The following is a 141,475-nucleotide window of genomic DNA, read 5'->3' on the forward strand; positions in this document are numbered from 1 at the left end:
TTGCCGGGACCATCAAGATCTGCTCCCCAGATTGGACGGATAGACAGCCACGGCGCAGGGGTGTGGTAACTAGTGTAGTCCTTCACGTCCCCAGGGAAGCCTCCTCCAACCCTAAGGACAGACCTGACTCACCGCCCTCAGCCCAACTCGTTTAGGGTCCCCGGCTTGCCTGGCTCGTGCGAAGAAGGAGTTACTTACTCAAAGTGGCCGGTGCCGGTTCCCGATTGGCCACCCCCCCCTCTCCCCCTTCCTCTTCTTCTGCGCCGAAACTGGAAAACAGTGTTTGCGACAGTCCGCCGTCCTCCTTCCAAGGTGTCCCGCACACTGTCGTCATCTATCCAACACAACCGGAAAGATTACGATTCCACGTCCAGGGATAGTGGCCGCGTCGCTGCTCGACACCATCGCACCTCATTCTTCTGAATATCCATCCCACAGTGGGAGGCGTCCACTGGTTCCGGATAGACCGGACACTTTTCTGTCTTCACGGCTTGCAGATATGGACTTGGTATGTATGTACTGTACATACCTTATGTAATGGATGTACATGCAATATATACGTGCGCTTAGCAGTAACTAGGTACCTACCTTAGATAACTAGCTGCTCGAGGGAGTCGGCCACTCGGGGGCCCTGTGCCCCCGTGAGCCGCGGCCAAGACACAGGCTGACCGTCGCCGCCAGCCGCCAGGCGAATCGCATCTCGAGCCTCCCCCGTTCTCTGGCGGGACTCTGGGGATGGCTTTTTTTCTTTTGAGTGGTGGTGGGGGGGGAGGGGGCGTTGCCCTTTCCGTTCGCTTGACAAGAGCCAAGGAACTACGCTAGGGCAACACTAATCAACTTTCGAGTCCACTGGCGATCTTGGATCTTGGAAGATCAGAGTGGAGGACAAAGGAAAAGCCGTTGATCGTCGCCGGGTGCCGGCGCCAGCCGGTCGTGCTATCCAAGACAACCGAACGTGTACCAAACTAGTGAGGTAGTCTCCCTTGACTAATTAGTACGCGCGATGAGGTTTGACGGCCTCCATTTTGCGTTGTTTAGCTCGTCCCCAGTCAAGTCAAGATTGGAGGAGGAGAAGGGGGGGGTGGTCCGCTTCCGGACCTCATCCCGGCCTTTTCTGAGGCAAGGAGAAAGAAACCTTGGCCAGTGGCAGCCGGCGTTCTTTTATCATCAACGGTATGTACTGTACATACATGCGGATGTGCTTGTGTAACCCGTACAGTATGTAAATGTACTTGCAAAATGTACCATACCACACACCGGCAGCCCGAGGAAACTAAACGACGAATGACAGCATCTTGTGTCTCCCTTGAAACATACTCGTGTCGATTCGCGACACTATAGAACCGACCTGCGGTGCGGCGGCGGCGGCGGCGGCGTCGCCGCCGCGACCTGTCCCCCCTGACGCCGGCTGATGCGGGCTCCCGTTCTTGAGTGTCATCGAAGTCCCGAGATGCAACAAGCGGCCGACAGAAAAAAAATCCCCTTCAGCAAGGTTACATCCACGTGTATTGTTTCAGTCTCTCGTTGGGTTGCAGAGGAGAGCGCGGAGCAACACGAGGAGTAGGAGGAGAAGGAGGAGGAGGAGGAGGAGGAGGAGGAGCGCAGATCATGACCTCATCCCAGAAGTACGACGGGATCCGCCTCGCAGTGCCAAAAGAAGTCTCCGAGCTCCGAATGAGGATATTACATAGTATTTCTGCGTGCGCCGGGGGAGGGAGTCGGGTAAGGGAGTCGCACTTACAGTGCCTCCTCCCCTCAGTCGTCGGTCGAGACCAGCCCCTGATCCCCGTGAAACCCCGCCCTGGTTGTAAACCGAGCTTGCCAGATCTAGACCGACGAGTCGAAATCGAGACAAAGGAGGGGGAAGGGAGGGAGTCTCGTCAGCTGAAGAGCCAGAGCACTCTTTTGTGTCGTGTATGTACATGCTCTATTACTCGGTCTCGCCGTCGCCTTCGCAGAAGCGGGTACGGTGGGGCATGTCGATCAAGACGGGACCGGCCCCACGGCCGTTTCGATCAGCGACAGAAAACGCGCGCATCTGGTTTAGTTAAACGCGCTTTCAGCCCAATGGATGGGGGAAAGCCGGGTGGGGTTGCTCCGTTGCTGATCCTACACTATGGTATCTCCGGCCAGCGGCTGTCCTTTGTGTAGTTTATCTTTTTTTAGCGTTACTTTGTCTCGTCACCTCTGGGCCCTTCGCTCAATTCTGATCTCATAAAGCCGTATGCGGAGGAATGGAAAACCCCACCGGGCGCGAAATACGTGGGGAAGGTTGAGTAAACAGAGTGCCGAAAACGTCCGAGACTGAGACATTTTTGTACATATAACATGTGCATGATGTAAATTCGGCACTCGAGGACTAATTAGCCTTGCTCTGTACGGAATTCGGAGTAATCCGTACTTTGAGCATGTGCTAGTCATTCGTCTGCTCGCCCCCGCGTTTTATCCCTTTTGTGCTAAGTGAGTGGCTATCCGGCCAATCATGAAACCAACCGGTCGCCCCGAATTACGGGAAGGAGTAGTAGGTAGGTACCGTACATATGTATGTACATACATACATGCAGGAAGTCATACACACTATAAGTTGCACCTGCATCCGCATGTACATACATATAGTTTTCATGTAGGTACCTCATGTATGTACTTGTACTGTACATACGTGCAGGTTAGTATTATGCATCCTAGTTAGTACATACAGCAACCCAAGCCGACCCATTCGGGTGGGTAATAATGTTTCGCATGAGCGAAAAACTCCCGAGGCCAATCAGTTATGTGATATCATACATTAGGAATCGCCGGAACAAGCAGCTCGTTAACCTCAAAAAAAACCGCCTAATTAACAGCCAAGCTTTTTGTACATTGCAGTAGCATGACAGAACGAACAAATCGCCGCCGACCTCGACCCGATATCCTGTTACGCACCAGCGGTGGGTCTGCGTGTGTGTATGTGCCGCGTCTGTTGAAGCTGCTCTCTCCCTCCCAACTCCCGGAGCAAGACCAAGGAAAATTGGTGATGCCCCATGATGCCGCGCCAAATGCGACAAGACTAACAACACCGTATCGATACACGACTAAACACCAATTACCCCTCCATGGAATCACCGTCACCCCGCATCAAAGCCAGATCTGGGTAGATCGGGGATCCAGAAGAAAAAGAAAAAAAAAACAAAAGAAATTCAAGAGTAAAACCTACCAGTTCACGTAGTGTCACACCTACTCGGTTTTTTTTTTTTTTTTTTCCCAAATCAAGGTTCCTCTTTCCAACGGCCAACTCCACCACATCAGTACCCCTGTGCTTGCCCAAACCCGTATCCCGCCGGTAAGCCGCCCTGGCCGGCCTCCTCCCCACCACACTGCCCGCCAGCCATCGCATTCATCCCGTCCATACCTGTCAAGCAAGCATCACTGGCACCACCGGCGTCCCATCGCGGGATCGAATGAGCCTGCTGTTGCAGCTGTTGTTGCTGGTGATGTTGTTGTTGTTGTTGTTGATGTTGCTGCTGCTGCTGTTGTTGTTGTTGCTGCTGTTGCTGGTGGTGGTGGGGGTGGTGATGATGATGATGATGATGATGATGATACCGATCCATCCCATCCTCGTATACGCCCGGGGTGACGACGGATACGATCCCAGACATGGGGGTGGGGTATGTCGCGGCCGAGAAGGCGGCGACCGCGGCGGCGAAGCTGCTGTTATCGCTGCCGGTGTGGCGGTGGTAGGGTGCCGCCGTCGCGCCGGCAGCTGTGCTGCCGCCCGTCGTTGAAACTGCCCGGAGATCGGCAAGGGCCATGGGCCCCCCGGCTTGCTCGCTGCCGACGCTGCCGTAGGGCGACTGGTGGAGGAGGTGCGGGTGGTGGTGGAGCGGCCCCTGGGCCACCGATTCGTCGACGGGCCCGGCGTAGCCTGGCTCGCTCGATGCGCGGCCCATGGAGACAAGGGGGGCCGTGCCAGAGGAGGAGGAGGATGGAGAGGTGGTGGTTGTGGTGGTGGTGGTGGTGGTGGGGAAGAGCTGTTGTGGGTCGGGGTAGTCGTAATCTAGCCCCATGTTGCTCGAAGTACCGTCCAGAGTCTGGCTCTGTGGTGGGACTTGGGGATGGAAGAAGGGCTGGTGCGATGTGCTACCACTGTAAGTGGACGAGCCAGAGGAGGCGGCAGCGCCATTCGTGAGCGTGTGGTTGATGAAAGGACTCCCGGTAGCGGTGTGGGGGGGCGAGAACTGGTAGCGTCGTAGCTGGGGATGGGTAGCGGCGACGCTGGGGATGCTGCCAGTACTACCGCGGACGCCGGGGCGGGCGCCGCGGAGAACCCGGCCACCTTTTCTGCTCAGCGAGGCGTGATGGTGCGCCGGGTAGCCCCGGTATACACGCGAGCTGAGCATCCCAGGGTTGGTGGCGCTGCGCCGGGATTGGTTGCCCTTCCGGTAGCGGGTTGTGCTCTGGACGCCGCCGATCGCCCAGGGCTCGAGGTACCACTCGGTGGACTTTTTAGTCTCGATCTGGGTGCTGGCCGTTGCAGAGCCGCTTCCCCCGTCCCCGGCTTTAGCCACACTACTTTTGCGCTCCCGCTTGGTGAAGGCCTGATAGGGAGGGCGGCTGTCAGTCATTGCCAGACCATATTCGGGGATTCCGCAAGCACGCTCACCATGTTCATGCTTAGATTATGCCGTATGCTGTTCTGCCAGCCCTTATTGTCGCTCTTGCCTTTGTCGGTATTCTCGCGAAACCACTGATAGATTTCCTGAAGTGTCATAGCCCGCCGTGGCGTGCTCAAGAAGGCACGGTGGATGAGTTGGGCATACGGCTCCTCCTTTTCCCCCTCTTTCCGGACCTGTACAGGAGAGGGACTCTTCTTGGCCTGGCCGTATGCATCATTGTTGGGTGGACATGTAGCGTCTTCCGCCGGCATATCTACTGCCATCGGGCCCGCTGCGGTCTCCGGAGACACTGGCTGGCTGCTCTCAGGTGTCGAAGGGTATGCTTCCTCTGGCGCCGTGTGATATGGGCCAGCCGGGCACGGATCTGTCTGTCTTGGAACCTGCTGGCACTCGTTGTGTAATCCGTCGAGCCCCTGGATGGGGATGAAGGGCGCTGAGTCACCGGGGAACGATGTCGAGTCGTCGCCGTTGTGAACACCACTGCCCGATAGATGCGGATCCAAGCCGGAATAGCGGTTGTGGAAATGCTCAGTGGCGGCTTCCCAGGGTGTAGGTCCGAGCTGCTCCGGCGAGTCCCAGCTGCGGGGAGAAGTCTGCGTGGAGCTGGGCTGCTGAAGGCTGCTGACCGCGGGAGAGCTGTGAAGCGCGTAGTTCTCCAAGTCATCGCTGCTGCTCGTCTGAGATCCAAGAGAGCCGCTCCAATGACTCGGCACGTAGGTTTGGTGGTTGTCCCTGTCGTGTGTTTGGAGTGCGCTCATGCCCACGACCAGCTCTTGATCTACTTGACTTTGATCTGGACTGACGCTTGTGCCGGTCACCTGTTGTGCAGGAGAGGCACAGAGAGTTCTCATGGTGGATATGACCGCCATCTCCGCGGCGGCTTTCGCTTCGTGTTCTTTGAAAGTACGGGGTTGCCACCTAAGATAACGAGGGCGAAAGGAGCTTCCAAAGGTTGAAAGGAGTCGAGGTCAAGCTTGTGGCTTATGGAGCGAAGCAAGAACAAAGTGGTGAAGTGGGCGAGGGCCGAGATGTGCGAGAGGGGAACAAGTTGAGTTTGATATCCCAGAATTCTCTGCTGAGATCTGGGTCGGTAGGAGCTCAGTTATGCTCTGAGATGATCAGGGCTGATGATATCTTGGTCAAAAAATGGGCCCGGTCCTGCTGGGGGTTAACTATCTGGCAGTCATGGCATGCAAGCCGGATAAGGCGATCCCCGACAGGGGGGCGCAGCTTTGCGGCCTTGTACCTCGGTACCTTCGGGGTGCAACTCTGCGGCCGCCTTACTTGTAGGCGGCTCCCTGGGTGGGGGGCAGGAAAGCAGGGATCCGAGGATACGGATGCATGGTCGGCTTGTCAAGACATTGTTTGGTTGACTGCACATCTACATCGACGTGCCGCAGCAGGCAACGTGCCGGGTCTGTACCATGCAAGTCAGCCGTACATACTGTATGTGCCCGGGGAGCAAAGGGATCCCGGTAAGCGGGTCGCCGCCGTTTTGTGCTACGAGGAGATGTGTACTGTACTGCACCCCTCACCTGCAGGGGAAGAGAGAGAGGGAGGGGGGGAAGGTCGTGTTGTGTACACAGTATGGCTTCGTGCGCCGTAATTGTAGCTCTGTGTGAGGAAGTGTTCGGATGTGCGTACGTGTATGGATCTGTGTACGGAGTACACTCTGTGTGCGTGTGTGTATATGTGTGTGTGTGTGTATAGGCAAGATTGGAGGATGTGTGTATCTCCATGTTCGAAGTGAGAGAGCATGCAAACGCCGAGGAGGCGGATTGTGGCTGTCCCCAAGCATTCCGCAATGAAGTGGTCGACCGGCGGCATCGACATGCGAGGTAGACAACCACATCATCGGCGGTCGCTGTGGCTCTGGCCAGGCTGCGGACCAACCGAACCGGCCTCGCTTACAGTGAGAATATCAGGGCGCTCACATGCCATCCTGCTACAAGTCGTCCAAGATTGAGAGCGGCCAGGATGAGAAGTGACAGAAAGGCGGCAAGAGATCGCCCAGACCCTGGCCCCTGGCCATCAACCCCGGTTCTGGAACTTCCCGACAGCTACGGCCAGGTTCGTAAGTGGGGCATTACAAGACTCAGTCTGCGACCGTGAGGGCAGCGACCGCTTGTGGTCTTGTCAGAACAACTTCATTGAATGTTCATCTGCAGCTTGTCGAGTTCGGCCTTTTCTCCGCATCCTCCCGGGGAGTCCGCGCACACTTTGCTATTGTCATTTCCCGCCGATCTTCTTCGCGTAGGCGAATGACTATGTGACTGGGGGATGGAAACTGGCGGAGAGAGGAGGACAAAGACAACCCGGGTACGTGCATGTCACCGGCCAAATGCTCGATAATCCAATTAAGGACGGCTGGGAAGTGGTTACGGGTTGGCGCAGTTGGTGAGCCACAATATCCAACGGCGCTGCAACGCCTGGCCAGTCTCAAAGCATATCGGACCGTACAATTGACTCTAGATCCGTCTCTGGGGGATTGGTGCTGCAGACCCCGTGCTTCTTCTAGAAGGATTGTCGAAACCGTGCAGATTCAGCACCTGTGCAGTCAACATGATGCTTATTCTGGGGCTCGCAGCAGCAAGCCGGTCATGGTATCCAGCAAGCTGGGTGAAGAGAGAAGGGTTGCAAGGATCCTGAAACAAGCCGCAGTAGGCACGTGTCGGCGACAGATTGTAAATGTCCGTCACCCTGAAAGGTGCCCATCATCAATATCTCCGACAGGTCCGTGTTGGCGCTTGCATTTTGCCAATGTCTTCAGATCCAGGCATAGGAAAAGGCCGAAATACCAGGCTGCCGAGCCAGTAGCTAAACGGAGCGGTTCCGGATGGTACTTCTCAGGTGACGAATTGGATGGCGCGTTCATGTCTCACACCTCACGACATCCCTAAACATGAACGAACGGACCCAGCGTCGGCGGAGATAATGTCGAAATGATGACTTGGCCCGGGCATGGCGTAACACAACCAAGGCAGGCTAGACATTGTGCTCGCATTAACTCTCATGAATCCGCTCTGTGGTCGGTCAGCAGTGGGACGACCCCGCTGCAGCATCGGCAAAAGATCATACCCGCACAACGGCCGGCTCGTGAACCACGGGTCTGTAGAACGGGCCGGCGTCCCCTCGGTAGGTCGATGCAAGTTGATACGAACATCAGAAAAGCAGTCAACTCCAGAGTGCATTTCTAAAATGGCCTAACGCTGCGCCGGGACTGTGAGGTCGAGGACCGTGATCTACTTGCGGTAATAAATCTGCACACGCTGTTAGTCTCCGCTCCGTCTGAGACGCGCAGGTTCATCCGAGGTGAGCGCATACCTTCTTGAACTGGAAATGTAGTTGCAGGATGCCCTATGGACCTCAATGTTAGTAACACGCCTCGTAGAAGCAAAGGGCCACTCGAGCGCGGAATCATGCACGTAAGTGATCCGTATGCTGTGGGCTCAGAAGCAAAGGTATACCGAGGTGCCACACATTCAGCAGAAAGGATGATGGCAGGCCGCAGACCGCAGACCGTGGCCGAGACACATGCGACCCCCGCGATCTCCAACCCACCAATGTGGCACAGCAGCATAGGGAAGGAGACACGTGCTCCGGACGTACCTTGTCAAAACTGCTCTTGAACCCTCGTTCCTTTTTGGCGCTGTAGTCCCATTCCCGGTCCACAATCCTGAAGGCGATGTCTTCGTACGGCGGGCCGGCGATGAAACGGATGAGGCAAGTGTCTTCCTTGCCTGCAGGGGCAACGGACTCGCCCTTGCGACGGCCATGTTCCCGAATGATCTTGTATGTCGGCGCCTTGGTCTTGTCGATGAGGTCCGGGTAGAAAATGTTGAACCGGTAGCCCTGGACAACCTTGGGGGGCGGGTTGTCGTGGTCGTAGTGGGTCTGATTATACTTATTCCACTCGTATCCCATCAGCACGCGGTTGAAGTAGCGTGGCTTCCGCGGCCGGTACTTGTCAGCCCACAGGGGCCTCTGGATGCCCGGAACGGCCTCTTCCGCGGTGAAGATTTCCTCGCCTTCATTAATCCCGCGCGCAACTTCTCGATCATAGAGCGCCTTCGTCGCCTGCGAGAAGTCCTCGTTTCCTGACGGCGCGAACCGAGCGGTGCCCGGCGGCGGGGCGCTGGAACTGGCTTGAGTGGTCGCGGGGGACGGTCGAGCCAAGGCCTTGCGGGAAGCCGGCTTGAGGGCGGGAACAGTATCGGCGAATCCGTCGGAAGCGGCCAACGCTGCTGCCCTGTCCGGATCCCGTGCCTTGAGGATTTCGACTCGGGCCTCCTTGATCTCTGCGCACACCTTCTTTAAGCTGGCTTTGGCCTTGTAGATAAGAAGGCTTTTCAGCAGCTCCTCCCAATAGTCCGTATCGATCGGCTCATTCGACTGCAGCTTTGCCTTGATCTGCTTCTCCAAGGCCTCCAGTTGCTCCAGAGTCTTTGGGCTCAAAATGCGGTCGACGTCGGACGCTACGGAGGTCACCGCGCGTCCTTCCGGGCCCTGTGGTTTCAGCTTTTGGCGGCGGTCAGCGCAGAGCGTGAGAAGCGCCGTCCAGTATTCTTTGTTGCGCGGGTTGTGCTCAAGAGTGTGGTATGACCGAATGTCTTCCTCGAGTTCCTTGAGTTGCGCCTCGTTCAAGTTCTGGAGCACGGCCTCTGGGGCGGGTATCGCAATTTCCACGTCGTCATCATCATTGTCAAAAGCGTCGCGGTCGGAGTCGATGAAGCGCAGGCCAAAAGCCAGGTAATCGATCGGTTTGGCGCGTCGCTCTCGGACCCGGATGTCGGCCTTCTTCTTTGCCTGCTTCAGGACGAACTTGTCCTCGTCGGCGATGAACTGTTCCGCTTGCTGATCCTGGGTGAGGTATCTGTCTGCAGCGCCAGCCTTGCTGCTCTTCGCTGGTGGCTGGCGCGAGGGCTTTGCGATGCGGTTCGAGGGATCGTAGCGCGGCGCCATGATGTTCCTTTCTCTGTCCTTCCGTGGCGACTTCAAGCCGTTGATCATGGCTTGCCTGCCTGGGTCCATGGTTGCCGTGATTGTGTTCGGAAACCCGAGTAAAGCGGGATACACGTGCGAAGATGCTCTGATCGACTATGGATAGCTTTGGCGGAGATTCCCGTCGTCGCGGGTCGATCGTGCAGTGCTCACAAGGTTAGGTAGATCCTTGTAGAGGGTTGCTCCGAGTGGCACAATGAAAGAAGTCCTGCCACTGCAGTGGGTGGCTGCATCATACTGCGGGGCAGAGAAGCTAAGGCAGCCATTCAACGTGCGCGCTCCCCAGAGCCTTCCACCAAAGGGCAACGCTTGGCACAGGGCGATCCACTGTTTCACTCATACACCCTCGCTTGCTCTAATTATCCATCAATTGAACATTCGACGACAAATCACCAACTCATCGCGCAGCAGGCGGCGCTGCAAGCCTCTCTGTCTGCAATCGCGGCTTCGCTGGGCCCAAATCAGAAATGCCGCCGTAGGGAACATAGAGGCTGCAAAACGATGCCATGTACTACAGCATCGGAAATCAAGGCAAGATCATGCGCAAGCTGCTGGGCAAGACGACGCCTGATTCGGCCCACGACACGGCTGCACCACCCGCCGCCATCACCAGCGCGCCTATTGCTCCCCATTATCGACCAAGCTCATCTCAAGATGTTGTCTACAATGCCGGAGTGCCCATTGCCGCTCTGGACCGCTCGCCCGATGGCCGCTCCGCAGTCCTCGCTGGCCGCCACGTGCTCAAGACTGTTACCTTCGACGGCCTCGCGGTCAAGGAAGGCATCGACTTGCGTGCCTTGATTACCGCCCAACCCTCCCAGCGCAACAACATGTCCACTTCGGTTGCCGACCAGCTGTCCATCAAAGCCGTCAAGTGGGGAGAGCCGCAGGGCAAGCAGGCCATCTTCACTGCCGGCACCAGCGGCAAGATCTTCCAGTACGACCTCGTGCGTGCCGGGACGACGGCCCCCGGCTCCCCGGTCGACTGTATCCAGATCCGGGAGGACTCGCGCCAGATAAACTCGCTGGACATCAACCCTCACCGGAACTCGTGGCTGCTCTCGGGCAGTCAGGACGGCATTGTGCGCTGCTTCGATATCCGACAGCCCACCCAGACCAGGACCGGCGCCACTTTCCGCTCCATCCAGGCGTTCAAGTGCAACGCCGACGGAGTGCACCACGTCCAGTGGAACCCTAGGGATGGCTTCCTCTTTGCCTGCGCCACCGAGCAAGGCTCCCTGCTGAAGTGGGACATGCGGAAGCCCAGCGCGCCCATTCTACGCATCAAGGTCCACGAGAAATCGTGCACGTCGATGGCCTGGCACCCGGACGGCATTCACATCGCCAGCGGCGGGGTGGACAGCAAGTGCCGTATATGGGACATGTCCAAGCAGGACAAGCGACAGAAGCCCAAGTGGACAATCTCCACCCCAGCCCCCCCGGGGACCTTGGCCTGGCGCCCGGGTCAGTGGTCGGCCACGGCCCAGGGGAAACGGGCGTCGCAGCTGGCCATCTCATACGACGAGACCAGCCAGAAGCGCTACGGTATCAACGTCATACATCTCTGGGATCTCGCCCGTCCCACCATGCCCTACAAGGAGATCCAGAGGTTCGACACGTCTCCGAGCGCCATGCTCTGGCACGACCAGTACCTCTTGTGGACGGCGGGGCAGGACGGAATCTTCAGCCAGTGCGACATCTCGTTTGCGCCCAAGGTCATTGACCGGCAAGCTGTCTCTACGATGGCGTTCTCCCCACGCGGTGACGTGCTCATGCTCCTGGACGAACGCCCCCCTCCTCAGCGGCCCCGGCCCCACGTTGTGCACCACGAAGCCGTTGCGGTGCCGTCTTATAGCTCGAGCCCCACGACCCCGAAGTTCGGCGTCAGCCGAAGTGACTCCGAGGACGATGCTATCGGGAGCTTCATAGGACCAAAACGGCGTGGCAGCCGTAGGCGGCGCCCGAGCACCCGCTCAACAGCCACGCTCAGCACGACGCCCCCGGCTGGCCCGGGAATGGAGGAAGTCATGTCGCTGGAGCAGACCATTAAAGCCACTGGTCCCTACAAGCCGCAGCAATCCATGGCGGTCGGGCACGTTCCGGCTGCCACCAACGTGGACGTGTACAGGTACTTGACCGTGAACTATCTCGAAGCGCTCCACAGGGACTTGCCTTACTCTGCAGGCGCCGGCCTCCTCCCGGACCGGGTCGCTACCATCCTGGAGCACTACGCCAAGGCTGCAGCAAGCGTGAGGCAGTTTCGACTCGCACAAACGTGGCGCATCCTTGCGTATGCCGTTGAAATGCTACTCCACAAGCGCGCGCAGTACCACCTCGATCGCCGGATGGATCGTCATCATTATTCGGCGCGAAGGAAGAGCGAGGCTAAGGCCGAGGCCAGGGCGAAGGCCAAAGCTAAGGCGATGGCAGAGGTATTTAACGCGCCAATGCCGACTATTGTCGATGGGGAGGAAACGCCCCGGAAGGTCTTCTCCTTTGCGAGTCTTGACAAGACCCTGCATCCAAGATCCCTCCTTTCCGAAGAGCTAGAAAGCACCTCGAACGTGCCCACTCCCGTCGCACGCCCGGTCACGGATGGCCCAGAAGCCCCTCGCGAAGGTGAGTTCCAGAGGCGGAGGGAGCTTATGCCCATAGTCGAACCAGAGAGCTTCACTCTGCCCCCGGCGGCTCATCCTGCCTCGCTGGTTACGCGCAAACGGCTTGACTCTGTACCGCTTTCTATCGCAAGCCACGATAGCGGAGCCACTCATGCCAGTACAGAAGGCTACGACTTTTATGATACCGAAGCCATCCTGAGTAAAGCCGTCGATATTCCGACCCCGGGGCCGAAGCCAACTCAAACTACCGATTCCCGCGAGGGCGGATCGCCAAGCACGGCACGGAAGCTCCTACTAAGACAGGACTCCGAGGACAGCTACGTCCACCTCCTCTCCATATCGGCCGAAAGCAAGCGGGCCAAAAACCCGACAGCGTCTATCGAAGGCAGCGCTACGGAGCAAGCAGCCCGCGCTGCGATTCTGGCCGAGCTGCGAAGGGAGAGCCGAGAAGGATCTGAGCCCCGGGCGCGGGGCGGTGACTTGCAGAAATCGCCTGAGCGCAATCCCATTGCTCCCTTCCGCACGATGCTCGGAAGGACGGAGACAGACATGACCGGTTTTACCGATGAACACCACGCAATAACGCAAACCACGACTGACAGCTTCGAGTCGCGTTTCCCCTCCCAGACGGACGCGGACTTTGTCGCTACATCACCTCTGGTAGAGGGCCCAGCCCCTGATTTCCCCGCAGTTCCTGAGGACGACCAATCCCCCTTCATCGTCGAGACAGACTACCTCTGCTGGCCTGACGATCAGCCTTACCCTTACCCAGCCAACCCATTATCAGGGCCTTCGACCGTATCATTCAACAACCCTCTTCAACCCTACTCCCTCATATCCCGCGCGCTGGCCTTCGAAGCCAAGTCGTCAGCGCTCAACGCCTCGGCCATCATCCTCCTCTTGAAGCCACTCCTTCCAGACGGCGTCCTGGACAATTTCCAAGTCGCTGCGATCCTCCGCCAACACCATGCCCGTCTAATGAGCATGGAGCTCTTCACCGAGGCCGCGTTGCTTCGAAAGCTATGCATCAAAGGCTGGCCGGGAGGGGTTCTCCATTCCTGGGGCGACAACTACCCGGCCATATTCACCCCCGCCCAGCAGGGGGTCCAGGCTGGCTTCGTCTGCTCGGCGTGTCACAGGCCGCGGGACGTCGACCGCTCTGCCGGGTCGGTCGACTCGGTGTGGCGGTGCGACCGGTGCCGCGCCGCCATGGCCGGGTGTGCGGTGTGCGGGGGGAGGGATAGCGTCGTGCCCGCGCGCGCGCTTCCGCTGCCTTCTTCGACATACCCCGTGACGTGGTCGGGGTCGTCGGCCCTACCTGGCGACGAGGACGAGGCGGAGAATGGCGACCGGGAGGGAAGGGTCGTCGTTGTCGACGACGACGACGACCACCACCACCACCCCGCGTTGTTGGCGACGTGGTGGTACTGCCCCGGCTGCGGACACGGCGGGCACTCGTCGTGTCTGCAGTCGTGGCACGCCGCGCTCGAGCCGGGGGGGCACCCGGCCCTCGAGGACGCGCCGCAGACCGCGGAGCCGAGCGAGGGTTGTTGTCCGCTGGACGGGTGTGGCCACCGATGTCTGCCGACCCGGCGCGGGCTGGACAGCGTGGTGACGCGTTCCGAGGACGTCAGCCGCGTGGTCAGGGAGGCCACGAGGGCCGTGGCCAAGGCGACCGTCGCCGCCGCCGCTGCGGCCGCCGCTGAGGCGGCGTCCCAGAGGGGGGCCGGGGCCGCGGCGGAAGCCAGCCAGGTGGCGACGCAGTTTGCGGACGAGCAGCAGCAGCATGCGGAGCTCGGTGGCGGTGGCGGTGGCGGTTTCGGCGGCGGGTATGGCGGGAAGCCTCCTCCGCTGCCGGTAAGGAGCGACGGGAACGATATCCCGCAGAGCAGGGCGGTCGAGACGGCACGGGAGACGCTGGGCGGTTCTGGCGGGTTTGGGAGCGGAATGAGAGCGTCGGGGACCGGCATCCTCAGCTCGAGTCCCGGACGAAGCGGGATCGGAGCTGAGAGGGAGAGGAGAAAGAGCGTCAAGTTTGTGGCTACCGACGAGAGGCGGTAGTGTTCTGGATATCTAAATGACGGCGGTACCGGGGCATATTTAGAAGTTATGATCTTGCGCTTGTTTATAATTACCTCATGTGCAAAACCTACGTTATGTGTATCTGCGATATTATCAAGGTATCATCCCTTTAATGAGAATCATATGATAATTAACGCAAACACGATCTGCAGGCTGCAGGCTGGCTGCTTGACTAGCAATCACCTAATTAGGTCCTCTAATTACTATCTTGGAATTCAGGACCTTCTGGTGATTGCATGGTTTCCGCCGCCCACGCCGCCGAATAATTAGTGCCAAAAAAGACATGTCACTACATTAGGTAATTACACGGGACGGTTGGATGATGACGGTGGTTGTGAATCTTTTTTTTTTTTGGCTTATTCATCGATATGTGTATAATATAATAATAGCCTGATCTGAAAGAAGCACATTGAAAGTATAGTCAAAGCCGTGGCATTGGACTGCTCCGCATAGGCACATTGCTGACATGTGGAATGTTGCCTGCCAGCTCATCCATGATTGCTGTCTCCAGATCCTCCACGTCCCTTCAACTGCAATCTTTGAGTCATATTTGGCCCCCGCGCCCCCCCCCCTTTCCCCCTCTGCTCCAACAGTTGAGGCCTTAGAAAACTCAAATGACCAAGCTCCCTGAGATCAGAGCAGTGACGACTGCCCGTGTTTAATTATGATTGGCACTCTGGCAGAGTTTTACTCCTTACTCCTTCAGGGGTATTGATCGCGGTCCAAGGGCACCGGGTTGAAGATGTAGCCGATCCGGTTGTCGAGGACGGTGTCGCGGCCGTCGGGCAGGACGGGGCCGAACTTGGGGTGGACGAGCAGGCCCGGCTCGAAGGGGTCGACCTTGACCTTCTCCATGCCCTCGATGAGCCTGTCCCAGTTGACGCACTCGTGGGCGATGGTCCGGTTGCCGCCGGGCAGGATGCTGTTGTCGAACCAGATCATGGTCAGGGGCGTCTCGTCGGCCTTGCACATGATGGCCTCGACCAGCATCTGGAGACAGTGGACTGGTGATGCGTTAATTACCGAGTCAGCGACATATTACCTAGCGGTGAGAAAGAAAAGAAGGGGAATGAATGGAACTGGGAAACGCGGGCGAAATGCAGAAGCAGACTTACGGCTGTGCTCCGTTTGCAGCTCCTTCTCGTAGTCGGTCATGTTGGGAAAGTAACGCTCCGGGAAATGCGCCTGATGAAGACGTTTCTTGGGGTACATTGTTAACAAGAGATGTTCGATAATAGCCGGGATCCGAACAAGGGGGAAGAAGAATTATTGGAGACTCACGATGCAGTGAAGCTGGTGGACCCAGGCATAGTTGGCGAGGTAATTGCCGTTCTTCAGCCGGATTCCCGTCTTCTCCCGTCCAAGCTTCTTCATGTACGAGGCGGGAACCTGTGCGTAGAAGTACTGCATCAGGTTGGACCAGCGCCGGTCGAGCTCGTCGCTGGGCTGCCCAACCAGCGGGTAGTCCTTGGAGGTTTCGGTCATCTCGAATATCTTGGGCTCGTATTGGATATATTCCCGGATCGGGGCTGGGGGGGACGGGATACCAGTGTCAGCATTCTTTTTGCCGAAGAGCGAGCATGCAGCGACGGTCTGGAAAATAATGAGTAATTAATTGATTACTTACAGTCGATGACATTGGCCCCGTGCAACCTTTCGTTCTTCCAATACATTGATGTTGCTGTCACAAGCAGGGCAGAATACAGCAGGAGGACCGCGAGACCCCCGACAACGATTATCCCTAGCTTCTTACGGGATGTCTGAGACCTTAAGCGGCTGGCATCTGATAGGTCTCCATCGTAGAGTAGACTGTCCGATGAGCCAGCTGAGCGGTCATCAGGAACGGGTGAGTAGAGCGCTTCAGCTTTCTGATTTAGCAAGCCCATCGTAGAAAGGTAATAATATTAGTAACGGGTAATTAACCTGATCAACACCTTGAGGATGCGAATAATAGAGGTAGAGAAAGGAGGCGTTGTTATTTTTTTTTGGGGGGGGGGGGGGGGGAGGGGGAGAGCAGGACAGACGGACTATCTTTGAAGAGACATTCAAAATAATTAGCCCGGAAGTCCCTGGGTAATACCCGTTGACCATCAGAGCATCAGAGCGAGGGGCCCGTGATCAATGCCATATCGGCGCCCGGAAATGATAAGGAAGGAGGTAGTGAAGGATGCAGAACACCAAGACATAGTCAGCAACCGACGTGGCAATCATTGGGTCGTGTGCGAGAAGATCTCTAGCCGGAGTTCCGAGCGACCCCGAAGGATCACATCTTCCTTCCTAAAACAACAAAATGGTTTCGCTAACCCCGCGGCGTCACAACATGGTATTGGATATTTACGAGTGCTGTCGATACGAACAACCCCACTACAGCGAAATGCGAGCGCTCATTGTTTGAGACCGAGCAGGTCAGCAATCCTTCGAAATGCCTACATAGTAAAGACCGAATCCTCCGGTTCCCCATAACAGGAAGGTCGGCGGGGTTGAGGTGCATAGGACTACTCGACACAGCCGTGACGGCGGCTCATCCAGGTAATTATTATATCTGGGACATAGTTCACGAGAAGCAAAGCATGCCGGGTAGGCTCTTCTCAGACACTCTTCGACACTGAAACTTGCCATCTCCTTCCATAATTAGCCCATCCATCAATTGATCACTCTTGTGACTTGGCCTCGAAGCCCCGACAAGATGCAGTTCAAGCAGCTTGCCCTTGCGGGCCCCTTGCTCTTCGCCCTCGCTGGAGCCGCGCCCGCTCCGACGGGGGAGATTGGTAAGTTGACAAGCCTTGGTGCGCCCGACTCGCTCATGCTAATCGAAGAATGGGACACGCATCAGCCAAGAAGGGGGAACTGCAGAAGGACGCGGACGCGATCTGGCTCTGGAAGAAGAGCGAGTTGACCAAGGATGCCGACGAGATCTGGCTCTGGAAGAGGGGCGAGCTGAAGGCCAAGCTGCAAAAGGACGCCGACGCCATCTGGCTGTGGAAGAAGGAGGAGGCCAAGCAGGATGCCGACGCGTAATTAATTATCTGGTTTGGGATTTAATTAGGAGAATCAGAAGTGTCGGGCATGCTAGGAACCCCCAAGATCTACGGAGTAAACCAGCAGCAAGCCGGCCAGGTCTACGAAGTATTATTGTCATTAATTAGCACCGTATGGGGCGAGAAGAGCATGTTGAATGGAAAACCTTCAAGTCACCCAGCGACTTCGTGCGCACCCTCCGGTTCCGACAAGGCCTCGATGGTACGCGCAAATCCCGTCTTGACGGCCTCCTTAATACCGTGGACCATCAGCTGCGCGTCTGTCGGCATGGTACTCTTCCAGACCCCGTCGGCCCCGAATCGGCCGTTAAGCAATCGCGCCACGACGTAGGTCGCCTGCTTCGGCGTGTGGCACGGCATCTCGGCAAAGACTTGCAGCGCCTCCGACATCAGGTCCCGGATGTGCGCGCAGAACATGGCCTCGGAGCCCGGGACGATGGCGGCCCTCATGTGATCCCAGACGCGGTGCCGCTGTGCTTCGGTCATGGACCGGGACGCGAACGACTTGGTCTTGCTCTCGTCGTCGTCGATCCGCAGCACGAGACGCTTCAGATGGCGCCCGACCTCGGCACGGACGTCGTCGGGGAACGCCAGGGGCACGACGTCCAGGTGCCTCTGGACCAGCTCCCGCGTGCAGTTGGATGCGCCCGGGTGGCTCAGCCACCTCCTCACGCCCTCCATCCACTGCTCGCGCGCAGCATCCGTCAGCACCGGATCCGCTCCTCCTCCTCCGTCGTTGTCGACGTCCGTCTTCCTCGTCGCCAGCTCCCTCGCCAGGTCCTCCATGACGGCCACGACGCGCGAGAAGCTGATCCCCACCGAGGCATACCTCGTCTCCCGCCAGGCGGCCTCCCACAGCACCGTCTGGATCGTGTCCGAGACGTGGTGGATGTCGAGCTCGAGCATCAGCACGTGGTGCAGCGCGTCCGTGGTGGTCAGCGACGGGTGCACGTCGTACAGCCCGTCCAGGTCGGTGGCCCGGTCGATGCCCACGAATCCCCCGTTGTGCGGGTGGATGATGGTGACCCAGATGGGCGGGCCGTCCCACGCGCGCACGGTGCGGACGAACCGGTCGACGATGGCGAACTCCTCCTCCCCGGCCGACCCGATCGACATGTACACCAGCCCGCCGCCCATGGCGCGCATCAGGTAGGTGAAGAGCCCCCAGAGGGCGGCGATGGAGTCGCGCGCGCGGTCGAACACGCCCGGCCGGTCCAGCCCGAGCTCGACCACGGCCCCGGGCCGCTGCAGCAGCACCTGCAGGACGAGCGACGCGACCGCCGCCTGCGCCGTCATGCCGGGCGCCCACACGAGGTAGCAGCTCGGCAGCTCCGGCGTCAGGCGGCGCTGCTGGGCGAGCCACTGCAGCGCGTGTTGGTGGTCCGGCGCGTCGCACAGGCCCTGGCTCAGCCGGGCGGCGCCCCCCGTCGTCGTCGTCGTCGTCGTCGTCGAGGAGGTTGAGGAGGAGGAGGGGAGGTGCCGCTGCTCGACCGCGAACCACTCCTCCCACGCGCTCGCCGTCACGCGGTACGTCGCCGCCAGCGACTCGTGGTACGTCGCCTGGTCGCGCAGCCCGCGGAAGAGCGCCCGCTTGACCTCCTCCAGCAGCGCCGGCACGGGAGGAGCGGGAGCGGGGACGGACGACGACGACGACGACGACGACGGCGCGGGCTCCTCCAGCGGGTGCGGCTGCGCGTGCGCGTCCAGGGCGGTCGTCAGGTGCGCCCGCTGAAGGTAGGCGCCGAGGTGGTGCTGCGCCATGCTGGTGGTCCGGAGGGCGTGCAGCAGCAGCGCGTCCTTCTCGATGCAGGTCTCGAGGCGGCGGATGCGGTCGACGGCGCGGCCGAACTTCTCGTCGAAGGGGCGGACGAAGGCGGAGAGGAGCACGCGCAGGCGCAGGGCCGACTTGCGGGCGAAGTGGAGGATCACGTCCTCGAGGAACTCGGCCACGGCGGCGTAGATCATGGACACGAGCTCGACCATGCGCGCCGTCGGGAAGAGCTTGGCGTAGACCTCGATGCGCGAGAGCGAGAGGCCGATCTCGACGAGCATGTCCGTCACCCTGGTAAGGAGTTCTTTCTTGTTCTTGGCCATCTAATTAATTAATACGTAATTAATTAATTAATTAATCAAATCACCCCAGTTGAATATCATCAGCAAGTGTGTGAACCAACGACACGCCTCCGTGCGTGGACAGAGAGAGAAAGGTTCAGCGACGGAGAGGGAGAAGGGAGCAAAAACAAAAACACCTACGAGCAACAACATCTTGATTCCACCCCACACCACTGCCAGGTAGGCAAAGTCGCCCGCCTGGGAGAGCACGTCAAAGACGCCCGAATAGTGGTGCAGGATGTCGATGAACTGGGAGACCCGGCCTTTATTATCCTCGCCAGAGGGCGAGTTGAAGAGCTCGATCGCCGTCTGTGCCACGTCATGCTCGGAGGTGCGGGTCAGGATGGTGACGGCGTCCATGTCCTTGACGGATTTCTGGATCGCCACGACGGCCTTGGCATACGCCGTCCTCGCCGCCTCCATGTTCTCGGTCAGCCGTTGCTGGCCGGACTGGATGGAGGGCGACGAGAACCTCCTCACGGCCACGGCCACGTCCAACAGGTGCGGCCTGACCAGGAGCTGGTTGACGAGCCCGGCAGAAGTCTGCTCGGAAACAGCATCGTATTGAGATGGGATAATCAGCTGGCCACCCGCTGGCTGAGATGTTGTCTCGTTTGGGCCCGGGGGATTTCCGGGCGCGAATGTTTCAGGATCCATCAAGCAACGCTGGTGTGCAGTCCTTGTTAATATCTTCTTCTATTGCTGGCAAGTGAGTGAGTCAAGGGACGGAGAGCGAGCGGAGGCATCACAGGCTGACAGTGATGTCGGGTAAATCTAGGAGAGACTAATTATTATTGCAAAAGAATCAAGTGCTACGGTGATAGGATCTGTTTCTTCCCAAAGTCTCATCAGAGCTTTGAACGGGAAAGCAGGAGCCGTGTACATACCAAGGCCAAGGGGAAATCGAAAGGTCTGGCCACGGCTCTGGACGGGTTGGCTCATGTGGCTTTCTACTAGTAAAAGCTCGCTCGCTCGCTCGCTCGCTCCCAGAACGCGTATCTAGGCCGCCATTCAGCTGCAGGGCACGCGGCCCAAAAGAGCCTCCGTGCCCCCGGTATTTTTAACCCCCCCCCCCCTTCCTTTAGCTCCAAAGTTCCGGCCGCCTCTGGTTAGGTACAGTACATACATTTGCCCTAGGTAATCTTGCACTTCGCTTGTGTCTCGCTCAGGATAAGGAAGCTAGTCAGGAGTCAGTCTGCGATCAACGGCTGCAGCATCCCAAGTCCGGCAAGCCTCACACCGCGTTTCCTTTCTGGCCGCCTCGGTGGCATGCCATGCATTAGATAGTGCTTCCCAGAAAGCTCGGGTGCGCCAATCAGCGCCGGTCGCAGGACACCACAACTAGGGGGTTCATTGGTCCTTCTCAGCCCGGTCTGGCAAGCTGAACCTGCACTTGACCATTGGCGTTACACTCTATCCCGCACGGGTTAATACCTAATGATCCTTAACGGAGCGCAACCCCACGCGACAGGTCTTCTCGGCACGAGAGCCTCGCTTAATATTTAATGGCTCGTCTTTGCATGAACCCGCAGCCCTGGTAGCGAAGCGATGTCGGAACCGAGGCGGCGGCATCCTGTTAGGGTGAACTATTTACTCCTGGGTGGTCCTCTCAGTTGCCGGTGAAGACCACAACGTAATAGTTTGTGTCATCGACAATAGCAATCCCCCTTACCACGCAAATGCCCCAGGTGCCCGCAAGCCCCATGGTTTAAGGTCCTATTTCAGCCCTTCTTGTTCTTAGTGGCTGCATTCCGAGCCAAGCGTTGGAGCGTGTGGTGTACTAGCACCCCTTCCCCTTCCGCGGAGACACCCAGTCGACGATGGTTCGGGACGTAGGCAGAATAATAAGCATATGGCCTGGCGCAGCCGGAGCCAATAACTTCTTCCTTCCCCGGTCCCTCATCTTTTGGGGGGGGGGGGGGGAGGGGGGGAAATGGTTTACAACTAGCACCAGGCGTAATACTCGTTGCTCTCCCACACAATCTCCTCCGGCCCCTTTCCGCACTTCCATCTCAGGCTGGGGATCGACCCGTCCTCCCGCTCTTCAAAGGTAACAGAGACCTCGGGCCCCAGCTCCCGCCAGATGTCGGTCGCGGCGCCTGCCACCTCCGCGCCGGGGCTCCAGACGAGCACCCTGGGCAGCCCCCACCCCTTCGCTTCCGCGAGGGCGGCTAGCAGCAGCTTCCGGACGGCCCCGCGCCGAGCCTCGGGCCTGTCTTGCTCCCGCGTGGCGATCCTGAGCACCTTGAGCTTCTTCTCGCGCAGGTCGTGGTCCCAGCAGATCCATCCGCTACCGCTGCCGCCTCCTTCGTCCTCCGTCCTGGCCCCGCGGTGCACCACCTCCCGCCCGAGCAGCTTCTGGCAGACGTACTTGTCCCGGGTGAAGTGCCAGGCCATCTGCTCGGGCGTGGGCAGGAAGGCGATGTGCGTCTGTTTCTTGCCGTTGTTGTTGTTGCCGCCGCCGCCGCCGCCGCTGCCGGACCGCGCGAGGCGCTCAAACCGCTCCCGGAACGCCGCCACGTCCCGCTCGCACAGCGGCGCCACCTCGTCCGCCGTCAGCAGCGAGACGCCCTCCGGGACGGCGGCGGCGGAACCGGCCGCGGCGTCGGCGGGGGGAGTCCCCAACCCGAGTAGGACCTGCGGGCTGCGAAAGTCCTTCCAGCCCAGGCGGGTGTAGTAGACGCGCCCGATGTCGCTGTAGAGCGCGCCAAACTCGGCCTTGTAGCCTCCGTCGTCGCCGTCGCCGTCGCCGTCGACCACCTCCTGCACGCGGCGCAGCATGTGCGAGGCCATGCCGCGCTCGCGGAAGCGCGGGTTGGTGAAGACGCTGGCGACGGAGTAGGCGCGCACCTCGCGGGGGCCAGCGCCTCCGGTACCAGCGTCGTCGGCCACGAGTGCCCTCTTGGCGGTGACCTCGCAGGCCGAGACGATCGTGTCCGGATCACCCTCGGGGTGCAGGACGTAGTATCTGGTCCCGCCGTTGGCCGAGAGGGCCGTCTGCGAGAGGGCCGTCTCGCGCCCGACGTATTGCTCGATGGTCATGGGCGACGCCCACGAGGCGCCGTTGAGCTGCCAGGAGAGGACGCGCTGGTGCGGCGTGGCCTCGGCAAAGACCACGTCGGCGGGCGTGAGTGGCGCCTCGCCCTCTGGTTTCGGTGGTGTTGGTGTTGACATGGTAAAGCTCAGGTCCGGTCTGGTCCACTAGGTGTGAGTGATGATTATGCTGCTGTAATTACCAGAGAGGGCCAGTGGTGCGGTTGCGGTTCCTTGGTTGAGTACGTCCGGTTCTGATAGACTTGGGATGTCCTCTTTTGATCTGTCGAGCTCAAAGATCAATAAATAATAGTTAATCAAGGTCGGCACTGCTTCTCTGCTCGGCCGCTTTAATTATAATAATCATCTGGTGTCTAGCATCGACATGGAGTAATAGTGGTCTCGGATGTCGTGCACCCCGTAAGAAAATAAAAATTTTCGATACGCGAGACAATTAGCCGTAGGCACACTGGCAGGCTCTCTCACGCACACGCTGCTGTTACTCGTTTTGGGCAGCTGAGATGCGCAGGAGGGGTAGCACGTTCTGAAGGCCCAGGGGAGGGTGACCTTCCGGTTCGGACGAAGGGTAACTTTCACTAGTTAATAGTGGCTAACTGCATGCAAGGCGGCAGAGACGACGAATCAGGACCTAGGGTAGCTGAAGCGCTGCCGGATTTGGGCGCTAGTCGCCCCCTGGGCTCCTTGTTGGGCGCTCTTCTTCAGCTTTGCGTGATGAGATCGATGAAACGGTCTCTCCCCTATATCGCAGAATCTCTCGTCAATATTTAAGCACCATTCACCAAACCCATGTGGCCGGTGTTTATCGCCCTGTAGACTATGGGTGTCTTACCGTTTTCAGAATCTGGGGTTTGTGAGCCAGTCCTCTGGTAAACACGTCCCAGTGCGGTGCAGTGCTTCCTCCGTAGGTACTCCAAGGAAATTCCGTGCAAGCCCAGAAGCAAGTCCCAGGAGGGCGCCAGGAAGTAATTAATTACCGCTTCACTTGGTTCGCCATCGTCCAACCCCCGCCGCCCTCGTGGTCCTGTGGGTTTAAAGGTGGGGGGTTGGCCCTGGCTTGGGAATGTGTTGTTGTGTTGTCGGCGGTAGAGAGCAGGATTAATAGAGGAGATCCGTCGGGTTATGCTGTTGAAAGTGAGTAATACGGTGCCCTTCCGTCTCGGCGGTAAAAGAGGGAAGAAGCAAGCGGGGAATGCCGCTGAAAAGATCGAGAGTTTTCGCAGCACCATGCGCGCGCGCGCTTATTATTGGGGCTTCAGCCGCAGCGTCTTGTTTGGTTGGCTAGGACGAGACACGGACGCCACGGACGCCGTGGACGTGATTGTCTGCCCGGCGGAACACACTGAATCAAATCGGCATCTTGGAGCATGATTCCCTCTTGAAGGTATCAACGGTGGTAGTTTTTTTCTGAGTTCCTATACATAATTACGTACTGTATGTACAAAACAACAAACCCAGCTCCTACGGCGGCGATCCCACTCACAAAAAAAGGTCTGCAAGTGCAGAGATATAACATTAATGGATACATCATGAATCCTCGTATTATCAGGGTTCATAAAAATGACCGATGACCGTCATACTCGTGATTGACTCGACATAAATTCTCCTGTGTTCCCCCCCCCCCCCCCATCAAATGAATTATTCAGTCGGCTTTGATTAATCCCCCAAAGGATACGCATGCAGCACCTGGCCGTAGTACAGCTCCGAGTCCTTGCTCGCCAAGAAGACGAAGCTCGGGGCGATCTCGCTCGGCTGGCCGATGCGCCCGATGCCCGACTTCCCGCCAAAGCCCTCCATCTGCTCGGCCGGCCTCGACGCGGGCTGCAGCGGCGTGTGGACGGGCCCCGGAGCAACAGCGTTGACGCGGATCCCCTTGGGCATCAGGTTCTTGGAGAGCGAGCGGGTGAAGGAGACGATGGCGCCCTTGGTGGCCGCGTAGTCGACCATGGCGGCCGTGCCCCGAAACGCGACCGTCGAGGTCGTGTTGATGATTCTGCCAAACCCCATCGTTAACATCGGCAGGCAACCTGCAAGCTCAGGAAGCGAACTGTGAACCGTGATGAATCAGGGGACATACGACGCGCCCTTCTTCATATGCGGCAGCGCATATTTGGTCATGGCAAATATCTGCAGGATGTTGCTCCGGAACGTGCTCTCGACCTTGTTGAGGTCAATCTCGGCAAAATCCTCGCACATGACCTGCTTCGACGCGTTGTTGACGAGGACGTGGATGATCCCGAACGCGTCGACGTGCTTCTGGACGGCCTCTTTGCACTTGTTGTAGTCCATCAGATCCCCCGGGATCAGCAGGCATTCGTGCCCTTCCTTCTCGACCAGCTTTTTGGTGTCCTCGGCGTCAGGTTGCTCTTCTGGCAGGTACACGATGCTGATGTCGGCCCCTTCCCGCGCGAACAGGACCGCGACGGAGCGACCAATACCAGAGCTAATTAGAACTCAAATGTTAATAATTAGTGCGTGACTGACTGATTGACCGACTGGGATGTGTGGACATCGGCGCCTGTTATTCTTACTCTCCACCGGTTATCAAAGCCTTGCAGCCCTTGAGCTTGCCGGCCGCGAGGTACTCGTAGGCCTGGCCCTCGCCCTCGAGCTTAGTAGACTCGCTGGAGGGTTCCATCTTCTTCTCCAGCCTGGGCGCGTAATTATGTGTCAGCGGAATATTTCCAATCTTCTGGATTTGGGGCTGGTTCTGGTTCCGGTTCCTACACTCACCCTGGCAAGTCTTGGGCTTGGGCCTTTTGCGGCACAGGCTCAAAGCTCCCCCCTTTGCTGAAATGGGTCGACATTGCGAGCGGTTGTTTTTGAATTGGTGAGGGTGAAAGTGCACCAGACAAAATTTAGGTCTGGGTAGGCTGCAAATTTCTGTCGTTTGGAGAGCTGGATTTGATTGACTTGAAAACGAGACAACGCTGGAAGACGGAGAGTACTTGCTTTTAAAAGTGTCGCTTTCTGGTGTGTAATTCATTAACAAGCAAGAGTGGTGACGCAGAACCGATAAAACAGCCCCCGTCCATCATGACGTCAACCTATCCTTTTAAGCACACCTCCAAGCAACATCCGCTCTCGAAGATTGCTCAGAAGCAGCTTATACCCGACGAGGGGATGTAATCCCTCGCGACATCCTTACTCTGTGACGAGCGGCAAGTGAATCCCGCCCAGGTACAGATGGCCACCCACCGACCACGACGGCGTTTTCCGGTTGCAAAATAACCAGCCAGAACAGTTACACGGGACTGCTACAATCCCTCGCGCCTCACACGGGCGGTGCTGGGGTTGGTCAGGATTTGCCGAGCTTTTGGTGCTCACCCGGGCCGTCACCTTGCACAGGAGCAGGAGTGAGGGCGGGGGTTAGGGTATTCCGCCCCAGTACTAACAGCGGCTGCTCAAAGATGCGCCATAATTAATTACCATGACCGGCCACCTGGGGGTTCAAAAGACCTTCCACTACCGCTTGCTACTGGAAAAAAAAGGCATATAGAAGAAAAGACTTCTTTTTGGAAACTATCATATCCTTAGATTATCTTCGATTAAGTTTTTATTTAACTTTAAAAATAGGTTTAAGCTGTGATTTAAAAATAGCCTAGGTAGTTTATGACTTTAAGACATAAACCAGTGATCAAAGTAGTTACATAGAAGTCAAGATAGTTTAATATATTATAATGTCTGAGGAACTATAATAGTATGTTCCTAGAAGCGGTCTCCATTGGAATCAGGTATACAACTCTTTTGAAAGCTATCGGAACCAAAACTGAGAACCGGCTCCCGTTAGGGAACCACGGCCAAGATGGTAGGCTATAAGGGCGCCCAAACCCGGCCACCAAAGTTCAAGCCGGCGATAAGATAACGCGTGTGACTCATAACTTCCGTCTCGAGAACACTCTTTAGCAAGTCATGTCCTTCGCATGCGGTATCAAATAGCCGAGTTGATATGGCAAGGACAAAGATGGCAACTCAAAAGCCAGTTGTTCGAGTCGGTGTCGCCGCGATCATCCAGGACGTACAGGGACGACTTGTCCTCGGCATTCGCAAAGGATCTCATGGCGAAGGTTGGCAGAATCTTCCCGATAGGAGTTGTTAGGAAGTTCTTGACCCTGACAACTATAGGACAATGGCAATTACCAGGCGGGCATCTTGAGATGGGGGAGAGCTACTTTGCGTGTGCTGAACGGGAGGCGCTGGAGGAGACAGGGCTTGTAGTCAAGGCCGACAAGTTCGGCGCCGTGACGAGCGACATATTCGGCCCTGAGAAGCATTATATAACCCTCTTTGTGTCATGTCGGATGGTGAAAGAGGGACAAGAGCCTCGGGTAAGTTGGGCTGGAAATATCTGACGCTTATTATAACCTGGCTTCTTACCCTGCTAACATGTCGAGGTCACGGCAGGTCTTGGAACCCGAGAAATGCGAGTGTTGGGAGTGGAAATCCTGGGCTGACGTCAGGGCGCTTATCGCGAGCGAGGATGGGCGAACGAAAGTTTTTCTGCCTATCGTAAACTTGCTCGAGGATCATCCTGACATTGAGGCCCTGACCGAGGCGAGCCACTGACGCTGACTTTTGGGAGATGGGGCGATGTTAACTTCAACTTTGAAGACGCAGAATTAGTTGACAAACCACATCGAGACCTTTTACCGCCTCGCGTAGCAATTAAGAGTACTGCTGGTTGGCGGGAATGATGCCATTGCGCTTTGGCTCCACTGTGCAGCTCTCTGCAGGTTCCCTCGCGGTCCTGGATGACGGTTCATTGCTAACCTATGTGACTAACTGCCAGTCCGCCTTGCAAAGATATGGGAAGTTCAATGAGGTATGCTGCGAGGTAATGAAACTACTAGGTGGGCGACAATTCGCCGGCACGGATCTAAGTTTTGTTCATTCAAGTCGCCTGCCATGACTAAGAGTGACTGTCGGCCGAGCGAACTGCTTGCACGGAAGAAGTACGGATACTAATTACATACTTACTATGTATGTACATACTTACTAGTAATCTTTGCGCTGTAGTTACTCCGTACACTACTAATCAATGGGCACTTGCCGAATGCGCACAAATACTCCGTAGGCTCGGCAAACTCCGCAGTCCCCATCAATCATGGTGTATTCATATGTGCCTATGTACAGTACATAGTACTCCGAATCCCGTACTTTAGTCGACAACAGTACCGTTGTGTTGCAAATGGATCAAGCAAAGCTTAACGACAGCCTGTGGTGAGCCTCCTACGCAGTACTACGAGTTGCTGGCTCACGATACTGGCACCTATAAACCCGGTCGTCCAAGTTTGCTTTCCTTCAACGAACCTTCCACGAAGGGCGCGACTTGAATGTGGACCAGCGTTCTAGTGGAGCGGCTGCGGCGGGGGGCATTGACCACTCGGCCACTTGCTTGGGCGCATCTTGTGACCCCACTTACCTTTTTGCATTACTTGGGTAGTCAGGCGGGCATTTGTCGCAAAACCATCTCGCCGGAATAGAGGTTGGCAACGACAATCCCAATTGCGGGAGCGCCTCCTCCCTTGCGCCGCGATATTGAACGTTGGGTCTTTCCAACCGTGGCCCTTCAATTATCGAACACGATCATATGCATCCCCCCGAGTAGCAGCCTACGTCCTCCGGACCCCGCCACCCAAGAAGCCGTTTGATCCCGCAGCCTCTCCCTCAGCCTCTCCCTCAGCCCTTTGACACAACTGAATCAAGGCCGCAACGATGACTGGAGAAGCGAATGCAAGTGCGCGGCCCTCCGCGGCTGACGATAGTCCGCGACAGACCGAGACCGCTTCCACTACCAGCACGCATGACAGCTACGATCCTCAACAAATCATTGCCATGGCTCGCCATCCACCCCCCGGCGCTTCTGTGTACTCGCCCACGGCCGTCCCGTCCGCTGCCCTAAACCCAAGAAGCTGTGTCACATGTCGGAGGAGAAAGGTATTTCGTTTTCGGCCAAATTGGTGACGCCGTCGCTGACAGCTCTAGGTCCGCTGCGATAAACACATGCCATGCTCCAATTGTCGCCGTGCCCAAATCCCCTGCATATTCCCAGCCCCCGGCCGAGCACCGCGACGGCCCCGTCCGAAAGACCCGAATGCACCGGCAAAACAGCCGTCGAGTGAGCGTGAGCTGGAGCTGATGAAGCGTTTACGGAAGCTCGAGGGCATTGTCGAAGAGCTCAGCGGACAAATTGAGATTGAGTCAGCACGGCACCCCTACAGCGCCACAAGCTCTCCGGAAGCCGGGACGGCATACTCAAAAGACGAGCAAGCTATCGGTGGGCGCTTCGGCCGTCTTGTTACCGCCACTAGCAGCTCGAACCATGCCTCTTCTGGCGTTGCATCCGCGAAACTGCCTCCCAGACAGGATTCGGGGGCCATATCTGAGTCGGATTCCCTTGGAAAGGGCTCGCCCGACGTTCACAAGCAGTTCGGCCGGCTGGTGTTGAACGAGAAAGGAGTCACTCGGTACGTCAGCAGCTCGCTGTGGTCATCCATCACTGATGAGGTAAGCCCGCCATCGGCAGGGTCAGGGTTTAATAAATATCCGATTAACACGCTGTAGCTGGACGAACTTCGCAAGGCCTCTCAGGATCTGAGCGACGACGAATCCGCCGTATCGGAGGACCATGCTAGCCCCGAATCCGCTGATCACGATAAAGGCTTCATGGATCACCACTCATTCATCTTTGGATACCGCTCGGCCGACGTAGACCTGAAATCTCTACACCCGTTGCCCTCTCAAATTCCTTTCATCTGGCAGGTCTACCAAGAGAATGTCGACCCTATCCTCAAGGTAGTCCACGTACCTACCATGAGCAAAGTCATCAAGGAGTTTCGACAAAATCTCGATAGCCTTAGCCCTTCGATGGAGGCACTTATGTTCTCAATCTACTATGCCACCATCTCTTCGCTGGAAGAAGAAGATGTACGTACGCTCCCACCTGTCACAACAAGTTGCCGCTAACCTCCGCAGGTCAAGTTGAACTTCGGCACAGAGAGGAGCGTCCTGATTCAGAAATACCGCTTCGCAGTTGAGCAGGCGCTAGCCAAGGCCGAGTTCCTTACTAAACCCGACTTTGCCGTCGTCCAGGCCTTGATGCTCTTCCTCGTTCTCGTTCGCCGACACGACGACACTAGGTTCGCGTGGACCCTCACCAGCTTGCTCATTCGCCTCAGCCAGGCCCTGGGCCTTCATCGCGACGGATCCCACTTTCCAAACCTCACGCCCTTCCAAATCGAGATGCGCCGACGCCTCTTCTGGGCTGTGTGCGTCTTGGACCTGCGGTCTGCCGAAGATCAAGGAACCGATCTCAGCATTTTGTCGGACACATTTGACACGCAACTTCCTCTCAACATCAATGATGCCGACATCTCCCCGGAAAGCACGCAGCTTCCGGAACCGAGAGAGGGTACCACAGACATGACCTTTTCGCTTATCCGCTACGAAATATGCTCCCTCTCCCGACGACTACACACAGTATCATCCGACATGGCCCCCGCTTGTCGTGGCGATGCCAAAAAATCCCTAGCGGAACGTGAAGCTTTGCTCAACGAAGTCGCCAACAAGGTGCAGAAGAAGTTGCTGAAGGGCGGCTCCAACACCATGTTTTGGGTGGCATCGAATGTCACACGGATTGTGCTGGCCAAGATGACACTCGTCATCTACCAACCACTCTTGTTCCCGGGGTCGGGTGACGAGTCACTATCCGAGGATGTACGGACACGTTTACTCAACGCCGCCCTGGATGTTTTCGAGTACAGCCATATTCTCAACACCGACCCGCGGTGTAAGCAGTGGCGCTGGTTGTTCCAGACCTGGATGCATTGGAATGCGCTGGCATACAGCCTGATTGAAGTCTCGCACCGGCCCTGGGGCCCCAAGGCGGAGCGTCTTTGGGCAGCGCTGAACCTCAACTTTCGGTCGCCCAACCCAGCGGAGCTGGAGAAGCTGGCGAGTCACCATGCCGTATGGATGCCTTTGAGGAAGCTGTATCTCAAAGTGAAGAAGCACCGTGAGCTTGAAATCGCCCGGTTGCAGGCAGACCCGCAGGCGGCACAGGAGCTTGCTATCAAAGACGAGCCAGGGACTCCTCCGAGCACCTTTGGAGCCATCCCGGGCTCGGTAAAAGGTGCCATGGCACTGGATCGCTGGCGGAAGCTGGTTAACCTGCCCCCGCCACCCCCAGAACAATCACAATCTCACCAGGAACCGACACCAGGGCCTCCAGCACGATGCCAAACCGCCCCTCAGGGCACGATGGGCGCACATGCGGCTGACACGGCGGGCTATGCTAAGCCGGAAGTCATGGAATACCTCGATGGGGCCATGGCTGACCCAGCTTTTATACCCATCGATTTTGCACCCCTCTGGAACACTGCTCAACCCGACGAGGTTGTCCGCGCGGCATTCAACACTCCCTACCAGCCTTGCAACTTCACACAAAACAGTGGCTCGTTGGGCTTCAACACAAACACGCCGATGCCCGACCTGCAGCAAATTGGCCGAACCCCGACCTCGATGAGCTTACCAGCGCACTTATCACAACCACAGCAACAACAAACTTCGCAGGGAATGGTGCATACGCCTCTTAACAACGAGGATACCCTGCCACCCTGGCTCTGGCCGACAACTGGGTCACCGGATATCCTGAACCTGCCAAATACGGAGAACGATGATGTAGATATGAACATGGACGATGGGTTTGACTGGCAGACGTGGCAGGAAAACTTGGGACGGTATGAGGTCGAAGCTAACGGTGGCCGAACTGGGAATACCTGGGTACCGGGGCTTTAAATATCGTCTGTATGGCATGCACGGTAGGTGTACTGCAACTGGGTTGTCGTGGCATGGTTTTGCGAGTAGGCTGGGATTCCGGTGGGCCGTTATTAGTTGGACGTTATGGGATAAAGGTACCTTAATAGAGATACCCATAATACAATAGACGCTTCATACTCTTATACGTTTTTTTTGAATAGGCATGAGGACCAGAAAAAGTCGAAAGACTATTAATTCAATCATGTAATTAGTGAGTTTTCCATTGAACGTGTAGTACGGGACGAGGACGGACCTAGAAAGGAAGTGACAGTGACTGAGCTCGGTATGTATCAAAGACGGTTTTGTACGCGTGCAACACAAACTCTTGACTGGGCATAATTAGAGGAAGTGCAAGAGGTATAGAGACGACACGGCGACGTTAGTCTGTTGACAAGACGTCGCGTGACTATTTACCTGACCTTGAAAGAAACAATGTAACCAGGCGCCCAGTTTAGAACCGGGGTTTTTGAAGGTGTTTGATTTGACACGTAAGCTGAAAAGGACTATTAATTATCTAGAGAAGGCTTTCCTGGGTCTGAATCCCTTTACACTTTACATGTAGCCCTCCATTCTGGTTGTCTGCAATGACTGACGCCGATCTTTTCCAAGACATTTAGCCGGCCTGGTGATTTCACATCATGCCTCTATGAATCATACTACATGCCGCTCGTCGGTACGTTGTATTATGTACCACATGCCAATCCTTCCACACGAGCCTGTGTCATCATCCAAAACTCGTCATCATTATCGTCATGCCACACACATATATCCTGCATATCCTGCGCGCTGTTTTGGGGAGCAGCCTGGCGGCAAAGAAAGGACCATTCATTACCTCAGTTCGCCGGGTCCTTTCTCGACCACAAACCTAACCGGCTTCCTCGACCTGGACGGAGGGGCGCCCTTAGGCGGTATCACCGGCCGCAATATGGGGCCCGGCCCGAGCGGCTTCGCATCAGTCATCGTCCTGCGCGTTTCTCCTCCCACCCCACCAGGGGGGCCGCCGCCTTTGACCCGCACGCTCCCGGGGACCACCGACCCGTGTCCCGGCTGGCCGACGAACCTCTCGTCGAACCCCCACCTCTCGACGCCGCCGCCGGCCAGCCACCCCCCGAGGTTCTTGCACTGGCTCACGTCGAACCACTCGAGCCGCGAGCACCCTTCTAGCACGTTCTCGACCCCGTTCCCGGTCACGCGGACGCAGCCCCTCACGCTGAGGCCGCGCAGCTCGTTGAGGTGCAGCGCGATGCAGCCGAGGCTGGCGTCGCTGACGGCGCTCCCGCAAAAGGCCATGCGCAGCTCCCGCAGCATGGGCAGGCCGAGGGCGACGACCTCGGTTGCGGTGTCGGACAGGGCGCAGCAGAAGCTGAGGTCGAGATGGGTCAGGCCCTTGGCGGCGCCGACGAGGGCGACGATGCTGTGGTCCGAGAGGTAGGTGCAGTCGGCGAGGCAGAGGTGCGTCAGCTGCGTGAAGCGGTGCGGGGCCCAGGCCTGGAAGCCGGCGTCCGTCACCGAGGTGCACCGCGTCAGGCTCAGGGACTGCAGGCGCGACGAGGCGTGGGCGGCGAGGTGTGCCATGGAGCGGTCCGTAACGTACTTGCAGTAGGAGAGATTCAGCCGGCGGAGCCGCGGGCAGCCGACGACCGTACCGGGGGCTGGTGCGGACGGCTGGGAAGGGGGGCCCGGCTGGGGGTTGCGTTGGCCGCGGCGCGGCTTGGCGTTGGAGGGTGCAATGACAACGTTCTTGTTGCTCTCGCGGGCGGGGGCCGGGTTGGGGACGACCCAGCCGACCACGCGAGCCAGCAGGTTGTCGCCGACCTTGCGGCAGTTGCTCCAGTCGATCTCTTCGAGGTCCTTGGCGCACTCGCTCATCTCGAGGATCTGCGAGGCGGACACGTCCCAGACGCTCCGCATCCGCCAGACCTTGACGTTCTTGCCGCACGCCTTCCACAGCGCCTGGAACCCTTCGTCGGTAATGTGGAAGCAGTTGCTGATGTCCATCTCGACCGCGCGGGTGCCGATGAAGGGCGCCAGGATGTTGGCCACTGACCAGTCGGTCACCTTGCGGTTGATCCGGCCAAGATCGACGCGCGTGCAGAGCTCGGGACTCGTCGTCAGCATCTGGCGCCACTTCCTGCAGACGGCCCTCAGGCGGAGCATCTCGAGAAGGTCGAGGTGCTCGAAGACGCCAATCCAAACGCTATCCGGGAACGTCGCCTTCTCCTTGGCCTTGGTACCGATGGGAAGGGTACGCGCGCGCTTGGGAAAGGGCGAGTCGTCAAGAGATATGGGCGACAGGAGCGGCGGAGCGGGTGCGACCGGTGGTACCTTGATCCCGCCCACGATAACGCTGCAGTCCGTCTGTGGGGTCGGCGGCGCGAGCGAGTTGCGCCTCCTATTGCGGAAATTCTCCATGTCGACGCTCAGGAAGGGGTCGGGATCCGACGGCCGGCGCGTATCCTCCTCCTCGTTGGGCGGTGACACTGGTTTGGAAGGGAGATCGAAGGTGACGGCCGGGCCCGCCTTCTCCTCCCGCGTTGGTCTCTCTTTTGTTTCCGCATCCTCCATCTCGACGTCCTCCGGGTGGAAACGCTGCCTCGCGGTCTCTTCGACCTGACACTTCACTTCTGGCGGACACCGCCTCCACAACTCGTCCAGCACATCACCGGGAATCATGAGGCACTCGACATCTGACACGGCGCGTACTGTCGCGGTCCTCCACTGCGACAGACCAAGACTCGCCACCTCTCCAAAATATTGGCCTTGCTTTAACCTTGGGCGCGAATACGTCGCCTTGGACGTTCGTCTGAGGGTGGGACTCGCAGGGTCCTGTATCACTTCCGCCTCGCCGCGGACGATGAAGTAGATGTCGTTGCCGGGAGTGCCCTGGCGGACAATGTCGGTAAAGGGTGGGTAAGTCCTGGGCTGGGCGTTTAGGCCAAGGAAATGCAGAATGTCTGCCGGTAGCGTGGCAAACAAGGGAAGCTCCTTGAGCGTCTTGCGCACGTTTACGTAGGCACTGCCGAGGGCGCTGCCGCTGATGGTCGGGTCCTCGACGACTCCGGGGCTGGGAGACTTGCGCTTCTTGTTGTTCACCACTGCTCCCTCCCTGATTATCCCACTATCCCCCATACTGACCTCCCCCGGCACGGCCTCGCGCGCGACGCCCGCGGCGCTGGTCTCTGGAAGCTTGGCGTCTTTGCCCCCCTCTTGCCGCTTCTTCTTGAGAATGGCCAGCCGCTCCTGCGCTTCCTGGCGGATCGCTTGTTCCATTTCGGGAAACTTGGGGAGTTCGGCCCGCAAATCCTCTTTCTTCAGCACGACCAGGAGGCACTTGGTCCTCGCAATGATGGTCGCCGTTCTCGGCATGTCCATGAGCACGCCGATCTCGCCAAAGAAAGCTCCGGGTTTGAGCTCGGCGTAGACAGCCTCGCCATCACGCGAAGTGACGGCAACAACACCGCGAACCAGCCAGTACATCGCCTTGGCGTCATCTCCCTCGGTAAGGATATGGTCGTGCGCGTTATGGGTCTGTGGGCGTAGATGAGCTCCGATGGCAGCGAGGAAGTCGTCGGGCGCGGACATGAAGAGCGGGAATGACCTGATGCGGTCGACCAGGTCGAGGGGCATGTCCGGGATGGTTGAAGCCGTCAGCGGCGAAGGCCGCATTGGCCGCGCCGGATTTGTCTCGACATCGAAGGATCGCAGGACCGATGACACGGAGTCACGCGCCTGCTGCCCCTGGGACGAGCCATACTGGGCTTGATGGTGCGCCAGCGCGCGGTACGGCGAGGCCGTGGGGGAAGATCGAGCTCGTCGCATCCCGTCTCGAGCCCGTCGACAGGGCTACCTCCTAGGTCCCGGGAGGGGCGGTGTTGGCAAAACGTTCCGAAACGTTCCAATTGCCCCGACTCGGTTCTGACGCGCCGCGGCTTTTTGGAGCGCCGCGTAGAGAATATCAGGCGCAAACCCCTATCTCATGCTATCGTCGCCCCAGCCACGGCTTCCCCACCAGTTTATGCACCTGTTATCGCCTGCAGGGGTAGTCGTCGTGCAACTGCCGAGGAAAAGCTCCTTGACAAATGAAAATAATTGTATCCACGTGCGTGTGCGGGGTTGAGTTCTGTCGACAGTGCTCGTTTGTCCTTGCGTTGGAGATGTGAATGTTTGGCGTTTGCCAGCCAGTCGCGTTGTGGCGTTGGCGAGAGCAGATGTGATATGAGCCAGGGCTGTATTATTCGAGGTGATGGCGCCTGACAGAAAATTCTGTCAGCCTATATTCATGCCTCCTAATTGACGGATACTCGTCTGTCCGGTGCCGCTTCCGATGGAGGAGAGAAGGGAAGGGTGTAAGGAGGTTGAAATGGTGAGGGGCGCCCCGCAGTGAGCGCGCTCTGGAAGGGGGGAGTTGGAAAATACCGTGTTCGCAAGAGACGAGTAGAATTGCCTTCTGATATCAGCGAACCGCCAGACCCGAGGCTTGCGATCGAACACTCCAAAAGCGATCGAGGTGAAGTGGTCTGGTGGGAATTGGTCGTGTTGAATGCGCTCCTGGGCTTGGCCGTCTGACGTCTCACCGGGAGACGTGGGGCTTCAGGCGCGGGCAGTCTTGTAGTTTCGTACACCGTCAAACGCCAACGCCGGCAACGGTGCGTCGCAGGTTACACAGAGGAACTCAGCGCCTTAGCTGATGAAGGGCGGCGAGCAGGCGGCTGAGCATGGCAGGAAAGGCGGTTTAGCGGGAAAGCGGAAGCAGAGCGAACTGCGGCCAGCGGCAGGCGCGCGACGGGTATTCGCCGCCAATGAAACAAGCCAGCTTGCGATTGCCAGACGGCACGCGCTTCTTAACCGACAAAATTGTTGAGTTTTCGCGGTCTAGCACACTTCCCAAAAGATGAAAAATATTGTACGCTGCGAATCGTACATTTAGGTGCTCAAAAGTCAAAACTTCGGGCTTGTTTCAGTCATGGCGATGTTATGACGGAGTCGGTGGATGCTCGCTCGTTGCAGCCCCAGGGAGCTCTTGCCGGTCGCGCGCCCACTGGAGCCAAAGCTCGGCTTTTGAGCTCTCGGGCCGGGGGTCGCTGCGGGGCAAGCAAGGAGCCAAATGATCCAACGCGACGCAGCAACGACAAATGTGAACTACAGGTAGAACATCAAGTACTGACGCCGGAGTCAATGCCGGAGGGGAATACACTAAAATAAGAAGCGAGGTGAATTCGCTAATGGTTCCATAACCTGCTAAGCCACCTAAATGATCCCCGACGACACTGCAGCAACAAAGCAAAACTGTAAAAGCTACTCCGGCCACAGCGTGCATCTAAGCGCTAGTTACCCTGCAGTTCCGTTCTTTTTGAGATTGCGGCCTGCATCATCCGACAAATTGTTTGGTCCTTGGCCTGCAGAACACACACAATCAGCAGATGTGCAGGATATTTCTTCTTCTCTTTCTCTCTCTCCATGATAAAACTGGCATCTTATGTAGAGTAGTGCATCTCGCCAGTTGAGCGCTGTGCGTTTCACACGGTTTACCGCCCGGGGCAGTAAACGATGTTCTGGCACAGGGTACGGAGTACTCCGTACAGTACGCCATAACTGAGCGTCTCCAGCTTTGGCGGCTGGACCAGAGGCCAAGGAAAGCCGCATCGTGCTTCGGAGAGATCAATAGCAGGAATCATCACACACGAGACACAAGAAGATCTCTTCGGCTCCCTTTGCCATGCCTCCCCTACGCTCTCTGGTCAAAGCTGGTTATTGAGGAGCTATCGGGTCACCGGTCACCGACAGTCCTCCAGTCGGTTTCAGGCCCCGGCCTTGTTGAACTGGCGAAATCACAAGGGTGCACACCAGCGAATCAAGCCATGCAGCGGCATGGGTTCCCCAGAAAAGCACGGACCTGCAACGGAAGAGGGCTTCCAGAACAAAATTTAGAGTTGATCCGTGCGCACTCTTTCTCTTGCCGTACGGAGTACTGCAGTAGTTTTCCGAACGCAGTTCGCGGTTTGCTTCCGCCCGCTGTAATGTACACTACAGTACAACTCCGTAGTTGCAGACTTGCTATTCAGCATCTCCTATGGCGAGATAAACGTTGAATTAAGGTATGTGCCACCATACCGGCAACATTTTTACATGTTCGCATGCAGATATGGTTTGCCGGTGGTTCACGATACCTTTGGCAAATGCGTAGACTCAACGGCAAGACCGTACAGCACATGCTACTTTACTTTCGCAGTCCTTGTATGCAGTTGTCTGTAGTTCAAGCTCGCGGCACCCCTCTTCAGTTTCGAAAAGGCGCCGCTGCAAGTGTCGTCTGAAGCCCGGGGGCCCGGGGTCCTGAAAGAAATGGACAAGGCAGATATTTGCCGCAACATACATCGACGCGGTTGGGTCCCTCCGTCTCACTTGCTACTTTCAAACTTGTAGCCATAGATTTGTCGAGGGTCGATGCCTCCGAGGGCTCTTCGCCGTTAAGAGGGGAGCAAGTGACCTTGGGTTCGGACTTCGGAGTAAACGTGTTCCAAAAGCCGGGTAGGGTTAGGGTTTAACAAGCCTGCCTCGCCATTGGAAGCTTCCGGAAAGCTCCGGTCCAATCCTGTTTAACTAGGTACCTGAGCTCAGCCAACGCCACCAGCGAAACGTCATCCATATCCTCCCAACTACTTCCAGCTCAAAACCTGAAGCAGCATCCTCAACCTCACCACGACGCTCCCGACGTCTTTTGTTTCGCGATCATCATCCATCGACAGCACGCATTGAGAGCGACTCAAAAATGTTCACGATCACTGTCCGCGCAGGTCCCGGGCGCCTCGCGGCGAAGGCGCCGCAGCTCGCTCGTGCATTCCACTCTACTCCCAAGAACAGCTTCTTCACCCCGAGGACGGCGTCCCTCGCGTTCCGCGCCAACACAAAGTCTCCAAGCAAGATCCTCGCAAGGCTCCAGGGCGCTTCCCGAGGCTACCAAACACATTATGAGGCCTACGTCGACCCCGCAACGAGACGCAAGGAGCTCTTCCGCAAGCTCATGATCGGCGGTGCCATTTTCGGCGGCACCCTCGTCACGGTCAACGTCATGTTCAACCGCGAGACGAGGGAGGACGGCGGCATGCCGCCGTTTGAGCGGTCGTACCTCAACCGCACGTTCATGCACACCGGCCTTGGCGTCGGCATCATCGGCCTGTCGGCGTACCAGATGGTCCAGAGCGGGTTCGTCTACCGCCTCATGGTTACCAACCCGTGGGTTGTCGGTATCGGCGGTCTTGCCCTCAGCATCGGTAGCATGATGGCCACGCGTGCGATCGATCCTGACAAGTGAGTTCCCCCCCAACCCAACCCAACCGAGACTTTGGGCTGGAAATTTTTTTTCCTTGTCCCGCCAAAGACGCAGATGCTAACCTTCTTTACCGCAGCTACATCCCCAAGTACGCCTGCTGGACGGCCTTCAACGCGACCCAGGCCGCGCTCATCGCTCCCCTCATGACGATCGCTCCCCCGGCCCTCCTTGCCCGCGCCGGCCTGTACACGCTCGCCATGATGGGCAGCATCTCGTTCGTCGGTGCCACCGCCAAGCAGGACAAGTACCTCTACATTGGCGGGCCTCTCCTGGCCGGCGCGGCCATCGTCGCCGTCTCGGGCTTCGCGCCGCTGGTCCTGCCCGCCACGGCCGTGCGCACGCTGGCCTTCACTGAGAACCTCTGGCTGTACGGCGGCTTGGCCGTCTTCGGCGGCTTCACGCTCTACGACGTCCAGAAGGTGCTCTACCACGCGCGCGCCGCCCAACGTGGAATCATCAAGGAGGACCCCATCAACGAGAGCATCAGCCTCGAGCTCGACTTCCTCAACATCTTTGTGCGGATGGTGCAGATCCTCATGATGCAGAACAACAGGAGGAAGTAAAAGGGAAAGCCGGTAATTTATTGATAGGGGGAGGCATTGGCAAATGGGTAGGAACGGATAACTGCTTGGTTTGACCGGATGGGATACTAGCGATTACTTCTCTACTCGGTGTACTGTCTTGTCTCGTAACGGATTCATCACGCTCAGGATCACACAAGGGTGTTGGCGAGTCCACTCATTGTATCAAATAGTCTTTTCTTTCTTGAGGTAAACACACCCAACAAAAAAACCAGATCAAAAAGTGTTACCTTCTCCAAACGCCAGGAGGAAAGTCCGTCTTGTGAAAGCGCTCCCTCGCAAATGTCATCCGGAATCCCAGCTCATATCCGCCCGTATACGCGAGACGCCTCACTTCAGGTCAGGAAAGCTCCTCAGGAAGTGGCTCGGACACTCGTAGCCGTGCGGGTTCTTGGTCAGGTAGAGCTGGTGGTAGTCCTCGGCGTCCCACCACTCCTTGGCCGGCAGGATCTCGGTCACGATCTTGCCGCCCCACCACTGCTCGTTGGCCTTCTGGGTGACCTCGCGCGCGACGGCCTCCTGCTCGGGCGTGTGGTAGAAGATGCCGCTGCGGTACTGCGTGCCCCGGTCGGGCCCCTGCTGGTTGAGCGTGGTCGGGTCGTGCATGCGGTAGAAGAACTCGATGAGGGTCCGGTACGAGAGGCGGGTTGGGTCGTAGACCAGCAGCGTTGCTTCGGCGTCTGTTATTTTTTTTATTTTTGTTTTTGGTTTATTAGAGAAACGTTAGCCATTGAAGGTTTTCTCTATATGGAATGCCGGGGGGAGAGAGAGGGGGGGGGATGTGAGAAGACGGAAAAGGGGGGGAAAAGAGAACGGGAGAGCACGCACGACCGGTGTTGCCGCTGCACACGAGCCGGTACGACGGATTGGCCGTGTCGCCGCCAATGTAGCCGACGCGGGCGTCGTACAGGCCCTTGTCGGCAAAGTGCTTGCGGTAGAGGTGCTCGACACCCCAGAAGCAGCCGGCCGCGACGGTTGCGCGCTCAGCGCCCTCGGGGATCGTCACGGGAGTGGCGCTCATCTTGCTCGAGGAGGTAAACGGGCGGAAGAAGCGGGTGAGGAACTGCGGGAGGGCAGTCATCTACACAGGGACCAGTGTTTGGGACCAGGGGGGGGGGGGGAATCCGGAGAAATCTCTCTGCTGGGCTAATCACCGATGTCTTAAGTTATCGAGTTGTTGCGTGGGAGCTCGGGTCTTGGCGGGGTCGTGGCGGGGTTAACTAGGATGGCGACAAATCCGAGTAGATTTGCGTGCCGTCAAATAACTAAGAGTATTTGTTTACGATGGAAGGTCACGCAGAAATAGTTCAAGATCAGGTTGGATAGCGATTAGCCTTGTACCCGGGAAAATTGTCCGTATTGGCAAATATGGAAGTTGTGATTCCAATCATGACTGCCGCGGAACGCCGAGCTGTGACGTCCATCCCCGGCCATGCAAAGAGCTTGTGGCGGATGACAAATTGCGAATCACCCTAGTAAGTCCCCTGCCACAATCCAAACAAGGGGGCCCCGGGTTAGGGTCTGCTTTCCGCCTCCCTGGGGAAACACTCGGCTCGAAATTCTGCTGACACGGATATCTGAAGAAGCGAAAAAAGTCCGATATGTATAGGAGAATTTGTATGTTCATGTCATGCCTGCTCTCCTTACGGATAGTTACTTAGTCCCCGCACAATGACCGCAGCATCAACTCGGAGCCTACAAAGTATTATTAAGCGCGATTCACAGCACGCCCACGAGCTCATCCAGGAATGACTTACATCTCCATTTACCGTAGGCAATTGGTACTATAATCTCCAAGACTCGGTTAGTAGTCGGAGGAGGATTTAACATGGTATCTCTCTCGTACTCCCGGTTACCTCGTTGCTCCGGTTCTCCCCACGATGAGGAGGGAACAGCTTATCCCCCGAACCGTAGGAAGACAAACGAGATCATTGCTACTGTATAGGTGTGGATTTGCATATAGAGCTTCATTCTGCTTTTGGCAAGAGGGGTCCGTCCCGTTGACAGCACGGTAAAAAGGCTATCAAAGTGGCTGCATTGGTATCTTGATTGTGTGCAACACACCGCACCCTAGATCATGGTGCACACGGCACACCAGCCTCAAATAGTAATTATCGTAAAGAATTATAATTCCAGCACAGGTCGATTATGATTCTAGAGAGAACGCCAGATGCTGATATAGACTGATGATGACCGCAATGCCAAACACCGTTCGTGCCTTTCCATTGTTAGACCATCCCATATCATTTACGAAGCCATTAATTGGCACCATGAAGCAAAAAATGGCTCCCTCCTTGCTGTCCCAAGGTATCATCAGCACACGGAAACAAGATCAAAACCAATATCCCTATGTTCACTCTAATGAACACATATATATGTGTGTACATATATATATATATATATATCCCCGTCCGCATCAAGCCCACTTGCCGAGAAGGCTCATGAGGGCCATGCCGACGACGAGGGCGACGAGGCCGAGGGCGGTGCGGGCGGGCCCGGCGCGGGTCATCTCGCCGCCGAGCATCCAGTCGTGCGCCCACATCTCGACGACGCCGACCCAGATCAGGATCCCCGCCGAGAGGGCGTCGAGCGTGCCGATCGCCACCACCGTCGACGGGTCGTTGCCGTTGAACTGCCGCAGCACCCCGATCCCGATCGCCATCCCCACCGGCGTCACCAGCGCGAACGCGACCGCCAGCAGCAGCTTCTTGCTCAGCGGGACGCTGGTGATGGTGCTGCTGCTGCCGCCGCCCCTCAACTTCTGGCCGGACGCGGCCGCGGGATCGTTCGAGACGGACGGGGCGCCGCTCGCGGGCTCTTGTTCTTTGGAGGTGGCGCTTGGTTGTGTGGCGGCGGCGGCCTTGGGGTCAGCGGGCTCGGCGGGGTGGTCGTCGACGGTTTGGTCGTCCTGGGCGTGGTAATGCTCATGACCGTGGGCGTGGTTGTGGCCGTTGGGGAAGGCTTGGCCGTGTCCGGGCGTCTCGGGGGCGGAGGTCGGGCAGGGCCGGCCGAGGGCGGCGATGCGCGTGCCGAGGGCGAGGCCTTCGAACATCTGATGGAAGACGATGACGGCGAAGAGGGTCAGGAAGAAGCTGTCGCCCGCGACGACGAGGGTGAGGCCGATCACTGAAGTAGGGAGGGAGGTTTGTCAGCGAGGAAGGATATTGTTATATTTTCACGCGCGCCGTTATGAATACGCAAGGTGAAAAAAAAAAAAAAAGTGAGGGGGGGGGGAAGAGGAGATAGATGGGTCTCCTTACGTAGAGAGTGAAAGATGACGCCGGCTTCCAAAACGACGATGTTGACCATGTCGGTGCGGGCGGCGGCCGGCGCGGCATCGGCGTCGGCGCCGGACTCGATGCTGCCCTCCTTGGCCTTGGCCTTGGACTCGCGCCACTGGATGAGCCGGTTGCCGGAGTACTCGACCAGGAACGACAGGAAGAGCCCGGCCATGAGGATGGCCGAGGCGGTAGACTCGTAGGTGAGCTCGCCGAGGCACTCGTTCTCGAACATCAGGGTGGCGTGCGTGTAGAGCTTGGGTGTATACAACGTCAGTGATCACTTTCCTCTACGCAAAAAAAAAAAAAAAGGAAAGAAGAGAAGAGAAAAAGTCTCATAAATAAAGGCATGTATGCCACGGGCGGCGGGAGGTACTCACATGAACGAAGGCGGTCGAGATGATGACGCCGGTGCCGAATTGTCTCAGGACGGTGAAGACGGGATGGGAAGGAGAGACGTAGGAAGCCACGAGGATCGGGCCGAAAACGCCGATGGAGCTGGTTACCAGCATGACGAAGAGCAAGCCGACGCGGAGACGGATGTTGTAGTCCCTGTCGACCCGCTCGCAACTGTGTTCCTCTTCTTCCCCGGAGCTCCCGACACAATGCCTTGCAAAGGTGGTGTGGTTAGCATCATGAGGGACACGTACGATTCCGCGGACATTGTAACTCACTCGACACCGGCATGGAAGTGGCAGTTCTGACCCCCCGATCCATCTTCCTCCTCCTCCTCTCCGGCCGGGTGGAGCTCGACCTCTTCTCCATCCGGGCCAATACAGAAGCTGGATTAGGTCAGTACCCTGTTGATAATGAGGGGGGAGGGGGCCAACGGGCAGCACATACGTCTCCGTTCCGTGGCTGTGGCACCCGGTGTAGGCAGGAGGGATATCCTGGGTCGCCGTCACGGTCGTGTGAACTTCATACTCGGCTGTCCCGGCCATACAAAAGCTAAACACGGTTGAAAGAGGCAGTCAGTCAGGACGGTCGGGTCCGCTAGCGTTAAGATGGTTGGTTTTGGTGACACGTACAGTGTAGAGCCGTGGGCATGGCAATCGGACACGGCCGTGATGCTCGAGCTGGTCGAGTCGGCCCTGGTTGGGGTCGGCGTCGTCGTTTGCGCTGCCTCGGCGGCGAAGATCTGGACCTCCCCGGTAGGTGCCATACAAAACCTAATTATCAGTGTCAGGTGACATTCATAAAAAAGGAAAGTCATCAGGGGGAGGGACAGCCTACGTTTCGGCGCCATGGTTGTGGCAGTCAGTGTAGGATGAGGCAGTGGCAGTCCCTGATATCCTGAACTCGGTGGTTCCGGCTTGACAGTATCTAGCACAGAGAGACGGCGTGAGAAACGAGCGCGTAACGAAGCTGCTCTGGTGGGAGAGTTGGCATACTGTACTGTTCCATGCAAATGGCATTCTGACACGGCAGTGATGGTGGCCGGATCAGACTCCGATTCCGAGTGATCAGCCTGGGGCGATCGTAGGCGAAGCGGCCTAGGCTTCGGGGTCGGGGAGAGAGCAGCCTCGGCGCTAGCAACAGCTAGGAGGCCGTAAAGCACACTTGCCCGGAGGGTCGAGGAAATCCGGGCCATGTTCGGTTACTAGGTACGGGGCCTGCGACTTCCGATACCTGAACGAGGGCCGACTTTGAAATAATGATTAATAATAGAAAACTCTTTTGGCAAGTTGAGGAGGGATAGGCCGACGACTAAGTATGCGGAGGCGAGGCCTTATTTTTTTTTTCTCCTCAAAGCACGGCAGAAGGGAACTGGGCGTTAAAATGTGCGCCGTGACCGTGGTGTTGGTTTATTACTCTCTCTTTGCGCGCGCACCTTGATGACCTCCTTGATGACCTTCCGATTGGGGGTTACACACGGGGGAGAAGAGAGGAGGAGCGAGAAGGGGGAAGGGGAAGAGAGACGAAGGAAGGAGGAGGAGAGGGGGAGAGGCCCAAGAGAGCCCAACAAGTGCAACGGGGTGGAAGTTGCCAAAGTCGCTGGAGCAGGAAGAAGGTCCGGTCTGGTGACTGGTGATCTGATGGGATGCACTTTTGGTGTACCGACCGAGGGAGCGCTCCAAAAAGAGTATGTCTCGCGGGGTTGTGGTACGAATTACGGATTAATAGTCAAGATCGGAAGGTGAGGGACGGAGAATAAGGAGAGCTGTGTGTCTCGGTCCCAAGAATAACTACTACAGTAACTGGCGTTTGTGGAAAGCCGTTCCGCGCCCGTCAGGCGTGTGTGGGTTCGATCGGCATCCACAGCAAAACACCAAGTTGTGGCCTTGGCCGAGTCTACACTAAAGGCGAAAATACGGATTACACAAGACCTGATTGGTCCAGGGACGCCCAGGCTGCGCGCAATTTTGTCCCGCGCACCTTGATGGCCACCACGCATGAGAACCCTGATGGCCGCGCTGGCTGAAATGAGCCAAGACTCGTTCCGCCTTCAGCCCCGCCAGCGTTGCACTCTTGCAGCATTGCACCCAGCATTTCACCCTCTCTCTCTCTCTCTTTCGCTGTGTCTTCGGCCCCATTTTCAAGGCGACGGCAGCATGGCAGCCAACAGCAGGTGGATCAAAGCACGCAGTCCAGTCGCGTGGGATCGGGCCATCAAGGGACGCCGTCGCATTGTTCTGACAAAGGGAATCTCCAAATCCATGGCACCCCACGTCGCCCACCACGAGATAACTATGATTATTTTTGGTTTTTTTTTTATTCCTTTATTGGATCCAAGAACTAGTGTAGGAAAGTCTGGGCATTCCGGCAGGATGCGGTGCATCCATCCCAACACCCTCTTGGCCTCTTGGCGACGAAACGTCTCGCTAAGCTAGCGGATGCAGTTGGCAGTCATCCTCATCGATCTCCTCAGCTTGCTTGGCGAGCTTCCGTGGGCCGAGGGCAGCGGGGAGTACCAAAGTACTGTTTCTCCGTCTTGCTGCATATAACTATTGGACCACTGGCCATCCGTCCCGTAAGCTCTCATGTTTCGTCTGTCACACCTGGCACTCGTGAGCATTCCGCACCGTTCTCAAGATGAAGGCCATTGCATATGCCGCCGTCCTCCTGGGACTCGTTTCCACGGCGCTGGGTCAGTCCCAGACTCTCGCCCCGTCCCCTACCGAGTCGTACGGATGCGAGCCGCATGGCGATCACTGGTGAGTACCTACCTATGCTTTATGATAAATCCCTACTAGCATATACATTGCATACATGTCCCTTGCATCCCACGTGGTCCCCCCGTGGTCCTCCCGTGGTCCTCCCGTGATGCTAAACCAAGGTCTCAGGCACTGCGAGGGCCCCCGCACCGCCCAGTCCCTCGCCACCACCACTACCGGCGCTGCCCTGACCACGTCGACGGCGGCACATGATCATGATGAAGATGACGATCACGACCATGACCATGACCATGACGACGACCATGACGGATCCACCGATGCCACCGGCACCGGCAGCCTGAAGCCCAGCCCTACCGAGTCGTACGGCTGTGTGGCCCATGGCGACCACTGGCACTGCGAAGGCCCCATTACCGCCTCATCCGCCGGCACCGCCTCTACCCTGGCGACCACCACCATCACCTCCTCCTCGACGCCTGCTGCATCGAGCATCGGAACCACCGATGCGGCGGCTGCCTCGTCCACAAGCACTGCCGGTGCACCCCGCCTAGAGCTGGCCGGACTGGGCTTCGCCGGCCTCGCCGCTGCCGCTGCTCTGGCTTTCTGATGATTTCGTCACTTTCCACCCTTCCCCCTGAACCTTGTTGTTATAATCAACCACACGGAGCCAAGTCTCAAGCTAGGACGGCAATGGACGGAAGACAGGAAATAATAATGCGGAGTCGTGGATGTTTGATTCTTCACTTCATCAACCTGTAACTAAGTACTTGGTATTCATGATCCTTCGTATATAAAACTTGGAGCTACGTATCAGAAGTACATATCTAGCATGTGACATACTTTTAACCGTTGTAATGTTGATTTCTGTAAACCAGAACAATTCCTCATTATATATTACCCTAAGGGTTATTAAGCATGGAGTGTTCGGAATAATAATTAGGGCATGTTCGTAATAGGGGTGTTTCGGAATCTAGGGGGTCTGTCAGAAGCTATAGAGCTTCTAAGAGTATTAGCTACATACATGCCACAGCTATATAAGGCTATTTAACACATTGGCTAGTTCCTTTGTCTATAAATATCAGTCGTTTTATCTCCTTTATAGATAGTTTTAACAAGGCACTCTTTTCCTTCGTATAGCCACCTACTATAGACTGCTTTCAATGCTCCCGGAAGCTCATTACTACGTTCGGTAGTTATAAGCCTAGCGCCTTAACTACTCCTCTACTAACGTATCTTTAATATTAGTAGTAGCTTCTTCTATTATAAACTCTCTTACCCTGCTTTAATACGCTTTTAACGATGTATTTATTATATCTAAGATCCTAGTTAAGACTTTTATATACCTTATAGGGCCTAGTTCCTAGAACTTATAGTATATTAAACTATAATTATAGGCTAAATTTGCTAGTATATAGGGATTTGTTAACCCTAATGGCGATTATAAGCTAGATCTAGAAGTTCTATAATACTTAACTTATAAGTAAGCTAGAGATAACCTTATCTTAGCTTCCTAGGAGTAACTCTTAGAAGGATTATTACCTTTGATATCTATAGATTTAATACCTTCTAATATAGCTATTATAGCTAGATTTATATTATAAGACTTCTTTTATGAAGATATTATATATATTATAGATATTAGTAAGTAGATAGAATAATTATAATATTAGTTAGTATATATTATAGATTTTAAACTTTATAAAGCTAGAAAAGTATATAGGAAGAAGGATATTAACCTTATTAAGGAGATTATCTAGGTACTTTGCTTTATACTTATACTATTTATTATAATACTCTATATAATAATTACTATATAGGCTGTAAAGACCAAGAGCTAGAGAGCTACATTATAGGAGGTAACTAACCGGCCGGACCTACTATAAAGGCTAGAGAGGTAGGCAAGGCTATAAAGCTACCTACCGGTCGACCCTCTAAAGCTCCTAGCCTTCGAAGGAGGGCTTACAACCTACTAATAGAAGGCTAGAGCACTGGCCGATAAGTTCTTTCTAAACCTAGAAGCAGACCTATCAGATATTGACGACCCGGATCTAAACGACTACTAGGAGCCGAAGTTCGAAATAAGCTAGGAGGTTATAGTAGGCGAAGTTAAGGCAGTACTAGCTAGGGCGGCCCCGTAGAAAGCCCTAGGGGAGGACCTCTTCCCTATAGGCCTATTGAAGGCCTGTAGGCAGCCGCTCTACCGGATACTAGCTAAACTAGCCTCGGAGAGCCTACGGCTTGGCTATTTCCCGGCCTAGTTTAAAAGGGCTAAGACAGTGGTTCTCTGTAAGCCTAGTAAACCCCTATAGGCCTACTTTACCCTAGGTAGCTATAGACCTATAGCGCTCCTACTAATAATAGGTAACGTACTAGAGGCTATAGTTGCCTGGAAGGTAATGGCTATTGTAAAGGCCTATAGGCTTCTCCTAGCCAAACAAATAGGTAACTAGGAATATAGGTCTACCGAACTAGCTATTCGGCTTATTACAGCCTAGGTTTAGGAGGCTTAGAGGTATAAGGCGGCTACCTCCCTCCTATAGCTCGATATCTTAGGGGCTTTCGACATTATTAACTATACCTAGCTACTAGCTACTTTATAGAGCTAGGGCTTCCCAAAGTGGTTAGTAGTCTAGGTTAGGGAGTAGCTATAGGATAGGGTAGCCATTCTTTACTTCGATGGCCAAGAGACAGAGGATATAGTAGTAAGGGCTAGGGTCCCCTAGGGTTTACCCCTCTCCCCTATACTATTTATCCTCTATATAGCCTCTCTTTACTAAGCCATTTGCCAGGCTTACCCTATAGTTAGTTTAATAGGCTTTGCCGACGATACTAACCTTCTAGCCTTTAGGAGGGCCGAGGAGGCCTATAATGGTTAGCTATAGAAGGCTTAGAAGGCCTGCCTATAGTAGGTAAAGACCTAGGGTATAGCTTTTGCCCTAGAAAAGTATGAACTTATCTACTTTAATAGGAGCCGGAAATAGTAGTTATGACTACTAGAGCTTCTACGGCCTAGAGGGGGTACTATTACTATAGCCCTGTCAAAGTTAGCCAGATTCTTAGGGGTCTGGCTAGACTAGAGGCTATAGTAGGGCCCTTACTACGTAAAGGTAGCTAAGAAGCTAGAAACCTAGGAGTTTGCCCTAACTAGGCTTACTATGAAGACCTAGGGCCCTAGCCTCCTATAAGCCTAAGAGGTCTATACTAAGTGTATCTATAGCGCCCTAGCTTATAGGGCCTTAAACTTCTATAAGCCTACTAAGCCAGGGGGTAAGCCGGAAGGCCCTGCCAGAGAACTATCAAAGGCCTAATATAGGGCCCTTTAAGTAGTTACTAGGGCCTATAAGGCTACCCCTATCTAGTGCCTTAAAATGGAAGCCTAGGTACTACCCCTTAACCTTTACCTTAATAAGAGGCTAGTCGACTTTAAAGCCAAACTCGACTAGCCACTCCTATGGACCGGGATAGGCCTAGGGGCCCCCTAGGTCCCTATAAGAGCTCTTATCCAATAGGCCTATAATAGGCTAAGCTAGAGGTTCTAGAAGAGAAGGGCTAGGGCAAGGGGCTAGGAGCCAAGGCCTATAGCCTTAGAGGTAGTAAGATTAACAGTCCGGTAGTAGGTTTAAGAGGGCTATAGAGAGGGTCAACCCCCCCTATAGACCCTACAAAGAAGGCTATAGGCCGCGGAACTGGCCGTGATAGTAAGCTAGAGCAACCGCTAGAGAGCTAACTAAGCCGGTAGAAGGATATAGCGTGTCTTAGACAAGGACCCCCTGTATTTAGTTTTTCCAGGGGAGGGCCTACAAAGGCACTAGGGCCTGACAAAGGCCTAGAGCTCCTTACCAGTATAGGCCCGTATAGGGGCTATTAGCCTCTGTAACTTCCTATTTAGGGTTCAAGTCCTAGGGGTTAGTACCCTTTACTATGCCTATAGCTAGGGGAGGGAGACTGTTAAGCACCTAATTTTATAGTGCCCGAACCTACTAAGAAGCCGAACGTAGGAATCCTAGGAAATACGGTCGCAAAGGGACCTAGACCTTATTTTATAGGGTATAGGGGCCTATAACAATCGTTTGGCAAGGAGGGTTCTATAGTGGCTAATGGACCTAGGGAGGCTTCCGGAATACTACCTTGCGAGGAGGCTAGACTAGGAGGCAAGGCCTCTATAGGGCTATTCTAGCTACTTCTCCTTTTCTTTATAGTGTATTAGTATTCCGGATTAGGCATTAAAGGTAGGACAGAGGTTTTTATCCGGCCTATTAGATATAATTTCCTTCATATATAACTAGAAAGGCTCTAGCATACTTATTAGTATAATAGTATAGGAATAATGATAATAATAATAATAATAATAATAATAATAATAATAATTACTATATAATATATAGCTAGTCTTAATGTAGCTAAGTATTTAGGAGTTAATCTATTAGACTAGAGCTAGAAGTTCTTAATATAACTAGAAGGATATAAGGTATAGTTTTAATTTTCTAGTTCTATGGAGCTTTATTATATATAATAGGTATAAATAAGGGTTACCTATCTAGGGGGTACTAGATAGATGAAAAAGGACAATAGATAGCCTTTTAACACTTGTTTACTCTAATAGATTAGAGTAATAGGATAGGGCTCTTCTTTCTTCTATAAGTTAGAGTATCTTTTCTATATAAGTAGACTCTTCTACATCCATCTAGAAGGATATTACTATCGCTATCTTTACCTCTATTACTATTATCGTCTAGATGGTCGGACTTGCCTACTATGACTATAAATACTCGGATGCCCTAGATATTTTGAGCCGACGCTCCTTCCTATCTAACTAGATAGAGGTTTGGTTCTAGAGGTGCTAAGTAGTACCCTAGAGGATTAGTACTAGCTTATATTTTCAAGGGCTTAATTAGGGAAGAGCTTAACTCTAAGTCTAAACTAGATTACTAAACTTTAATTATGGTAGGATAGTAATATTTGTAATGGAAGAACGAAGATATATATATAGAGGCGTATATAGTAAAACTATTAGGAAACCGAGAAGAGCAAATATAGGTACTAAGAGATTAGTATATCTAATAGTAGGCTAGGGAACTACTCTTGCCTTAATGTAATAATATTACTAGTAGAGATAGTAGGAATCGTAGGACGATAAGTCTAAGAGAGTTTGATATCTATCTAAAAGGATAGAAACTCCAAAATACGGATTAGTAATACTAAAACTATTTAGGATTCGGAAACGAGATTTTAGAATCATATAGATATTAGAGGAAAGCTTTATAGCTATCCTAGCCTTAGTTACCTTAGTACTAGCGCTTATTAGCAAAGGTATATCTATTTATATACTATTACTCTTTAGTAGTCTAGTATAGATTTGTCTTATTATTTTAGAAGCTCTAACTTTAAAGGTTAGAACGTTATAATTATAGGGTATCTCCTATTAGAAGGTTTAGGAATAGCTTTACTAGGTATACTTTAAAGGAGTAAAAGTAGTAGACTAAGTTTATATTTAATCTTACTAGTTATAAGAAGATTTAAAGGAAAGAAGGAAGGCTTCCTAGATTCGCTACTTAGATAGAAGAGTTATCTTTAAGGAAGTTACCTAAATAAGAAGGTATAATTAAAGATAGTAACCTTAGGTACTACTTTTCTTATTAGTTTAGTAAATACCTTAATTAGAATTATTACTTTTAACGCTTTTTATATCTAGGTATACCGAAACCTTATTAAGAAGGATACTATTAGAATTACCTTAATTACTAGAGTTTAGAAACCTTACCTCGGACTCAGAAGTCAAGTATTATATTTAAGTAAACATTATAGTAGATAGACTTACTAAAGTTATTTAGATTATATTCCCTTTATTAATAGATAAGGGATTACCTAGTCTCTTCTCTAGTTATAATGCTACTAAATACCTTAAGCATTTTGTAAAGGCTTATAAGATCTTTAGTAGAGATAATAGTAATAAGATCTCTTACTTCGAGTAATAGTATATAGATGACCTTTAGGAAATCCTTAACTAGTAGCTAGAGTTAAAGAAGAAGGACTAGGCTACTTTTAAAGCTACTATTAAGGAATGTTGGAAGTAGAATAACTCTTGCTAGGAAACTTCTACTTAGGAGTTAGAACGTCTTCTAGATTCCTAATATATAGATTCGGCTAAGTCTATTTATAACTACCTAAAGTATGTTAACGTCCTACTTACCCTAGTACTAAAGAAGAAGAAAGTGGTCTATTAATTATCGGCTGTCTAGAAGGTATAGGATAGATTTCCCCTTACTTTCTAGACTAGTCTTTAAGTCTATAAGAAAGGTAACTTATAAGTTAATGATATAGAATAGGAGGATTTCTGTAACTTTATATAGGAGTATCTATATAAAGGAGTTAATGTTAGGTTAGTATATTATAAGTTAGATCTAAAAGGAAGAGAAGTTAAACTATAGGTAAGCTAGCCTGTTAAGAAAAGTCCTTTAGCTCCCTAGATATAGGAGAGTCCTTTAGGCTTATCTGCCTGGAGAGATATTACCTTTGACGAGATCGTCGATAGGCTTATAGATACCTTATATAAGCTTTGGATTAATAAGGGCAAAGTTAGCTATAAATCCTTAGATAAGGGTAGGCATTCCTATAACTAGATAGATGATCTAAGTAATGACGAGATTAAGGAGATCTAGACTTACCTATCGGCTACTTAAGAGTTTTAGTAGAAGAAGAAAAGTAGTAGGTTCTAGCTAAGTTCGACCTTAGCTATACCTTATAACTACTACTATTATAATAACCGGACGTACTTTGCCTATAGATATCTAGTCATAGTAGAGGATATCTATAATAATTTTATCTATTAGCTTAGTTTTAAATAGATCTTAGGTAAGAGAGATCTTAGTCTTCCAGAAAGCTAATAAGTTAAAATCCTTAGTAAAGATATGGCTATTATAGCTAATTAAAGGACCTAATGGTATATTATTTATATTTATACCTCTCTTTAGCTAGACCTTCTTAGCTAGGAGCTATATTAATAGTTTATGGAGAATTACTTAAAGAAATATAGTTCAGAGTATTATCTAGATCTAAACCTTATTACTAATAAGGCCTTCCTTTAGTATACTAAAGGTTTATACCTACTAGAAGTGGTTATAACCTTCTTTAATTACCTTACTAATATTAAAAAAGTTTCCCTAGAGTTAATCTATAACTATACTAAGGCTAGGGAGATCAATTTCCAGATAGACTATAAGTAAGGTAGATATACTCTTATCTAATTGGTAAAATAGATAGCGTCTCGGACAGACGATCCTATTTTTGCTACTAACTATAAGAGCTTACCGATAGATATATTATAGTCTAACTAGACGGTAATATAAGCTTTTAATACTATCAAATCAAAGGTTAATAGTAAAGATATTTCTAATAAGGATAGCGATATAGTAACTATAGTATAGAGTACTATCTTTATAAAGCGCTATTTTATGGAAATAGAAGATGAGCTAATATAGGATTCTATCTAGTAAGAGGGGACTAATGAAGTAAGGACTATTTAATTACTAAAAAGAAATATAGAAGTAAGAGAAGCTAAACCTTTAGCTATAAGTTATAAGGTTATAGCTATCGCTAAGAGAGCTACTAATTATATTAATAAGGGAGCTCTCCCCTTAGCTAGATAGAAACAAACTATTAAGCTAGTGCTAACCCTCTAGGGCACCACTCAGCACCTCTAGAACCAAACCTCCATCTGGTCAGATAGGGAGGAGTCTCGGCTCAAAATGTCCAGGGCGTCCGAGTATTCGCGGTCACAGCAGGCAAGTCCGACCATCTGGACGGCAACGACGATAGGGGTAAAGGCGGCGATAGTGATGTCCCTCTAGACAGACGTAAAAGAGTCTACTTACGTGGAAAAAGATATCCCCTAACTTACAAAAGAAAGAAGAACCATATCCTGCTACTCTAATCTATTAGAGTAAATGAGTGTTAAAAGCTATCTATTGTCCTTGTCTCCCTTATCTGGCGCCCCTAGGTAGGTAACCTTTATTTATGCCTATTGTATATAGCAAAGCTCTATAGAACTAGAAAAACAAAACTATACCTTATGTCCCTCTAGTTATATTAAGAACTCCTAGCCCTAGTCTACTATTTACTTTAGAGAATCAGAAAAATCGACTAAGGAAAATATAGCTTATAATATATTTTCTCTAATTAATAAGGCTCTTTAAGTAAAGATACTTATTATTAATAAGGTCTTAGGGATTTCCCTAACGTTTAAGAATATACTAATTACTTTCCTTAAGTAAGATTATAAAAGTCCTTAGGAGGTAATTAAGTATAAAGGCTTAGCTATTCCTTATCTTAATAAGCTAGCTTTATAAGTAAAAGAGAGAGTACTATAAAAGGTTAAGATATATCTTAGCTATCTAGGTAGATAGAGTAATATTAAGAGAGAAGAGTCTATAATTACGGTTCCGGTATTTCTGGGGATTACTAGTAATAGCTAGTAAGCTATTATAATAGATAGGTTCTAGAGTAACTACCTTATTAGATAGTAAGACTAGCTAGACTTGTAAGAGATTAAAATATCCTTCTAGGCTCTAATCTATATACTCTTTACTAGCTAGGAGATCCAGATAAGCGTACTTATATAGATATATATACTACTAACGCTTCATTATAACTTTAAGGATCTAAAGGGTAAGAAGGTACTTACTCTAATTAATATTGGATCTAAGTATAATATAATTACCTTTAGCCTAGTATGGAAATACTATCTCCTTATATAGACGATAATAGTAATTTCCTAGGGTCTTTGTAATAGTAGGCTATTTACTAGGGAAACGGTTAATATAATTATCCTAAGGGCTATCTTAATCTATAAGTATTTCTTTATTTTAGATAGAGATACTAATAATTACTAAATCTTACTAGGTATACTATTTATCTATAATATAAGCCTAACATTTAGTTATAAAGCTAGCTATCTAGTTATAGTAAACATTATCATTAGGAATAAATTAATTAAAGTATCGGTTATCTTAAACGTTATAGCTAAAACGACGTTCGAAAGAAAATATTAACTTATAAGAGATAAACTTTAGCGTCTAGTTATAATAACTATTACTACCTCTACGTTCGCCGATATTTAGGATAGTAAAATTCTATTTAGATTTTTTAATGATCAGGCTAGTAAAGCTATTTTTCATATAATACTAAGGATTTCTTGGCTACCTCTTATCGATACGCTTACTAAAGTTTTAACATTTTATCTTACTAGATAAGACACTTTAAAATGGAGATACTAGGAAATGGTAGGCGAAATAGAGGAGTCCGGCTATCTAGATAGATAGAAAACGCTTAAGAAACTTACATTAGAGGTTAGAAAAGCGTTATAGGAGGTATAGACATTTATTATATAAAAGTCTATAGCTAGAAAAGTTTATCCTATAGATATAGCCGTTAGTAATGGTTTGGTACCTAATAGTGACCCTAACTAGTAGGAATAGTGCCTAGGGGAAGCTATTAAAAAGATAAAGTTTAGGTTAGAGTAGGATAGCCTTATTATACCATAGTTTTTAGACCTAGAACCTAGGATATAGCTTATAGCCAAACGGCTTAATACGTTACTTATATCCATAGGAAGCTTTCTATCTAACTAGGAGAAAGAACTCTTTATATAGGTTCTATAAAACTAAAAGGCTACCCTAGTATAGGATTTTACTAATTATAGATAGATTTACCCTAATATTGTTCTCCCTTAGATTATCTAGACTATTCTTTATATAGTATAGTAATTAAAGAGCATCCCTATCCCGAAGCTATTAATACCAAAGGTTATTAACCTTTTAAAGTAACGGATCTAGTGTAGGATCATCGAGCCTAGCTATAGGAGCTACTATAATAACTAGTTCCTAGTCCTTAAGAAGGACGGCGGTCTCTAGTTAATTAATAATACCTAGAAAGCTAATGCTATAATTATATAGGACGTATTCGTACTACCGGCTATAGAGGAATTTAATAAGGACTTTAGGGGTTATAAAGTTATCTCCCTCTTAGACCTCTTTTCTAGGTACGACTAAGTTAGCCTTGACGAAAGAAGCTAGGATTTTACTACCTTTTAAATGCCTATCGGCCTCTTCCGGATATATACCCTCCCTATAGGCAGAATAAACTCTATTACCTAGTTTTAACGAGTAATGACCTAGATCTTCTAGAACCTGATTCTAGATATCTACCATATTTATCTAGATAATATCTATATAAAGGGGCCGTAGTCTAACTATAATAGAGAAGAAGTTACCCCTAGGTTATGGAAGTTTGTAGTCGAATACCTCTAAAATATTAACGTAGTTCTCCTAAACGCTAAACTTACCGGAGTTACTATCATAGCTGGGAAATCCTAGTAATGTCGGCTATAAGTAGTATTACTTAGCTACCTCTATATATCTAAAGGACGACTACCTAATAATGCTGAAGTTATGAAAATCCTTAAGTAGACTTCCTATTCGGATTTAAAGAATGTTTATACCTTCCTAGGGATCGTTAGCTATTACTAGATCTAGATAGAGCACTTTACCATTATTACTTGGCCGTTATACGACCTAATAAAGAAGAATACCTATTAAGAATAGGGCCTTACTTAATAATAGGCTATAAAGGAACTCTAAACTTAGATAATTACTACCCTAGTCCTTATACTACTTGTTTTCGATAACCCTAAATATAGTTAGATATACCTAATGACCAATGTAAGTCTTTTCGGTTAAGAAGGAGTCATTAAATAAGTTGGCCCTAATAAAAAGAGACACCTATACTAGTTTAAGAGTAGGATATAGTCTAAGGTAGAGAAACGGTACGACCTTACTAAATAGGAGCTCTATAGACTACTTTTCCTATTAAAACGTTCCTAACGGTACCTCTTTAGCGTTTACTTTATTATGGAAACGTACGCTCTTATCCTAGTTTACTAGTTAAATAGTATAGCTAGTAATGTACTTAGAGCCTTAATAATATAGTAGATTATATAGATTCGACTATTTAACTTTAAGGTTAAGTATATTCTAGGTTCTAAAAATACTATTACTAATAGGCTTTTATAGAAGCCTCTTAGTCCCTCTAACTAGATAGAGAAAGCAAATAAAGAAGATATTAATGATTAGGTTAATACGTAAATCTATACTAACCGTATTAGCGATCCTCTTGAGCCTATGGACCTAAACCTTAAGGAAGGATACTCTAAACACTCTAGGGCTATCGTACGGTACTTAGCCACTTTAGAAGAACCTATAGCTATCTAACCATATTAGTAGTAATATCTATTTAAGAAGGAAGCGTTTAAATATTTAGTAGATAAGGGCTATTTATTCCTTTGGCCGGTAAACGATACCTAGAACCCTTACTATATAGTAGATACCCTAGAAGAAAGGCGACGAATTTTCTAAGCTTGCTATAATAAGAAAGGCTATAAGGGTAGAGAAGCTACTTACTAAAGGGTTACTAACTACTATTATTAGAAGGGAATATATACTAACGTAGCAGAGTAGATTTATACCTACTTAGAGTATTAGGTATAGGATACTAAAAGATTTAAGGAGATATATTTACATTTAGAACCTTCCCTAATCCTATTTATAAAATGGTACTTAGATATCTAATTCATACCCTCTGACTAGAGGGGGAAGCCCTATTTCCTCCTTAAGGCGCGTAATGATCTTTTAGGATTTGTAAAAGCCGAAGTCCTACCTAACAAGTTAGCTAGAGTAGTAAAGAACTTTATTAATTGTGACATTCTCCTTTGTTAGGGACTCCTGATAGTCGTAGTCATTAATAAGAGATCTAAATTCAAAGGGGAAGCGAAAGCTATCTTAGAAGAACTAGGGGTAAAGTATATTATTATTTGTCCTTATAACTCTAGGGCTAATAGTATTAGTAAGGCTAGGTATATACCTATTATAATTACCCTAGCAAAGATAGCTATAGGGCCTAGAAAGAACTAGTGATAGCTTCTTCCTTATATCCTATATATTAACTATACTACCATTTAAAATAGCTATAGTCGCTTACCCTTTAACCTTATCTATAACTATAATCTTATTAGCCTAATCGAAAATAATGTCCCTACCTAGTAAATTCTTTACTAGGACTCTATAGCCGTCCGATTAAAGGAGGAAAATCAAGTAGAAGCCTATCTATAATTACTAGAACTCTATACTAAGGTATTACTTAATATAGAATTTAATCTAGAAGTTACTACTAAAAAGGTTACTAAAGCTAGATAAAAGATAGCTAAATGCTAAAATAAAGCCTATTACTATAAATTTAGAGCTAAGAATACCTAAGTTAAAGCAGGCAATCTTATTCTAATATATAATAATATTCGGTAGATCGATATAAGCTCGTTTTGAAAACTCTAGTATTAGTAGTATAGCCTATATTAGGTCTAGGAAATTAGGAATAAGAATACCCACTACTTAGAGACTCTTAATGGTATAACTATATAGATACTATATTCCATGAACCATGTTAAGAAGTTTTTTAAATAGGATAGAGTTTAACTTAAAGTTAACGGATCTAATAGTTTTCTAGATAAGTAGAACCTTTAGAACTAGGAAGTAAGTTCTTTGCTACCGGAAGTACTTAAAGAAGTGGTAATAGAAGAGGAAGCTCCTAGACGAACTAGGTAACTATAACTAAGCAACTAACTTACTAGATCTAAAGCCTAAGAATAACGATAGCAATAGTAAGAGCTTATAGTCAAACTAACTAGAGGGAAACTACCTAAATTTTAACTTTCGAGCTATTAGTGGAAGTATAAGTTAACCCTATTTGATTTTACTTCTATTTACTCTTTACTATCTAAACCCCTAATTACCCCTTTTCTATACTACCTTTGCCCCTTTTCCCTAAATCTCTAGTTTCCTACCTATAATAGCTATCTATCTTATATATAAGCTACCTATTAATCTCTAACTATATTATCTAAATCCATTGAAATTAGAGAGCTCTTTTTCTATATTATTACCTACATTCTTTAACTAGCTATTAAGGTTAAATTTAGCCTGACCTATGAGTTAAGGGTTAGGATCTTAGGAACCATTGTTAACTATATCTTCCTATAAGCACTTCTTATTACTCTAATAGTAGTTTCTATACCGTCCGTCTAGGATAGGACCTATTAAGATATAGCTATAGAATAGCTATATAACGTAGATAATAACAGGCTTCTGATTCCTTGGAGGGATAACCTTAGTTATTAACCTTTAATAAGACTATTTATAGGCCTAATATAATGCTAAATTCCTATATCCCTAATTAGCTCTTTCTTTGATTAGAGGGAAGAAGTTATTCTTATATATCCTTAAATACCTAGATAAAAAAACCGAGAACTCGGGCCTAGTAGGCAATTATAGTGTAAATCTACTAACTAAATGGACTACTATTATTAATTTCCATAAAAAACTAGGTATAACCGCTTTGCTAGAGCTCCCTTATAGGTATAGAGAAATTCTATATAGGTAGGAACAAGTCTTAGGATTCTAAATATCTGCTCTAAGATATTAAGATTAAGATTTAGCTCTTAGTAAATATATAGGACTGTCTATATTCCAGGGTACTTAATGAAAAAGAATCTATAGTATAAAAGGAACAATTTATACTAGTACTATATTAAGGCTATCTTTAGATAATCTAAAGGTATTAGGGGATCTTCTAGATAAGCTACTCTTACTATCTATATAAACTTAGGAGGCATAAAGAACTAATTATCCTAGGTAGTTATTAAATCTACTAGTTAGTTAATTATTAAGGGAAGTATAGGCTTAGTATCCTTATCGATTTCTATATCTTTCTAGATAGAGGATTTATATCTCTAGTACTTAACTCTTTTAGTAGATATAGTACTTAAACTTGCTTATGGGAGCTTATAATAAGTTCGAAGGGGAAGTAATATAGGAAGAAGTAATACTAGCTATCTAAATAGAGGAAGACAATTATAAGCGAGAGTTAGTTAAAAGGGTAGAAAAGTAAGAAGAAGTTTAAAGAGAAATAGAGAATACTTATCCTTTAAATAATTTAATAGTTAAGGTACTAGAATTACTAGACTTCTATTTAAAGAAGGTATACCTAGGCTAGAATGACCTATTATATAATAGGTCATACTTCTTTATTACTATTGGATAAAATATAAGTTAAGGTCATTCTCTAAGGTTATAATAAAGAATGACCTAGTTATATAGAGGCTAATATAATTACCTATCGGATAGTACTAGAACTAATAAATATAGCCTAGAATAGCTGGATAAGGAAAGCGTCTAGGAGGAACTAGAAGGTCTATAAATACCCTTAACTTAACCTTCTTCTCCTCTCTCTTTTCTATAACTAATAACTATGAACTATAAATCGCTAACTTATAAAAACGTTAAACAAAATGTCTTCTCTACCTAGTTAGATAGCTAGGTACTATTAGGTAAGTGTTCCTCTAAGCGATTCTTTTCTAAATATTAGTAGTTTAGGTTTTAAGCGACTCTATATAAGTCTCCTGATAGTAAATACGTATAGGGATAACGTTAAAAAGTCGGATTAAAGAAGACGAGAAGGATCGGTTCCTCTCCCTCTGACTAGAGGGCTAAGCTAACCGAGTGTAGGACTACCTTTACTTCTTCTAGGAAAGGATCCCGAAACTCTAAGACTCTTTCTTTAGTACCTCCTTATAACTTAGATTCTAGGGGAAGAGATTACTAACTACCTAGGAAGTGGTAATACCTAGAAGCTCTTTAACGAGCTATATATTAGATCTATTCCCTACTTTAGGGAAATGGTAGCTAAAAGGCTAGAGTAGCTTATAAGTCCTAGTCTTAAAACTAATAAGCGAATCGTTAGCTATCTATTTCCCTTATATATTAGGCTATATAGCTAGGGAAAGATATACTTTAGCTAGTATTAATATAATATTACTATAAGCCTATATAATATTAAAAGGCTTATATTAAGGAAGGAATACCTAAATAGCTATAACCTCTTAAACCTACTTTAGTATATATTAGTAACTTATAAGCTATATATCCATATCTTTCCAGAGGCTGTTAACGACTTAAAGCCTAAGTAGTTAATATTACCTCTATAAAAATAGAAGGATACGGCCAGAAAACGATTCTAGGTAATCCTTTGCTACTTATAACGATTATATTAGGCTATAGCTATATATAACTAGATAGAGTCTTATCTCTATTATATAGACTCTTACCCTTCTAATAAATAAAGTTAAAAGGACCCATTTAAGACTCTATAAGATAAGGTTATTTACCCTAGCTTTCTTTTTCTACCGCCTAGAGGCTATATATACTAGCTAACAATATAGATAACGTTAAAGTAGAGAGGCTAATAGGAATATAGTATCTAGGTAACTAAGTTCTACCGGTTCTACTTTTAGGAGATATAATAGGGAGATAAGGTACGGCTTAAGCTCCCCTAGTAAAAGGGCTGTCTATATATAAGGTTAAAAGTAATAGAGGCTAAGAATAAGATGTTAACGCTCTAGCTTAGAATAATCCGGATAGCTCTAGGTTATCTTCCTAATAGCTCCCTTTGGCTAGAAAAGCCGAAGAATGCCTAGGAGGATATTAGTCCCTATTAACTACCTAGGTAGCCTATAGATAAGCTACTTTACAGGCCGCTAGTTCTATAGTTATAGCTGTAGTTAGGATAGGCAAAATTAGTTATCTCTATCCGGATAGAGGAAGGAGAAGATAACCTACTATTAACAAAGGAGTAACTAGTCGTAAAGAAGGATTACTAGATTCCTATAGACGATACCGTCTAGCGGTTCCTTAGTAAGGTACCTAAGGAACTTAGGCCGCCTTAGCTACTCTAATAGGCGCTCGAGTATCCCTATAAACCAAGGATAGCTATCTACTAATATATAGTAAAGTAGGTAGAGGAATAACTTATAGCTATAGAAGGATAAGGGAAACCTTTAAGGTTATAATAGTAATAATTAGTTAAGTAGGTACCTTTGATAATATAATAGCCGCCTAGTTAGACTAAGACAAAGCTAAGTAAGCTAGTATGGATATAAGAGATATACTTGACCTAAGCTACTAAGAAAGGATAAGCTTATTAGCATTGTCCTAACGATAATCTAGCTAAATAGACTTAACCTTTACTATTTAAGCATTTAGGGCCTAAAGATCTAAAGCTAGTTCCTAAGTACCTGTTATGGTTTATAGGCTAGGATACGTTAGATACTAAAGTAAAAGCCTAGTAAAGGCATTAAGCGTCTAAGAAATAGCCCTTACCTAAAGGTAATAGTAGAGCTAAATAGGCTAGGCATTATAAGGAATATAAGTAAGGTTTTAGGTCTAAATTTGCTAGTAAGAGCCTTAGGGCAAATTCGAAAGGGAAGTATGGACTAGGGCTAGAAGTTCTTAATATAACTAGAGGGATATAGGGTATAGCTTTATTTTTCCGGTTCTATAGAGCTTTATTATATACGATAGGTATAAATAAGGATTACCTATCCAGGGGGTACTAGATAGATAGAAAAGAACAATAGATAGCCTTTTAACACTTGTTTACTCTAATAAATTAGAGTGACAGGATAGGGTTCTTCTTTCTTTTATAAGTTAGAGTATCTTTTTCTATATAAGTAGACTGTTCTACGTCTATCTAGAAGGACATTACTATCGCTATCTTTGCCTCTATTGTTGTCACTATCTGGATGGTCGGACTTGCCTGCTATGACCACGAATACTCGGATACCCTAGACATTTTGAGCCGACGCTCCTCCCTATCTGACTAGACGGAGGTTTGGTTCTAGAGGTGCTAAGTAGTGCCCTAGAGGGTTGGTACTAGCTTACTATAGCATTAGATTTGTAACTTTAATATTGCCTTCTAGTAAGCTATCTAATATAATATCTTAGAAGTATAAGGTATATAAGGACTTTATACTTTTCTTAATGCTATTGCTATATATATCTTGCTAACCTAGGTAGCAAATAAGAGGATAGAAATCGAGCTTACTAATAGTATAGGATAGCTACTTCTAGAGCTTAGTACCCTTATTACGATAGCCGAGATCCTAATTAATAACGATATATAACCTAGAGTCTCTTAGAAGTATAGAATCTTCTTGATAACCTATATACTAACACTTCTTATAGCTTAAAAGAGTGGTAAGGAGAGAGGTAGAGACTCGTATGCTTAGCAGCGTAATATAACATGTCCCTATAAGCGTCTAAGACATCTATAGGATCTAGTAGACTGCTATATACTTAAGTAAGCCATCTATAGTAACGAGTAACGCTTATACCTTTCTAATAAGGAGTATAAGAGGATTTGCTAGGAGCTTGACAAGCTAAAGTAGGCTAGACTAAAAAATTAATTTATCGCTAAATAGGGGGAGCTATCTTATTCTAGGTAGTTAGGGGTAGGATACCCTAGTTCCCTTAATATATCAATCATTAGCCCTTAGCTACTTAATAAGCTTTTAACTTACTATAGGGCATTTAATATAGTCGCTTTATAGTATTATCCTCCTATAGAAAGCACTTTACTAGACTTATATAGTATAACCTACTTAGTTAACGATAAGAAGTTCCTTTTACCTAAGATGTTCGTTAAGATAGATAATCCTAAGTTTCTTAAAGCAGGTATAACAACCTTTCCTATTAGTAGGAGGGGTACTTAGGTAATCGAGAACGTTCTAGATAAACTATATAGACCATATACTAAGAACCTAACGCTTAAGGATATTACTATTATTAAAGGATTCTATATTAATATTATCTTAGAAGCTCCATTACTTAAGGTAGGCACTTAGTACTATAGCTTAGATTGCTCTCTACATTTCCGAACATTAGAAAATAATATTATACTTTATAAGTTAGAATGTAAATATAATCTTACCTTCCTTAAATATAAGTTACTTTCCCATTACCTAAGCTTCCTAGACTACGTCTTAATTAGTAAAGCAGGTATTATAAACGTTTATATATCCTTATAGAATGTATTTACTATATATAATAGAAGGTCCCAGATATAAGCATTACCTACTATAAGAGAGGATACCAAGGATCTTTAGTACTTAAGAGCTAACTACCTTAGATTAAAAGCGTTAAAAGCGCTTATTAATAACACTAGAAAGATCTATATTAAAGGGACAATATATATTAAGTATAAGAGCTATACTTATAATATACTAGCCTTATAGTATCTATAGATAAATATACAATGTTTTATTCGACTACCTTAGGGAGGAAAAAGAGGAAGAATATAGGAGTTATATAGGGGAATGCCTTTTTAGTATATACGTATATAACCTAGGTAAGGCTCGGTTAGGCTCTAGGTTAGGTCCTAAGCAGGCCCTAACCACACGCCCTACAAATGACCTACAAACGTCTTACAAACCAATTATATACGCTTAGGTAGGTCAAGTAGGTCCGGTCTATTGCTAGGTAGGTCCAGTCTGTTGCTAGGCAAAGCCTAGTATTATTTAGCCTAGGTAAAGCCCGGGCCTATAATATACCCCTTCCTTCCTAGGTTGGTTGCTAGGTAGACCTGCCCTATATCACTATGGCAATAAGACCTATACGTGCTAGTGAGTCATGTATAAGGCCTGGTCTTTGTTTTAAGTTCCGCCTATACCCTCCTAGCCCTACCTCTAAATAGGTATAAATACCCCTTCTCTTTCTCTCCTCCTTTTACTTCTTCTCTCTTTTTAACTAATGCTCCCTGTACCTACTTCCTATCTACCCTCCCTCTATATTGTATTTTTCTCATTACCTATGCTTACGTTATACCTATAAAACTTTTTTTTTTTCTTTTATATTTATTTAGGATATTAACTATAGTTAGCTTACTTAGTAGTAGTAGTAATAGTTATTACCTTAGTAGTAATAAGAATAAGGACTATTATATAAGTTTTTCCCTTTACTATTTTGACTATAGTTACTCTATATTTATATAGGACCTTGACTAATCCTTTACTTATAGTATAAGAACTAGAACATTTCCCTTAGTAGATTTATTATTAAAGGTAACTCCTCTAATAAGGAGTTTAAGTTACTACCTAAGAAGGAATGATACTACCTTAACTATATCTACTACCTCCTATATAATAATTAAGTTATATATATTACTAGCTATAGCACTTCCTATATAACTTACTATATTACCCATAACCCTTATATTTAGGATCTATAGCTTTAGGCTAATAACTCCTACCTATATATAGGTATTAGAAAGATTATATATTACTATAATACTAATACTACCCTTACCTCCCTTACCTACTATAAAACTACTACCTAAGGTACCTATAAGGCTATCTTAATGCCTAAGTTCTCTATACTAATATACTTATTTTCCATAGTCTTAAAGGCTATATAGGCTAACTATTCCCCTAACTATACTACCTTCTCCCCTAGCTAGGCTATAAGTTCCTACTATTCTATTAATAACCTAGGCCTAATTACTACCCCTTATACCCCTACCTATTACAATAATATTATCTAGGCTGCTACTACCCCTACCCCTACCTTATATATTAATAGCCTCCCTCTACTAGGCCATTCACCAGGCCAGCCCTATGGTCAGTTTGATAGGTTTTGCCGACGATACTAACCTCCTAGCCTTTAGGAAGGCCGAGGAGGCCTGTAACGGTTAGCTACAGAGGGCCTAGAAGGCCTGCCTCTAGTAGGCAAGGACCCGGGGTATAGCTTTTGCCCCGGAAAAGTACGAGCTCATCTACTTTAACAAGGGCCGGAAATAGTAGTCGCGACCGCTAGAGCTCCTACGGCCCGGAGGGGGTACTACTACTATAGCCCCTTCGAAGTCGGCTAGATTCCTTAGGGTCTGGCTAGACTAGAGGCTATAGTGGGGCCCCCACTGTACAAAGGTAGCCAAGAAGCTAGAAACCTAGGAGTTTGCCCTGACTAGGCTCGCTACGAAGACCTAGGGCCCCGGCCTCCTACGTGCCCGCGAGGTCTATACCAAGTGTATCCGTAACGCCCTAGCCTACGGAGCCTCGAACTTCCACAAGCCTACCAAGCCAGGGGGTAAGCCGGAAGGCCCCGCTAGGGAACTATCGAAGGCCTAGTACAGGGCCCTTCGAGTGGTTACTAGGGCCTACAAGGCTACCCCTATCCGGTGCCTCGAAACAGAAGCCTAGGTGCCACCCCTTGACCTCTATCTTAACAAGAGGCTAGCTAACTTCAAAGCCAAACTCGACTAATCGCTCTTACAGACCGGGGCAGGTCCGGGGGCCTCCTAGGTCCCTACGAGGGCTCTTATCCAACAGGCCTATAACAGGCTAAGCCAGAGGTTCCGGAGGAAAAGGGCTAGGGTAAGGGGCCGGGAGCCAAAGCCTATAGCCCTAGAGGTAGTAAGGTCGACGGTCCGGCAGTAAGTTTAGGAGGGCTATAGAGGGGGTCGACCCCCCCTATAGACCCTATAAAGAAGGCTATAGGCTATAGAACTGGCCGTGTTGGCTAGCTAGAGCAACCGTTAGAGGGCCGACTAAGCTAGTAGGAGGATATAGCGTATGTCAGATAAGGACCCTCTATACCTAGTTTTTATAAGGGAAGGCCTATAAAGGCACTAGGGCCCAATAAAGGCCTAGAGCTCCCTATTAGTATAGGCCTATATAGGGGCTATTAGCCTCTATAACTTCCTTTTTAGGGTTTAAGTCCTAGGGGTTAGTACCCCCTACTATGCCTATAGCCAGGGGAGGGTATGACAAACCCAACTTAGACTTCTTCTAAAAGGGTTCAGACGGAGGTAAATTAAGCGGGACAAGCGTACAGGTCGTCTAAGGGATTCGGTAAAGCCAAAGGGTTCACAACAACACTAGAGTTATCTCCTACAGTAGTCAGTAATGCTTGGTATAAGCACTTGTGATTATAGGTTAGGTTGCTATCACTGGTGAACTCCTAGAGTCCACTATAACGAGTGGCTATTTACATGTATATATACTTCTGCCGATTGCTTATAGTCCCCTTCTATCCTGTCCTTGGATCGCCTTTAGTAGCTGGCTATCCTTTGCTATCTTTCCCTTTTGGCAATCGTTCGCCTGTGGTAGCCCGCGCTCCCTAGCGATCCTATGTCAGCCTTGCTTCGTACCCTTCTTGATTAGTGGCTTATTTAGCCTCCTATGCCTTACTAGGTCATAGTATATAGTTGGCTCGTAATATAATACCCCCTTTTTAGGGCTTTTAACCTAAAAGCTTCTTATAATTTGTTTTAAATACTATTAATACCCACTTTTCTTTCTCTATAGGTAATGTCCTTCTTCTGCTAGCTTCCTTCTACTATAGCTAATCGTATTCCTAGGAACTGTCGTGATCTTAAGCGCGAACGACACACTATTATAATTAAGATTAAGTAAGAGGGTTATAAGGTCGCTATACCTTATAAGCATGATTAGAATATAAAGCTACAAAAGCGTTATATAATAATAGAAGGTTTAAACAAGTGTTAGAACTATATTTATATAGGCAAGAAGTATAGTAGCCCGAACGTTATAAATACCTATAGGTTCCTTATTATTTTCCTTTATAGTCCTAGGTTACTAACTATCTTAGTCCTTTTGAATTTGTTAGAGCAGGAGAAGGTTTTAAAAGAGATTATTAAGACTAAGGCGCTTCTTGCTTGGATACTAAGCCGTTTAAGTCGATTACATCGTTTGTAGCAATCCCTACGTGATCGTGGTACCGAGGTTTTTCGTTATGGCGTAGCTTGTGTAGAGGAGGAGGAAGAACTAGATACTCCTCTGCCGATATCAGAGACGTAGACCCTTGTAGGTTAGGCTTAGGCGTTAGGTGCTTTTGATATGCTCGATTAGGAGTTAATTAGGTTAGATCTTAGTCCTAATTCTGGCGGGTTCCCCTCTTTTTCTATTAGAGCCGGTTCTTATAGCTAGTTAGGATTCTGCTAGTAGAACTGCTTTAGTTTCTTAGGGTAACTTAGATTCTTAACTAGTTCCTATAAGTTGTCTTCTAGTCTGAAATTAAGCTATTTAACTAGGTACTATAGTTCTCTATTAATAATATATAGATCTAGGATTTCTTTGATGTCCTATTCTTCCTCTTCGTCCTTTACTTCGATATATATAGTAACCTTAGCGTTCTTCGGCGCTAGTTTAAGAAGTAAAATATAAAAAACATCTATCTATAGTCATATAGATAATAGTAACGATAGTCGGTAGTTAGATATTGAGATTTATTCTTTGACAACAAAGGGTCTGACCTTCTTAAAGTCTAGCTTCGTGCTTAGTCGTTTAGTTCGTAGGTTTTGTACAATTAGGTAGACTTTGTCTCCCCTCTCTAGGCAAGGTCCCTCGAGCTTATATTTGTCGTAATAGTTCTTCATTCTAGTTCTAACAAACTCGAGTTCTTTTCTAAGCTTCTTATATAGTACATACATTTATTCTACTTTGACTACTACTCTTAGCACTATGACCTCTAGTCCTTACCTAAGGTCTACTTTATATCTATAGTTCGTAAAGAATAGTATAACTTTAGTTATTTCCGTTAACGTTATATTGTAAGCAAGTTATACTATTAGTAATAGCATGACCTAGTCGTCTTACTAGTAGTTAACATAAGAGCAAAGGTATTACTTGACAACTTGGTTTAGTCATTCCATTTATCCGTCAGTTTATAGGTAATATGCCGTTAATAGCTTGCTATTAACGCCTAATCGTTATATTAACGCTTGCCAGAACTTTGATGTAAACTTGGTGTCTCTATCGGTGATCTATTCCTGTGGCTAAGTGTATATTAATGTAACTTGCTAATAGATCATGTCTGCTAACTGTTCCGATGTCTAGGACTCTTTATAGGGAAAGAAGTATACCTATTTAGTTAGGCAGTCTACTATAGTGAGAATACTATCATAGATTACCCCTATAGCCGTGTCTTTAGATTCTAGTAGTTTCGTAATAAAGTCTATTATAACTAAACTCTATAGTTTGTTAGCTATTAGTAGTGGCTAAAGTAGCCTATATGGCTCATGTCGTGCCGTTTTGCTTCGATTATAGATATCATAGTTCCGTATAACTTCCTTGACTCGTATCGTTAACTATAGAAAGTCGTAGTGTTTTTTAACTTATATAATAGTCTTTATAACTCCTTTATATCCTCCAAGTTTCGACTTATAGAGTCCTTAAATCATTTATAGCTATTGATCTTTGTTATAGATATACGCTTTGCCTTAGTACTAGAGTTTCCTATCTTTTTCTTTCACTCTATTAGGTACTACTAATCCGGGTGTTGCTTGATACTATGCCTTGTTAATCCTTTCTTTTTGAAAGATTACGTAACATTCTAGGAACAAGTTAAGTAGGTCATCTTCTATAGGTGTCTGTATTTCGTGATATAGCGTTCTGTCCATTCGTTCCTTAAATAACGGTGGCGTTGTTTCTGTTCGTCCTTCTATATAATCCGTTTGTTGGCTTAAGGCGTCTACTTGTACGTTCTCTTTGCCTTTCTTGTAGTAGATCTTAAAATTAAATTCTATAAGGAATTCTACCTATTGTATTTGTCGTCTATTAAGCTCCTTTATCATTATAAAGTATTATAAATTCTTATAATCTATATATACTTATACTAGTTTGATCGTACTACTAAGGTATAGTCGTTATTCCTTAAAAGCTTTAATAATCATAAGTAGTTCCTTGTTATAGATTAGATAATTGAGATATAGTCTATCAAGCTTCTTTGAAAAGAAGGCTATAGGATATAGCTTCCTTTATTCATCTTATTATCCTAACTATCCCCCGATAGCATAGTCTAAAGCGTCCGTTTCTACCTTAAATAGCTTCCTAGGGTCTGGTAGCATTAGTACTAGATCTTTAGTAATGGCGTTACAGATCTATATAAATGCTTGCTTATATTGCTCTTCCTATTAGGATTTAGTGTTCTTCTTGGTAAGTTTGTATAAAGGTTATACGATTGCTCTAAAGTTTCTAATAAACATCTGGTAGAAGTTCGTAAACTCGATAAAACTTCGTACTTCTATAAGTGACGTCGGTCGTAGCTAATCCTTAATAGCTTCGACCTTTGAGGGTTCTATCTAGATTTATCCTAGAGATATCTTATATCCTAAAAACACCGTCTTCCTAACGTGGAATTTACTCTTTTCCTTGTTAACTAATAGCTTGTACGTATATAACGTATCTAGCACTACTCTTACGTGCTTCTAGTATTCGTCTATTGTTTTAGAGAAAATAAGTATATTATCAAGATAATATACCGTAAATTTGTCAAGAAAGGATTAGATAGCTTGATTAATTAGGGCTTAGAACGTTGCTAGCGTGTTTGTAAGTCTAAATAGCATGACAAGGTACTCGTAATGGCCATAGGGTATCCTAAAGGCCATTTTCTACTCGTTGCCTTCTTTGATCCGTATATAGTTATAGGCCGATGGCAAGTCAAGATACGTAAAATATTAGGCTCCTGTTAACTAATCTTAGAGCCGTAAGATTAGTGGTAATAGGTATCGGTTTTTTATAGTCTATTTGTTAAGTTACTAATAGTCGATATATAACTATAGCTTTCTATCTTTCTTAGGCATAAATAGGATTAGGTAGCCTATTAGCGATATTAATAGGCAGATATATTCTCTTTAAAGATTCTCCTCTAAGTATCGCTTGAGTTCTTCATTCTATATCTAGCTTGTATGGTAAATCTTAAAGAACTTTAGTCGTACTCCTTCCTTAAGCTTAATCTTATAATCCTATAGGCCGTATTCTAGTAATCCTTCTAGATACTTCGGTTCAAATGCTAGGTATTCTTTGTATTCCTTCGGTACTTCTCTAGTCTTGTCTTGTCTCTCGGCTTTCTAATAGTATACGAACTTGGTTCTATCTATAGCGATACTAGCAATTTCTCCTATCTCAACCTACTACTCTAGTTATAGTGCTCCGTATTTGTTAACAGAGAGAATAGCTATTAGCGGTTTAGATCGTTCCTCCTATCGTAACGTTAGTATCGTTATACCGCTTCTTCTAGAGTCTATAGTGGTCTGCCTGCTATTGTTTATCTCTTACGGTAGATCCGTAGGATATACCTTCCCCTAAGCATTGTCCGCTTATAATCCTTACACGCTCCCTATCTCGCTAGTCAAATATAACTCTATTTAGGGTTATAAATAGCTACTATTCTTCTAGTTAATATCTAGGTTATAATCTTTATACTATAGTAATCCTAATATTATATCTTTATTATTGCCTATATCTATAATACTAAATATAACTACTATAGTTTTCCCTGCCATAGTAATATCGATCGGTTCGGTCTCCCTATATACCTATTATGTTAGAAATGGCCCTTTAACTATACCATGCTTCTGCTTTATTCTCTAGGGTATCTATAGCTAATTTACAAGTGTTAGCGAAATCAGGTTTATCTCTACTCTATTATCTACTAGTACAAGCATTTCGTGCTGTTTTCATTATGCTATTGTCTATAATCGCTTGTCTTGCCGCTGTCGTCTAAAGATTATAGCGATTTCCTATATTTCTACTAGGAGGTCTTAATATAGTGGTCTCTTACGCTAGTTCCTCCTATACTATACTATTACTTGCCGCTATATAGGTGTTAATGGTTTTCGGGCCCCTCGAAGGGCCTTGACCTGTTTCCTAGGTTAATGCTAACCTCTTTGGTTATTTGGCTAATAGTGGCTTTATCGATTGTGCTCATTTCTATAAGCCATTAAGTGCTAGTAGCTTCCTACTATTAGGTCTATTCTGCTTTCTGTCGTACGTACTATAGCTTTATCTAAAGCTCCTAGATCCGCGATTTCCTTTTGTCTATATAGTAGAGGTAGTTATTACTTCGGCACGAGTCCTATATGTCTTGTCCTATTCCGTAGTACCTAGCCTAGGCTTGTTTTAGCACTACTATAATGCCTTCTGGATCGTAGGCTTCGATTTTCTAGAGCAATTCGGCGGCTCTGTTTCCTATATTATGGACCTATTCTATAAGGTAGAGGCTTCCGTCCTCATTTCCTTGTCGGGTTGGCTAGTAATTATTTTCGAATTTGTCGCGAAAGTGGTATCGGCATTCGTATAATATATACTAGAACTAGGGCACTTATATATATACCTTATATCGCGGGTATGGTTACGTAGCGTTGCCTAGAAGCTATTAGAATTCTTTTCTAAATCCTTCTTACCATATATAGACTATAGGTACTCTAATGCTAAGGTAGGAGTATTTCTTCTAGTAGTTTTCCTATATACGTTTATCTTTTCTATAGTTTGTATATATAAACTAGTACTCTAGGTTCTATATATCGTAGCTAAGTTACTAATCATTAAAATACTTGGCGTAGCTATTAGGCCTATTGTATATTACAGGCTATTCCCCTTTGATAGTTTCTACAATATATTAGAGTTCCCTTATCTCGTCCCTCATTTTATCGCTCTACTAGGTAAGTTAAATTAAGTGTCTATCCCGTTTACATAGTTCTATATTAAGCTAGAAAACTTTGTTACAGTACCATTCGATTCGTTCCTAGAGGAATAGAACATTAGGTCCAGGTCTTTCGATTCCTTAGGTATCGGTTATCTACAATCTATCCCGCCTCTAGGTAATTATAAAACCCTATTACCTTAAGGCTAGGAGAATCGAAATTAGTAGTATATATTCTCCTACCATGTCCTATTTGGCAAGACCTATTTCTAGGTCTATAGTAACCAGTTCGGAGTATAGTGCTTGTTCGTCTTTACTATCGCCATTACATCCGAGACTGTCTATATTGCTATCCCTATTCTTATAGCTCGTAGCCGCTACTTTAATGACATCCTTAGCGATTTCATTAATAGCTATAATTTCCTTTCTAGGGATTGGTTTCTAGTCTTTCTTTAGGCTTCGATATTCTCATTTATAGTGTCCTTTCTTTCTATAGTTATAGTAGGTAACGTTAGACTTATCTTTAGCTATCTTTTTCTTGTCCTGTTTCTATGCTACGTCTATATCTATAGCTCTAGGATACGTCTTATATAATATGCTAACGTATACTCGTTTTTTTTTATTGTTAGCCTTGACTATAGTTCTATTTATCCAACCTTACTTTTGCTACTCTTATATATAGAGTTAATTATTAATTCTAATAGCTTATATAATATATTTATCTAGAGTCTTAGGCTAGTTATACTTATATAGTTTATCCTTAACCTTTCCCTTTAAGCTATTATAGAACAGTTATATTAATGTCTTATTATTAAGCTAAGACTTGAGTATATCCTATCTAAACTATATAATATAAGAGGCTACTAACTTAGTCTATTAGAGATCAGCAAGTCTTTCTTATATATAAATCTTCTTATCTTTATTACTAAAAACCTTTTAAAGCTCTTCTTTAAACTAATTATAGGATCAAAAGACTACCTATATAAATGCGTCTTAGTCATCTTTGTCTTCCTTAGTAAGATAGTCATTCTATATAGGCTCGAACTATCCAAGTACCTTGCCCTCTAGTCTTATAGCTATATAGAAGACTTTAGCTTTGTCGTCCGGAAACTTGTTATCATTAAGCTAGAAGTAAGATTAGAGGTTCGTTAGGAATCCTATAAGATCCTCCTTAGTTCTTCTATATTTGCTAGGTAGTTCGATCTTAATATAGCTCGCTTTGGCGCCCTCGAGTGCCTTGATTTTGGTATAGGCCTTGTTAACTAGCTTCTATAAGTGCTTTTCGCCGTTTTCGAGTTCCTTGATCTGAGCTTAAGCAACCTTATCTCTCTAATCTAACTCCTAGATCTGCTACTAGAGTTGACCAAGCTAGGCAAGTAGCTATTCGGCCGTAACATTAGTAGCTATATTAATGTCAAGGTCGAAATCACCTCCGTTCTAAGCTATAATAGAACAAAGGGAGTAATAGCAACGTATAACGAACCTAACTCAGACTTCTTCTAAAAGGGTTTAAATAGAGGTAAATTAAGTAAGACAAGCGTATAAGTTATCTAAGGGATTTAGTAAAGCTAAAGGATTTATAATAACACTAGAGTTATCTCCTATAGTAGTTGGTAATACTTAGTATAAGCACTTATAATTATAGGTTAGGTTGCTATCACTAGTGAACTCCTAGAGTCTACTATAACGAGTAGCTATTTATATGTATATATACTTCTGCTAATCGCTTATAGTCCCCTTCTATTCTGTTCTTAGATTGCCTTTAGTAGCTAGCTATCCTCTACTATCTTTCCCTTTTGGCAATCGTTCGCCCGTGGTAGCCCTTGCTCCCTAGCGATCCTGTGTTAGCCTTGCTTCGTGCCCTTCTTGATTGGTGGCTCATTTAGCCTCCTGTGCCCCACCGGGTCGCGGTATATAGTTAGCTCGTGATAGAGGGAAACTGTAGAGCACCTAGTCGTATAGTGCCCGAACCTACTAAGAAGCTAAACGTAGGAATCCTAGGAAATATGGTTGTAAAGGGACCTAGACCTTGTTGTATAGGGTATAGGGGCCTGTAACCATCGTTTGGCAAGGAAGGTTCTATAGTGGCTAATAGACCTAGGGAGGCTCCTAGAATACCGCCTTATAAGGAGGCTAGACCGGGAGGGAAGGCCTCTATAGGGCTATTCTAGCTACTTCTCCTTTTCTTTGTAGTGTATTGGTACTCCGGATCAGGTGTTAGAGGAGGGACAGAGGTTTTTATCCGGCCTATTAGGCACGGTTTCCTTTGTATATAACTAGAGAGGCTCTGGCATGATTATTAGTATAGCGGTATAGGACTAATAATAATGATAATAATAATGATACCTTATATATTATTAGGCAGCTTATATACTATACTATGGTATAGAATGATAATATACTATACTAGATATAGTATATAAATAAGAATATATTAACTTTAGTTAACACTAATGCTACCCTTGTTGCCTACGTCTTAGGTATACTATTACCTACTTCCCGCGCCTGTTTATATGCCTCTACGCGCCCTATACCTGTGCTAATTGACTTCGGCCGCTCTTGTACCTACCGCTCTTCCTTGCCTACCGACCACGCGGCGCGCCTGATCCGTGACTATAAGGAGCCTACTAACGTATCGGAGGAGGAGGAGGAGGAGGAGGAGGAGTTTAAAGAGGAACCTATAGAGTAGGTATATGGTATATACTAATTGTTATATTTTTATTTTATAATTAGTAGGTTAGTATATTCATAATGTATTTATATATATCTACTACCTATTCGCCTTAGGTTTGCCTATATATATGAGAATTTTAAATCGTTTACTTTTATACCTTTCCTTACCTCTTATTTATGACTAGTCTATTATTATAATATATATCTCTTTACTCTTGCTCAAATATATTAAGTGCCTTAGTATTTTCTAGATTTTCTAATAGCTCCTAAGTTAAGGTATTATATCTCTTCTATTTTATAAGTATATTATATTAATTTCCTTTCTTTCTTATATTCCTAGTTATAAGGATCGCTTTTACTTTATATTCTTCTTATAGTAGTCCTTCCTAGGAAAGCTCTAATATTAGGTCTAGTTAGAAATCTAATATATATTATAAAGGTAGTAGGTCGGATATAGTATATTTAATAAGGTTAATATAGAAGGTAAGGTAAAGGCTATAAGGAATATTTAAAGTTACTATTAATAATGTTAATATTATAATTACTTTATACTTAGTATTAACCTAATTAAGTTTATAGCTAGGGTAGTTAGTCTTAATATTATATAAGGATAGCTATACTTTATCCTTTACCTTAAATCTCTTAGCTAGGTATTAAGAATGATTAGCGTTTTCTTGCTAGCGCTATTATATATATATAATAGTAGCCTAGGTCTATTCTATACCTTCTTTTAGGTAATATAGGAAATTAGTAGCTCTTCCTTATAGGGTTAAGGTAAGAGTATCCAATAGGTTAGTAAACTATATTAGGCTTATATTATAACTATAGAAGAGGTAGCTTATATTTATCCTAGTTACTGTCAAGTTACAGTTATTAATTATAAGCTAATATATAGGTAGATATTTAGGCTAATTATATTAAGTAAAGGAAACTATAATCTATAGGATAATCTATACCTCCTAATTTATACGTTCTATACCTCTATCTATCTATAGATAATAAGCTATTAATAGTAGTTACTCGATCTTAATAGTCTTATAGAGAGTAGTCTAAAACTAACTAAGCTAGTCCGAACTATAATTAGTAATAATTTATATCGGAAATCCGTAAAACCGCTACTATACGTCCTAGAACCAGAGTATATATACCTCGGCTCCTATCAAAGATATAGCTTTAAGCTAGACATACTTTAATAACCGGTTAGTAATTACTATAAGGTATTAGGGTAAATTCTTGTCTTATATAGGGAGATCGACTATAAAATCGATAGAAATCTGTCTCTAGAAGCGGTTAGTAATAGGTAAGGGCTAGAGGAGTCCTTATTATAGTTAATATGAAACCTTAGCCCTTCGATATATATAATAGTTCCTTATAAATCTCTTCGCGTCTAGGGATATAAACTCTTAATAGTAGTCCTATTAGAGTATTTTAAATAACCTATTCCTCTTTAAGTAGCCTGATATAGGGGAGTTATAAATACATTAAAGAATAGTAGTTATAAGTAGCTCCTATATAGAAAGCTAAAGTCTACCCTAGAACTAAAGGGTATCTTATATATTAAGGGAGTAATCTATAATCTAGGTCTATACCATATTTACCTCCTTTAGAAATTTTCGGGCCTTATCTTAGATAGCCTAGAGCTAGTATATATAATATTTATCTTTAATAACTCCCTTATCCTATAAGGCTATAAGCTATACGTCAACGAAAATAGTACTCCCCTTTAGTAAGTAGTATATTTTAGGTAACGATAAGGTACTAGTTATATCTATCCAAATGGTAGGGAAGAGTTATACTATATACTATATATCCTTAGGGTAATCTTATTTATAGTAAGATAGGCCATTAGAATAGGAAGCTTATAATCCTAGTTAGTAATAAAGTTCAAAGTTAAAGAGGGAGGGTATTTTAGCCTATTAAGCTTATCATTTGCTAATTAAACGAGGCTAAAAGAAGTATTTAAGGTTTTTATAGTTAGTTAGGATCTAAAAGGGGGCGGTAATACTATAAAGCTTAGCTAACTAGGCCTTTAGACACGAGATAATCACAAGTAGTTCCTTATTATAGATCGTATAGTTCCGTTCGGCTAGGGGCAGTTTTATAGAATAGTAGGCTATAGGATATAGGACCCTGTCTTCTTCCTATTAGGATAAGCACCTTCCTAATGCTATCCTAGAGTAGTCTACCTTAAGTACTATCTCCCGTTTGGGATCCTATTATATTACGATAGGTTCCGATATAAAGGCCGTCTTAAAGGCTTTAAAGGCCTCTTATTCCTTAGTCCCTTACCAAAATAGGGTGTTCTTACAAGTTAACTATATTAAGGGTATAGTTAACTTGGAGAAGTTAGGGATAAAGTCTTGGTAGAAGTTTATAAACCCTAGGAAACTCTATACTCCCTAAACATTATATAGTACCTCTTACTTATAGAAAGTAGCTAGCTTTTCAGGGTCCAGGCAAACCTAAACCCTTACCTTTATAATATAGCTAAGATATTTAACTTCTTTTATAGTAAATATATACTTCTTAAGATCTAATATAAGTCCTACCTTCTATAGCCTTTAGAGTGTATCCCTTACCTACCTTATATAATCTTTCTTACTATCTAATATATAGACTAAGATATTATTAAGGTATACTATCATAAAGTCTCTAAGTATTAGACTAAGAGCGTTATTAATATATTATTAGAAAGTTATGGGTATACCTATAAGCCTAAAGAGGTAGATAAGCCACTTAAAGAGGCCAAACTAGGTCTAGAATGCTATCAAATGCTTATAGCCCTCTATGATCCGGATACAGTAAAAGGCTGCCTAGATATTAGGCTTTATAAACTACTTAGCTCTAGCTAGAGAGCAAAGCGTCTCCTTAATAAGCGGAAGAGGGTACTAATCTTGCTTTATAATCTTATTTAACGCCCGATAGTCGATATAAAACCTCTATCCTCTATCTGCCTTCTTTACTAAGAGGATAAAGGTAACGGCCGAAGAAGAGCTAGCTTAGATCTATCCCTTATCTAGTAAGTTAATAACTTGCTTTTGGACTTTTAATAAATGATCTTATAGTATATTATAGAGAGGCCCTTAAGGGAGTTTAGGAATCTTTCTGTCTAGGCCTTCTTTTAATTTGATTTGATAGTTAGTTATACTATAATATAGGGGGAGTCTACTAGCTTTCTCCGTATTAAAGAGGTTAGTAAAGTTGTAAAGTTCGTTTAACAAGGTAACCTCTAACTCTATACTAGGCTTAGGTTATGTACCCCCTTTTCTTAGGCTATCTCTATTAAGTTGATATTTTGATTCTAGGATAGTTATTATCTCTTAGATATTAGTAACTAGGAAGGTATTAGAAGTCTTCTTTTTCTATATCTTCTATATTATACCTATGAAGATTATACCTATTATTCAGGAGATTCCCGTTTATTTAAGCCATGAAGAGATCTTATAGATAAGTAGTCCTAGTTATATTCCAATCTTAAGAACGCTTATATATATATCTAGTATAACTTCCTAGTATTTTATCCATAGGAGGCCTAGTATAATGTTATATATAAGTCCTAGGACTATATAGAATATAGCCTAGCTCTCCTAGCCATTGATATCTATCATAATATAGGTTATCTAAGTGATCTTCTAGTCCGGTTATAGCCTAGTTACGGTCCTAAAGGTATATATAGTAAGTAAACTAATCTACTCGAGTTTAAGCTTCTAGTATATTCTCCTACTAATAGCGCTATAGCTAGAACATTTACTATCTACTTAAGCATTTATAAAGCTGACAAAGTTAAGGAAGATTAGAATAAGAAAAGGAAGTCTATCTATTCTTTTGCTAATCTCTACAAACTTGTCTTCTAGATAGTTATAGTCTTTTGGCCCCCTTATAAGACTTTGCTTAGGGGCTACTCTTTTCCCTACTCCTTATCTTCTTTATTAGGCAGGTCGTTATCTTCCTTCTAATCCTTAGCCTCTAAGGCATTAATATTAGTTCTTGACTAGTTTTACTATATTAGCCTTAAAGTAAGGGCGAAGTTATATTTAGTAATAAAGTAACCTTTCTACCTATACTAGATATATACTCTAGCTACCTATTAGGTTATATATATTTCTAGACTAACCTATTTTACCTATAGGGTATTACCTTTATATTTTCCTACCCTATCCTTATTAGGTCCCTTCCTTTATAGATTAGTATATGATAAGTTAATTCTAGTTATTAATATATCTCTATCTATATCCTTCTCTCTCTATAGTTTAGGTACTACTTACTACCCTTATATCTACTAATACTTTTTACTAAGCTAAAGAGCCTTAAGATCTATAGTAATCTTATAGTATTTCTTAATAATCGTTATATAATTATCCTAAGGAATTCCTTGTCTAACTACTATATATTTAAGTTCTGGAGAGAGGCATTATTATAATTTAATTAGATATAACTTATCATTCCAAAGGAGGCTACCTACCTTTAATAGCTTAGCCTTAAACCAAATAATAAAGGTAGTAAATGGTTCATCGTCTCGCTATTATAAGAATTCCAGTTCTAATAAGGCTATCATCTTCTTATAAGGGTTAGAGAGGATACTCTCGAGATATTAGAGGAACTAAGTCAGGTCGTACCTAACTTTCAGGCCTATAGACTTATAGTAGGCCGTAACTTAGGTCTATACCTAGCATATAAGGTTTCCCTAGATAAAGACCTATTAGTTATAATTAGAGCTAATAAAATCTCTGTTAGCTATAAGGACATGTTCTATCGTGCTCTTCTATACTATAAAGAGTTCCTTTTCACTATCGAAAGGTTGTCTAGTTAGGAGACGCTTCCACTACGGCCGTTAAGCTTTAAGGGGCACCTTAACCGACTTAAGGGTCGGGATAGGTTAGGTTTAGGATACCTAGAGGGTATCGATTATAGTATTTTGCTATTCTACTACTACTTAAAGGGACTAGATAAGCTCCTATAATTCCGCTAAGCCTAAGGGCCTATATACTCCTAAATCTACTATAATTACGTTATCGATAACTCCCTTAGGGAGTTATTACTAGTAGAAAGGTGGTCGAAATATAGTATACTAGCCTTATAATATCTATAGATAAGTATATAATGTTTTATTTGACTACCTTGGGGAGAAAAAAAAGGAAGAATATAGGAGTTATATAGAGGAGTGCCTTTTTAGTATATATATATATAACCTAGGTAAGGCTTGGTTAAGCTCTAGGTTAGGTCCTAAGCGGGCCCTAACTACGCGCCTTACGAACGACTTACGAACGTCTTATGAACCAATTATATATGCTTAGGTAGGTCGAGTAGGTCCGGTCTGTTACTAGGTAGGTCTAGTCTATTGCTAGGTAAAGCCTGGTATTATTTAGCCTAGGTAAAGCCCGGGCCTATAACAATACTTATACTTATATAAGTAAGGTTATCTCTAGGAAAATACTACTTAAGTAGAAATCTATATACCTGTTTTAGCAAGTAGCCTAGGATCTATTTAACTATTCTAAAGTGATTAATAAATTACGATAGCTACTTATAATTGTTAATAAGTATAGTAGGAAGCTCTTCCCTTTCCTCTTAATGATGAAGTCGTTAGACTAGATTATAAGAGTTATTTAGAATTTTGAAAGCTAGGTAAGACGCTAATATAGGCTTGCTATCTATAAGATTAAGTATGATAATGATATTATAATGATTAGTTTAGCAAGGCGTATACTAATACGCCATTAGACTGAGGCTATAGAAAGTGGTATTAATCTTAAACTCTTACCTTTATATACCTATAAGCTTAACAGACTAATAGAGCAAGTAGGGCAAGAACTAATCTTACACTTAATTAAGATACTTAATAATGTAAATCTACTTATAAAGCTTTAGTTAAAAAGTATATAAGTAGTAGTATACTTATACGTAATAAGCCTAAGCTATACTTACTCGTTTAGAACTCCTAACGAAGTGCTCTATAGCGAGTTTAAATAGTATTTTTGCTAATACAAACCTAGCTTAATAATTACGTTAACTAGTGACTTATACCTAGACTAGAATAGCATCTTTATATATAGGTGCTAGGTATATATCCTCTATAAGGATAAAGAGGCTAAGTAGTATATAAAGGACTTTAAGGTATTACCGTATAGGCTAATAGAGTATCTTATAGGATATTACGCATTTAATATCTATCGTATTTAAATACCTAAGCTCGATAGGGTCATTATAACTTATAATGTTTACTTTAATAAGAAGACGTTCTACCGTCTAGGCGAAGAGTAGCTAATAGAGTCGTCACTAGTAGTAGCAAGCTAGGAAATCAATTAATTCGATCTTAGTAAAGATTCCTAGAATACTAACTTTCTCCAGGAAGCGTTATAATAGACCTAATAACTAATGGAAGACTCTATTATAGTGGCTTAGCTACCTCTATTGTAAGAAAGTCTAGCGGTAGACTAACCTTTCTAATAGGGTCAAGACTTAGGGGTAAGGGAGCTCTCCGATACGTAGCCTATAAGCAAGTAATTAGTTCTAGAGACTCCTATAATAGAGATATAAGCAATAGATAAACTTACCAAATGGATAGAGAGCTTTAGAGGACTCTTAACCCCTAAATATACGCCTAAGCCCTTGGTAGTAAACTCTATACTAGCTAGCAAAGGGGATATCTACTAGGAAGTAGGAGGGTTTAAATTAGGGCCTTCCTAGTCATTAGCTAGCTAATTATTTGCTAGGGAGAGTAAGGGAGCTATCGGATCTAATAGAGAAATGCCTTCTATAGAAGAGTCAAGCGTGTATAGTATATTAACGAAAGAGCTAGAAGCCTAGGACAGTACTACTAATATATTGTACCCGGCCGTCCTAGAGGAATAGAGCATTAACCAGAGTCCGGATTAGCTAACGTACCCTCTAGAAGGTAATCAAACTCGGAGCAAATCGCCGCCAAAGATGAGCCCGTCACGAACCGGGAGATCTTCACCTACCAGACCAGCATAAACCTGCTCTCGTACACATTCCTGGCCCTGCATTCCGTCGCTTACGACCAGGTTCTGCCCGTATTCCTCAACTATCCGCTTTAGAAGGTAAGAGTAAAGGAGAAGCTATTTAGTAACCTCCTATAAGGAGAGGTAAAGGCAGGAGGAGGGCTTATAAGCCTAGGGACCCTATCTAGTTAAGTAGAAGGCTATGAAATAAAGAGAAGGTCAATTACTACTACTCCTTTATCTATATAACTAAAGAACTCTAGCAATAGTTCTAGAAGACTTACCTACCTAATTAATAGGAAGCTTATCTAGAGGACCAGAATATAAGAACAATATATATAGTGTTCGCTACTACTATATAATAGAAGGATACTACGTGCCTTAGAGCAGCCCTAAATAAGCCGTATTAGTATATTGATGATCTTATTCGCGTTCCTAATAACTAGCAAGACCTATATAATTACCTATTAGGATAATAGTTCAAAGATACGGCTTACGAGGAGATATATAACTTAGAGAGCAAGGGAACGTAGAAGATCGTACTATATAAGTAGGCGAAAGCGCGACCTATCCTATTAAAATAGGTCTTCGTATATAAGTTTAATAAGGACGGTTCCTTAGAGAAGTATAAGGCAAGGATCTATATATAAGGAGATCTATAAGATATTAGCTTAGTAGAAAGTACGTATATAGTTACTTTGGCGGTATAGTTATTCTATATAATAATGGCAATCGCTATATACTTTGACTTAAAAGTTAAGCAATTTAATATAGCATAAGTGTTCCTTAATACCGAACGACCAGAAGATAATCCTATCGTCTACGAATTACTAGAAGGATTCAAGTAGCTAGGGAAATATATAGAGTTACGAAGAGCTCTATATAGCTTGAGAGACTTACTACTCTTATAGTATAAGGAGTTCTACAAAACGCTATCAGAACTAGGTATAGAGCTATTAGGCAAAAAGAAATACCTCTTTCTAAGCTATAATAAACGTGTCATCCTAATCTTCTATATCAACGACTTTTTAATCTTCTTCTATAAAAGTAACGCTATAGCGGCCGAGCAGGTGATAGAAGGAATCAAAGCTCAATATAACATCTATAAGCAGGGTAATATCGGTTAGTTTCTCGGCATTAAGGTGATTCGAGACCGACTTATATATAAGATATAGTTAATCTATAACTAATATATTAGAAAGGTGGTAAGAGGATATAGGCTAGACATGCCTAGTATATATAAGCTAACTCCCTTAAGCTATAAAGAACTTAAGAAGTTCGAAGGGAGTACTACTAGTATATAGATTGAAAAGTATTAGGAGCTTATTAGATTAATCCTATACTATATAGTTATACTACGTCTAGACGTCGTATATACCTATTTAGTACTCTCTTAATACCTAACTAACCTAGGACTAGACTACTTATTAGAGGCATGGCAAGTAGTGAGATATCTGTTTAGGAGCTCTTGCCTATTAATCTAGTATAGAGGCAAGTAAGCGCTGGATAGTTTAATGCTTATGATTGCTAGGGACGCTTTATATATAGATAATCTAGATATACGGTATTTATTATAAGGATATATCTTCTTCCTATTCGGAGGTTCTATTATATAGAAGGCGTTATACTGGGATATTATTATAACGTCGAGCACTAAAGTAGAACTTTTAACGCTCTCCCTTATAGCAAGGGAGGCTATAGTACTTAAAAGGCCATTTACGGACATTAATCTTAAGCTTAGGGAACCCTAGAGCATTTACTACGATAATTAGTAAACGATGAGATTAGTAATGGCTAAGAACGAATATATCAATACTTGCCTATAATATATAGATATCTATAATATATAGTTATACTAGGAAGTAGCAAAAGGAACGTTTAAAGCTATATATCTACTAACTAGTTAGATACTAATAGATAGGCTTACTAAACGACTTAGCCAATAAGCCTTCAAGCGTTAGAGGGCTTTCCTTAATCCTTAAAATATTAGTTATAGGCTTATATAACTAGGGGGTAGAAAATAAGTCAAATTTACCAAATAAAATACCGCCTAATACTCCCTATCTACTACTATTAGCCGTTACTAGGATTAATAGCCTCACCCTTGCCTTTATCCTAGCTAGGCGACGATATAGCGCTTAACACGTCATTAGACGCGCTAATGCGAGCTTTATAATCCTCCTTGATCTTACCTAACTAGTAGAAGATATTATATATAGAGTAGGCAATGTTTGTAAAACGCGCGAGTTTAGCCTTATCAAACTCGTACTCTTCTATATTGTCCTTAACTTGTTTAGGGGAGACGCTAGCACATTTAAGGTTATTCTAAAGAACTATACGTAACTTCTTAAGATCTTATATATAAATGTTAGCGATTTGCCTATATATTAAGGGTAGAGGTTTAAAATCTAAGGACTTATAAAAGCCTTAGCTCCATCTAATAAAGCCTTTATTAAATCCTTTACTAACCTAATATAAGAAGTAAGACTACCATTATAATTAGTATAAGCATTATAAGAGCTATCAGATATATAGGCAATTAGTATATGTATCCTTATACTTATAGTATTATAAACGTAAGCCGACCTACGCCTATCGCTAGGCCGTAGCGGCTAGAGAGCCTATACCTAGGCACCAATAGGTATAACCCTACTATAACAGGCACGATCAGGGTATAGCCAGGAAAAAGGGATAACCGATCCATAGTATAAGATGTATCTATCAGCCTATAGATCCGAAAGGGAGGTTTTCCTCCCTAAAGATTAGTTCTAAAAACTACGATTCGAGAGGGATATAAATAGGCAGCCCGCCGGCCCTAGAATAACTAACCCCCTCTACCCCTACGACTAGTATAAACCTACTTAGAAAGGCCTTTATAATAATACTACCTCCCTTAATAACTAGCCTAGCAGTAGGCCGCCTTGATAGTTTTCTAATCCTTCCTACCCTTTGTTAATCGAGATAGTACTATCATTTAGCCGTTTAACGCCTATAGGATAGGAGGAAGAACCCTCGAGCCTAAGTGAGACTCTTTTGGCCTAGTATTGGCTATAAAACCATTCTAAACCCCCTCTTTACGTCTTAATACCCTCTGATTCAGAGCCCTTAATATAAGGCCCTAACTATAAAGAGCTTATCTAGAATCTAGAAGGCTAGGTTGAGGAGCTGGAAAGGCTATAGTAGCTATAAGACTAGGAAAAGTTTTTACTAGAGAAGCTAGGATCATTAGACTATATAAAGGCCCTAAAATGACCTTGATTACCTACTAAATCCTCTAATTCTAATGATTTAGGATACTATTCTAAGGCTATTAAGGTTATTAATTTAATTCGATTTACTAATATAATGACCTATTAATAGTAGTAAGAGTAGCTCTAAGATTTATAATACGCTTTTCAGAGAGACCCTAAATAGTTTAAGATATTATAGAATTATATTCTATTTACGCTTAATTATATAGATAAGTAACCCTAGTACCGCTAGTATAGCTATTATTAGGACGTATTACCTAAGGAGTATAATTAGCTAGAAGGTAACTAGACTCTATTTAAAGAATAGATAAATGCCTATATAATTAACCTTATAGATTAAGTATCCTAAGTAGCTAAGGCTTTAAATTCGGCCTACTGACAAAATAGCTAATCCTTATAAGATCTTTACTGTTACCTCGAATCCCTTGAAGCTTAGTTCCTCTACTAGAATAAGAAAGGCCGAGCTTTAAGCTTCTATATAAAGCTATTACCTTTTCTTATTTAATATATTAACTATTACTATACCTACTACCTAGAGATATGAAAAGGAATAGTATAGTTAGTATTATAAATCTAGTATAGCTTTTAGTAATTGAATCGTAGTTAGACTATCCCCTTTTTACTACCGATTTAAGATTAACTACGTTATATACCTAATATATTATATTTCTGTATATTATTATCCTACTATTAAACTAGACCTATAATAAAGCTATAATCGGCCCTATAAGGCGCCTTAAACCTTATATTAACCCCTACTTCTAAGATATAAAGTAGTGGCTTGTATTTCTAATATGGAAAGGAGGGATATTTTACAAAAGATTGCCTGGAAACGGTATAGGTTACCTCCTACTAATAGAGCTAATATCCTAGTTATTAGGGTTTAGGCCGTTTTCGTTAGGGAAACGGGAGTTGCTTATAGTAAACCCTGATACTATAGGAATAGCTATAGGGGATGACCTAAATGGGGAGTATATATATATAGCTATTATAATAAATATATATGAAGGCGTTTTGACGATAGTAGACCTAGATTCTTATATAGAAGTAAATATCGTAGACTTTGACCTTATTTAGAAATACTAATTAAAATAACTTACTTATATTCTGCTTATAATCTAATAGTTCAACGAAATAGTTATAGTATCCTATAGGGTATATCAAGTACTAATTATACTAACTAACGAGTATAGAACTATACATTAATATAATTACCTTTATATTACCGTTAGCTATAATACTAAAACCTTGCTAGTCTTGTTAAAGATACCTATACTTAGCGATCTTACTATCTTATTATTTCTAATAGAGAATCGCTAGTAGTTTCTACTAGAAACCGATATAGCCTAACTCTAATACCCTAAAAGAATAGAAAAGGACTGCTAAAGGGGAGCCCGGGTCTTTATATTAACTACTATTTCGGATGTCCCTATAGATCTATTCTTTAATAAAGAACAACTGAAACCCTTAGGAAACCTGGAGGAAATTCCCCCTAAGTTATAAGACTTTGCTAATGTAATAGATATATTAAATTCAAGTATCCTTCCGTTATTTAAAGTAACTAACTATAAAATCGATCTATAACTAGGAATAACGCCTTTAGTTAGACCGATTTATCCTTTATCTTAGTATAAACTCGTTATACTATAGGAATACTTAGATAAAAACCTTGCCAAGGGGAAGATTCGACCTTTCAAGAGTTTAGTAGCTAGTCTAGTCCTCTTTATACCTAAAAGAGATAGGAGCCTTTGCCAATTTCAATTATCGAGGGCTTAATAAGATTGCCTAGAAGAATGATTACCTATTACCCTTTAATTTAGAGATTCTTAACTATACTTTTAGCGTTTAATTTTTTACTAAGCTTAATATTAAAGACGCTTACTACCGGATTTAAGTATAAGAAGGGGATAAGTAGAAAACTACCTTTTAAACTTGCTATAGATTATTTAAATACTTAGTTATACTATTTAGCCTAATAAACGCGCTAGCTACTTCCTAGAATTATATTTATTAAGCATTAGATAGATTACTTAATAAATTTTATATAGTTTATTTAGATAATATCTTAATTTTTTTACCTAACTATAGAATATATATAAAATATATCTAAAAGGTCCTTAAATGACTATAGAACGTATAGTTATATTATAAACCTAGTAAATATTTATTTTATAAGAACTAAGTTAACTTCCTTAGATTTATAGTAAATCAGTAAGAAATTACAATAGACCTAATATAAATTAAAATAGTAGAGAAATAGCTAGAACCCTAGATCTATTACGATATTTAGGTATTTCTTAGATTTATTAATTTTTATCAAAAATTTATTTATAATTTTTCGTAGATTACCTACCTCTTAACAAGTCTACTAAAGGGGCTGGAAAAGTGGAAGAAACCGGGAAGAGTCTAGTTTAACCTTGAAGAACAAAGAGCATTTCAAGAAATTAAAACCTATTTTAAATTAGCGCTAGTTCTCTAGTATTTCGATTCCCAAAAGCTAATAACTATCGAAATAGACGCTTTTACGTTTACGATAGGGGCTATCTTATTATAGTAAGTAGAGGACTCTCGAAAACATCTTATTATATTCTAGTTAGCTAAGTTCTTAGGACTAGCCTATTATTATAGTACCCTTAATAAGGAAATGATAGCAATTATGGAAAGCTTTAAGCACTAGTAATACTATCTAATAGGAAATCCCCATAAACTTATAGTCCATTCGGACTATAATAATCTATAAGGATTTATAAGATAGACCTAACTTAATAGTTACTAAGCTAGATAATATATATATCTCTTAGGCCTCGATTTTACTATTAAGCACTAACTAGGGAAGCAAAACCTTATAGACGGCCCTTTAAGAAGACTAGATTATAAGGAAGATAATCTTCTTGGAAACTAAGAATAGTTACCTGTAATCTAAGAGAAGATAGTAAACTATGAAAAGATATAAGAAGTATAGAGAGTTTTATAATCTTTTTAATACTAAATTAGAATCTAATTATTAAAAGTCAATCTAAAGGGATTATATAATATAGAACAAGTATACCTCGAAAAGAAGCCGATTATATCATAAAGATAGGCTAAAGAGGCGGTAAGACTAAAATTAGCTTCTGCTATCTAGCCATTATAAATACTTAGAGAGTGTATTTTAGAGCTCTAAAGATTAGACCCCTTAACTTAAAGAGTAAGGGAAGGCCTAGAAAAGGGTATAATGAAAGGCTAGCGAAGTACTAGCAAAGCCGAACTATAGTCCTTAGGATATAATAGCGAGCTACTCTATAAGGGAGCGCTTTACGTTCCTATAGAAGAAACTATAAGGTAAGAAATCCTCTAATTATATTATAATAATGCTAGAGCTAGGCACTTTGGCCCTAAAAGAACTAGTAAACTTATTTAAAGAAAGTTTAACTAGTAAGGCCTAGTAAGAGATGTTAGGCATTAGTACTAAACCTACTACGTTTGCTAAACGAATAAGCCGAGATAGTATTAAGGTTATAATAGCTTAGAATCTCTACCAATCCTTAGCTGACCTTAGTAAGGGATTAGTATAGATATAATTATAGGTTTTCCTATAGTAAATTTCTAAGTAGAAGAAAAGAATGTAATACTTATAGTTATGGACTACTATACTAAGATAGACCGATTCTTTGCTATTAATTTGAATATTATAAGTTAACGGCTTGCTAAGCTAGTTGATAAGGAAATTAAACTTAAATATAGTATATTAGAGGGCTATATAAGTAATTATAGCTCTATATTTACCTTATAATTTTAGGCAGATCTTTACTACTTAAACTATATTAATAGAAGGCTTTCTATAGCATTTTATTCCTAAACTGATAGCTAAACCAAACAAAGTAACCAAACACTTATATAATACCTCTACTATTTTACTATAGTAAACCGTATAATTTAGGCACGAATCCTCCTGGAAGTAGAGTTTATATATAATAATACTATTAATATAACTACTAGACTACCCCCTTTTCAAGCATTAATAGGCTATAACCTCATAATTTCATTATAAATTAAGGACGATTTGCTAAAAGGGAGGTACTACCCTAATATGGTAAAACAAATTAGAAAATTACAAATACTATAAAAATAACTAGAAGTACATTAGAAGGAAGCTATCTAAAATTATAAACTTTATTATAACTAAAAGTATTAAAGAAGGGCATTTAGGAGAGGCGACTTTATCTTACTCTTAACATAGAATCTTAAGCTAAAGATACCTAAAATATTAACCCCTAAATTTATTAGCCTATTTTAGATACTCGACCTAGTCGGTTTGCTAATATATCAGCTAGCATTACCTATATAGTATACCTAGCTATATAATGTCTTCCCTATTTCCTTGCTCGAACTATAGTACCTATATAATCAGGATAAGACTAAATAGATGCCAATGCCTAAGTTAGAAGACGATAATAAGTAGGAAGTCGAAGAAGTTTTAGTAGAATAGGCTAATAGCAGGACTTAGTAGTTCCTAGTAAAATGAAAAGGGTAGCCCTCTAAATTTAACTAGTAGGTAGATAAAGAGGACATTGCTAATATATAGGGTAAACTATATAAGTTTAGGAGACACGCTACGACTACAGAGCGCCTATAATATAGTGCGGAGAAGTACGAGAAGAGGTTAAGAAAAGGGTATCTGTAGAAAACGCCCGGATATATATCCTAAGGAAAAGTACATAGGGTAGAGCGGCGTGTTACTATAGCGATACTGTGACGAACCTAACTCAGACTGCTTCTAAAAGGGTCCAGACGGAGGTAGGTTGAGCGGGACAAGCAGGCAGGTCGTCTAAGGGATTCGATAAAGCCAAAGGGTTCACAACAACACTTAGAGTTGTCTCTCACAGTAATCAGCAATACTTGGTGTAAGTACTGTGATTGTGATTGTTACCACTAGTAAACTCCCAGAGTCCACCATAGCGAGTGACTATCTACATGTATATATAATCCTAGTGATCATTCCTGATCATGGTAATTGTGAGTGATCGCATGGTAGTGATTACCCTGATCACTGGTAAGCGTAGTGATCACTATGCTTCCTATGCTGTAATTGGTCCTTCTGTTCCTTTGACTTGATTAGCCTATTTGTGCTAGTGGCTTAGGCAGTATCTGTATATATATTTCCGTGACATGATGCCCTCCCTCTGAGGCTTTCGACCCGAAAGCCCTCTTTAGGCTGTCTTAAATAGCGCTAATATCCCTTGCGTTCCTTGTACATGCTTTTCTCCTTAGCCTCTTGTTACCCTTCGTACTATTAGTCATACCATCTAACGCGCGTAGATCCCTAGCATCTATTCGTCATAAGCATTTAGCTTAGTTTATTTCCGATTACGGGTTTGTAGTAATAGTATGTTCTTATTATATAGAGTATAACTAAGTGTGCAAGATGATTGAAAAATCTTGTTGCTATAAGGCTTATATATGTCAGGGTTGTGCTTACGATAGTTCTAGCGTTCCGGTTTCTTCTTATAAGTTCCCATTTCCTTGCAAGAGCACATCTCTGATTATAATATAGTAGATCGTATTATATACAAGCAACGTCGTTTGAAGGCTGAAGAGAAAGAGGCCGAAGCCTTGCTACGAGAATATCAATGTAAAGCTTCCAAGGCGTTAGCCCGTCTGACTCGGGTCTATGAACAACGAGAGTTCCTAGTGGAGAAGGGGGCAGACATGGTTACACGGGGTCTGTCGAATCTGGACGAATTAGAGGTAGTAGAACAGCAGGAATCGGGGGCCGTTATGTAGCTTAATGGTGGCGTTAACATTATAGACTAGGGTTCGGTTTTTGGTTCTGTCCTAGATTTGCCTTTGGCCGATCCGGGTTCTGCCAATAGAACTATTCTAGTTTCTTAAGGTAGTTCAAATTCTTAACTAGTTCCTATAAGTTGTCTTCTAGTCCGAAATCGAGCTACTTGACTAGATACTATAGTTCCCTATTAATAATATATAAATCTAGAATTTCTTTAACGTCCTATTCTTCTTCCTCGTCTTCTGCTTCGATGTACGTAGCAACCTTGGCGTTTTTTGGTGCTAGTTCGAGAAGTAAAATATAAAAAACATCTGTCCGTAGTCGTATAGATAATGGTAACGATAATCGATAGTTAGATGTCAAAATTCGTTCTTTGATAATAAAGGGTCCGACCTTCTTGAAGTCTAGCTTCGTGCTTAGTCGTTTGGTTCGCAAATTTCATACGATTAGGTAGACTTTGTCTCCCCTCTCTAGGCAAGGTCCCTCGAGCCTATGTTTGTTATAGTAGTTCTTTATTCTGGTCTTGACAAACTCGAGTTCCTTTTTAAGCTTTTTATATAGTATATACATTTGTTCTACTTTGACTACTGCTCTCGGCACTATAACCTCTAGTCCTTACCTAAGGTCTGCTTTATATCCGTAGTTCGCAAAGAACAGTATGACTTTGGTTATTTCCGTTAGCATTATATTGTAAGCAAGTTATACTATTGGTAATAGTATGACCTAGTCGTTTTGCTAGTAGTTAACGTAAGAGCGGAGGTACTGCTTAATAACTTGGTTTAGTCGCTCCATTTGTCTATTAGTCTATAGGTAATATGCCGTTAATAGCTTGCTATTAATGCCTAATCGTTGCATTAACGCTTGCCAAAACTTCGACGCGAACTTGGTGTCTCTATCGGTGATCCATTCTTGCGGCCAAACATGCACTGATGTAACTTGCCGATAGATCACGTCTGCCAGTTATTCGGCTGTCCAGGACTCCTTGTAGGGAAAGAAGTATGCCTATTTAGTCAGGTAGTCTACTACAGTAAGAATACTATTGTAGATTACTCCTGTAGCCGTGTCCTTAGATTCTAGCAGCTTCGTAATGAAGTCTATCGTAACCAAGCTCTATAGTTTGTTAGCTGTTAGTAGTGGCTAAAGTAGCCTATACGGCTTATATTATGCCATTTTGCTCCAATTATAGATATCGTAGTTCTATACGACTTCCTTAACTCGTGCCGTTAACTATAGAAAGTCATAGTGTTTCTTGACTTATACGACAGTCTTCGTAACTCCTTTATATCCTCCGAGTTTCGACTCGTAGAGTTCTCAAATCATCTATAGCTATTAATCTTTATTATAGATATATGCTTTACTTCGGTACCAGAGTTTTCTATCTTTTTCTTCCACTCCGCTAGGTACCACTAGTCCAGGTGCTGCTTAATACTATGCCTTGTTGATCCTTTCTTCTCGAAAGATTATATAGCATTCTAGGAACGAGTCAAGTAGATCATCTTCCATGGGTGTCTGCGTTTTGTAATATAGCGTTCCGTCTGTCCGTTCCTTGAATAACGGTAGTGTCGTTCCTGTTCGTCCTTCTATATAATCCGTTCGTTAACTTAAGATATCCGCTTGTACGTTCTCTTTGCCCTTCTTATAGCAGATCTCAAAGTTAAATTCTATAAGGAATTCTGCCTATCGTATTTGTCGTCTGTTAAGCTCCTTCATCATCATAAAGTATTGCAAATTCTTGTGATCTATATATACTTGTACTGGTTCAATCGTGCTACTAAGGTATAGTCGCCATTCCTTAAAAGCTTCGACAATCGCAAGTAGTTCCTTGTTGTAGATTAGGTAATTAAGATATAGTCTATCGAGCTTCTTTGAAAAGAAGGCTATAGGGTGTAGCTTTCCTTGTCTATCTCATTATCCTAATTGTCCTCCGATGGTATAGTCTAAAGCGTCCGTTTCTACCTCAAATGACTTCTTAGGGTCTAGTAGTACTAGTACTAGATCTTTGGTAATAGTATTCCGGATCTACATAAATGCTTGCTCGTGTTGCTCTTCCCATTGGAATTTAGCATTCTTCTTAGTAAGTTTGTATAAAGGTCGTATAATTGCTCCAAAGTTCCTAATGAACATCTAGTAGAAGTTTGTAAATCCGATGAAGCTTCGTACTTCCGTGACTGACGTCAGTCATAGCTAATTCTTAATAGCTTTAACCTTTAAAGGTTCTATCCGAATTTATCCTAGGGATATCTCGTATCCTAAAAAGACTATCTTCCTGACATAGAATTCGCTCTTTTCCTTGTTAACTGATAGCTTGTACGCGTATAGCGCGTCTAGTACTACTTTTATATGCTTCCGGTGTTTATCTATCGTCTTAGAGAAGATAAGTATATTATTGAGATAATATACCGCAAATTTGTCAAGAAAGGGTTAGATAGCTTGATTAATCAGGGCTTGGAACGTTGCCAGCGTGTTTATAAGTCTGAATGGCATAACGAGGTACTTGTAGTAGCTATAGGGTGTCCTAAAGGCCGTTTTCCACTTATCGCCTTCTTTGATCCGTATATAGTTATAGGCCGATGGCAAGTCAAGACACGTAAAATATTAGGCTCCTGCTAACTGATCTCAGAGCTGTAAGATTAGCGGTAACAGGTATTGGTTTTTCATGGTCTATTCGTTAAGTTACTAATAGTTAACATATAACTATAGCTTTCCGTCTTTCTTAGGCATAAACAGGATTAGGTAGCCTGCTAGCGATGTCAACAGGTAGATATATCCTCTTCGAAGGTTCTCCTCCAAATATCGCTTAAGTTCTTCGTTCTACGTCTAGCTTGTATGGTAAATCTTAAAGAACTTCAGTCGTGCTCCTTCCTTGAGCTTAATCTCGTGATCTTATAGGCCGTATTCTAGTAGTCCTTCTAGATACTTCGGTTCGAATGCTAGGTATCCTTTATATTCCTTCGGTACTTCCCTAGTCTTGTCTCGTCTCTCGGTTTTCTAGTAGTATACAAACTTGGTTCTATCTATGGCGATACTAGCGATTTCTCCTGTCTTAACCTACTACTCCCATTATAGTGCTCCGCATTCGTCGACAGAGAGAATAGCTATTAGCGATTTAGCTTGTTCCTCCTATCGCGATATTGATATTGTTATACCGCCTCTTCTAAAGTCTGTAGTAGTCTGCCTACTACTATCTGTCTCTTGCGGTAGATCTATAGGACATGCCTTCCCTTGAGCATTGTCTACTCGCGATCCTTGTATACTCCCTATCTTACTAGTCGAATATGACTCTATTTGGAGTTATAGGTAGCTACCATTCTTCTAGCTAATGTCCGGGTTATAGTCTTTATACTATAGTAACCCTAATATTATGTCTTTGTCATTGCCTATGTCTATAATACTAAATACGACTACTGTAGTCCTCCCTGCTATAGTAATGTCGATCGGTTCGGTCTCCCTACGTACCTATTACGTCGGAAATGGCCCTTTGACTATGCCATGCTTCCGCTTTATTCTCTAGGGTATCCGTAGCTAATTTACAAGTGTTAGCAAAATCAGATTTATCTCTACTCTACTGTCTACTAGTACGAGCATTTCGTGCTATTTCTACTATGCTATTATCTATAATCGCTTATCTTGCCGCCGTCATCTAAAGATTGTAGCGATTTCCTATGTTTCTGCTAGGAGGTCTCGATATAGTGGTCTCTTACGCTAGTCCCTCCTATACTATGCTACCACTCGCTGCTATGCAGGCGTTAATAGTTTCTAGGCCCTTCGAAGGGCCCTAACCCGTTTCCTAGGTCAGTGCTAACCTCTTTAGTTGTTCGGCTAATAGTAGCTTCGTCAATCGTGCTCATTTCCGTAAGCTATTAAGTACTTGTAGCTTCCTACCATTAGGTCCGTTCTACTTTCTATCGTATATATTATAGCTTCGTCTGAAGCTCCCGAATTCGCAATTTCTTTTTGTCTATGTGATAGAAGTAATCGCTACTCTAGCATAAGTCCTATATATCTCGTCCTGTTCCGCAGTGCCTAGGCTAGGCTTGTTTTGGAACTATTGTAATACTTTCTAGATCGTAGGCTTCGATCTTCTAGAGTAATTCGGCTGCTCTGTTTCTTATATCGTAGACCTATTCCACGGGGTATAAGCTTCTGTCCTTATTTCTTTGCCGGGTCGGCTAGTAATTGTTTTCGAATTTGTCGCGGAAGTGGTATCGGCATTCGTGTGCTATACACTGGAACTAGGGCACTTGCGTATATGCCTCGTGTCAAGGGTATAATTGCGTAGCGTTACCTAGGAGGTATTGGAATTCTTTCCCAAATCCTTCCTATTGTACGTAGACCGTAGATACTCTAGTGCTGATATAAGAGTATTTCTTCTAGTAGCTTTCCTATATATGCTTGTCTTTTCCACGGTTTACGCGTATAAACTAGTACTCGGGGTTCTATATATTATAGGTGAGTTACTAATCGTTAGAATACTTAGCGTAGCTATCGGGCCTATCATATATCACAGGCTGTTCTCCTTTAATGGTTTCTATGATACGTCGGAGTTCCCTCATTTCGTCCCTTATTCTATTACTCTACTAGGCAAGTCAAATTAAGCGTCTATCCCATTTATGCAGTTCCGTGTTAAGCCGAAAAACTTTATTATAATACTATTCGATTCGTTCCTAGAGAAATAGAACATTAGGTCCGGGTCTTTCGATTCCTTAGGTATCGGTTATCTATGATCTATCCCACCTCTGCGTGACTGTAAAACCCCACTACCTCAAGGCTAGGAGAATCGAAACTGGCAGTGCATATTCTCCTGCCATGTCCTATTCGGCAAGACCTGTCTCTAGGTCTATAGTGACCAGTTCGGAGTACGGTGCTTGTTCGTCTTTACCATCGCTATCGTGTCCGAGACTATCTATATCACTGCCCTTGTCTTTGTAGCTCGTGGCCGCTACTTCGATAACGTCCTTAGTAGTTTCGTTAACGGTCGTAATTTCCTTTCTAAGGGTTAGTTTCCATTCTTTCTTCAGGCTCTAGCATTCTTACTTATAGTGCCCTTTCTTTTTACAGTTATAGTAGGTGACATTAGACTTGTCTTTAGTCGTCTTCTTCTAGTCCTGCTTCTACGCTATATCTATATCTATAGCTCTAGGGTATGTCCTATATAAGGTACTAACGTATGCTCGCTTTTTCTTGTCGTTAGCCTTAACCGTGGTTCCGTTCATTTGACCTCGTTTCTACTACTCTTATATATAGAGTTAATCATTAATTCTAATAGCCTATATAATATATTTATCTAGGGTCTTAGGCCGATTATACTTATATAGCTTATCCTTGACCTTTTCCTTTAAGCCGTTATAGAATAATTACATTAATACCTTGTCGTTAAGCTAAGACTTGAGCATGTCCTGTCTAAACTATATAGTATAGGAGGCTACTAACTTGGTCTATCGGAGATTGGCAAGTCTTTCTTATATATAAATCTTCTCGTCCTTCTTACTAAAAACCTTCTAAAGCTCTTCTTTAAAACGGTTATAAGATCGGAAGACTACCTATATAAACGCGTCTCAGTCGTCTTCGTCTTCCTTAGTAAGATAGTCGTTCTATATAGGCTCAAACTATCTAAGTACCTTGCCCTCTAGTCTTGTAGCTATATAGAGGACTTTGGCTTTATCGTCCGGAAACTTATCGTCATTAAGCCGGAAGTAAGATCAGAGGTTTGTCAGAAATCCTATAAGATCCTCCTTAGTTCCTCCATATTTGCCAGGTAGTTCGATCTTAATACGCTTCGCTTTGGCGCCCTCGAGTGCCTCGATTTTGGCGTAGGCCTCGTTAACCAACTTCTGCAAGTACTTTTCGCGGTTCTCAAGTTCCTTAATTCGAGCTTAAGCAGCCTTATCTCTCTGGTCCAACTCCTAGATCTGCTGCTAGAGTTGACCGAGCTAAGCGAGCAGCTATTCGGCCGTAACATTAGTAGCCATGTCGATATCGAGGTCGAAGTTACCTCCGTTCTAAACCATGATAGAACAAAGGGAGTGGTAATAACGTGTGACAAACCTAACTTAGACTGCTTCTGAAAGGGTCTAGACGGAGGTAGGTTAAGCGGGATAAGTAGGCAGGTTGTCTAAGGGATTTGGTAAAGCTAAAGGGTTTATAATAATACTTAGAGTTATCTCTTATAGTAATTAGCAATGCTTGGTGTAAGTACTATGATTGTAATTGTTACTACTGGTGAACTCCTAGAGTCTACTATAGCGAGTGACTATCTATATGTATATATAATCCTAGTGATCATTCCTGATCACGGTGATCGTAAGTGATCGCATAGTGGTAATTACCCTAATCACTGGTGAGTGTAGTGATTACTATGCTTCCTATGCTGTAATTGGTCCTTCCGTTCCTTTGACTTGATTGGCCTATTCGTGCCAGTGGCTTAGGTGGCATCTGTATGTATATTTCCGTGACAGATACACCCTAAGATAGCGATTGAGATACTATAGAAAAGGCCTAGAGAAGGGTACCCTAGGAGGGGCCTTAAGCTATATCGTAGAGAACTATATTTTAAGTTAACATTATACTAAAACTATAGCAAAGAAGGCCTTGCTAGAGATACTAAAATTAGTAAAAATATTTATATTATAATATTATAAATTAGTAAAGCGAATCTATAATATTAATTTAAGGCCGAAGGGATATCTACTCTATATAATCAAAAAAATGAAAATAGGATAAAATTTTACTACCCTAAAAACCTTGTTAAAAACTACTATAAGAGACAAACTCTAAGTCTATTATATATTTACCTAAGAAATATTATTATTATTATTATTAGTCCTACATTGCTATGCTAATAAGCATGCTAGAGCCTCTCTAGTTATATACAAAGGAAACTATACCTAATAGGCCAGATAAAAACCTCTATCCTACTTTTAACGCCCAATCTAGAATACTAATATACTACAAAGAAAAGGAAAAGTGGCTAGAATAGCCCTATAGAGGCCTTCCCTCCCGGTCTAGCCTTCTTATAAAGCGGTATTCCAGGAGCCTCCCTAGGTCTATTAGCCACTATGGAACCCTCCTTACTAAGTGATAGTTACAGGCCCCTATACCCTGTAAGACGAGGTCTAAGTCCCTTTGCGACCGGATTTCCTAGGATTCCCACGTTCGGCTTCTTAGTAGGTTTAGGCACTAGATAACTAGGTGCTTAACAGTCTCTCTCCCCTAGCTATAGGCATAGTAAGGGGTACTAATTCCTAGGACTTAAACCTTGAATAGGAAGTCATAGAGGCTAATAGCCCCCATATAGGCCTATACTAGTAGGGAGCTTTAGGCCTTCGTTAGGCCCTAGTATCTCTATAGGCCCTCCCCTATAAAAACTAGGTATAAAAGTTCCTTGTCCGACACACGCTATATCCTCCTACTAGCTTAGTCGGCCCTCTAATAGTTACTCTAATTAGCCACTATAGCTAGTTCTATAGCCTATAATAAACTAAGGCTAGAAGTTCTTAATATAACCAAAGGGGTATAAGGTATAGTTTTATTTTTCCGGTTCTATAGAGCTTTATTATATACAATAGGGATAAATAGGGGTTACCTATCTAAGGGCACTAGAAAAAAGAGACAAGGACAACAGAAAGCTTTTAATACTTGTTTACTCCAAGGGATTAAAGTGACAAGATATAGTTCTTCTTTCTTTTATAAGTTAGGATACCTTTTTCTATATAAGTAGACTTTTCCATATCTATCTAAAGGGATATCGCTATTGCTACCTTTACCTCTATCCTTGTTACCGTCTAGATGGTTGGACTTGCCTACTATAATCGCGAATACTCGGACGCCCTAGACATTTTGAGCCGGAGCTCCTCCCTCTCTGACTAGATAGAGGTTTAGTTCTAGAGGTGCTAAGTAGTATCTTAGAAGGTTAGTACTAGCTTATATTTTAGGGGCTTAATTAGGGAGGAGCTTAGCTCTAAGTCTAAATTAGACTATTAGACTTTAAATATGATAGGATAGTAACGTTTACAATAGAGGAGCAAAGATATATATATAGAGGTATATATAGCAAAACTATTAGGAAAGTGAGAAGGGCGAATGTAGGTACTAAGAGATCGGTATATCTAGTGGTAGGCTAGGGAACTACTCTTGCCCTAATGTAATAATACCGCTAGTAGAGATAGCGGAAATTATAGGACGATGAGTTTAAAGGAGTTTGACGTCTATCTAGAGGGATAGAAACTCTGAAATACAGATTAGCGACGCTAGAACTATTTAAGATTTAGAAACGAGATTTTAGAATTATATAGATACTAAGGAAGAGCTTTACGGCTATCCTAGCCCTAGTTACCTTAGTATTAGCGCTTACTAATAAGGGTATATTTATCTATATATTACTACTCTTCAGTAATCTAGTATAGATTTGTCTTATTATTCTAGGAGTTCTGACTTTAAGGGTTAGAGTGCTATTATTATAAGGTATCTCCTATTAGAAGGTTTAGGAATAGCTTTACTAGGTATACTTTAAAGGAGTAAAAGTAGTAGACTAAGTTTACGTTTAATCTTACTAGTTATAGGAAGACTTAAAAGAGAGGAGGAAAGCTTTCTAGATTAATTGTTTAGATAGAAGAGTTATCTTTAAGGAAGTTATCTAAATAGGAAGGTATAATTAAGGATAGTAACCTTAGGTATTACTCTTCTTATTAGTTTAATAAATACTTTAATTAGAATTATTACTCTTAATACCTTTTATATCTAGGTATATCAAAATCTTATTAAGAAGAATACTATTAGAATTACCTTAATTACTAGAGTTTAGAAACTTTATCTTAGACTTACAAGTTAAGTATTATATTTAAGTAAATATTATAATAAATAGACTTATTAAAGTTATTTAGGTTATATTCCCTTTACTAATAGATAAAGGATTACCTAATCTCTTCTCTAGTTATAATACTATTAAATACCTTAAACGTTTTAAAAAGGCTTATAAGATTTTTAATAGAGATAATAATAATAAGATCTCTTACTTTAAGTAATAGTATATAGATGACCTTTAGGAAATCCTTAACTAGTAGCTAGAGTTAAAGAAGAAAGACTAGGCTACTTTCGAAGCTACTATCAAGGAACGCTAGAAGTAGAACGACTCTTACTAGGAAACCTCTACTTAGGAGCTAGAGTATCTTCTAGATTCCTAGTATATAGATTTGGCCAAGTCTATCAATAACCGCCTAGAGTATGTTAACGTCCTGCTTACCTAAGTACCAAAGAAAAGGAAAGCGGTTTATTAGTTATCGGCTATCTAGAAGGTATAGGATAGATTTCCCCCTACTCTCTAGACTAGTCTTTAAGTCTATAAGAAGGGTAACTTATAGGTTAATAATATAGAGTAGGAGGATTTCTATAACTTTATATAGGAATGTCTATATAAGGGAGTTAACGCTAAGTTAATATACTATAAGCTAGATCTAAAAGGAGGAGAAGTCAAGCTATAGGTAAACTAGACTATCGAGAAAAGCCCTTTAGCTCTCTGGGTATAAGAGAGTCCTTTAGGTTTATCTACCTAGAGAGACACTACCTTCGATGAGATCGTTAATAGGCTCGTAGATGCCTTATATAAACTCCGGATCAATAAGGGTAAAGTTAGCCGTAAATCCTTGGACAGGGGTAGGCGTTCCTATAACTAGATAGACGACTTGAGCGACGACGAGATTAAGGAGATCTAGACCTACCTATCGGCTGCTTAAGAGTCTTAACGGAAGAAGAAGAGCAGTAGATTCCGGCTAAGTTCGACCTTGGCTATACCTTATAGCTACTACTACTATAGTAACTAGATATACTTTGCCTATAAGTGTCTAGTCCTAGTAGAGGATATCTATAACGGTCTTATCTATTAGCTTAGTTTTAAATAGATCTTAGGTAAGAGAGATCCTAGTCTTTTGAAGAGCTAGTAGGTCGAAATCCCTAGTAAGGATATAATTATTATAGCTAGTTAGGGGATCTAATAGTATATTATTTATACTTATACCTTTCTTTAGCTAGATCTTCCTAGCTAAAAGCTATATTAATAGTTTATAAAGAGCTACTAAAAGGAATATAGTTACGAGTACCGTCTAAACTTAAACCTTATTACTAATAAGGCCTTCCTTTAGTATACTAAAGGTTTATACCTATTAGAAGTAGTTATAACCTCCCTTAATCGCCTTACTAATACTAAGAGAGTTTCCCTAAAGTTAATCTATAACTATACTAAGGCTAGGGAGATTGATTTCTAAATAGACTATAAGTAAGGTAGATATACTCTTATCTAGTAGGTAAAATAGACGGTGTCTTAGACAGATGACCCTATTTTCACTACCGATTATAAGGGCTTACTAACAGATAAGTCACGGTCTGACCAAATAGTAATATAAGCTTTTAATACTATCAAGTCAGAGGTTAATAGTAAGGATATTTCTAATAAGGATAGTAATATAGTGACTATAGTATAGAGTACTACCCCTATAAAACGTTATTTTATAGAAATAGAGGATAAGCTAATATAGGATCTTACTAAGTAAGAGGGGACTAATAAAGTAAAGACTATTTAATTACTAAAAAGAAATATAGAAGTAAGAGGAATTAAACCTCTAGCTATAAGCTAAAGGGTTATAGCCATTACTAAGAGGGCTATTAACTATATTAGTAAGGGAGCTCTCCCCCTAGCTAGATAGAAATAAACCGTTTACTTTAAGGAATTAGAGAAATCGACTAAGAAGAATGTAGCCTATAACGTATTCTCTCTAGTTAGTAAGGCTCTTTAAGCGAAGATACTTACTATCGATAAGGTCTTAGGGATCTCCCTAGCGTTTAAGAACACGCTAATTGCTTTCCTTAAGTAAGATTATAAAAGTCCTTAGGAGGTAATTAAGTATAAGTGCTCGGTTAGTCCCTTCCCTAATAAGCCGGCTTTATAAGCAAGAGGGAGAGCGCTATAAGAGGTTAAGATATACCTTAGCTATCTAGGTAGATAGAGTAGCGTTAAGGGAGAAGAGTCTATAATTATAGTTCTAGCATTTCTAGGGGTTACTAGTAATAGCTAATAGGCTATTATAATAGATGGTTTCTGGAGTAATTACCTTATTAGATAGCGAGACTAGCTAGACTTATAAGGGATTAAAACATCCCTTAGGGCTCTAATCTATATACTATCTACTAGCTAGAAGATCTAGATAGGTATACTTATATAGATATATATACTACTAATGCTCTATTATAACTTCAAGGATCTAAGGGGTAAGAAGGTATTTGCTTTAATTAATATTAGATCTAAGTATAATATAATTACCCTTAGCCTGGTATAGAAATACCGTCTCCCTATATAGATAATGATAGTAATTTCCTAGAGTCTTTATAATAGTAGGCCTTTTATTAGGGAAATAGTTAGTATAATCATCTTAGAGGCTATCTCGATCTATAAGCATTTTTTTATTTTAGATAGAGATACTAGTAGCTACTAAATCTTACTAGGTATACTATTTATCTATAATATAAGCCTAACGTTTAGCTATAAAGCTAGCTATTCAGTTATAATAAATATTATCGCCAAGAATAAATTAATTAAAGTATCGGTTATCTTAGACGTTATAGCTAAAACGACATTCGAAAGAAAATATTAACTTATAGGGGACGAACTCTAGCATCTAGTCACGACGACTACTACTACCTCTACGTTCGCCGACATTTAGGATAGTAAAATTCTACTTAGATTTCTTAATAATTAGGCTAGTAAAGCCATTTTTAATATAATATTAAGGATTTCTTACCTACCTCTTATTAATATGCTTACTAAAGTTTCGACATTTTGTCTTACTAGATAGAACACTTTAAAATAGAGATACTAGAAAACGGACGGCAAAACGGAGGAGTCTGGCGATCTAGATAGATAGAAAACGTTTAGGAAACTTATATCGGAGGTTAGAAAAGAGTTATAGAAGGTATAGACATTTACTATACGAAAGTCTATAGCTAGAAAGGTTTACCCTATAGATACGGCTGTTAGTAATAGTTTAGTATCTAATGGTAACTCTAATTAGTAGGAACGGTGTCTAGGGGAAGCTACTAAGAAGATAAAGTTTAGGTTAGAGTAGGATAGCCTTATTATACTATAGGTTTTAGACTTAGAGCCTAAGATACGGCTTATAGCTAAATGGCTAGATATATTACTTACGTCTATAGGAAGCTTTCCATCTAACTAGGAGAAGGAACTCTTTATATAGGTCTTATAGAACTAAGAGGCTACCTTAGCGTAGGATTTTATTAAATATAGATAGATTTACCCTAATATTGTTCCCCCTTAGGTTATCTAGACCATCCCTTATATAATATAGTAATCAAAGAGTATCCTTATCCTAAAGCCGTTAATGCTAAAGGTTATTAACCTCTTAAAGTAGCAGATCTAGTATAGGATTATCGAGCCTAGCTATAGAAGCTATTATAATAACTAGTTTCTAGTCCTTAAAAAGGACGGCAGCCTCCGGCTAATCAATAACGCCCAGAAAGCTAACGCTATAACTATATAGGACGTATTTGTACCACTAGCTATAGAAGAATTTAGTAAGGACTTCAGGGGTTATAAAGTTATCTCCCTCTTAGACCTCTTCTCCGGGTATAACCAAGTCAGCCTTGATAAACAGAGCTAGGATCTTACTACCTTTTAAATACCTATTAGGCTCTTCTAGATATATACTTTCCCTATGGGCAGAACAAACTCTATTGCCTAGTTTTAATAGGCAATGACCTAGATCTTCTAAAACCTAATTCCGGATATCTACCGCGTTTATCTAGATAATATCCATATAAAGGGGCCGCGGTCTGACTATAATAGGGAAGAAGTTGCCCCTAGATTATAGAAGTTTATAGTTAAATACCTCTAAAACATTAATATAGTTCTCCTAAATACTAAACTTACCGGAGCTACTATCGTAGCTAGGAAATCCTAGTAATACTACCTATAAGCAGTGTTACTTAGCTACTTCTATATACCTAAAAGGCGACTACCTAATAATACTAAAGTTATAAAAATCCTTAAGTAGACTTCTTATTTAGATTTAAGGGATATTTATACCTTCCTAGGGATCATTAGCTACTATTAGATCTAGATAGAGCACTTCGCTACTATTGCTCGGCCGTTATATGACCTAATAAAAAAGAATGCCTATTAGGAATAGGGCCCTACTTAATAGCAGGCTATAAAGGAACTCTAAACTCGAATAACCACTACCCTAGTCCTTATACCACTTGTTTTCGATGACCCTAGATATAGTCAGATATACCTAATGACCGATATAAGTCTTTTTGGTTAGGGAAGAGTTATTAAATAAGTCGGCCTTAACAAGAAGAGACACCTATACCGGTTTAAGAGTAGGATATAGTCTAAGGCAGAGAAACGGTATAACCTTACTAAATAGGAGCTCTATAGACTGCTTTTCCTATTAAAATATTTCCGATGGTACCTCTTTAGTATTCACTTTATTATAAAGACGGACGCTTTTATCCTAGTTTACTAGTTAAATGGCGTAGCTAGTAATATACCTAGAGCCTTAATAATATAGTAGATTGTATAGATTTGGCTATTCGACTTTAAGGTCAAGTATATTCTAGGTTCTAAAAACGCTATTGCTAATAGGCTTTCGCGGAAGCCTCCTGGTTCATCTAACTAGATAGAGAAAGCAAACGAAGAGGATATTGACGGTTAGGTTAATGTATAAGTCTATACTAACTACGTTAGCGATCCTCCTAAACCTATAGACCTAAACCTTAAGGAAGGATATTCTAAACACTCTAGGGCTATCGTATAATACTTAGCTACTCTAGAAGAACCTATAGCTATCCGACTATACTAGCGGCGACGTCTATTTAAAAAGGAAGCACTTAAATATTTGGTAGATAAGGGGCATCTATTCCTTTGGCTAGTAAACAATACCTAGAATCCTTGCCGTATAGTAGATACCTTAAAAGAAAGGCGATAAATTTTCTAGGCTTACTATAATAAGATAGGCTATAAGGGTGAAGAAGCTACTTACCAGAAGGTTACTAACTATTATTACTAGAAGGGAATGTACGCTAACGTGGTAGAGTAGATTTATACCTACCTAGAGTATTAGGCATAAGATACTGAAAGATTTAGGGAGGTATATTTACATTTAGAACTTTCTCTAATCTTATTTACGAAATAGTACTTATATATCTAGTTTATACCCTCTAATTAGAGGGGGAGGCCCTATTTCCTCCTTAAGGCATATAACGATCTCTTAGGATTTGTAGAAGCCGAAGTCCTACCTAACAAGTCAGCTAGAGTAGTAAAGAACTTTATTAACTATAATATTCTCCTTTATTAGGGACTTCTAATAGTTATGATCGTTAATGGGGGATCTAAATTCAAAGGGGAAGCGAAAGCTATCCTAGAGGAACTAGGGGTAAAACGTATTATTATTTCTCCCTATAACTCTAAGGCTAATAATATTAGTAAGGCTGGGTATATACCTATTATAGCTACCCTAGCAAAGATAACTATAGGGACTAGAAAGAACTAGTAATAGCTTCTTCCTTATATCTTATATACTAACCATACTATCGTTCGAAATAGCTATAGCCGCTTACCCTTTAACCTTATCTATAACTATAATCCTATTAGCCTGATCGAAAACGATATTCCTACCTAGCGAATTCTTTACTAGGACTTTATAGCCGTCTAACTAGATAGGGAAAATAAAGTAGAAGCCTATCTACAATTATTAGAACTCTATACTAAGGTATTACTCGATACGGAATTTAATCTAGAAGTTACTACTAAAAAAGTTACCGAAGCTAGATAAAAAATGGCTAAACGCCAAAATAAAGCCTACCACTATAAACTTAGAGCTAAGAATGCCTAAGTCAAGACAGGCGATCTTGTTCTAGTATATAATAACATTCAGTAGATTAATATAAGCTCGTTTCGAAAACTCTAGTACCGGTGGTATAGCCTATACCAGGTCTAGGAAGTTAGGAACAGGAATACCTACTACCTAGAGACTCTTAACGGTATGACTATATAGATACTATATTCCGCGAACCGCGTTAAGAAGTTTTTCAAGCAAGATAGAGTTTAGCTTAAAGACGACGGATCTAATAGTTTTCTAGGTAAGTAGAACCCCTAGAACTAAGTAGGTTCTTTACTACTAGAAGCGTTTAAAGAAGTAGTAGTAGAAGAGGAAGCTCCTAGATAAACTAGGTAACTATAACCAAGTAACTAACTTACTAGATCTAAAGCCTAAGAGCAATAATAGTAATAGTAGGAGCTTATAGTTAAACTAACTAGAGGGAAACTACCTAGATTTTAACTTTTGAACTATTAATAGAAGTATAAGTTAACCCTATTTAATTTTATTTCTATTTACTCTTTATTACCTAAACCTCTAATTACCCCTTTTCTATACCGCCTTTACCCCTTTTCCCTAAATCCCTAGTTCTCTACTTATAATTGCTATTTACTCTATTTATAAGCTACCTATTAATCTCTAACTATATTATCTAAATCTGTTAAAATTAGAGAGCTCTTTTTCTACATTACTAGCTAGACATTCTTTGGCTAGCTATTAAGGTTAAACTTGGCCTGACCTATAAGTTAAGGGTTAGGATCTTAGGAGCTATCGTTAACTATATCTTCCTATAAGCACTTCTTATTACTCTAGTAACAGTTTCTATACCGTCTGTCTAGGATAGGACCTATTGAAATATAACTATAGAATAGCTATATAGTATAGATAGTAATGGGCTTCTTGTTCCTTAGAGGAGTAACCTTAGTTATTGACCTTTAGTAGGACTATTTATAGGCCTAATATGGTATTAGATTCCTATATCCCTAATTAGCTCTTCCTCTAACTAGAGGGAGAAAGTTATTCTTATATATCTCTAAATATCTAGATAAATAAACTAAAAACTTAGGCCTAGTAGAGAACTATAGTATAAATCTACCGGCTAAACAGACTACTATTGTTAATTTCTACAAACCCTAGGTATAACCGCTTCGCTAGAGCTCCCTTATAGGTATAGAAGAATTCTATATAGGTAAGAGCAAGTCTTAGGATTCTAAACATCTACTCTAAGGTATTAGAATCAGGGTTTAGCTCCTAACGAATATATAGGACTACCTATATCTTAGGGTGCTTAATGAAAAAGAATCTATAGTATAAAAGGAACAATTCGTATTAGTACTATATCAAGGCTACCTCTAGATAATCTAAAGGCATTAGGAGATCTTCTAGGTAAGCTACTCTTACTACCTATATAAACTTAGGAGGTACGAGGAACTAATTATCCTAGGTAGTCGTTAAATCCACTAGTCGGTTAGTTATTAAGGGAAGTATAGGCTTAGTATCCTTGTCGATTTCTATATCTTTCTAGATAGAGGATTTATATCTCCAGCGCTTAACTCTTTTAGTAGATATAGTAGTTAAACTTGCTTACAGGAGCTTATAGTAAGTTCGAAGGAGAAGTAATATAGAAAGAAGTAGTATTAGCCGTCTAAGTAAAGGAAGACAATTATAAGTAAGAGTTAGTTAGAAAGGTAGAAAAGTAAGAAGAAGTTTAAGGAGAAATAGGGGATACCTATCCTTTAAATAATTTAATAGTTAGGGTATTAGAACTATTAGATTTCCATTTAAAGAAGGTATGCCTAGGCTAGAATAACCTATTATATAATAGGTTATATTCCTTTATTACTACTAGATAAAACGTAAGTCAAGGTTATTCCTTAAGGTTATAATAAAGAATGACCTGATTATATAGAGGCTAATATAATTACCTATCGGATAGTACTAGAACTAGTAAATATAGCCTAGAATAGCTAGATAAGGAAGGCGTTTGGGAGGAACTAGAAGGTCTATAAATTACCCTAACTTAATCTTCCTCTCCCCTCTCTTTTCTATAACTAATAACTATAAACTATAAATTGCTAACTTATAAAAACGCTATATAAAATATCTTCTCCACCTAGTTAGATAGCTAGGTACTATTAGGCAAGTATTCTACTAAGCGATTCTTTTCTAAATGTTAATAGTCTAGGTTTTAAGCAACTCTACGTAAGTCTCCTAATGGCAAATATATATAGGGATAACGTTAGAGAGTTAGATCGAAGAAGAAGAGAAGGATCGGTTTCTCTCCCTCTGACTAGAGGGCTAAGCTAACCGAGTATAGGACTACCTTTACTCCTTTTAGGAGAAGATTCCGAAACCCTAAGGCTCTTTCTTTAGTATCTCCTTACGACTTAGGTTCCGGGGGAAGAAATCGCTGACTACCTAAGGAGTAGTAATACCTGGAAGCTCTTTAACGAACTATATATTAGGCCTATCCCTTACTCTAGGGAAGTGGTAGCTAAAAGGCTAGAGTATCTTATAAGTCCTAGTCCTAAGACTAACAAATAGATTATTAGCTATCTATTTCCCTTATATATTAGGCTATATAGCTAGGGGAAGATATACTTTAGCTAATGTTAATATAATATTATTATAAGCCTATATGATATTAAAAGGCTTATATTAAGAAAGGAATACCTAAACGGCTATAACCTCTTAAACCTGCTTTAGTATATATTAGTATCTTATAAGCTATATATTTATATCTTTTTAGAAGCTATTAGCGATTCAAAGCCTAAGTAGTTAGCACTACCCTCGCGAAAATAGAAGGACGCGGCTAGAAAACGATTCTAGATAATCCTTTACTACTTACGATAATTATACTAAGCTATAGCTATATATAACTAGATAGAGTCCTATCTCTATTATATAGACTCCTATCCTTTTAATAAGTAGAGCCGAAAAGATCTATTTAAGACTCTATAAGATAAGGTCATTCTCCCTAGCTTTCTTTTTCCACTGCCTAGAGGTTATATATACTAGCTAATAGTATAGGTAATGTTAAAGTAAAAAGGCTAGTAGGAATATAGTATCTAGGTCGCTAAGTTCTGCCACTTCTACTTTTAAGAGATATAATAGGGAGATAAGATATAGCTTAAGCTCCCCTAGTAGAAGGGCTATCTATACATAGGGCTAAAAGTAATAGAGGCTAAGAACAAGATATTAATACTCTAGCTTAGAATAATCCGGATAGCTCTAGGCTATCTACCTAATAGCTCCCTTTGGCTAGAAAAGCCGAAGAACCTTTAGGGGGATATCTATCCCTATTAACTACCTAGGTAGCCTATAGACAAGCCACTTTACAGGCCGCCGGTTTTATAATCATAGCTATAGCTAGGACAGGCAAAATCGGTTATCTTTATCTAGATAGAGGAAGGAGAAGATAACCTGCTACCGATAAAGGAGTAACTAGTCATGAAAAAGGATTGCTAGGTTCCCTTAGACAATGCCATCTAACGATTTCTTAGCAAAGCACCTAAGGGACTTAGGCTACCTTAGCTACTTTAATAAGTATTTAAGTATCCTTATAAGCTAAGGATAGCTATTTACTAATATATAGTAGAACAAGTAGAGGAGTAACTCATAGCTATAGAAGGGTAAAGAAAGCCTTTAAGGTTATAATAGTAGTAACTAATTAAATAAGTGTCTCTAGTAACTTAATGGCTACCTAGTTAGACTAAGACAAAGCTAAGTAAGCCGGTATGGATATAAGAGATACGCTTAACCTAAGCCATTAAGAAAGAATAGGCTCGTTAACGTCATCCTAACGATAATCCTACTAAATACACTTAACCCCTACTATTCGAACATTTAGAGCCTAAAGATCTCAAGCTAGTTCCTAAGTATCTACTATAATTTATAGGTTAAGATACGCTAGATACTAAAGTAGAAGCCTAGTAAAGGCATTAGGCATCTAAGAAACAGCCCTTACCTAAGGGTAATAGTAAAGCTAAGTAGGCTAAGCATTATAAGGAACGTAAGTAAGATTTTAGGTCTAAATTTACTAGTAAAAGCCTTAGGCAAATTCAAAGGGGAAGTATAGACTAAGGCTAAAAGTTCTTAATATAATTAAAGGGGTATAGGGTATAGTTTTATTTTTCCGGTTCTATAGAGCTTTATTATATATAATAAGAATAAATAAGGGTTACCTATCTAAAGGTACTAGAAAAAAGAGATAAGGACAATAGAGAGCTTTTAATACTTGTTTACTCTAAGGGATTAAAGTAATAGGATATAGTTCTTCTTTCTTTTATAAGTTAGGATACCTTTTTCTACATAAGTAGACTTTTCTATATCTATCTAGAGGGATATCACTATCGCTACCTTTGCCTCTATCCTTGTTACCGTCTAGATGGTCGGACTTGCCTACTATGACCATAAACATCTAGACGCCCTAGATATTTTGAGCCAGAGCTCCTCCCTCTCTGACCAGATAGAGGTTTGGTTCTAGAGGTGCTAAGTAATGCCCTAGAGGGTTGGCACTAGCTTAATAGCCTTCTTTATAAGGTTTATAGGGGGGGTTAACCCCTTCTATAGCCCTCCTAAACCTATTGCTAGACTATCGACCTTGCTACTTTTAGGGCTATAGGCTTTGGCTCCTAGCCCTTCGTCCTAGCCCTCTTCTTCTAGAACCTCTAGCTTAGCCTATTATAGGCCTGTTAGATAAGGGTCCTTATAGGGACCTAGGAGGCTCCCGGGCCTGCCCTAGTCTATAGGAGCGGCTAGTCGAGTTTGGCTTCGAAGTTAGCTAACCTCTTATTAAGATAGAGGTCGAAGGGCAGCACCTAGGCTTCTGTTTCGAGGCACCGGATAGGGGTAGCCTTATAGGCCCTAGTAACTATTTAAAGGGCCCTATATTAGGCCTTCGATAGCTCCCTAGTAAGGCCTTCCGGCTTACCCCCTAGCTTGGTAGGCTTATAGAAGTTCGAGGCCCTATAAGCTAGGGCAGTATAGATATACTTAGTATAGACCTTATAGGCCTATAGGAGGCTAGGGCCCCAGGTCTTTATAGTAAGCCTAGTTAAGGCGAACTCCTAGGTTTCTAGTTTCTTAGCTACCTTTACGTAGTAAGGGCCTTACTATAGCCTCTAGTCTAGCTAGACCCCGAGGAATCTAGCCGACTTCGAAGGGGCTATAGTGGTAGTACCCCTTCTAGGCTATAGGAGCTCTAGCAATCGTGACTACTGTTTCCGGCCCCTATTAAAGTAGATAAGCTCGCACTTTTCCGGGGCAAAAGCTATACCCTAGGTTTTTACCTACTAAAGGCAAGCCTTCTAGGCCCTCTATAGCTAACCGTTACAGGCCTCCTCGGCCCTCCTAAAGGCTAGGAGGTTAGTATCATTAGCAAAGCCTATCAAACTGACCGTAGGGCTGGCCTGGCGAATGGCCTAGTAAAGAGAGGCTATATAGAAAATAAATAGTATTGGGGAGAGGGGTGACCCCTATAGGACCCTAGCCCTTACCGCTATATCCTCTATTTCCTAGCTATCAGAGTAAAGAATAGCCACTCTATCCTATAGCTACTCCCTAACCTGGACTACTAGCCACTTTAGAAAGCCCTGGCTCTATAAAGTGGCTAGTAGCTAGGTATAGTTAATAGTATCGAAAGCCCCTAAGATATCGAGCTATAGGAGGGAGGTAGCTACCTTATACCTCTAAGCCTTCTAAACCTAAGCCGTAATAAGCCAAATAGCTAGTTCTATAGACCTATATTCCTAATTACCTATCTATTTAGCCGGGAGAAGCCTATAGGCCTCTATAACGGCCGTTACCTTTCGGGTAACTATGGCCTTTAGTACCTTACTTACTATTAGTAAGAGCGCTATAGGCCTATAGCTACCTAGGGTAAAGTAGGCCTATAGGGGTTTACTAGGCTTACAGAGGACTACTATCTTAGCCCTTTTAAACTAGGCTAGGAAATAGCCAAGCTATAGGCTCTCTAAGGCTAGTTTAGCTAGTATCCGGTAGAACGGCTGCCTATAGGCCTTTAGTAGGCCTATAAGGAGGAGGTCCTCCCCTAGGGCCTTCTATAGAGCCGCCCTAGCTAGTACTACCTTGACTTTGCCTACTATAACCTCTTAGCCTATTTTGAACTTCGGCTCCTAATGGTCGTTTAGTTCTAGGTTGTCGATATCCGATAGGTCTGCTTCTAGGTTCGGAAAGAACTTATCGGCTAGGGCCCTAGCCTTTTATTAGTAGGTTGTAAGCCCTCCTTCGAAGGCTAGGAGCTTTAGAGGGTCGACCGGTAGGTAGCTTTATAGCCTTGCCTACCGCTCTAGTCTCTATAATAGGTCTAGCCGGTTAGTTACCTCCTATAATATAGCTCTCTAACTCTTAGTCTTCGTAGCTATAATAGTCTTAGCCTAGTTCTATAGGGCCTGCCGAAGTACCTCCTATATATAGGGGTTTAGGGTGCCCCTATAGGCCCTCTCTGCCTCCTTAGCCCTCTTCCGGGCCTCTCGAACCTCCTTTGTCTACTATCGAGCTCATTTGCTACCTGTGCTAGCCTTCTTTGCCGGGGCCGAGACCGTAGCTATCTCCTTAAGGGCCTCTATAAGCCTACCGAAGGCCTATAGAAGCTCCTCTAGGCCCTAGAAAACAGGCCTAGCTAGGGCCAACGCCTACCTACTAAGCCGGAGTAGGAGGTAGGCTGCCTCGGCCCGTATAACCTCCTTGTCTAGGCTCTTCTAGTCCTACCCTTTATTAGCCGGTACGGGCCTGTTAGTCCCCTAGAGGGAGACGTTTAGGGCCTATAGGTAGAAGTCGGATTTCCCCTGCTCTACGATATCCCTATAGGTCGCTTCTAGCCTAGCCAAGGCCTAGAATAGGTCTATCGTAAAAGGCCGGCTACGTTAGTCCCCTTAGGGGGCCCTAGTAACCTGGCTATATAGTATATCTAGGCTAAGGTCCTACTAGTCTATAAGGCTAAGGAGGTCCTTAGCCCTTAGGCTAAGCCTATCGAATAGGTCCTAGACTAGGTAGTAGAGGTTAAAGTTACCTATAAGAACTAGGGGGTAGGTTGGCCGAGGTAGGGCTAGTAGGTCTTATAAGAGAACCTATTCGCCCTTGTTATTATAGACTAACTAGAGTTTAAACCCCCTCTCTCCTAGGGCCGGAAAGGTTACCTTATACTAGTTCTCTTCTACTAAATAGTCTTACTAGCTAACTAAAAACCATTTAGCTACTAGAATGGCCGCTTTGCCCTTAGGCTTGTAAACTAGGTAGTATTTTAAAGCCTAGGGGTAGTATATTAACCTTATAGACCGGTTAACCTACGGTTCCTAGATAGCTAGTAGGTTATATTTAGCCTCCTCTAATAGGACCTCGAGGGCCTGTTTATTACCTTAGGTATTCTATTAAAGGATCTTAATTTATATCTAAGGTAGCTAGAGTAGAGGACGAGGGTATAGTGGTAGTAAGCTCTATAGCTATTACCCCTTTAACTAGTTATAAGAGGGAAGGGGCTATAGGCTATAGAAAGGAGATATAGGTCTATTAGGCATTGAATAGGGCGCTCCTAGCTACCTATTAGGCTAAGGTTAGCCTCCTATAGGGGCATTTAGCCCTGGTTTAGTAATGGTCGTTATTTTCTAGCTAGCTGCTAAACTCGAAGGCTACCTTCTAGTATGGTTACTCTAGTAGTTAGAAGGTCTAGGGTCTATACTAGTAGGCCTCCCTAGCCCTCTTATAGGCTTTGACTTTCTTTAGGCAACCCCTATACTAGGCTATATAGGGGCCTTTATAGGCTATATACCTATAAGGGAGTTAGTTAGAGTAGGTAGGGCACTAGGCCTCCCTAGTCTTCCCCCCCTCCCTATAGGCTTTTACGCTATAATGGCTATAATAGGCCGGCCGCTAGTAGTACCGTTAGGTATAGCCGAAGCCCTAGCACCTATAACACTACCTTGGCTCTAGAGCATCCTAGTAGGGCTCGTAGTCTAGCACCTAGGCATCCTAGACCACGCCTTCGTTACAGGCCTTCTAGGTCTCTTCAAGGTCCTATAAGCCTAGGAGTACCGTGGCCTACTTCCTCTATAGGCTCTTTAGCAGCCGAAACTTGACCGTTTCGATTAAGTATAGGCCTATAGCCCCCTTAAAGTCTTGTTTACTAACCCCCTATAGTTCCTCCTTCCGGACTTCTTTAGCTAGAACTATATAGGCCCTATCGACCTCCCTAGCCTCCTCTCTAAAGGCTATAGCCACCTATTACTTATTAGCTAAATACTAGTCCTTAGTAGTCTTATCCTTAAAGATTACTACTATATCCCTGCTTAAGAGCTTCCTAGCTATAACGGCTCCCTAGTAGCTAGAGGCCCTATTGACTACTTAGACTATCTTAGCTAGGGTCTAGGCTTTAAGGTCCTCCTATAGGCTTATATTCTATATTATAACCTCTTATAAGGCCTGTAACGGCACTGCCTTAGCCGACGGTAGGCCCCTTTAGGGGTCTATTACCCCTTATTATAGCCCTATAGCTACCTATACCTAGATTAGGTAGGGGGTAGCCCTAAGGGCTTCTTTAAGCCCCTTTTTAACCTCTTTGGCTATAAGTTCCTATAGGTTTAGAACTAGGCCTATGATAATAGTTATAAGGCCCTATAAGAGCCTATTAGCAAGATCCTATACCTTGCCTTATTTAGGGCTTAATACGAGGTTAACTAGTTATATAACGAGACCCCTTAGCTCCTTAATATCTAGGGTAAGGTAGGCCTATAATAGGCCCCCCTCCGATTAGTCCAAAGCTATAGGCCTCCCTACTTAGTAGCTTGGCAGTAGGCTTTAAATCAACGTTACATTTAGGGGCACTAGGTAATCTATACGGTGAAAATTTTGACAGGCGTACGAGGTGCGGTCGGATTACGGTCGGGTCCGGTTCCTACGCCTGCGATGCCTATTATATACCTGCAACGGCTCGCGCGTGGTTGAAAGCGGTACCGTTAGATAGCGTTTTTCGAGAGCTTTCTGGCGATGGTAGTTTCGTGTATTTTGGTAGGGTATTTACGAAGATACAAGAGAAGCTCTATTATATTATTATTCTTACCTAAGAAATAGGCTACCTTGCCCTTACTACCTAGGGCTCTTACTATAAGTGTGCCTAGTTTGGTGATAAACTTATACTTAGCTATTTACTAAGTAATATGACCCTTATTAATAGGCTCTAGGCAAGGTAGTAGCAAATGCTATTAGATTATAAGATTGTATAATACCTATACTATATTAATAAATAATTAGGTAGATTAAAATGTAACTAAATGTACTATACTAGTATTAAACTCAGGCTATAGGTTAGTAGCTATAATTATATACCTGCGAGCGGTTATAAACTTGCTATATACTAGCTATTGCTCTTATAAATATATTAGTATTTACGCTAAATCGTAAGTAAAAACAAATAGGTTCCTATAAAAGTAATCTTCTTACCGCTATTATTAATAAGGCCTATATTAGACTAGTAGTATTTCTCAACCACCTTAAAAGTAATAGTTATATTATTTATAAATATAGTAATATAGCGGCAATAGCGCTTACTAAGTGTCATAAGCCAACTATATACCGCAACCTAGCAGGGCACAGGAGGCTAAATGAGCCACCAATCAAGAAGGGCACGAAGCGAGGCTAACATAGGATCTCTAGGGAGCGTAGGCTACTACAGGCGAACGATTACCAAAAGGGAAAGATAATAGAGGATAGCTAGCTACTAAAGGCGATCTAAGGATAGGATAGAAGGGGACTATAAGCAATCGGCAGAAGTATATATATATATAAATAGCTACTTATTATAATGGACTCTAGGAATTCACTAGTAATAGCAACCACAACCTATAATTACAAGTACTTATACTAAGCATCACTAACCATTGTAGGAGACAACTCTAGTATTATTATAAACCCTTTAGCTTTACCAAATCCCTTAGACGACTTATACGTTTGTCCCGCTTAATTTACCTTCATATAAACCCTTTTAGAAGAAGTCTAAGCTAGGTTTGTTATACGTTACTATTACTCCCTTTGTTCTATTATAGTTTAGGACAAAGGTGATTTCGACCTTGATATTGACATGGCTACTAACGTTATAGCCGAATAGCTGCTTGCCTAGCTTAGTTAACTCTAGTAGCAGATCTAGGAGTTAGACTAGAGAGATAAGGTTACTTAAGCTCGGATCAAGGAACTCGAGAACGGCGAAAAGCACTTGTAGAAGCTAGTTAACAAGGCCTACACCAAAATCAAGGCACTCGAAGGCGCTAAAGCGAGCCGTATTAGGATCGAACTACCTAGCAAATATAGAGGAACCAAGGAGGATCTTGTAAGATTCCTAACGAACCTCTGATCTTACTTTCGGCTTAATGACGATAAGTTTCCAGACGATAAAGCCAAAGTCCTCTATATAGCTATAAGACTAGAGGGCAAGGCACTTAAATGGTTCGAGCCTATATAGAACGACTATCTCATTGAGGAAGACGAAGACGACCGAGATGCGTTTATGTAGGCAGTCTTTTGATCTTATGACCGTTTTGAAGAAGAGCTTTAGAAGGTTTTTAGCGATAAGGACAAGAAGATTTATACGTAAGAAAGACTTGCTAGTCTTTGATAGACTAAGTTAGTAGCCTCTTATACTATATAGTTTAGATAGGACATGCTTAAGTCTTAGCTTAATAACAAGGTATTAATATAACTATTCTATAATGGCTTAAAGGAAAAGGTTAAAGACAAGCTATATAAGTATAACTGGCCTAAGACCTTAGATAAATATATTATATAGGCTATTAGAATCGATGATCGACTCTATATACAAGAGTAGTAAAAACAAGGTCAAATAAATAGAACTATAGTTAAGGCTAATGACAAGAAAAAACGAATATATATTAGCACCTTATATAGGATGTATCCTAGAGCTATAGATATGGACGTAGCATAGAAGCAGGACTAAAAGAAGACGACCAAAGACAAGTCTAATATTACCTACTATAACTATAGAAAGAAAGGGCATTATAAGCAAGAATGTCAAAGCCTAAAGAAAGATTAGAAACTAGTCCCTAGAAAGGAAATTATAGCTATTAACGAAAACACCAAGGATATTATCGAAGTAGCGGCTATAAACTATAAAGACAGGGATAGCGATATAGACAGTCTTAGATATAATAGTAACGGTAAAGACGAACAAGCACTATACTCCAAACTGGTTATAGTAGACCTAGAGATAAGTCTTGCCAAATAGGACATAGTAAGGGAGTATACACCACTAATTTCGATTCTCCTAGCCCTAAGGTAATAGGGTTTCACAGTCACCTAGAGGTAGGATAGATCATAGATAACTAACACCCAAGGAATTAAAAGACCTGGACCTAATGCTCTATTCCTCTAGGAACGAATCGAATGATATTATAACGAAGTTTTCTAGCTTAATACGGAACTACACAAATAGGATAGACGCTTGATTCGACTTACCTAGTAGAGCGATAAGATAAGGGACAAGATAAGGGAACTCCGACGTATTATAGAAACCATTAAAGGGGAATAGCTTATAATATACGATAGGCCCAATAGCTATACCAAGTATTTTGACGATTAGTAACTTAGCTACAATATACGGAACCTAGAGTACCAGTTCATATATATAAACCATAGAAAAGACGAACGTACATAGGAAAACTACTAGAAGAAACACTCCTATCTTAGCATTAGAGTACCTACGGTCTATATATAGTAGGAAGGATTTGGAAAAGAATTCTAATACCTTCTAGGCAACGCTATACGACTACACCTATAACACAAGGCATATATACAAGTGCCCTAGTTCTAGTATATGTTATACAAATGCCGATACCACTTTTACGACAAATTCGAAAACAATTACTAGCCGACCCGACAAGGAAATGAGAACAGAAGCCTCCGCCCTATAGAATAGGTCTATAATGCAGGAAACAGAGCAGCCGAATTGCTCTAGAAGATCGAAGCCCGCGATCTAGAAGGCATTACGGTAGTACCAAAACAAGCCTAGCCTAGGTACTACAGAATAGGATAAGACATATAAGACTCGTGCCAAAGTAACGACTGCCTCTACCATATAGACGAAAAGAAATTACGGATCTAGGAGCTTTAGATAAAGCTATAGCACGTACAACAAAAAACAGAACGGACCTAATAGTAGGAAGCTATAAGTACTTAATGGCTTATAGAAATAAGTACGATCGACAAAGCCACTATTAGCCAAACAACTAAAGAGGTTAGCACTAACCTAGGAAACCGGTCAGGGCCCTTCGAGGGTCCTAAAAACTATTAACGCCTATATAGTAGCAAGTGGTAGCGTAGTATAGGAGGAACTGGCGTAAGAGACCACTATATCGAGACCTCCTAGCAGAAACATAGGAAATCGCTACAATCTTTAGACGATAGCAATAAGACAAGCGATTATAGATAATAGCATAATAGAGATAGCACGAAATACTCGTACTATTAGATAGTAGAGCAGAGATAAACCTAATTTTACTAATGCTTGTAAATTAGCTACAGATACCCTAGAGAATAAAGCAGAAGTATAGCATAGTCAAAGGGCCATTTCCAATGTAATAAGTATATAGGGAGACCGAACCGATTAATATCACTATAGTAGGGAAGACTATAGCAGTTATATTTAGCATTATAGATATAGGTAACGATAAAGACATAATATTAGGGTTACTATAGTATGAAGATTACGACCTAGATATTAGCTAGAAGAATGGTAGCTACCTATAACCCCAAATGGAGTTATATTTGACCAGCAAGATAGGGAGCGCGCAAGGATCGCGAGCAGACGATACTCAAGGAAAGGCATATCCTACGGATCCACCACAAGAGATAGATAGTAGCAGGTAGACTACTATAGACTCTAGAAGAAGTAGTATAATAATACTAACGTTACGACAGGAGGAACGAGCTAAACTACTAATAGCTATTCTCTCTATTAACAAATATAGAGCACTATAACTAGAGTAGTAGGTTAAGATAGGAGAAATTGCTAGCATTACTATAGACGGAACTAAGTTTGTATATTATTAGAAAGCTAAGAGACGAGATAAGACTAGGGAAGTACTAAAGGAATATAAAGGATACCTAGCATTCGAACCAAAGTATCTAGAAGGACTACTAGAGCACGGCCTATAGGATTACAAGATCAAGCTCAAGGAAGGAGCATAACTAAAGTTTTTCAAGATTTACTATACAAGCTAGATATAGAACAAAGAACTTAAGCGATACTTAGAGGAGAATCTTCGAAGAGGATATATCTACCTGTTAACATCGCTAGCAGGCTACCTAATCCTATTTATACCTAAGAAAGACAGAAAGCTACGGTTATATGTCGACTATCGGTAACTTAACGAACAGACTATAAAAAACTGATACCCGTTACCGCTAATCTCATGGCTCTAAGATCAGTTAGCAGGAGCCTAATATTTCATATGTCTTGACTTGCCATCAGCCTATAACTATATACAGATCAAAGAAGGCAACAAGTAGAAAACGGCCTTTAGGATACCCTATAGCCACTACAAGTACCTCGTCATACCATTTAGACTGACGAACGCGCTAGCAACGTTCTAAGCCTTAATTAATCAAGCTATCCGACCCTTTCTTGACAAATTTACAGTATATTATCTTGACGACATACTTATCTTCTCCAAAACGATAGACAAACACCAGAAGTATATAGAAGTAGTATTAGACATATTACATATATATAAGCTATTAGTTAACAAGGAAAAGAGCAAATTCTACGTTAGGAAAACGGTGTTTTTAGGATATAAAATATCCCCAGGACAAATCTAGATAGAACCCTCAAAGGTTAAAGCTATCAAGGATTAGCTACGACTGACGTCAGTCATAGAAGTACGAAGTTTCATCAGGTTTACAAATTTCTACCAGATATTTATCAGGAACTTTAGAGCAATCGTATAACCTTTATACGAACTTACTAAGAAGAACGCTAAATTCCAATAGAAAGAGCAATATAAGTAAGCATTTATATAGATCTACGACGCCATTACTAAAGATCTAGTACTAGTGCTACCAGACCCCAAGAAGCCATTTAAGGTAGAAACAGACGCTTCAGACCACACCATTAGAGGATAATTAGGATAACAAGACAAACAAAGAAAGCTACATCCTATAGCCTTCTTTTTAAAGAAGCTCGATAGACCACGTCTTAATTATCTAATCTATAACAAGGAACTACTTGCGATTGTTAAAGCTTTTAAGGAATGGCAATTATACCTTAGCGATATAATCGAACTAGTACAAGTATATATAGATTACAAGAATTTATAATACTTTATAACGACAAAGGAGCTTAACAGACGACAAATATAATAGGCAGAATTCCTTATAGAATTCAATTTTAAGATCTGCTATAAGAAGGGCAAAGAGAACGTATAAATAGACGCCTTAAGCCGACGAACGGATCATATAGGAGGACAAACAGAAACAACACCACTATTATTTAAGGAATAAATAGACGGAACGCTATATTACAAAACGCAGATACCTGTAGAAGATGATCCACTCGACTTGTTCCTAGAATATTATATAATCTTTCGAGAAGAAAGGATTAACGAGGCATAGTATTAAGTAACACCTAGACTAGTAGTACCTGATAGAGTAGAAGAAAAAGATAGGAAACTCTAGTACCGAGGCAAAGCATATATCTACGATAGGGATCAATAGCTGCGAATGATTCGAGAACTCTATAAATCGAACCTCGGAGGATACAAAGGAGTTACAAAGACTGTCGTACAAGTCAAGAAACACTATGACTTTCCATAGTTAACGATACAAGTTAAGGAAGTCGTATAGAGCTATGACATCTACAATCGAAGCAAAACGGCACGACACAAGCCATATAGGCTACTTTAGCCACTGCTAATAGCTGATAAACTATAGAGTTTAGTTATAATAGACTTTATTACAAAACTACCAGAATCTAAGGACACGGCCACAGGGGTAATCTATAATAGTATTCTTATTATAGTAGATCGCCTGACTAAATAGGTATACTTCTTTCCCTACAAAGAGTCCTAGATAGCTAAACAACTGGCAAACGTGATCTATTGGCAAGTCACATTAGTACATGCTTAGCCACAGGAATAGATTACCAACAGAGATACCAAGTTTGCATCGAAGTTCTAGCAAGCATTAATATAACAATTAGACGTCAATAGCAAGCTATCAATAGCATATTACCTACAGACTGACAGACAAATAGAGCGACTAAACCAAGTTATCAAGTAGTACCTCCATTCTTACATTAACTACTAGCAAGACGACTAGGTTATACTATTACCAATAGTATAACTCGCTTATAATATAACGCCAACGGAAATGACCAAAGTCATACCATTCTTTACGAACTACAGATATAAAGCAGACCTTAGGTAAGGACTAGAGGTTATAGTGCCGAGAGCAGCAGTCAAAGTAAAACAAATATATGTACTATATAAGAAGCTTAAAAAAGAACTCAAGTTTGTCAGAACCAGAATAAAGAACTACTACGACAAACACAAGCTCGAGGGACCTTACCTAGAGAGGGGAGACAAAGTCTACCTAATCGTACAAAACCTATAAACCAAACGACCAAGCACGAAGCTAGACTTTAAAAAGGTTAGACCCTTCGTTATTAAAGAACGAATCTTAACATCTAACTACCGACTATCGTTACTATCATCTATACGACTATAGATAGATATTTTTCATATTTCACTTCTCAAACCAGTACCAAAGAACGCCAAGGTTGCTACACACATCAAAGCAAAGGATAAAGAGGAAGAATAGGATATTAAAGAAATCCTAGATTTATATATTATTAATAGAGAACTATAGTACCTAGTTAAATAGCTTAATTTTAGACTAGAAGATAACTTATAGGAACTAGTTAAGAACCTAAGTTACCCTAAGAAACTAGAGCAGTTCTATTAGTAAAATCCTAACTAGCTATAAGAACCGGCTCTAAAGCCCATTCCCTAATAGAAAAAGAGGGGAACCTGCTAGAATTAGGACTAGGATCTAACCTAACCGACTCCTAATCGAGTACGTCAAAAGCACCTAACGCCTAAGCCTAACCTATAAGGGTCTATATCTCTGATACCAGCAGAGGAGTATCTAGTTCTTCCTCCTCCTCTAGACAAGCTACGCTATGACGAAAAACCTTGGTACCACGATCGTGCAAGGATTGCTACAAACGACGTAATCGACTTAAACGGCTTAGTGTCTAAGTAAGAAGCGCCTTAGTCTTAGCAATCTCTTTCGAAACCTTCTCCTACTCTGACAAATTCGAAAGGACTAAGATAGTTAGTAACCTAGGACTATAAAGGGAAATAACAAGGAACCTATAAGCATCTATAACGTTTAGGCTACTATACTTCTTACCTATATAAATATAGTTCTAATACTTGTTTAAACCCTCTATTATTATATAACACTTTTATAGCTTTATATTCTAATAATGCTTGTAAGGTATAGCAACCTTATAACCCTCTTGCTTAATCTTGATTACAATAGCGTATCGTTCGCGCTTAAGATCACGACGGTTCCTAGAAATACGATTAGCCATAGCAGAAGGAAGCTAGCAAAAGAAGGACATTATCTATAGGAAAGAAAAGGGGGTATTAATAGTATTTAAAATAAGTTATAAAGCTTTCAGGTCGAAAGCCCTAAAGAGGGGGCATCGTATCACGAGCTAACCATATACCACAACCCGGCAGGGCACAGGAGGCTAAATAAGCCACTAATCAAGAAGGGCATAAAGCGAGGCTGACATAGGATCGCTAGGGAGCACAGGCTACTACAGGCGAACGATTACCAAAAGGGAAAGATAGCAGAGGATAGCTAGCTACTAAAGGCGATCTAAGGACAGGATAGAAGGGGACTATAAGCGATCGGCAGAAGTATATATACATGTAAATAGCCACTCGTTATAGTGGACTCTGGGAGTTCACCAGTGATAGCAACCACAACCTACAATCACAAGTACTTATACCAAGCATTACTGACCATTGTAGGAGACAACTCTAGTGTTGTTATAAACCCTTTGGCTTCACCAAATCCCTTAGACGACTTATACGTTTGTCCCGCTTAATTCACCTTCGTCTGAACCCTTTCAGAAGAAGTCTAAGCTAGGTTTGTCACACTAAGTGTAAATAAGTCCTTAGAGTTGGCTATATCTAGCTTTAAGGCCAAAACGACCTTATAGGCAGACTAAATGATAATTATAAGATTGACTATATTACTAATTATAATACTAGTAGCTTAAATAATTATTAATACCTAGGAAATCACTCCTAAAATGTATACTTACTAGGAGGTAGCTTATCTAGTAGCCTTAGTAGTATTGAAAACACTTGAATAAGCTAGTGGTAGGAAACGTATACTAAATGTCAAGGGGAACCTTATCGTTTGCCTTAACGTCCTTAATAGCGTTATATAAGCACTATATATATAGTAGCAAGTTGGCTACATCAAGCTATTAAATCTCTATAATATTACTATAGATAAGAATAAAGATTTGAAAATTGAAAATTTATTATAGGTAGCTAAAACGAGAACGTTCTAGAGAAGATAAGGTTAAAGATTAAAACAAAATCAAGAACGAAAGGCGGCCCTCTAAGAGAGTTAAATATTATTTCTATTACTATAGTAAAGACCTTCCTAATGCCACGGTAACCACTAGATATGTTTATAATAAAGCGAATCTTTAGACGAAAACACTCGAACAGTAACTATAATAATGGTAATATATATACGAAAACAAAGGCGCCTAATACTTACCTATTCTATATATAATTATAAATAAAGTTATAATAATAAAGCGCCGAAATAATAGCAATCTACTACTATCAAATAGGTATCCGGGATAAAGCTATTCTAATAAAGCCTATAGGCCTACAAATAGGCCTACTAAAGGGGAGAGTAAGTTATTATAAACGTAAGCTAACCTATGCCTACGGCCGGGCTATAGCAGCTGGAGGGCCTACGCCTAGGCACTAATAGGTATAACCCTGCTATAATAGGCACGATCAGAGCACGGCCGGGAAAAAGGGATAACCAATCTATAGTATAAGATATATCTATTAGCCTATAGATCCGAAAGGGAGGTTTTCCTCCCTAAGGATGTCACAGAAATATACATATAAGACGCCGCCTAAGCCGCCTCCCCTAACAGGCTAATAGGACAGCAGACACGAATAGACCAATTAGGGAAGGATCATACTTAGCAAAGTAATCTATATACTATAGGATCACTACCGTAGCTATAATCTAGACGGCAAAGAATCACTAGGTAAAGAGTAATCCTAGGATTATATATATATATAGATAGTCACTCGTTATAGTAGACTCTAGGAGTTTACCAGTAATAGCAACCCTCCTATAATATAGTACTTATACCAAGTATCGTTAAATACTATACAAGATAACTCTAGCGTTATTATAAACCCTTTAGCTTTACCAAATCCCTTAGACGACCTATACGCTTGTTCCGCTTAATCTACCTTCGTCTAAACCCTTTTAGAAGAAGTCTAAGTTAGGTTCGTTACACGTTACTATCACTCCCTTTATTCTATTATAGTTTAGGACGAAGGTAACTTTGACCTAGATATCGATATAGCTACTAACGTTATAACTAAACAGCTGTTTACTTAGCTTAGGCAATTTTAGCAACGGATCTAGGAGTTAGACTAGAGAGATAAGGCTACTTAAGCTCGAATCAAGGAACTCGAGAATAGTAAAAAGCACTTATAGAAACTAGTTAATAAGGCCTATGCCAAAATTAAGGCGCTCGAGACTACTAAAGCAAGCTGTATTAAGATTGAACTACCTAGCAAATACGGAGGAACTAAGGAGGATCTCGTAGGATTCCTAACAAACCTCTGATCCTACTTCTAGCTTAATAATAATAAGTTTCTAGACGATAAAGCTAAAGTCCTCTACATAGCTATAAGACTAGAGGGTAAGGTACTTAGATAGTTTGAGCCTATATAGAACGACTACCTTATTAAGAAAGATAAAGACGACCGAGACGTATTTACGTAGGTAGTCTTTCGATCCTACGACCGTTTTAAAGAGGAGCTTTAGAAGGTCTTTAGCAATAAAGATAAGAAGATTTATACGTAAGAAAGACTTGCTAATCTCTAATGGACCAAGTTAGTAGCCTCCTATGCTATATAGTTTAGATAGGATATGCTTAAGTCTTAGCTTAATAACGAGGCGTTAATATAACTATTCTATAATAGCTTAAAGGAAAAGGTTAAAGATAAGCTATATAAATATAATCGGCCTAAGACCCTAGATAAATATATTATATATGCTATTAGAATCGATAATCGACTCTATATACGAGAGTAGTAGAAACGAGGTTAAATAAATAGAACTATAGTCAAGGCTAATGATAAGAAAAAATAGGTATACGTTAGCACCTTATATAGAATATATCCTAGAGCTATAGATATAGATATAGCGTAGAAGTAGAATTAGAAGAAGACGACTAAAGACAAGTCTAATATTATTTACTATAACTATAGAAAGAAAGGACATTATAAACGAGAATGTTAAAGCCTAAAGAAAAAGTGGAAAACGGTCCTTAGAAAGGAAATTACAGTTATCGACGAAACTACCAAGGATGTTATCGAAGTAGTAGCTATAAGCTACGAAAATAGGGATAGCGATACAGACAGTCTTAGACACAATAGCAATAGTAAAGACAAACAAGCACTGTACTCCGAACTAGTTACTATAGATTAGAGATAGGTCTTGCTAAATAGGATATGGTAGGAGAGTATATACCACTAATTTCAATTCTCCTAGCCTTAAGGTAATAGGGTTTTATAGTTATATAGAGATAGGATAGATTATAGATAACCGATACCTAAGGAATCGAAAGACTTAGACCTAATGTTCTATTCCTCTAGGAACGAATCGAATAGTACTATGATGAAGTTTTCCAGCTTAATATGGAACTATATAAACGGGATAGACGCTTAACTTGACTTGCCTAGTAGAGTAATAAGATACGGGATAAGATAAGGGAACTCCGATATATTATAGAAACTATTAAAGGAGAATAGCCTATAATATATAATAGGCCTAATAATTATATTAAGTATTTTAATGACTAGTAACTTAGCTATAACGTACGGAACCTAGAGTATCAGTTTATACGTACGAACTATAGAAAAGACGAACGTATATAGGAAAACTACTAGAAGAAACATTCCTACCTTAGTATTAGGGTATATATAGTCTATATATAGTAGGAAGAATTCGGGAAAGAGTTCTAATACCTCCTAGGCGACACTATATAACTATACCCTCGATATAAGGCATATATACAAGTGCCCTAGTTCTAGTATATATTATACGAATGCCAATACCACTTTCGCGACAAATTCAAAAATAATCACCAGCTAATCTAATAAGGAAATAAGGACAGAAGCCTTTACTTTATAGAATAGGTCTATAATATAGGAAATAGAGCAGCCAAATTACTCTAGAAGATCAAAGCCCGTAATCTAGAAGGCATTATAGTAGTTTTAAAACGAGCCTAGCCTAGGTACTACAGAATAGGACAAGACATATAGAACTCGTACTAGAGTAATGATTACCTCTATTACGCGGACGAAAAGAAATCGTAGATTCGGGAGCTTTAGATAAAGCTATAATATATATAACGAAAAGTAGAACAGACTTAATAGTAGGAAGCTATAAGCACTTAATAGCTTATAGAAATAAGTATAATTAATAAAGCCGCTATTAGCTAAACAACCGAAGAGATTGGCACTAACCTAGGAAACGGGTTAGGGCCCTTCGAGGGGCCTAAAAACCATTAGCACCTATATAGCAGCAAGTAGTAGTATAGTATAGGAGGAGCTAGCGTAAGAGACTACTATATTAAGACCTCCTAACAGAGATATAGAAAATCGCCATAGTTTTTAGGCGATGGCGGCAAGACAAGCGACTATAGATAATAGCATAATAGAAATAGCATGAAATACTCGTACTAGTAGATAGTAGAGCAGAGATAAACCTAATTTCGCTAATACTTATAAATTAGCTATAGATACTCTAGAGAATGAAGTAAAAGTATAGCATAGTCAAAGGGCTATTTCTAACGTAATAGGTATATAGAGAGACCGAACCGATCGATATTACTATAGTAGGGAAGACTATAGTAGTCATATTTAACATTATAGATATAGGTAATGACAAAGATATAATATTAGGGGTACTATAGTATAAAGATTATGACCCGGACATTAGCTAGAAGAATAGTAACTACCTACAACCCCGAACAGAGTTATATTCGACTAGTAAGATAGGAAGTATATAAGGATTATAAGAAGACAATACTTAGGGGAAGGCATATCCTATAGATCTACTATAAGAGATAGATAGTAGTAGTATCATAGAAATATATATACAGATACCGCCTAGACTACCGACACAAATAGGCCAATTAAGCCAAAGGAACAAAAGGACCAATTACAATATAAGAAGCATAGTAATCACTACACTCACCAGCGATCAGGGTAATCACCACCATACAATCACTTACAATCACCGTAATTAGAAGTAATCACTAGGATTATATATATATATTGATAGTCACTCGTTAGATAGACTCTAAGAGTTTACCAGTAATAGCAACTTACAATCACAGTACTTATACCAAGTATTGCTAATTATTATAAGAGACAACTCTAGTATTATTATAAACCCTTTAGCTTCACCAAATCCCTTAGACGACCTGCCTACTTGTCCCGCTTAATCTACCTTTGTCTAAACCCTTTTAGAAGAAGTCTGAGTTAGGTTCGTCACATGTTGCTATCACTCCCTTTGTTCTATTATAGTTTAGAATAGAGGTAACTTCGACCTTGACATCGACATAGCTACTAATATTATAGCCGAACAGCTGCTTACTTAGCTTAGTTAACTCTAGTAGTGGATCTAGGAGTTAGACTAGAGAGATAAGGCTGCTTAAGCCCGAATTAAGAAACTCGAGAACGGCGAAAAGCACTTATAGAAGTTAGTTAACAAGGCCTATACCAAAATCAAAGCACTCGAAACCGCTAAAGCGAGCCGTATCAAAATCGAACTACCTAGCAAATATAGAGGAACTAAGGAAGATCTTATAAGATTCCTAATAAACCTTTGATCTTACTTCTAGCTTAATAATAATAAGTTTCCGGATGATAAAGCTAAAGTCCTCTATATAGCTATAAGACTGGAGGGCAAGGCACTTAGATAATTTAAGCTTATATAGAATGACTACCTTATTAAGGAAGACGAAGATAACTAAGATACGTTTATATAGGTAGTCTTTTGATCTTACGACTATTTTAAAGAAGAGCTTTAGAAGGTTTTTAGCGATAAAGACGAGAAGATTTATATATAAGAAAGACTTACTAATCTCTAATAGATTAAGTTAATAGCCTCCTATACTATATAGTTTAGATAGGATATACTTAAGTCTTAGCTTAATAATGAGGTATTAATATAATTATTTTATAACGGCTTAAAGGAAAAGGTTAAAGATGAGCTATATAAGTATAATTAGCCTAAGACCCTGGATAAATATATTATATAGGCTATTAGAATTGATAATTAACTCTATATATAAGAGTAGTAGAAACGAGGCCAAATAAATAGAACTATAGTTAAGGCTAATAATAAGAAAAAGCGAGTATATATTAGTACCTTATATGAGATATACCCTAGAGCTATAGATATAGACGTAATATGGAAGCAGGACCGGAAGAAGATAACCAAAGACAAGTCTAATATTATCTATTATAACTACAGAAAGAAAGGGCACTATAAGCAAGAATGTCGAAGCCTAAAGAAAGAATAGAAGACAGTCCCTAGAAAGGAAATTATAGTTATTAACAAAACTACTAAGGACGTCATCGAAGTAGTAGCTACGAGCTACAAAGACAGGGGCAATAATATAGATAGTCTCGGATATAATGGTAACGGTGAAGACGAATAAGCACCGTACTCCGAACTAGTCACTATAGACCTAGAGATAGGTCTTGCTAAATAGGATATGGCAGGAGAATACGTACTATTAATTTCGATTCTCTTAGCCTTAAGATAGTAGGGTTTTATGGTTATATAAAGGTAGGATAGATTGTAGACAACCGATACCTAAGGAATCGAAAGACCTAGACCTAATGTTCTATTCCTCTAGGAACGAATCGAATAGTACTATAATGAAGTTTTCTAACTCAATACGGAACCATACGAATAGGATAGACGCTTGACTCGACTTGCCTAGTAGAGCGATAAGATAAGGGACAAAATAAGGGAACTCCGATATATTATAGAAGCTATTAAAGGAGGATAGCTTATAATATATAATAGGCCTAATAGCTATACCGAGTACCTTAACAACTAGTAACTTAGTAATAATGTATAGAACCTAGAATACTAGTTTATATATACAAACCGTAGAAAAGACGAGCGTACGTAGGAAATCTATTAGAAGAAATACTTCTACTTTAACATTAGAGTACCTATAGTCTATATATAATAGGAAGGATTTAGGAAAGAATTCTAATACCTCCTAGGCAACGCTATATAACTATACCCCTAATATAAGGTATATATATAAGTACCCTAGTTCTAGTATATAGTATATAAATGCCGATATCACTTCCGTAATAAATTTAAAAATAATTACTAGCCGACCTGACAAGGAAATGAGAATAGAAGCCTCTGCCCTATAGAATAGGTCTACAATGTAGGTAATAGAGCGGCCAAATTGCTCTAGAAGATCGAAGCCTATAATCTAGAAGGTATTACAATAGTTCTGAGACGAGCCTAGCCTAGGTACTATAGAACAAGACGAGATATATAGGACTCGTGCTAGAGTAACGACTACCTCTATTATATAGATGAAAAGAAATCGCGAATTCGGGAGCTTTGGATAAAGCTATAATATATATAACGAAAAGCAAAACAGACTTAATAGTAGGAAGCTATAAGCACTTAATAGCTTATAGAGATAAGTATAATCGATAAAGCTACTATTAGCCGAATAACCGAAGAGGTTAGTACTAACCTAGGAAATAGGTTAGGGCCCTTCAAGGGGCCTAGAAACTATTAACGCCCATATAGCAGCGAGTAGTAGCGTAATATAGGAGGAACTAGCGTAAGCGACTACTATATCGAGACCTCCCGGCAGAAATATAGAAAATTGCTACAATCTTCAGACGACGGCGGCAAGACAAGCGACTATAGATAACAGCATAATAGAAATAGCACGAAATGCCTATACTAGTAGATAGTAGAGCAGAGATAAACCTAATTTCGCCGATACTTGTAAATTAGCTATAGATACCCTAGAGAATAAAGCAGAAGTATAATATAGTCAAAGGGCTATTTCCTATGTAATAGGTATATAAGGAGACTAAACTGATTGATATTACTATGGTAAAGAAGACTACAATAGTCGTATTTAGCATTATAGATATAGGTAACGATAAAGATATAATATTAGGGTTACTATAGTATAAAGATTACAACCTAGATATTAGCTAGAAGAATAGTAGCTACCTATAACCCTAAACGGAGTCGTATTCGACTAGTAAGATAAAGAGTATACAAGGATTACAAGCAGGCGACACTTAAGGGAAAGTATATCCTATAGATCTACCGCAAGAGACGGACAGTGGTAGACGGACCACTACAGACTCTAGAAGAGGTAGCACAACGACATCGATATCGTAATAAGAGGAACAAGCCGAACCGCCGATAGCTATTCTTCCTATTAACGAATGCGGAGCACTATAATTAGAGTAATAGGCTAAGATAGGAGAAATTGCTAGTATCGCTATAGACGGAACCAAGTTCGTATATTATTAGAAAACCGAGGGACGAGATAAGACTAGGGAAGTACTAAAGGAATATAAAGGATACCTAGCATTCGAACCGAAGTATCTAGAAGGATTACTAAAACACGGCCTATAGGATTATAAGATCAAGCTTAAGGAAGGAGTATAATTAAAGTTCTTTAAGATTTACTATATAAGCTAGATATAGAATGAAGAACTTAAGCGATATTCAGAGGAGAACCTTTAAAAAGGATATATCTACCTATCGACATTATTAGCAGGCTACCTAATCCTATTTGTGCCTAAGAAAGACAGAAAGCTATAGTTATATATTAACTATTAGTAACTTAACGAATAGACCGTGAAAAACTGATACCTATTACTACTAATCTTACGGCTCTAAGATTAGTTAGCAGGAGCCTAATATTTTACACGCCTTAACTTACTATCGGCCCATAACTATATACAAATCAAAGAAAGCAATAAGTAGAAAACGGCCTTTAGGATACCTTATAGCTACTACAAGTACCTCATCATGCTATTCGGACTTATAAACACGCTAGTAACGTTCTAAGCCCTAATTAATCAAGCTATCCGACCCTTTCTCGACAAATTTACGGTATATTATCTTGACGATATACTTATCTTCTCTAAGACGATAGACAAACACTAGAAGCATATAAAAGTAGTGTTAAATACGCTATACGTATATAAACTATTAGTTAACAAGGAAAAGAGCAAATTCTATATTAGGAAAATAGTATTTCTAGGATATAAAATATCCCTAGGACAAATCCGGATAGAACCTTTAAAGGTTAAAGCTATTAAGGAATAGCTATAACTAATATTAGTCACGGAAATATAAAGCTTTATCGAATTTACAAACTTCCACTAAATGTTTATTAGGAACTTTAGAGCGATTATACGACCTTTATACGAACTTATAAAGAAGAACGTTAATCTAATAGGAAGAATAGCACGAGCAAGTATTTACGTAGATCCGCGACGCCATTACCAAAGATCTAGTACTAGTACTATTAGACCCTAAGAAGCCATTCAAGGTAGAAATAGACGCTTCAAACTATGCTATCGGAGGACAATTAGGATAACGAGACAGACAAGGGAAGCTATATCCTATAGCCTTCTTTTTAAAGAAGCTCGATGGACTATATCTTAATTATCTAATCTATAACAAGGAACTACCTACGATTATCGAAGCTTTTAAGAAATAGCGACTATACCTTAGCGGTATAATTAAACTAATATAAGTATATATGGATTATAAGAACCTATAATACTTCATAACGATAAAGGAGCTTAATAGATGACAAATATAATAGGTAGAATTCCTTATAGAATTTAATTTTAAGATCTGCTATAAGAAAGGCAAAGAGAACGTATAAGTAGATGCTTTAAGCCGACAAACAGATTATATAGAAGGACAAACAGAAATAACGCTACTATTATTTAAGGAACAAATAGACGGAACGCTATATTACGAAACGTAGACACCTATAGAAGATGATTTACTTAACTCGTTCCTAGAATACTACGTAATCCTTCGAGAAGAAAGAATTAACGAGGCATAGTATTAAGTAGTACCTAGACTACTAGTACCTAATAAAGTAGAAGAAAGAGATAGGAAACTCTAGTACCAAGGCAAAGCATATATCTACGACGGGGATTAATAGCTATAGATGATTCGAGAACTCTACAAGTCGAAACTCGGAGGACATAAAGGAGTCACGAAGACTATTACATAAGTTAAGAAACACTACGACTTTCTATAGTTAACGGTACAAGTTAAGGAAGTCATACGGAATTACGACATTTGTAATCGAAGCAAAACGGTACGATATAAGCTATATAGGCTACTTTAGCTACTACTAATAGCTAACAAACTATAGAGCTTGGTTATAATAAACTTTATTACGAAGCTACTAGAATCTAAGGATATAGCTATAGGAGTAATCTACGATAGTATTCTTACTATAGTAGATTGCCTAACTAAATAGGTATACTTCTTTCCCTTTAAGGAGTCCTAGATAGCTAAATAGCTAGTAGATATAATCTATTAGCAAGTTACATTAATATATACTTAGCCGTAAGAATAGATTACCGACGGAGATACCAAGTTCATATCAAAGTCCTAATAAGCGTTAATATAACGATTAGGCGTCAATAGTAAGCTATTAATAGTATATTACCTACAGACTAACGGACAAATGGAGCGACTAAACTAAGTTATTAAGCAGTACCTCCGCTCTTACGTTAACTACTAGCAAGATAACTAGGTTATACTATTACTAATAGTATAACTTGCTTACAATATAATATTAATAGAAACGACTAAAGTTACACCGTTCTTTACGAACTATAGATATAAAGTAGACCTTAGGCAAGGACTAGAGGTTATAGTACCGAGAGCAGTAATCAAAGTAAAACAAATGTACGTACTATATAAGAAGCTTAAAAAGGAACTCGAGTTTGTTAAGACTAGAATAAAGAACTACTATAACAAACATAGGCTCGAGGGACCTCGCTTAGAGAGGGGAGACAAAGTCTATCCAATCGTATAAAACCTACGAACCAAACGACTAAGTATAAAGCTAGACTTTAAAAAGGTCGGACCTTTTATTATTAAAGAATGAATTTCGACATCTAACTACCGACTATTATTACCATTATCCATATAACTATAGACAGATGTTTTTTATATTTTGCTTCTCGAACTAGTACCAAAAAACGCTAAGGTTGCTATATATATTAAAGTAGAAGATAAGGAAGAAGAATAGGACGTCGAAGAAATTCTAGATTTACGTATTATCAACAGGGAACTATAGTATCTAGTTAAATAGCTTAATTTCGGACTAGAGGACAGCTTATAGGAACTAATTAAGAATTTAAACTACCTTAAGAAACTAGAATAGTTCTATCGGCAGAACCTAGATCGGCTAAAGGCAAACCTAGAATAGAACCGAAAATAGCGCCCTAGTTAATAACGTTAACGCTACCGTTAAGTTATATGATAGCCCCCGATTCCTACTATTCTACCGCCTCTAATTCGTCTAGATTCGACAAACCCCATGTAATTATATCTGCCCCCTTCTCTACTAGGAACTCTCGTTATTTACAAACTCGAGTTAGACAGGCTAATGCCTTAGAAGCTTTACATTAATATTCTCGTAACAAGGCTTCGGCCTCTTTTTCTTTAGCCTTTAAATGACATTACTCGTATATAATACGATCTATTACGTTACGATTAGAGATATACCCTTATAAGGAAACGGGAACTTATAAGAAGAAACTAGAACGCTGAAACCATTATAAGTACAACCCTAATATATATAAGCCTTGTAGCGACGAGATTTTTTAATCATTTTATATACTTAGTTATACTTTATATAATAGGAATATACCATTACTACGAACCCGTAATTAGAAATAAACTAAGCTAAACGCTTATAGCAAATAGACACTAGGGATCTATACACGTCAGACGGTATAATTAATAGTATAAAGGGTAACAAGGGGCTAAGGAGAAAAATATATATAAGGAACGTAAGGGATGTTAGCGCTATTTAAAACGGCCTAAAAGAGGGCTTTCGGGTTAAAAGCCTTAAAGGGAGGGCATCGTATCATAGAAATATATATATAGATACTACCTAGACCACTAGTATAAACAGGCCAATTAAGCCAAAGGAACGAAAGGACTAATTATAACATAGGAAGCATAGTAATCACTACACTCACCAGCGATCAAGGTAATCACCACCATACGATCACTCACGATCACTATGATCAGGAGTGATTACTAGGATTATATATACATATAGATAGTCACTCGTTAGGTAGACTCTGAGAGTTCACTAGTGATAGCAACTTACAATCACAGTACTCATACCAAGCATTGCTAATTACTGTAAGAGACAACTCTAGTGTTGTTATAAACCCTTTGGCTTTACCGAATCCCTTAGACGACCTGCCTACTTGTCCCGCTTAATCTACCTTCGTCTAAACCCTTTTAGAAGAAGTCTAAGTTAGGTTCGTTACAAGTAGGCAGACTACTACAGACTCTAGAAGAAGCAGTATAATAATACTAACGTTATAATAGGAGGAACAAACTAAACTACTAATGGCTATTCTCTCCGTTAACAAATATAGAGCATTATAACTAGAGTAATAAGTTAAGATAGGAGAAATCGCTAGCATTGCTATAGACAGAACTAAGTTCGTAAACTATTAGAAAACCGAGAAACAAAATAAGACTAGGGAAGTACCGAAGGAATATGGAGGATACCTAGCATTTGAACCGAAGCATCTAGAAGGATTACTAGAGCACGGCCTATAGGATTACAAGATTAGGCTTAAGGAAGGAGCATGACTAAAGTTCTTTAAGATTTACTATACGAGTTAGATATAGAACAAAGAACTTAAATGATATTTAGAAGAGAACCTTCAAAGAGAATATATCTGCCTATCGATATCGCTAGTAGGATACCTAATTCTATTTATATCTAAGAAAGACGGAAAGCTATAGTTATATATTAATTATCGGTAACTTAACAAATAGACTATAAAAAATCGATACCTATTACCGCTAATCTTACGGCTCTAAGATTAGTTAACAGGAGCCTAATATTTCACGCGTCTTGACTTGCTATCGGCTTATAACTATATATAGATCAAAGAAGGCGACAAGTAGAAAACGGCTTTTAGGATACCCTATAGCTATTATAAGTACCTTGTTATACCATTCGGACTTATAAATATACCGATGACGTTCTAAGCCCTAATTAATTAAGCTATCCGACCCTTTCTTAACAAATTTATAGTATATCATCTCGACGATATACTTATCTTCTTAAAGACGATAGACAAATACCGGAAGTACGTAAGAGTAGTACTAGACGTATTATATATATATAAGCTATTAGTTAATAAGGAAAAGAGCAAATTCCACGTTAGGAAGATAGTATTTTTAGAATATAAGATATCCCTAGGACAAATTTAGATAGAACCTTCAAAGGTTAAAGCTATTAAGAACTAGCTATAACTAACATTAATTATAGAAGTATAAAGTTTCATTAGGTTTACGAACTTTTACTAGACGTTTATTAGGAACTTTAGAGCGATTATACGACCTTTATATAAACTTACCAAGAAGAACGCTAAATTCCAATAGGAAAGGTAATATAAGCAAGCATTTATATAGATCTATAATACTATTACTAAAGATCTAGTACTAGTGCTACTAGACCCTAAAAAGCTATTTAAAGTGGAAACAGACGCTTCAGACTATACTATTAGAGGACAATTAGGACAATAAGACAAACAAGAGAAGTTATATCCCATAGCCTTCTTTTTAAAGAAACTTGATGGACTATATCTTAATTATCTAATCTATAACAAGGAACTACTTATAATTATTAAAGCTTTTAAGGAATAGTAACTATATCTTAGCGATATAATTAAACTAGTATAAGTATATATAGATCATAAGAACTTATAGTACTTTACAATAACAAAGGAGCTTAACAGACAATAAATATGATAGGTAGAATCCCTTACGGAATTCAATTTTAAGATTCGCTACAAGAAGGGCAAAGAGAACGTATAAGTAGACGCTTTAAGTCGACAAACGGATTATACGGAAGGACAAACAGAAACAACGCTACTATTATTCAAGGAACGAATAGACAAAACGCTATATTACAAAACGTAGACACCCGTGGAAGATAATCTACTCGACCCGTTCCTAGAATGTTATACGATCTTTCGAAAAGAAAGGATTAACAAGGTATAGTATTAAGTAGTACCCGGACTAGTGGTACCTAATGAAGTAAAAGAAAAAGATAGGAAACTCTAGTACCAAGGCAAAGTATATATCTATGACAGGGATTAATAGCTACGAATAATTCGAGAACTCTACAAATCGAAACTTGGAGGATATAAAGGAATTACAAAGACTATTATACAAGTTAAGAAACACTATAACTTTCTATAGTTAATAGTACAAGTTAAGGAAGTTATATGGAACTATAATATCTACAATCAAAGTAAAACGGCACAATATAAGCTATATAGGCTACTTTAGCTACTGCTAATAGCTAACAAACTATAGAATTTAGTTATAATAGACTTTATTACAAAATTGCCAGAATCTAAAGATACAGCTACAGGGGTAATCTATAATAATATTCTTACTATAATAGACCGCCCAACTAAATAGGTATACTTCTTTTCCTATAAGGAATTCTAGATAGTAGAACAGTTAATAGATATGATCTATTGGTAAGTTACATTAGTATACGCCTAGCTATAAGAATAGATTACCGACAGAGACACTAAGTTTGTATCAAAGTTTTGGCAAGCGTTAATATAATGATTAGGCATTAATAGCAAGCTATTAACGGCATATTACCTATAGACCGACAGATAAACGGAACAATTAAACTAAGTCATCAAGCAATATCTCTATTCTTACGTTAACTACTAGTAAGACGACTAGGTCATACTATTGCTAATAATATAACTCGCTTATAATATAACGCTAATAGAAATAACTAAAGTCACACCGTTCTTTATAAATTACGGATATAAAGCAGACCTTAGGCAAGGGCTAAAGGTTATAATACCAAGAGTAGTAGTTAAAGTAGAGTAGATATATACACTATATAAGAAGCTTAAAAAGGAACTCGAGTTTATTAGAACCAAAATAAAGGGCTACTATGACAAATATAGGCTCAAGGGACCTTGCCTAGAGAGGGGAGACAAAGTCTACCTAATTATATAAAACTTATAAACTAGACAACCAAGTATAAAGCTAGACTTTAAGAAGGTTAGACCCTTTGTTATTAAAGAACGAATTTCGACATCTAACTACTAACTATCGTTACTATCATCTATATAACTATAGATAGATGTTTTTTATATTTCACTTCTCGAACTAGCACCAGAAAATGCTAAAATTACTATATATATTAAAGCAGAGGACAAAGAGGAAGAATAGGACGTCGAAGAAATTTTGGATTTACGTATTATTAACAGGGAACTATAGTATCTAGTCAAATGGCTCGATTTTAGACTAGAAGACAACTTATAAGAACTAGTTAAGAATTCAAACTACCCTAAGAAACTGAAATAGTTCTACTACCAGAACCTAGATTGACTAAGGACAAAACCAAGACAGAATCGAAGATAGCACCCTAATTAATAACGTTAACGCTACTATTAAGCTATATACCTAGAACCGCCCCCGATTCCTATTGCTTTACCTCTTCTAATTTATCTAAAGATATAAGACCCTAGCAAACCATCTCTAACCCTCAAGATAATAACGATCGCTTTTGACGACGAATACGGTCTAAACGAGCTAGAGACTTATCTAAATAACGCTATACTTTCAATAATAAATCGTAGTTAGTATAAAGAGCCTCCTTAGCATCTTATTCTAGTTAGTCAAGGCGCTTTAACTCGTCTATAATATAGGATACTATAGAAGTTAGTATAGGAAAAATATACTAACAAGGGGATATAGACAAGACGAGACTAAAACCCTAGAACTATTATATAACCTCTTATAATAAACGCATTCGCTATAATAAGAAGAACTCTCTATTATATAGCAGCAGAGGCTATAAGAAAAACAATAAGAATAAGGCATTACTTCGAACCCTAGCTCGTTAATAGCAGTAGCTAGGGTAATACGCTCCTTAGTCTTTATAGACCTTTTCGTCGAACGCTTTACTATATAAAACATGTCGTTAGCAGTATACAGAGGAAAGAGGGAAACACAGGAGATAACTTACTAAAGGTTATTAGAGCTATTTAAAACAGCCTAGGATACGCTTTCGGGTCGAAAGCCTTAAAGGAGAGGCATCGTATCACGGAAATATACATATAGGACGCCACCTAAGCCGCCTCCCCCGACAGGCCAATAGGACAGTAGATACAAACGGACTGATCAAGGAAGGATCACACTTAGCAAAGTGATCTATACACTATAGGATCACTACTATAGCTATGATCTAGACGGCAAAGGATCACTAGGTAAAGAGTGATCCTAGGATTATATATATATATAGATAGTCACTCGTTATAGTAGACTCTAGGAGTTTACTAGTGCCGAACGCAGTAGGAGCTCTAGGAGCGTTAAAAGCAGTCTATAGTAGGTAGCTATACGAAGGAGACAGTGCCTTATTAAACTATCCACAAAGGAGACAAAAACGACTGATATTTATAGACAAAAGGAACTAGCCAATGCGTTAAACAGCCTTATACAGCTATAGCAAACACGTAGCTAATACGCTTAGAAGCTCTATAGCTTCCGACATACCCTCTAGTTAAAGGCGATGATCGTTTAACTACGCTTTATAGTAATACTATTCTTGGTATTATATCCTTTGTCGCTCTTACCTCGATACCTCCTTTAGGGGCCTGCCTTCCGTATTTAGAAGTCTAAAAGAGTCGAGTATAGTGGAGTAATTCCTTTAAAGCTATAGATTAAATATAGCTATCGTAGTCGTAATAGCAATAATATTACTAGTTTTAATTATAATAATTAACAAGATAGCGCTTCCTATACTCGAATCAATGGATGACTCGTCGGGTGCGCCTGCTATAAATACTACTACCGCTAGTAGGTCGACTCCTACTCCTATAACACCTCGAAAGCGTAAGCGCGCTAATGCTTCTAAACTAGCTTCCAAACCGTAAGTGTTCCTATTGTCTCTATTCGATTGATTTCATACCGGTTTTACAGTTTTCCAGCGCTTTGCTAGTCGCGTCAAGATCGTTCGAGCTGACTAAATATAGCGACATTACTACTAGCAAGCTTTGCAAGGTGCCCTATAGAATGTATATACAGTCAGCTCTAGCAAGACATTCTTTTGGCAAATATTATAATCATTCTAGTGCTAGCTCCTACTACTACCATTATACCTATAGTTCCTATAAGTGTAATATAACGAACCCAACTCAGACTTCTTGTAAAAGGGTTCAGACAGAGGTAAATTAAGCAGGACAAGCGTACAGGTCATCTAAGGGATTTGGTAAAGCCAAAGGGTTTATAACAACACTAGGGTTATCTCTTACAATAGTCAGCGATACTTAGTATAAGTACTATAATTATAGGTTAGGTTACTATCACTAGTAAACTCCTGGAGTCTACTATAACGAGTGATTATTTATATATATATATACTTCTATCGGTCGCTTATAGTCCCCTTCTATCCTGTCCTAGGATCGCCTTTAATAGCTAGCTATCCTCTGCTATCTTTCCCTTTTAGCAATTGTTCGCCCGTAATAGCCCGCGCTCCCTAGCGATCCCGTGTCAGCCTTGCTTTGTACCCTTCTTAATTAGTAGCTCGTTTAGCCTGCTACGCCCTACCAGGTCATAATATATAGTTAGCTTATGACACGATGCCCCCTCTTTAGGGCTTTTGACCTAAAAGCTTCTTATAACTTGTTTTAAATATTACTAATACCCCTTTTTTCCCTATAGGTAACGTCCTTCTTCTGCTAGCTTCCTTCCGCTATAGCTAATCGTATTCCTAGGAACCGTCGTAATCTTAAGTATAAACGATATACTATTATAATCAAGATTAAACAAGAGGGTTATAAGGTTACTATACCTTATAAGCATTATTAAAATACAAAGCCACGAAAGCATTATATAATAATAGAGGGTTTAAATAAGTGTTAGAACTATATTTATATAGGTAAGAAGTATAATAGCCCGAACGTTATAGATACCTATAGGTTCCTTATTATTTCCCTTTATAGTCCTAGGTTACTAATTATCTTAGTTCTTTCGAATTTATCAGAGCAAGAGAAGGTTTCAAAAGAGATTACTAAGACTAAGGCACTTCTCGCTTAGATACTAAGCCATTTAAGTCGATTACGTCGTTTATAGCAATCCCTACGCGATTGTAGTACCGAAGTTTTTCGTCGTAGTATAGCTCGTTTAGAGGAGGAGGAAGAACTAGATACTCCTCTGCCAATGTCGGAGATATAGACCCTTGTAGGTTGGGCTTAGGCGTTAGGTGCTTTTGACGTGCTTGATTAAGAGTCGATCGGATTAGATCCTAGTCCTAATTCTAGTAGGTTCTCTTCTTTCTCTATCGGGGAGTAGGCTTTAGAGTTAGTTCTTATAGCTAGTTAGGATTCTACTAGTAGAACTGCTCTAGTTTCTTAGGGTAACTTAGGTTCTTAACTAGTTCCTATAAGTTATCTTCTAGTCTAAAATTAAGCTATTTAACTAGATATTATAGTTCCCTATTAATGATATATAAATCTAGAATTTCTTTAATATCCTATTCTTTCTTTTCGTCTTCTACTTCGATATTTATAGCGATTTTAGCGTTCTTTGATGCTAGTTCGAGAAGTGAAATATAAAAAATATCTATCTATAGTTATATAGATGACGGTAACGATAGTCGGTAGTTAAATGTCGAGATTTGTTCTTTGATAATAAAGGGTCTAACCTTCTTAAAGTCTAGCTCTATATTTGGTTATTTAGTTTATAAGTTTCGTACAATTAGGTAGACTTTGTCTCCCCTCTCTAGGCAAGGTCCCTCAAGCCTATATTTGTCGTAGTAGTTCTTTATCCTAGTTCTAATAAACTTAAGTTCCTTTTTAAGCTTCTTATATAGTACGTACATTTGTTCTGCTTTGATTACTACTCTTGGCACTATGACCTCTAGTCCTTGCCTAAGGTCTACTTCGTATCTATAGTTTACGAAGAACAGTATAACTTTAGTCATTTCTATTAGCGTTATATTATAGGCGAGTTATACTATTAGTAATAGTATGACCTAGTCGTCTTACTAGTAGTTAACATAAGAATAGAGGTACTACTCGATAACTTAGTTTAATCGCTCCGTTTGTCCATCGGTTTATGGGTAATATGCCGTTAATAGCTTGCTATTAACGTCTAATCGTTATATTAACGCTCGCTAGAACTTCGATACGAACTTGGTATCTCTGTTGGCAATCTATT

At 42.8% G+C, this 141,475-nt stretch overlaps 16 protein-coding genes across 16 annotated transcripts; 6 read left to right on the forward strand and 10 right to left on the reverse strand.

Moving 5' to 3' along the window:
• Window positions 1–3,243: 3,243 nt before the first annotated feature.
• Window positions 3,244–5,635, reverse strand: MYCTH_2307931 (uncharacterized protein). Its single transcript, XM_003664743.1, has 2 exons — window positions 4,640–5,635; window positions 3,244–4,574 (listed from the first exon to the last, which is right to left on the reverse strand). Exons 1-2 carry the CDS (start codon window positions 5,519–5,521, stop codon window positions 3,282–3,284), a joined length of 2,175 nt encoding a protein of 724 aa, XP_003664791.1. The 5' UTR covers window positions 5,522–5,635; the 3' UTR covers window positions 3,244–3,281.
• A 1,132-nt stretch (window positions 5,636–6,767) lies between these two features.
• MYCTH_2307932 (uncharacterized protein) lies at window positions 6,768–7,841 on the reverse strand. The gene is made up of 2 exons (XM_003664744.1): window positions 7,731–7,841; window positions 6,768–7,675 (listed from the first exon to the last, which is right to left on the reverse strand). Exon 2 carries the CDS (start codon window positions 7,525–7,527, stop codon window positions 7,348–7,350), a length of 180 nt encoding a protein of 59 aa, XP_003664792.1. The 5' UTR covers window positions 7,528–7,675; window positions 7,731–7,841; the 3' UTR covers window positions 6,768–7,347.
• A 1-nt stretch (window position 7,842) lies between these two features.
• On the reverse strand, window positions 7,843–9,821 carry MYCTH_2307934 (uncharacterized protein). Its single transcript, XM_003664745.1, has 3 exons — window positions 8,262–9,821; window positions 7,977–8,009; window positions 7,843–7,912 (listed from the first exon to the last, which is right to left on the reverse strand). The coding sequence occupies exons 1-3, from the start codon at window positions 9,681–9,683 to the stop codon at window positions 7,895–7,897; spliced, it is 1,473 nt and encodes a 490-aa protein (XP_003664793.1). The 5' UTR covers window positions 9,684–9,821; the 3' UTR covers window positions 7,843–7,894.
• A 214-nt stretch (window positions 9,822–10,035) lies between these two features.
• On the forward strand, window positions 10,036–14,460 carry MYCTH_2307935 (uncharacterized protein). Its single transcript, XM_003664746.1, has one exon. It carries the CDS (start codon window positions 10,160–10,162, stop codon window positions 14,330–14,332), a length of 4,173 nt encoding a protein of 1,390 aa, XP_003664794.1. The 5' UTR covers window positions 10,036–10,159; the 3' UTR covers window positions 14,333–14,460.
• Window positions 14,461–14,684: 224 nt separating this feature from the next.
• MYCTH_2307937 (uncharacterized protein) lies at window positions 14,685–15,944 on the reverse strand. Its single transcript, XM_003664747.1, has 3 exons — window positions 15,635–15,944; window positions 15,469–15,553; window positions 14,685–15,357 (listed from the first exon to the last, which is right to left on the reverse strand). Exons 1-3 carry the CDS (start codon window positions 15,836–15,838, stop codon window positions 15,056–15,058), a joined length of 591 nt encoding a protein of 196 aa, XP_003664795.1. The 5' UTR covers window positions 15,839–15,944; the 3' UTR covers window positions 14,685–15,055.
• A 1,189-nt stretch (window positions 15,945–17,133) lies between these two features.
• On the forward strand, window positions 17,134–17,434 carry MYCTH_2307942 (uncharacterized protein). The gene has a single exon (XM_003664748.1). It carries the CDS (start codon window positions 17,171–17,173, stop codon window positions 17,369–17,371), a length of 201 nt encoding a protein of 66 aa, XP_003664796.1. The 5' UTR covers window positions 17,134–17,170; the 3' UTR covers window positions 17,372–17,434.
• On the reverse strand, window positions 17,435–20,345 carry MYCTH_2307943 (uncharacterized protein). Its single transcript, XM_003664749.1, has 2 exons — window positions 19,645–20,345; window positions 17,435–19,485 (listed from the first exon to the last, which is right to left on the reverse strand). Exons 1-2 carry the CDS (start codon window positions 20,158–20,160, stop codon window positions 17,545–17,547), a joined length of 2,457 nt encoding a protein of 818 aa, XP_003664797.1. The 5' UTR covers window positions 20,161–20,345; the 3' UTR covers window positions 17,435–17,544.
• Window positions 20,346–21,392: 1,047 nt separating this feature from the next.
• Window positions 21,393–23,086, reverse strand: MYCTH_117073 (Acyl CoA acyltransferase-like protein; the record flags this gene model as incomplete). Its single annotated transcript, XM_003664750.1, has 1 exon — window positions 21,393–23,086. Exon 1 carries the CDS (start codon window positions 22,675–22,677, stop codon window positions 21,448–21,450), a length of 1,230 nt encoding a protein of 409 aa, XP_003664798.1. The 5' UTR covers window positions 22,678–23,086.
• Window positions 23,087–23,946: 860 nt separating this feature from the next.
• MYCTH_2307949 (uncharacterized protein) lies at window positions 23,947–25,516 on the reverse strand. Its single transcript, XM_003664751.1, has 3 exons — window positions 25,086–25,516; window positions 24,632–24,997; window positions 23,947–24,547 (listed from the first exon to the last, which is right to left on the reverse strand). Exons 1-3 carry the CDS (start codon window positions 25,190–25,192, stop codon window positions 24,211–24,213), a joined length of 810 nt encoding a protein of 269 aa, XP_003664799.1. The 5' UTR covers window positions 25,193–25,516; the 3' UTR covers window positions 23,947–24,210.
• A 671-nt stretch (window positions 25,517–26,187) lies between these two features.
• On the forward strand, window positions 26,188–27,251 carry MYCTH_2307954 (uncharacterized protein). Its single transcript, XM_003664752.1, has 3 exons — window positions 26,188–26,621; window positions 26,680–26,882; window positions 26,959–27,251. The coding sequence occupies exons 1-3, from the start codon at window positions 26,519–26,521 to the stop codon at window positions 27,118–27,120; spliced, it is 468 nt and encodes a 155-aa protein (XP_003664800.1). The 5' UTR covers window positions 26,188–26,518; the 3' UTR covers window positions 27,121–27,251.
• A 750-nt stretch (window positions 27,252–28,001) lies between these two features.
• Window positions 28,002–31,545, forward strand: MYCTH_2307957 (uncharacterized protein). Its single transcript, XM_003664753.1, has 4 exons — window positions 28,002–28,491; window positions 28,540–29,061; window positions 29,119–29,481; window positions 29,530–31,545. Exons 1-4 carry the CDS (start codon window positions 28,270–28,272, stop codon window positions 31,348–31,350), a joined length of 2,928 nt encoding a protein of 975 aa, XP_003664801.1. The 5' UTR covers window positions 28,002–28,269; the 3' UTR covers window positions 31,351–31,545.
• Window positions 31,546–32,199: 654 nt separating this feature from the next.
• Window positions 32,200–35,190, reverse strand: MYCTH_2139914 (uncharacterized protein; the record flags this gene model as incomplete). The annotated part of the gene is made up of 2 exons (XM_003664754.1): window positions 32,200–32,541; window positions 32,641–35,190. 2 exons carry the CDS (start codon window positions 35,188–35,190, stop codon window positions 32,200–32,202), a joined length of 2,892 nt encoding a protein of 963 aa, XP_003664802.1.
• A 2,820-nt stretch (window positions 35,191–38,010) lies between these two features.
• Window positions 38,011–40,607, forward strand: MYCTH_84198 (uncharacterized protein). The gene is made up of 3 exons (XM_003664755.1): window positions 38,011–38,676; window positions 38,775–39,959; window positions 40,108–40,607. Exons 1-2 carry the CDS (start codon window positions 38,138–38,140, stop codon window positions 39,259–39,261), a joined length of 1,026 nt encoding a protein of 341 aa, XP_003664803.1. The 5' UTR covers window positions 38,011–38,137; the 3' UTR covers window positions 39,262–39,959; window positions 40,108–40,607.
• Window positions 40,608–41,280: 673 nt separating this feature from the next.
• MYCTH_2307966 (uncharacterized protein) lies at window positions 41,281–44,256 on the reverse strand. Its single transcript, XM_003664756.1, has 8 exons — window positions 43,949–44,256; window positions 43,791–43,880; window positions 43,586–43,726; window positions 43,401–43,505; window positions 43,232–43,339; window positions 42,938–43,166; window positions 42,540–42,813; window positions 41,281–42,405 (listed from the first exon to the last, which is right to left on the reverse strand). Exons 1-8 carry the CDS (start codon window positions 44,146–44,148, stop codon window positions 41,696–41,698), a joined length of 1,857 nt encoding a protein of 618 aa, XP_003664804.1. The 5' UTR covers window positions 44,149–44,256; the 3' UTR covers window positions 41,281–41,695.
• Window positions 44,257–45,414: 1,158 nt separating this feature from the next.
• MYCTH_2307967 (uncharacterized protein) lies at window positions 45,415–46,522 on the forward strand. The gene is made up of 2 exons (XM_003664757.1): window positions 45,415–45,712; window positions 45,842–46,522. Exons 1-2 carry the CDS (start codon window positions 45,591–45,593, stop codon window positions 46,275–46,277), a joined length of 558 nt encoding a protein of 185 aa, XP_003664805.1. The 5' UTR covers window positions 45,415–45,590; the 3' UTR covers window positions 46,278–46,522.
• A 6,844-nt stretch (window positions 46,523–53,366) lies between these two features.
• MYCTH_2128625 (uncharacterized protein) lies at window positions 53,367–63,489 on the reverse strand (the record flags this gene model as incomplete). The annotated part of the gene is made up of 2 exons (XM_003664758.1): window positions 53,367–53,513; window positions 63,478–63,489. The coding sequence occupies 2 exons, from the start codon at window positions 63,487–63,489 to the stop codon at window positions 53,367–53,369; spliced, it is 159 nt and encodes a 52-aa protein (XP_003664806.1).
• Between the last annotated feature and the right edge of the window lie 77,986 nt (window positions 63,490–141,475).

Source organism: Thermothelomyces thermophilus, chromosome 5 (genome assembly GCF_000226095.1).
Source record: "Thermothelomyces thermophilus ATCC 42464 chromosome 5, complete sequence".
Taxonomy (NCBI): domain Eukaryota; kingdom Fungi; phylum Ascomycota; class Sordariomycetes; order Sordariales; family Chaetomiaceae; genus Thermothelomyces; species Thermothelomyces thermophilus.

Bases quoted from the DNA above. Each gene is read 5' to 3' on its own strand.
- MYCTH_2307957 (XM_003664753.1), top strand. From the start codon at position 28,270: ATGACTGGAGAAGCGAATGCAAGTGCGCGGCCCTCCGCGGCTGACGAT. The intron at 29,062-29,118 runs GTAAGCCCGCCA...AACACGCTGTAG, and splicing joins GGTCATCCATCACTGATGAG to CTGGACGAACTTCGCAAGGC. The intron at 29,482-29,529 runs GTACGTACGCTC...TAACCTCCGCAG, and splicing joins CTTCGCTGGAAGAAGAAGAT to GTCAAGTTGAACTTCGGCAC.
- MYCTH_2307934 (XM_003664745.1), bottom strand. From the start codon at position 9,683: ATGGACCCAGGCAGGCAAGCCATGATCAACGGCTTGAAGTCGCCACGG. The intron at 8,010-8,261 runs GTACGTCCGGAG...TGAGGTCCATAG, and splicing joins TCAAGAGCAGTTTTGACAAG to GGCATCCTGCAACTACATTT.
- MYCTH_2307954 (XM_003664752.1), top strand. From the start codon at position 26,519: ATGGCAACTCAAAAGCCAGTTGTTCGAGTCGGTGTCGCCGCGATCATC. The intron at 26,622-26,679 runs GTTGGCAGAATC...TGACAACTATAG, and splicing joins CAAAGGATCTCATGGCGAAG to GACAATGGCAATTACCAGGC. The intron at 26,883-26,958 runs GTAAGTTGGGCT...AGGTCACGGCAG, and splicing joins AAGAGGGACAAGAGCCTCGG to GTCTTGGAACCCGAGAAATG.
- MYCTH_2307967 (XM_003664757.1), top strand. From the start codon at position 45,591: ATGAAGGCCATTGCATATGCCGCCGTCCTCCTGGGACTCGTTTCCACG. The intron at 45,713-45,841 runs GTGAGTACCTAC...CCAAGGTCTCAG, and splicing joins GAGCCGCATGGCGATCACTG to GCACTGCGAGGGCCCCCGCA.
- MYCTH_2307932 (XM_003664744.1), bottom strand. From the start codon at position 7,527: ATGAACGCGCCATCCAATTCGTCACCTGAGAAGTACCATCCGGAACCG.
- MYCTH_2307966 (XM_003664756.1), bottom strand. From the start codon at position 44,148: ATGGCCCGGATTTCCTCGACCCTCCGGGCAAGTGTGCTTTACGGCCTC. The intron at 43,340-43,400 runs GTATGTGCTGCC...GACCTAATCCAG, and splicing joins CACAGCCACGGAACGGAGAC to CTTCTGTATTGGCCCGGATG. The intron at 42,814-42,937 runs GTGAGTACCTCC...TATACACCCAAG, and splicing joins TCTCGACCGCCTTCGTTCAT to CTCTACACGCACGCCACCCT.
- MYCTH_2307943 (XM_003664749.1), bottom strand. From the start codon at position 20,160: ATGGATCCTGAAACATTCGCGCCCGGAAATCCCCCGGGCCCAAACGAG. The intron at 19,486-19,644 runs GTAGGTGTTTTT...TTAATTAATTAG, and splicing joins GAATCAAGATGTTGTTGCTC to ATGGCCAAGAACAAGAAAGA.
- MYCTH_84198 (XM_003664755.1), top strand. From the start codon at position 38,138: ATGTTCACGATCACTGTCCGCGCAGGTCCCGGGCGCCTCGCGGCGAAG. The intron at 38,677-38,774 runs GTGAGTTCCCCC...TCTTTACCGCAG, and splicing joins CGTGCGATCGATCCTGACAA to CTACATCCCCAAGTACGCCT.
- MYCTH_2307942 (XM_003664748.1), top strand. From the start codon at position 17,171: ATGGGACACGCATCAGCCAAGAAGGGGGAACTGCAGAAGGACGCGGAC.
- MYCTH_2307949 (XM_003664751.1), bottom strand. From the start codon at position 25,192: ATGGAACCCTCCAGCGAGTCTACTAAGCTCGAGGGCGAGGGCCAGGCC. The intron at 24,998-25,085 runs GTAAGAATAACA...AGTTCTAATTAG, and splicing joins GCTTTGATAACCGGTGGAGA to CTCTGGTATTGGTCGCTCCG. The intron at 24,548-24,631 runs GTATGTCCCCTG...GGGGTTTGGCAG, and splicing joins CATATGAAGAAGGGCGCGTC to AATCATCAACACGACCTCGA.
- MYCTH_2307931 (XM_003664743.1), bottom strand. From the start codon at position 5,521: ATGGCGGTCATATCCACCATGAGAACTCTCTGTGCCTCTCCTGCACAA. The intron at 4,575-4,639 runs GTGAGCGTGCTT...CCTCCCTATCAG, and splicing joins ATAATCTAAGCATGAACATG to GCCTTCACCAAGCGGGAGCG.
- MYCTH_2307935 (XM_003664746.1), top strand. From the start codon at position 10,160: ATGTACTACAGCATCGGAAATCAAGGCAAGATCATGCGCAAGCTGCTG.
- MYCTH_2307937 (XM_003664747.1), bottom strand. From the start codon at position 15,838: ATGACCGAAACCTCCAAGGACTACCCGCTGGTTGGGCAGCCCAGCGAC. The intron at 15,554-15,634 runs GTGAGTCTCCAA...ATGTACCCCAAG, and splicing joins TCCACCAGCTTCACTGCATC to AAACGTCTTCATCAGGCGCA. The intron at 15,358-15,468 runs GTAAGTCTGCTT...ACGCATCACCAG, and splicing joins GCTGCAAACGGAGCACAGCC to TCCACTGTCTCCAGATGCTG.